Source organism: Molossus molossus, unplaced genomic scaffold, assembly GCF_014108415.1.
Source record: "Molossus molossus isolate mMolMol1 unplaced genomic scaffold, mMolMol1.p scaffold_m16_p_17, whole genome shotgun sequence".
NCBI lineage: Eukaryota > Metazoa > Chordata > Mammalia > Chiroptera > Molossidae > Molossus > Molossus molossus.
In genome coordinates, this window is record NW_023425352.1 from 2318409 (window position 1) to 2460165 (window position 141757).

A 141757-nucleotide genomic window follows, 5' to 3' on the forward strand; every position below is an offset into this window, starting at 1 on the left:
CAAGTATTTGCAGCTTTGGGGGAGGTTACGATGTCTTTGAACCCGGCCGGTGTGGCTCAGTGGATTGAGCATCATCCCGTGGACTGAGGTCCCGGTTCAATTTCCAGTGGGGCAGGAGGTGCAGGAGGCAGCTGATCGATATTTCTCTCTCACATTGATGTTTCTATCTCTCCCTTTGTCTCTTTCTAAAAGTCAATAAAACCATATATAAAAATGTCTTTGATAGGGTGCAAAAAGCATGACCATAATATAGAGAATGGAAGAATTGTATCTCATCACAATTCAAAACGTTTGTCTTGCAAAGACCATTAAGAACATGCGAAGACCAGCTACAGGATGGGAAAAATATCTGCAATTCGTGTGTCTGGCCACAGAATTGTACCCAGAATATGGAAGAAGACAAATAACTCAATAACAAGGGGCAAAAGATACGCAAATGGCCAACAAGCCCGGAAGGAAGTGCTCAGTGTCATTAGCCACCAGAAAAGTGCGCACTGAACCCAGCTGGTGCCACCGCACGGGGGGCTGGAACGGAAGCTGGGCAGTGCCACGTGTGGGCAGGAGTGTGGAACAACTGAGACTCCTGTGGGGTGCTGGTGGGATGCGGAATGACACTGCCCTCCCTTCAGCCCATCACACAGCTCCAGCGCCCCCAGGCGGTCTGGGTGGTCACAGCAGGTCAGGACCCACCCCCAGAGCCCTCCACACAGCTGTCCCTCCTGTCTCCCTGCCAGGAAGGCATACCTTCCCCCAAAACCCTTTGCTTTGCCTTCAGGGTGCTTTGCTCTCTGTCCTGCAAAAATCCCCAAGGAAGCCCTGGCTGGTTTGGCTGAGCGGTTAGAGCGTCGGCCGGCGGACCAAAGAGTCACGGGTTCGATTCCCGCCAAGGGCATGTACCTTGGTTGCAGTTCATCCCCGGCCCTGGTCCATGCAGGAGGCAGCCAATCAATGTGTCTCTCTCACGTCAATGTTTCTCTCTCTCTCTCTCCTCGTCCCACACTCTATCTGAAGACATTTGAAAAAATATCCTCAGGTGAGGATTAAACAACAAAAGAATCCCCAAGGAAAAGAAAAAAAGGGGTGGTTACCTGCTGAAAGTCCTCACAGATTTTCCCTGCACTGAGGCCCAGAGAGGGCAGGGGACCTGGCTTAGGTCACCCAGGAAGCAGTGGAGGGGCTGGGAACAGCACCGCGTTGGGCTCACCTGCTCACCTCTCCCCTCGGACAGCTCGCTGGGAGCCCTCCAAGAAGGAAGGACAACACGGGGGGTGGAGACAGGGGGCCCCAGGCATCATCCAGCATGCCTTCACCGACGGGGACAACGTTCCAGAGACGGAAGGGCTCTCGCCAACACCGCCAGCTACAGGGGGGTAAACCTTCCTTTGGCTCCGGGTTAGCAGCTCCCAAGCCTGAGCGAGCATCAGAATCACCAGGACCGATCAGTCAAATCCACCTCCTGGGACCGACCCCAGACCTGCAGGATCAGGACCTGGGCCGACAGCCCGGTACCTGCAGGGTCAGACTCATGGCCCAGGGAGCTCCCGTGTGAGGCCAGGAGGGGCCCAGGGCACGGAGTCTGCGAAGAGGTGGCCGGGACCCCTACCTGCCCTGGGCTCCTGCTGCCGGCAGAAGGGAGGGGACGAGGGCCAGGAGAGGGCTCAGCCCTTGGCGGGGAGGATGGACCCCAAGTGGGTGTTGGTTCAAGAGAAATCTTAAGCCCTGATCCCCTCTCTTCTTGTTGGCTGAATCTGAACCTAGGGAGGCGGAGTGGCTGGGGGAGACTTGTTACTTTCCTCAGTGTGGTTTGTTTTAAATTTTATGTTTCAATTACAATTTACATGCATTATTATTTTCTATTAGTTTCAGGTGTACAGCTTAGGGGTTAGATCAGATACTTTAATAAGTGATTCCCCTGGTATTTCCAGTTCCCACCTGGCACCATAGAGTCATTATAATATTGTTGACTGTGTTCCCTATGCTGTGCTTGACATCTCATGACTATTTTGTAACTGCCAATTAGTACTTCCTAATCCCTTCAGCATGTCCACCAGCCCCCACAACCCTGCTGTAACAATCAGTCTCTTCTCTGTGTCTATGAGTCTTTTTTCTATTTTGTTTATTTTGTTCTTTAGATTCACATATAAGTGAAGTTATATGCTATTTGTCTTTCTCTGTCTTATTTATTTCACTTAGCATAATACCCGTTAGGTCCATCCATGGTGGTACAAATGGTAAGATTTCATTCTTGTTCATGGCCAAGTAATATTCCATTGTATATGCATACCACAGCTTTTTTTATCCACTCATTTATTGATGGGTACTTCGGTTGTTTCCATAGCTTGGTTATTGTGAATAGCACTGCAATGAACATAGAGGGGCATATATTCTTATGAATTAGTGTTTTGGGTTTCTTTGAATAAATACCCAGAATTGGGGTGGCTGGGTCATAAGACAGTTCCATTTTTAAAATTTTGAAGAAACTCTAGTTTTCCACAGTGGTGGCACCAATCTGCATTCCCATCAACAGTGCATGAGAGTTTCCTTTTCTCCACATCCTCACAAACACTTGTTTATTGATTTATTGATGGCAGCCATTCTGCCAGGTGTGAAGTGATATCTCATTGTGGTTTTAATTTGCATCTCTCTGATGATTAGTGACATTGAACATCTTTTCATGTCTAATGGCCATCTGTATGTCCTCTTTGGAGAAGTGTCTATTCAGGTCCTCTGCCCATTTTTAATTGGATTGTTTGCTTTTTTGGTGCTGAGTTATGTAAGTTCTCTATAAGTTTTGGATATTACACCCTTATTGGATGTATTATTGGCCAACATATCCTCCCATTCAGGGGGTTGTCTTTTCATTATACTGGTGGTTTCCTTTGCTGTGCAAAACCTTTTAGTTTGACGTAGTCCCATTTATTTATTTTTTCTTTTGTTTCTCTTGCCCGAGGAGATGCATCAGAAAAAAAATATTGCTATGTGAAATGTCTGAGAGTTTATTGCCTATGTTTTCTTCTAGGATTTTCATGGTTACAAGTCTTACATTTAAGTCTTTAATCCTTTTTGAGTTGATCCTCGTGTGCGGTGTAAGACGGTGACCTGGTCTCACTGTTCTGCCTGTAACCGTCCAATTTTCCCAGCACCATCTAGTGGACAGGCTGTCTTCACCCCACTGCACGCCATTGTTTCCTCGGTCAGCCGGTAACTGACCGCAGAGGCGTGGGTCTTACTTCTGCGGTGTCCTCCACGAGGACCCGCAGGAGGACAGGGGCTCCGCCTTGCGCACATCTGCGCCCCAGTGCCCCGCACAGGGCCAGGCACGCAGCAGGCACTCAGTAAACGCCCCTGCCCTTGACCCTCCGCGGTCAGCCACGTGGGAGGGCGGCATTCCCCGACAGAGTTCTCTGCCGCCTCTAGAGTTTCTGCAGACGTCAGGAGTAGCCGAGGAGGCCGTATTCCGAGTGAAAACAGTCATTAAGCCGCAGGCTGCTTGCAGTTCCTGAGCCCCAGTCATTACCCAGTAATGAGCTCGGGAGCAAAACAAACCTCTCCTGGAAAGGCAGCCGGTGTCAAGGTCAGGGCTCCGCCTCCACGCAGGGCAGCCTTTCCAGGGCTTCTCTCTGAGACCAGGAGGACGCCAGGCCCGGGAGCCCTGGCCGGGGGCGGTCAGCTGTGCACGGCTCGGTGGCACGGCCAGGATGCCCCTGGGCCAGGATCACGCCCCTCAGACATGCGCCGACTGCTTCGTGTCTGTGTGCAGAGCTGGGTGCCCGTCAGCCATCAAAGCAGCCGAGGTCCTTCTCTTGGCCCTTTGCCCGTTTATCTCGTTAAAAGGACATGGTGAGCAGCACAGCCGTCGCTCCCGGGCTCATTAGGGGCCTCCTCGCGACTGCAGGTTTCAAACACGCTCAGGGCAGAGCCTCTGTGGAAATGGACCCCAGAGAGAACGAGAACAACAAGAGCCTGGGAGCCGGATAACCACGCCCCGTCTCCAGCTGGGACCCGCAGGAGCAGCAGATGGGGAAGAAAACAGGGAGTTCAGCTTGAGCCTGATCGAAGCCCGGAGCACGTTCCGGACGGCGGGCGCTCTCCTCTCTGCACGCTCGTTACCTCTTTGCTCGATCATCGATCATCGGCTCTGATGTTCCTCCCAGCGGTGCCAGCAGGCAGCTCGACCTCCTTCCTGGCCGTCAGGAGAGGGTGCTGGCTGCTCCCCGGGCCAACACGGAACACGGTGGGGGGGTCAGCCCGCACTTCCCCTCCCTGCCCGCGCTCCAACCCAACCAGCTGCCACCGTACCTGGGGGTCGAGAGCTCACGAGGGGTCCTTAGATGTTTTTTAACCCGGAATCTTCTCTGTCTTTCCCCCCCCGCTGCACGGTGCGCAGAGAAGTCCTGAGTTTGGGAATCCGAATGACCTGGGACAGAATGCATCCGTTGCACCTTTGTGACTTTCATCTGTCAGAGCCACCGTCAGGGGATGGTGACAAGGGTTCCTGAACTGTTGGAGGACGTCCTGAGCCGTTCCTCTGGGAAGCGCCGGCGCATGCGGGTGCTCCTCCGACACAAGCTCCCCGCTTCCCCCCCCCCCCCCCCCCCTGATCTCTGCGAAATCACCACCTTCCCGGGGCTGACGGGTGGCCTCAGTTTCCAGCTTCCAGGGCTGTGAGTCCTCTGTGACCTTGGTCACGGCCCCATTCCCTCAGGGCCTGTGCCGCCCAGGACGGCAGGGATCCGGGGACCTTGTCCCCGGCCTGCTTAGTGGTGAGGTTGCTGTGAGTTCTGGGGGTTAAAGCATGAGCACAAGCTTGTACACGGGGCAAGGGGACCCCTTAGTCTAACCCAGGGTGGTAGCTCATGGGAAGGGGCAGTGCATGGGTCCTCCCCCGAGAGGAGGGACGCGGCCCTGCTGACCCTGAGTGTGAGCCCGTGAGACTCCTCCTGGGCTGGGGAACAACGGGACCGTGAGGTGGTAACTGTGTCACTTTGAGGCACCACCGTGGAACTCGGTGCCGCTCGGAAGGAAAGTGCAGGCAAGTGGAGCCGCTGCGGTGTGTGTGCGACGTGGGGACGGACCCCTGGCAGCAGCCACCCTGCGGAACGGAGCTTCACGGCTCACGGGTCCTGAGGAGGCCGGGTCGCCAGGCAGATTCAGGGTGGATTTTTCACAAGAAGCATAGCGACGGGAATGAGCGGGGACGCGGCCCCATTCGCCGTGGCCACCAGGTCACACAGAAGCAGCAGGTTCGATTCAAAGCAAAACCATTTCAGGAAGATGTTCTGAATGGACCATCTCCCAAGCTCAGCGAGGGCGACACCCTGGTGATGGGAATTCCAGTTTCAAGCGCACGGACTTTTGACCTAGCGGTTGCCTCCCCCAAAGCGATCCCACAGACAACCCAGACGGAGAGGCCCCGCAAGGCGAGGACGTCGATGATTGCTTTGCTTCCAGCTGCCAAGGACTGAAGACAGCCTCCTGTCTCCCCAGGGACTGGCACCCGAGGGCACGGATTTGCAGGATGTATTTGTTAAACGCACGTGCAGCTTTAAAAAGAATCACACAGAGCTGTAGATATTCAGATGCAATCACCCCCCAGGTCTGTTACTCGGTTTTAAAAATCCGAGGTGCAGAACAGCATCTGTGGTGTTTTTGTCCAGCAAGTTGTGTGGACTTTGTAAAGGCACAGAATCCCTTGGAGACCACAGAAAGCGGTAACAGTGGGCTCCGGAGATGCGGGGCCCGGGCGTCCGGCATTTGAGGTTTGATCTGGTGGGAGGCCCTCCACCTTGCCTTGTACACCTTCTCGTCCCCTGTGCCTACGCGACACACTACTGAAGAGGAAGGTAAGGAGGGAGGACGCAGATCCTGGGACCCGCTCGGGCGTGGGGCTGTCGGGCACCTGGAAGGTGGACTCCGCGGGGGATGCTGCCGAGCCGGCGGAGAGGATTCGGACGAGGAGGAAGGAGAATTTCCCACCCATCAGGACACCGGTGAGGAGCCAGGCTGTCTCGTGGGGAGTGCGTGCCCCACGGCGGCCGAGCTGCCGAGGCAGAGGCTGCGTGAAAACTTTCCGTAGGGCCACACGGGGTCTGCAGGACTGGACGACTGAGCACCGTGCAGAAAGTCTCCCCTTGGCTCCAGAGTCGATTCGCACGGGGGACTTCAACATCCCACAGATGCCCGGACCCCACTGCATGGCGACGAAATCGGAGTTAGGACTCGAGGTGATTCCTGTCTAATCCTGCCCACGCAGCATCAGGAGGGTCGCAGAACACCGGTCTGATCACCTCACGACCCCTCCAGAACCTTCCGACGGTTTCCCATTGCACTTAGGGCAAGCGTGGCGTCCTCCCCAAGGCCTGAAGCCCCCGAGGTCTCCCCGACTCGCCTGGTCCTCTCACTCCTCCCAGGGGGCCTTCCTGCTGCCAACTCAGCAGAAGCACAGCTAACACGCTCCTGGGCTTCTCGGCCGACCCTGGTCATTATTTTTTACTTTCATTAAAAACACAGGTGCAGCCCTGGCCAGTTCGGCTCAGGGGTTAGAGCGTCAGCCCATGGATCAAAGAGTCGAGGGTTCGAGTCCGGTCAAGGGCACGTACCTCGGTTGCAATTCGGTTGGGATCATGCAGAAGGCACCCAGTGGATGTGTCTCTCTCATGTCGATGTTTCTTGCTCTGTTTCCCTTCCTCCCTCCCACTCTGAGAATCAGTGGAAAATATTCTGGGGTGAGGATTAAAAACAAACAACCCCACAGGTGCAGGTATGACTTCCGTCAGGTGACACGGGGCAGAGGCAGCCAGCCATCCGGTTCCACAAACCGTGTGCTTGACTAATGACTGTGCGTCAGTGTCCAGGCCGGCTCGTCTGGACACAGGAGCAGCATCTGCACTGCTCTGCAGGAGATCGGGCATGTTCCAAACGACTGACCTGTCACCAGGGGAGACGCTGGCTCGGGCGGCTAGCGGACGGACGTTCTGCCAGCCGCGATCAGGAACGCGGGTGGGAGTGATGGGTTCTGTTGGTGCCGGGCGGAGCCTGAGGTGCGGGGGAACTCCGGTGCGGGGCGGGGGCGGGGGTCTGGGGCACCGCTGGTTTGATGATTTTGAAGGAGGGAGAGTTCCAGCTGGGGAGAAAGGGCATGGGGATCACTGAGATTTAGGAAGTGGTTGAAACCAAATGAGTGAGGACATCACTCGGAGAATGTGCGTTTAGTGAGAGGGACCAGAGAACCCCGACACTGATGGAGCAGGTGGGGGGAAAGAAAGATGGAGACAGAGAAGATACAGAGAGGTACAGTGAAAATCAAGGAGGGAGGAAGTTTCGAGAAAGAGAGAAAATGTGCCAGAAAAGGCCAATAAGATGAGGCCATCAAATGACCTTGGCCAGAGAAGGGGTCGTCTGAGGGGACTGTCACACACCTGAGAGTACAGGATGGAGGTGGAAGCGGGGGCACAGAAGACTGAGCCGTGAATGAGAAATAGAGAAGGCCTCATGGATCCTGGGGGGTGTGTGTGTGCATACACGTGTGCATGTGTGTGTGGGTGCATGTGTGAGTGCGTGCAAGTGTGTGTGCATGTGCACGTGTGTGTGCGCATGCGTGCGTGTGTGCACGTGTGTGCACGTGTGTGTGTGCATGCGTGCATGTGTGTGTGTGCACATGTGTGTTATCTGAGTCCCTATGCTTTCAGACTCTGGCCTTAAAAGTATTTTTAAAAAATTGTAATGCATCCTGTATCAGTCAGAGTTCTCCAGGGAAATAGAACCAAATATGTTAAGAGGTTTATTTTAAGGAATGAGCTCACGTGACTGTGGGGCCAGCGAGGCTGAAATCCGCAGGGCCGGCAGGCTAGAAACCCAGGCCGTCGGGAGACAGAATTTCTTCTTCTCAGGAAGCCTCAACATTTGCTCGCAAGGCCTCTGACTGATTGGACGAGCTCCTCTCCCATCATGGAGAGCAACACCATCATGTCCTCTAATTAGTTAGTGGATTGCAGCCGTTAGCCACACCTACAGAATACTTCCCAGCTACCCTTCCGGGTGACTGAGCCACGGTCAGCTCCCACCCGGCCAAGCTGATGCATCGAACGAACGTCACGCCCTCAACCTCGCAAGCTGCGGGTGTGCTCCAGCGAGACCCCGCCGCGGTCTCAGTCCGTTTCATAAAATACTAGACAATGGAAGGAGCTGGAGGGTCTCCCCTGGCCCCCCACTAAGTCAGACGACACAGAAGAAGCTGCAGCTCCACTTTCTCAGGCGATTTTCAGCTCCTTGGGAATCGCCCCCCGCCCCACGCACGTCCTGGAAGATACAAGGAAACACAGTGTATCCATCCAACACTTGTGGTCTCAAAGTGACTCTCCCATGAGGTCGGGAGCTGATGAAATGCGCCCTCCCACACTCCCATCTCAGGATGTACTTACCAAGACTAAATTGGCCCAGAGCGCTGGCTTGTTGGGTTTTTTCCTCTCCTGTTTGAATGTCAACCAGATCGTTAGCAACTTGAGTGGATGTTCCCTTAGGCCACACATCTGTTGTCACAATGGAAGTGAGACGCCTGAGCCCCCCACTTCTCCGCCCCCGAAAGATGCTCCCCGTCCTCGCAGGATACAGCCCACCGGAAAGGAGTCAGACCACAGGACCCACGGGCGCCGGGCAGCCGCTGCTTTAGACCAGGAGGAGGGGCGCAGGGGACAGGGTGGGAGGGACTTCGGGCGTCCTGCCTGCCTTCCCTTTGCAGCGCACTGGCTGCCTTTGGCTGTCTGCAGCTCAACACCTTTTCCAAATTTAAATCAGCAGACCGGCCGTGACCAGCACCGTGCAAAACTGCCCGTGAGTCTACCTGGTATGTGAGTCCATTTCTCTGTCTGACCAGCAAGACTCAGTAGCCGGTGGGACAAATGCTCGACGGTGGGCAGCTGAGGGCCGCTCTGGCCGACTGCGACAGTCACCGAGCCAGTGTAATTGATCTAGTTCTTCCTCAGATGCACCAGACCAGAGATTCCAGTCTGGGTTCGGCAAACTTGAATGGGGAAATATGTGTTTCTTTGTTTCCACTCACGGTGACAATTATCATTCCTCCCATTGTGGATGTAGGTGCCATTCCAGAGTGACAGTCTCGGTACCGGTGGCTCTGCACCCACAGTGCTCACGGGCATGTCTACGTCGCTGTACAGCGGCTGCGGAATTAAAACCCCCTCCTGCTCATCGCTGCTTCAGAGTTACGGCCATGAGCCGGCCGCCCGTTCTTGCATTTCATGGGCTGATAATAAAACACGTCTATTACTGTATCACACATTTGTTTGAAAAACATTTACAGTGGCGTTCCTGAGCTGTGAGCTTCTGCGGTCACCCGGGGGCCCCTGTTCCGTGCATCAAAAACCAGGATTCAAAGGAGCGGGCAGCCAAGCGAGGATGTAGCAACTTGGCGCTGGGTCCGTGTTCTTCAAACCACAGGCAGGATCTGAGCCGTCGTGGGTCGTAAAACCAGTTTAGTGGGTTGCAACTGGCATTTAAAACTAAAATGCAGAATGTCAGAGTACGTCATGCGTATAAGTACATCAGACACTTATTGTCGTGTGGTGTGTGCGCTGGTCCATGAGGGCGAATGTAGTTCTCAGTGCGCCGCGAAATATTCGGAAGTCGTGGCCCTAGTCGCCGAGGCTTCTGAGGACAGGCTGTGCCTGTGTTTTGCTCACGCTGCTCTCTGTCCGGCACTTAGGACAGTGCTCGGGGTGAATAGATGCTCCTCGAACATCTGTGATGTGGAGAAAGGTCACATCCAAAGGACAAGGGCCGTGAAGCCACTCCGGAGTGCGTTCTCAGTCCTCCTGTGTGCTGGGCGCCGGGACCGCACGTGGGAAGTCACCACGGGGTGAGGACACGCTGAGTCATCGTGCCGTGAGCTCAGGCACAGTGAGAGAAGAGAAGGAGCCCGGCGTCCCTGCACACAGTAGCAAGGGTGTGTGACGCAATAATCCCCGGACGCTGGTGGCGTCTTTAATGCCAACATCCTCACGTCTGCTGCCTCGGCAGATCCCGCTGGGAATCCAGTCCCAACCACACCCCCAGCCCCAGGGCCACCCTCTCGCTCGGTCAGCTCCACTCGCTGCTCCCCTCCTTCTGCTCGCTTCTCCTCTCTGGGGAGCTCGTCCCCTTCCTCCAGCTCACAAGTGTCCTTCAGGAAGCAGTAACCGCCCACAGACCCGGCCCAGGGGAGGAGGAGGACTGTGTGTTTTGGGGGGCGAGGGGTGATACTGGCTTACGTCACAAACCAGAGGTGGGAGGGAGGTGCTAGGCCAGGACGGTGGGTCATGTGGCCAGCTACTCTGACGGGTGGGGTCGTGGGGAGACGCACCCCACTCCCTGTGTGTTCAGGTGTCTCTGAAGGGAGCGAGGCTCTCCAGACCCGTCCTCTGGTCTGGGCTGCGCACGCATACTCGGCTCCTGGCGTGCTGTGCCCCCCGGGTAGGCGGAGCGCTTCTCAAGGGAAGGCTGCGTCTCACTGCAGCATGTGGGACAGAGTCCGGCAGGTGCCAGGTGCTCAGTCCCCGTTCTGCAGTGAAGCAGCAGACACAGGTTTCCAGACGGAGCGTGCACGCGGGGGTGTGTGACAGAGACATGCAGATACCTCCTGTTCTCTCCTCTCTCCCAGGGCACGTACGTCTGGCCTCTGAGATACCACGGCCACCACTCCAACCGTCGCCTCTGTGGCAGACCGAGTGCTCGCACCCAAGCCATTCACGTTCCAATGACTGAAACCCTGATGCTGTCGAGTCTCTGGGCTCACAGGTGACCAGACACCAGCCGCCGAGCAGCCCCACTGGCCTTCAACCTCGAGGGCCCGTTCGCAGGAGGGTTTGCGGTCAACTGTCTGGAGATTTCTCCTACGCCATCCAGGCATGTGGGGTGGCCTTTGTCACCCACCGTACTCACAGTACATCCTGTGATGCCCAGGAGTGCATTGTCTGTCCTAGGAGACGACCACCTGTGCACAGGTAGGAGTACAGCACCAAGTCTCCGACACGCAAGCATGTGTACGCGTGCGCGCACACACACTCACACACATGTACACACTCTCACACACGCACTCACACACACACACTCGCGCTCACACACACGCACTCACACACGCACATACACACACTCACACACATGTACACACTCACACACATGCACTCACACACACACTCACACACACACACGCACACACTCACGCTCACAGAGCAGCCCCAGGACTGCTGGCTGCCTGAAAAGGTGTCAAAGCTTCCGAAGCTGCCAAGGCCTCCGTCCCAGTCTCCATGGAAACCCTGACACCAGGCAGGACCAGGCCAGGCTGAGTGTTCTGTCTAATTGAGGACGTCCCTCAGCCCCGTCCCTGCGGCTCAGAGTTAATAAGACAACGACTTGTCAAATAGACGAACACCACACTCCTTGACTCTAAATACTGGAGCCAAGTACACTGGAGACAGTCCTTTAAACAGAGAAGAAGGTCCTTCCATGTGAATCTAGACTGTGTGGGGACCAAGCCCGGGCTAACGTCTAGAGAGGACAGAACAGCTACTTTTAATATCATATAGCGACTGCTTGTAGTATATATTTAATATCATATAGCGACTGCTTGTAGTATATATTTAATATCATATAGCGACTGCTTGTAGTATATATTTAATATCATATAGCGACTGCTTGTAGTATATATTTAATATTATAAAGTAGCTGCTGCTTGTAATATATATTTACTATCATATAGCGACTGCTTGTAGTATATATTTACTATCATATAGCGACTGCTTGTAGTATATATTTACTATCATATAGCGACTGCTTGTAGTATATATTTACTATCATATAGCGACTGCTTGTAGTATATATTTACTATCATATAGCGACTGCTTGTAGTATATATTTACTATCATATAGCGACTGCTTGTAGTATATATTTACTATCATATAGCGACTGCTTGTAGTATATATTTACTATCATATAGCGACTGCTTGTAGTATATATTTAATATTACAAAGTAGCTGCTGCTTGTAATATATATTTAATATCATATAGCGACTGCTTGTAGTATATATTTAATATCATATAGCGACTGCTTGTAGTATATATTTAATATCATGTAGCGACTGCTTGTAGTATATATTTACTATCATATAGCGACTGCTTGTAGTATATATTTACTATCATATAGCGACTGCTTGTAGTATATATTTACTATCATATAGCGACTGCTTGTAGTATATATTTAATATTACAAAGTAGCTGCTGCTTGTAATATATATTTAATATCATATAGCGACTGCTTGTAGTATATATTTAATATCATATAGCGACTGCTTGTAGTATATATTTAATATTATAAAGTAGCTGCTGCTTGTAATATATATTTAATATCATATAGCGACTGCTTGTAGTATATATTTAATATCATATAGCGACTGCTTGTAGTATATATTTAATATCATATAGCGACTGCTTGTAGTATATATTTAATATCATATAGCGACTGCTTGTAGTATATATTTACTATCATATAGCTACTGCTTGTAGTATATATTTAATATTATAAAGTAGCTGCTGCTTGTAGTATATATTTACTATCATATAGCGACTGCTTATAGTATATATTTAATATTATGTAGCGACTGCTTGTAGTATATATTTAATATCATGTAGCGACTGCTTGTAGTATATATTTACTATCATATAGCGACTGCTTATAGTATATATTTAATATTATATAGCGACTGCTTGTAGTATATATTTAATATCATATAGCGACTGCTTGTAGTATATATTTACTATCATATAGCGACTGCTTGTAGTATATATTTACTATCATATAGCGACTGCTTGTAGTATATATTTACTATCATATAGCGACTGCTTGTAGTATATATTTACTATCATATAGCGACTGCTTGTAGTATATTTACTATCATATAGCGACTGCTTGTAGTATATATTTACTATCATATAGCGACTGCTTGTAGTATATATTTAATATTACAAAGTAGCTGCTGCTTGTAATATATATTTAATATCATATAGCGACTGCTTGTAGTATATATTTAATATCATATAGCGACTGCTTGTAGTATATATTTAATATTATAAAGTAGCTGCTGCTTGTAATATATATTTAATATCATATAGCGACTGCTTGTAGTATATATTTAATATCATATAGCGACTGCTTGTAGTATATATTTAATATCATATAGCGACTGCTTGTAGTATATATTTAATATCATATAGCTACTGCTTGTAGTATATATTTAATATTATAAAGTAGCTGCTGCTTGTAGTATATATTTACTATCATATAGCGACTGCTTATAGTATATATTTAATATTATGTAGCGACTGCTTGTAGTATATATTTAATATCATATAGCGACTGCTTGTAGTATATATTGACTATCATATAGCGACTGCTTGTAGTATATATGTAATATCATATAGCTACTCCTTGTAGTATATATGTAATATCATATAGCGACTGCTTGTAGTATATATGTAATATCATATAGCTACTGCTTATAATAATAATAAAAATGAAATGATAGCAGCTATTTTCTCTGCTTTCCTGACAACGTCTCCTGCAATCTGCACAGACAGAATCTGCTGCAGTTGCAGAAACACCCTCAGGTTCCCAAGTGCACACGTTCCGTCCTGTGTGGGACCCCTCGGTCCAGGGGGCTCTGCCCGCGCACAGGCCCCTCTTCTGGTCGCCCCACTTGGATCTTCCTTTGGGAAAGGGCCCCCCATTCTCTGTCCGGGTGGCTCTGTTTGAGAGCTGACTCCACCCCCGTGTCAGGGCCGACCCGGGCTGGCTGACCGGCACCTCCTTGGTCATGGCCGTACTAGCTCACGGCTGGACACCTGGCCCAAGTCAATCCTATGAGGGCACCGCCAGGGCATTTCCGGGGAATACCTGTGAACGGCCTTGGGTTCCCACCAGTCACTGAGCTAGTAGGATATGGGTTCAGAGCTGCTAGTGAGCAGATAACGTACTTGGGTGGTTTATTGCTGTAAAGGGAGTCACCCTACCACTCAGTGGTTAAGCAACAGATGTATTATCATCTCTCATGAGTTGTGGTTTGATTGGGATCCTCTGGAAGCTTCTCCTGCAGCCGCCCGGGGGCTCTGCTGGGCTGGACCCTTCAAGACCGGCTGCTGGCCGCTGACCAAGGTCTCTGTCCCCAGGCAGCATCTCCACTTGGTTCGGGCCCACAGAACAGTGACCCAGCTCCAAGAGCTGCAGCCCTGGCCGGTTTGGCTCAGCGGGTAGAGTGTTGGCCCGCGGACCAAGGAGTCTAGGGTTCAATTCCAGCCGAGGGCATGTACCTCGGTTACAGTTTGGTCCCCCTGCTCAGGGTCATGCAGGAGGCAACTGGTGAATGTGTCCCTCTCATGTCGACGTTTCTCTCTCTCTCTCCCCCTCCCACTCTGTCTGAAGATCAATGGAAAAATATCCTCGGGTGAGGATTAAAAAGAGAGAGAGAGCAAGAGCTTCAGAAGGACACCCCCACATGCACGCACTTACCAAGCTATCCTTTCACAACTGGGATTTAAAGGAAATCCTACAAGATGCAACTTTTTGCCCTGGAGGTAACAGGTGGGCGACAAGCCTCTGGGAGGGGCCTGCAGCGAGGCCCCCACCAGCCTCCTGCTGACAGTACCCGTGCTCCAGTGGCTCCGGCTTCCGGAGGGCAGCTCCGCAGTGTGGGGGCTGGGAATGGGCAAGGGGCCCGGTGCAGGACCGCTGTCGCCTACAGTTGTCCCCTGCTGCCCGATCAGTCTGAAATCCAGAACTCGTGTCCGCCACGAGGCCGTGGCTCAGCCCCGGCATCCACGGCGAGTGGGAAGACGATGGTCGGTGGGTTCCATGTGTTAGCTGATGCTGTCAATTTTTCAGGGGACGGATGCGTCCCCAGGAGAACACGCGGCTTCTTCGAGGGACACGGTTCAATCCTCACAGTCCCCGCCCCAGGAGGACGTGAGCGGTTCTGTGTGCGGAACGCTGCCGGGCGCGTGGAGGGCAGAGCTGCGGAGCGGAGGCCCCGTGGAGTCAGGAACGGCATCGGCCGGGTGCCCCCCACACGGCAAAACCGCTCTGCTTCTCACGACCCACCCCTGGGCCGTGTGCGGTCAGCAGAGTCCATGCCGAGCTCCGGAAACTAGAACCCGTGACCAGGTAGCGTGTGTCCCTCCGAGCAAATCATGCCGCAGCTCTGCCCTTAGTGCCGGCGAAGGGAGAGCGTTTTTTCCCACGAAACTTTTAAGAAGAGAAAGAGTCCTGCCGGAAGACAAGATTTTAAAATGTGCTGACAGTGCCCTACTTTGTTCCTGTTCTGGTGGGAGGCAGGGCGAAAGGGTGTCATCAGCTCCGCTCAGGGAAATAGGCCCAAAGGGGGGGTGGGCGGGGAAGACCCAGGCAGCCTGGGGGGCCCCAGGCCTTGGCTCCGGCCCCACCCGATGAGGGGAGGGAGGCTGGCTTCAGTGCCGACTGGACGATCAGGCTGTGGGACTGGAGACCAGACGTTTCCCCGGAGCCTGAAGCACAGAGTCCCTTCGAGCAGCCCTCGGGGGCTGGTGTGTGACGTCGCCTCCCCTGGGCCGTGCAGCAGCTTCAAGCGCCTCCTCCTGCCAGTCTCCCCCCTGCCAGCTGCACCCTTCTCGCTGCCGTGGAAACCTTTTCCTGAGTTCGAGGCCGTGACTTGGAGAGAGACGCTCGCCCAGGCTCCGCCGTCTCCGCCACTTTGGTGTGAGCCAGGGGCTCCCAGCCCTCGCCTCAGCCCACCTCATGGAGGCGGGTGCCTTCTCCCCCAGAACACCCCATTCCCCCGCAGGGCCCGCACCTCCTAATCCCACCCCCACCAGCAGGAAGGCTGGACCCCTACTCCCAGCCTCTGTCTCCCTCCGGAAATCCACTCTCTGGGACGGAGACGCTCACAGCCCGCAGGCCCGCCCCACGTGTCCGTCCGATGACTGACCTGCAGAGTAGCTGAGCACATCAGTACCAAGGACAAGGACTCCCTCACTGGCGTCTCCACCTGGAGCTCCTGGCTCCGCCTCCTTCAGGTCGCAGGTGGCAGCCAGCCCAGGGCCCCTGACACCAGGCGCCACTGGGAACCCCCTTTCCGGGGGGACAGAGACCTTGCCTTCCTCCTCCCAGCGGCGCCGGAGCCCCGGCCCCGTGCCCGGCGAGCACACTGGGCCACGTCTTTGGAAGTGGAGGACTTGATGGACAGAAGTCTGCCAACGCCCAGGGCCCTCGCTGCCTCCAGCTGCTGGCCCTGGGCACCGAGGTGGTGAACTCAGAGCCTCTCCCCTCAGCCGTCTAGAGCCCGAGTCGGTTTCCGGGACCCACCTCTCAACCGTGCCTTTCCTGGGGTCACAGATGCATTTGGGTGGCCCTGCCCCCAGGTCCCCGGTCACCTGGGCCGCACACTCCCTTCCCACCGGCAGGGTCCCCTCAAGGCTCTGTGCTGCTCCCCACGCTCAGGCCTGACACCCAGGAGCCCAGCGCCTCCCACCGCCTCCAGCCTCCGGTACCCCATGAGGACATAGCAGGAGGCACCCACATTTTTCTCAGAGACCCCGGCAGGAACCGCACTGCCCAGAGCAGCCCCCTTATCACGGCTTCTTCCATGCATCACTTCCCGGCTCCCTCCCTCCTGCCTCCTTGGATCACCCCCAAATAAGCTCCCTGCACCCAAGTGCTTGTCTGAGACTTTACTCTCAGGGGACACCAAACCACGGCATACAGTCAGACCAACTAGCCCACGGTGGGCATCTTTCTGCTCCAAATTCTCGTCTTGCAAAACTTTCCATGGTCTGTCCGTTCACGAAAGTCCATTCCCTCAGAATGTCTGCTTCTCCAAAAACTGAAAGAGCTTCGTGAGCAGCCCAGGCCTCCTGCCCCACCCGTTACACGGGGGTGGTGGCGCCTCCCTCCCCAGCGCCAATGCGGCCGGGCGGCAGCGCCAGGCCGGCTACCCGTGAACACTTCTTGCAAAGGTACCAGAGCTGCCGAATTTAGATTTGCAATGAAATCCTAGTCTGTCCTACGCTCCTTGATGCTTTTCACGGCCCATGTACCCTCCTTTTTATAGGACTGAACGCTTCTTCCACTCTGTTTATTAAAAGAAAGGGTTTTAGCACATGTATGTTTAGACTCAGCGAAATGGCCCCATCCCTTCCCGGAAGCTGTGGGCTCAGTCTCCTGACGTTCTCGCCAGGTCGCGTTGGTGCCGCTCAGAACCCAGCCCAGCGAGCCTGGGACGGTCTGCCCTGGTCTCCTGTGCCACCCCCTCTCCTCACTGACTGTTCCCTGTCTCACGGGGGGTCCTCTTACCGCCCCTCAAAGACAGTGCCCCGGTCTGTGTTCTCCCGGTCACCCCAGCCGCCTCGGTCACCCCCGCCGCCTCCACCACCCCCGCCGCCTCCGCCACCCCAGCCGCCTCCGCCACCCCAGCCGCCTCGGTCACCCCAGCCGCCTCCGCCACCCCAGCCGCCTCGGTCACCCCAGCCGCCTCCGCCACCCCAGCCGCCTCGGTCACCCCAGCCGCCTCGGTCACCCCAGCCGCCTCCGCCACCCCAGCCGCCTCGGTCACCCCAGCCGCCTCCGTCACCCCAGCCGCCTCCGCCACCCCAGCCGCCTCCGCCACCCCAGCCGCCTCGGTCACCCCAGCCGCCTCCGCCACCCCAGCCGCCTCCGCCACCCCAGCCGCCTCCATCACCCGGTCACACTGGCCTTTCTCTGGTTCTGCCTGTGCTCCAAGGGGAGCTGGGGTCCTCTCCCTCCCGAGCCCCAGTGCCATCTGGAGGGGACCGCGGCAGAGTCCACAACACCTCGCTCAGGGCAGGGCACAAGGGTCCTCGCGGAAGGAGGGAAGGACCATCCCACACGGCTGTGGGTGGTCGGGTTCCATTTCTGCGCAGACGCCTTTCCGTCTTCACTCTAAAGTGTCCCAGGACATACGCTGGGTACTTCGGTCTCCTCCGGCGCAAGGCCTGCCCCCCCATTTCCCCTTTCCCAGCCCCCCGTCCCTCCTGGGGGCTGAGCTGCCACTCAGTTGGCCAGAACCCACGACAACCATTGTCCGTGTTTTCCCAGCAGGTGAGCTTAGGCGTTCAGGTCAGAAACCCCCCCTCTCGAGGCCCTTCTCGGGCTTGGGCAGGCTCAGCCCGTAGACAGACCCTCAGCCGACTCCTCCTCCACTGCAGGGCAGGGGCCCCGTGAATGGCTGGGCCCAACGCAGCCACCGGGGTGGGAAAGGCCTGGTCTGTGCCCGGAGGAAACCTCGCCGGCTCCCAGTCCGCCATCCTCTCCCTCGGGTGGAGCCTCCTGCAGCCTCCAGGGAGGAGAGGTGATGGACAGGAAGGACCGGCCGTTCCTGCACCTCTGGCCCTACAACCCTCAAGAGCACCCCTGTGCCCGCTTGGTCCCGAATTGCCCTGTTGTGTGAACAATACAGCCAGCAGCACAGCCTCGGGGCACGAGCCAGACATGGCCCCAAGAACCCACCCAGGACAGCACGCGGAGGGAGCTCCGACCGGAATCGGGGTGCACAGGCCATCACCCATAGGCTGTGAACCCCAAACCCACGTCTGGTTTGCCCGTTCGTACTAGAAGGACTCAGGACGGGAAGAGCCCTTCCCAGCGGGATGGCCACCCAGGTCCCATCACCTGCTCCGGCCTCGCTCCCTCCTTTGCGTAGGGGGCTCAGCCTACACCAGGGGCTGCCCGGAGGGAAATAAATCCCGGCTGTGCGGTGGACGTCCCGGCGCCCCGCGCTCGCTCCCAGGGACAGACTCCCAGGGACGGACGCCCAGGGACGGAGGACATTTCCGCTGCTCCTCCCCGCTCAGCCTGCCCCACGGAGAGGCTGGGGGGAGGCGGCAGAGAACTCGAAATGGGCGAGGCGTGGACAGAACCCATTCACCAGGGCCACAGGGGCGTGAGGGGGGCACTGTCCCCTTCCTCTCGCCGTCGCCTAGACGACAAAACCGCGTCGTGGCGCTGACCAGCTGACGCTCCGAAGCTGCCCCTCTGAAGAGCGTGGCCAGCGGGAAATGGAGCCTCAGGGTCAGGACGGCATCCAGCCGTGAGGTGGGGCGGCCAGGGCGGGCAGGGCGGACGGGGCGGGCAGGGCGGAAAGGGCGGACAGGGCAGAGAGGGCGGCAGGGCGGCAGGGCGGACAGGCTGGACAGGGCGGCGGGATGGCAGGAAAGCGCCAGAACCAGGCTCCGTGGGGCCCCACACACCCTCCGGGCTCCTCACGAACATCTGCCTGGGGTGCTGCTCCAGGCCTTCCCGCCTTTTGCCCCGATTTCTGAAGCGTGCCGGCTCCTACGGCGTCTGTCACTGCCGGGCGTGACCTGCTCCAGGGGCACAGACCCAGGCTGCTCCAGGACCTGCTCACGGTTGGTTTTCAGGAAGGTATTTAAAGAACGTCACCCGGAGCGCCCTGCTCCTGCGACAGGACTCTGGACCCTCCGTGCCTCTCTGTGGGCCTCAGTCTCCCTTTCTCTAAGTCCAGGGGGGTCAAACTAGTTCAGGGATGGACAGGTGAGGCAACCCGCTGTCCCCTCTTCCTGTCCCCACAGCACACCCAGCCATACGCTGCAGCATCCTTTCCCACGGAGTCAGGACCCCGCCTCAGACTCCTTAACACAGAGCTCCAAGCCACCCCCCCCCAACAAATAAATCAGAGCTGGCCTGCACCAGGAACCTAGTTGCTGTCCTAGGACCCCTTGAGCTGAAGGCACCCCGGCGCCAAATTCCTGTCCTTCTCCTCTGCACACCCCACAAGGCACTGAAGGACCCTCCTCACCCCTGATTTGTTGTTTCTAATTTTCCCCGGACCCCTTGTGCCTTTGCCGTGAACTTGGGCTTTGCTTGCGGGGCAGGGGACGCACGGGCCCGTGGGTCAGCTGTGAGGGGCTTGTCCCCACCGTGTTCCGGACAGCGGGAGTGGCGGCGAGGTGCCCGGGGAAAACCACACTAGAGCATCTTTCCATTTGCTTTATTTTCTCATTCTTCCCGGGTCAGTGAGGCAGCAACAGGAACAGTGAGACATCGTCTTGCACGGTAATTTAGTAACCCCTCCTGAACGGACGCCCCACAGACAATTCTAGGAGCGTTCATCACCTTTGGAGCCGTCTGGGAGGCCTGGTATTGCACACATCAAAGTAACTGCCGTGCCGGGCGGTGCAGGCGTGCCCACCGCCAGGCAAGGACGGGTGTCTGGAGCAGAGGGAGGGTTGCAGGTCGGCCTGTTGTCTCTTTCCAAGTCCTAGCAGCTCCCAGAGGAGCTGGACTAAACGAGATGTGGTTCCCTAGGCAGCTGGCACCTTCGGATGTCACCACCCAGGGAGCCCCCATGGCTACGGGGCAGCAGGAAATTTGGGGGTTCTACATAAACTCAGTATGCATGCAACCAGCCCCCGGGCATGCCAGCTGCCCAACCGTCCCTCTGGAATTATTTCAGCCTTTCCCCGCTCTGATGAGCTCGTCCCTTTGTTAAAGGGAAACTGAACTGACTCACGAGGCTGCCTGATGCTCACTTGGTGATGTCTCTACTGTCAACTGTAGAACTGATCTGCAGCAGCTTGGAATGTCCTGGGGCCAGAGAGGGTGGGGGCTGACACTGGGGACAGCAGGGCACCAGGAATGCAGCGGCTCAGCTGTGCACATTGGAAATGCACAGGGACCTTGCTGGCACGCGAACAGGGGAGCCCCCCCTCCCCCCACGTAGCTCCGGGCAGGCTCCTCTCTGGGACTCAGCCCATCTGCAGAATGCACTCACACCCCCGGCCTTTCTCCGCTGCTCTGCCCACGGTCTCTGGACACTCGGGAACAAAAGAAAGAAGAGACCCTAAGCCTTCAGACCGCCCCCAGGCCCCCCTGAATCACAGAGCGGACGACGGGGCGCCGAGGGAGGTTTCATCCGCGGGGTCTGGGGCCGGGCTCAGGGGCCAGGAGGTCACCCGCGCTGCCGTCTCTTCCGCCCCCGCAGCCTTAGCGGCCGGGCCGGCAGGCTGACGGGCTGCTTCCCGAGCTTCTGCATGATCTCCCGGATCCGGGCCAGGTTGGTCTTGCTGAGGGTGAAGTCACACTTCGTGGCGCCCATGTCGTAGCCGACCATGCAGTTCTTGGTGGACGAGGTGAAGCCTTCTGCCCTGGCTGTGACCACATACTCTCCGGGGTTCAGGAGGCGCCAGTAATCTCCGTCGCTGGCTGGCAAGAGAAAGCAGAGGGGTTCGGAGCGGTTCTGTCTGGGGCGGACCCCCCAGCCCCGCGCTCCCAAGACCAGAGAGAGTCGGTGAGGCAGCGCGTGGAGCCCGACCCCGCGGATGCCGGTTCCCCACGCTTTTCCCGCGCCGAGGGGCTCCCCTCTCTGGAAGACCTTAACGCTCCTAACGGGGGGCTGTGGGGTGTGGACTCCCCACAGCGCTAACACACATGCACAGACAGAGAAATGACTATTAACGCTCCTTCCCCCGAGACAACGCGCACCATTTGGGGTGCGTGCGAGCTTCCAAGGGCACGCCCTCGGCCCCACCACAGACGCCGCCTGGAAAACCATCGGCGCTGGGCCTCTTGGCTTCCCGGAGCACGGCTATGAATACACAATGGTGATTTAGGGGTGGGGCTCCTCGCTTGTGAACAGAGAAGGAAGGACGACAGGGGACAAGGGCCAAGAGCTGGGAGGAGGCCCTGGTGTCCACAGCTCCTTCCGCGGCCCGTATTCCAGGTCCTGCTGCCAAGTGAAACCTGGAGCCACAGGAGCGTCACACACGGGTGCTGCAAGGCTGACCCTGCCTGCCCGGTGACACCCCAGCAGTCACCCGACAAGCACCTAATGGGATCTGTCTCCCCCTCGGCTCTGGGTCAGACCCTTTCTGCACAAAGTCAAGGCCGTGCGTCGCCAGGAGCCTGGCCTGCTGAGAACACAGACCCCGATTGTCAAGAGGCTGCGAGACGGAAGGGCAGACACAGCGACCCACTGAGGACCCCGCAGAAAGAAGGGGCCGCGCCGGCCCCTGGGCCTTCCGAGGGAAACTGCTGTGGCCCAGGGTGACTCCCCGTCTACATGAGCAGTTTTCCAGGGAGGTGTGACCTCCTGCACAAGGTCACACCTAGTCCGTGGGCCTGCCAGGGCCAGGTCTGGTGAGTCCTGCCCGGCTGAGGCTTCGTGCCAGGGAGGGACGAGGAAAGACTGTGCCTGGTGAAACGCTGAGTCGGCCTGGGTAGGGTCACGCGTGTAAACAAGTCCTGGAGTCTGCGAAGGGGTGGGTGAAACTCCGGGTGTGTGTGTGTGACCCCCCACAGACACCGTGTTTACATTCACATTACAATCTGATTCACCTGAGACCCCCCTGCCCCGTGATGTGGTGAACTCACGAGACTTCAGGGTGTTCTTTTTTATATTTTTCTTTATTGATTTAAAAGAGAGCTAGAAACATTGATGAGAGAGAACACTGATTGGCCACCTCCTGCACGTCCCCCACTGAGTATCGGGCCCACAACCTGGGCATGTGCCCTGACCGGGAATCGAACCAGCGACCTCTTGGTGCAGGGGTCGACGCTTAACCACTGAGCCACACCGGCTGGGCTCAAGATGTTTAATGAAATTTGCTCTGGCCGGGTAGCTCAGTAGGTTAGAGCATCATCCTGATCCATCAAGGTTGCAGGTTCGATCCCTAGTCAGGGCACATACAAGAATCAACCAATGAATGCACAAGTAAGTGGAACAACAGATCAGTGTTTCTCTCTGTGTGTCTCGTCCTTCCTCTCTCTAAATAAATAAATACATAAAACTTTTAAAAACACGGAACGCATCCAAGTTGTCACGCGTTCATGTCGGCTCCTGGAAGACCGGATTCAGTGTGAGAGCCCAGGGGCACCTTGTAGGTGGGGACTCCCTGGTATTCCTGTGCCCTGCGTCTCCTTTAGTGAAAACGCGAGGTTTTCACTGAACCCAGTACCACTTCGTGGCTTTTCAGGAGGCGAGAGGCCGTCAAGCAGCCTCAGGCTTGAGACCAGATGGCCTGTGCCTCACAATTCCCCCTGCAGACGTGTCTCTGGGCCCCTGAGCCCCCAGGCACACGGAGGAGCCAGCCCTTCACCCGCCCCGTGCCCTCCCACCGGGCGTGTCCTCTTCCTGTCCTGCTAGGGTGCGGGCGCCTCGCCCTTACTCTCCACACCAGCAACGTGTCCCTACGCACGTCCCCCCCCCCCCCCCCCCCAGCGCTGGCTCCACTGGGCGGATGAACACAGGGAAGGGGACAGGAATTGCAATGCTTATGAACACAAGGGATTCGATGTGTTAAGTCTCAACTACTGTTGGGTGACTGTCCCACTGAGTGGCCGGGTCTGGTCGGGCGGAGCATGCCATGGCCTGCAGGGGGAGGTGGACACACCGCTGGCGCCGTGAACCATTGGAGGACAGAAGGGCCAGCTGGGCCCCAGTGAACGTCCATCAGTCAGCAAGTCAGGTAAGTGTCCACGAAGCCACGAACAGCCACGTGACATTGAGCCTGGGACACAGCTAATGTGTTCACATGCATGCAGAACGCATCCTTACTGGCTCTGTCCCTGCGGAATTCCATCCAACACGGCTGTCTACTCTACAGAAAACCCTCCTGAGATACAATGTATCAGATCGCACAAGCCTCGGACAGAAATCAAGGTACGTTGGGAGCTAACGCCGAGCCCTGAACGTGCTGAAACCATCACGGGGGGCATTGCTGTGAAGCATGGGATCCGGGCGGGGGGTCGCGCGGGGAAATTACGGAGGGGGGACATGCAGGCACAGAGAGATGCGATTCCCCTGAGCTCATCCACACTGTCAGCTTGATGACAGGGGCCTGACATTCACGGCTCCTTAGGCAACCCCTCTCCGCAGGCTGGCGGGGCCCCGGGGCCCTCCACCTGCCCCTCCACAGGGGCCCTGTGCCCTCCACCTGCCCCTCCACAGGGGCCCTGTGCCCTCCACCTGCCCCTCCACAGGGGCCCTGTGCCCTCCACCTGCCCCTCCACAGGGGCCCTGTGCCCTCCACCTGCCCCTCCACAGGGGCCCAGGGCCCTCCACCTGCCCCTCCACAGGGGCCCCGGGCCCTCCACCTGCCCCTCCACAGGGGCCCCGGGCCCTCCACCTGCCCCTCCACAGGGGCCCCGGGCCCTCCACCTGCCCCTCCACAGGGGCCCCGGGCCCTCCACCTGCCCCTCCACAGGGGCCCCGTGCCCTCCACCTGCCCCTTCACAGGGGCCCCGGGGCCCTCCACCTGCCCCTCCACAGGGGCCCCGGGGCCCTCCACCTGCCCCTCCACAGGGGCCCCGTGCCCTCCACCTGCCCCTCCACAGGGGCCCCGTGCCCTCCACCTGCCCCTGCACAGGGGCCCTGAGGCCCTCCACCTGCCCCTCCACAGGGGCCCCGTGCCCTCCACCTGCCCCTCCACAGGGGCCCCGTGCCCTCCACCTGCCCCTCCATAGGGGCCCCGGGCCCTCCACCTGCCCCTCCACAGGGGCCCCGGTGCCCTCCACCTGCCCCTCCACAGGGGCCCCGTGCCCTCCACCTGCCCCTCCACAGGGGCCCCGTGCCCTCCACCTGCCCCTCCACAGGGGCCCCGTGCCCTCCACCTGCCCCTCCACAGGGGCCCCGGGGACCTTCACCTGCCCCTCCACAGGGGCCCCGTGCCCTCCACCTGCCCCTCCACAGGGGCCCCGAGGCCCTCCACCTGCCCCTCCACAGGGGCCCCCAGGCCCTCCACCTGCCCCTCCACAGGGGCCCCCAGGCCCTCCACCTGCCCCTCCACAGGGGCCCCGGGGCCCTCCACCTGCCCCTGCACCGAAACCCTCCTTTCCTCACAGTGCGTGCGAGGCACTGACAGTCCGAGGGTGTTCCAGGCTCGTGCATGAATCGCTCTTCCAAAGGGGTCACTGGCAACGTTTGAACACAATCCTATGCGAGTGGCGCAAACAGTCTCTTTCCTCGTACAGACGCTGTCACCTCGCAGGCACCTGTCCCTGGCAAGTCTGCACCTGCTGACTGGACGAGTGACGATGCCTAGGGGGCTACCGTGTCCCTGACGCGGTGCCACAGGCACGAAACATTCTCGCGTGGAGAACTGGCCACCACGGGAAGGAACGCGATTCGGGGCGTTGCACGGCAGTCCGCTGCTTAGCGGCCCTTTGGATACACTTCACCCAGTTTTGTAGTAACTGCCCTTCCATGCCCGGCGCTGAAGGGCACATGGCCAGGTCTGAATCCCCCCCCCCCCCCCCCCCCGCTGTCCCTGGTCTCATTCCCTGCAGGTCAAATAGGATGACTGCTGGGGGACAGGTCAGTCAATGCATGTGAATAGTGTGTGTGGGAAGGCCCCCTCCCCCCTTCAGAAGGACCAGCCGGGCCCATCACCGCCCTCTTGGAAACGCCAGGTCACGTCCATTCATCCATCAAACACTTCGAGGACGTGGACGTTTCCCACGGAGACGGTTCACACGTGTCCGCAGTTACCTGTTCGGAGGTCGTGGTCCACGCCTTCCACGGAGATGACGGCGTCCGGAATCCCTCTCCCGTGCACGTCGCTCACCACGCCTTTGATGCCACGATGCACCTGCTCACACACGAGGACACACGGGTGAGCTCACTGGCACCCCCCCCCCAACCGCACAGTGAAAACAGGGACCCTACGGCCACCCAGGGCCACCAGAACCCTGGCCACGGAGCCACGCCCAGCTCAGAAGCTCCCTGATTCTGGGAGGATCTGGTGGGTCAACAGCTGTCTTCCTGTTGGGTCTCAGCACCGGAAATCTTCCATTTTAGTGAAATGCTCAGAGGCTCAAAAAACAAGGGTCTGAGATGGTTCATTTAAAACATCCACTAGCCCGGCTGATGTGACTCAGGGGTTGAGCATCGACCCTGCACCAAGAGGCTGCTGGTTCAATTCCTCATCAGGGCCCAGGCCCAGGTAGTGGGCCCGATCCCCAGTGGGGGGCGTGCAGGGGGCGGCCAATCGATGTTCTCTCTCATTGATGTTTCTCTCTCGCCCTTCCTCTCTCTCTCAAAATAATAAAGGGAAAAAATTTTAAAAATAAAACATCCACTAAAAATGAAAATTTTATGCATGCGTTTATTTTCATTTCCTGAGCTGTGTAGACTCGCACAGAGGAAAGAAGAGACGGATGTCCCTTCCACTGATGAGCGGTGTCACACACCCTGTGCCTCGGTTTCCTCTCTGTGGTGAGAGGTGACAACTGAGGTGACAGGGCCTCATTTCCCAAGACATTCTTTGTACCCGTTTCTGTGTCTGGCTGTTTTACGCATAGGAGGTTCTTTGGCTACACTGGGATCATGACTGGAGAAGGATTAGGGATTCTCGCTCTCATTGGCTCACAGAACCCCAGGGTGGGGACAGGACGCGTGCTCATGGCCCCCACGGGGGAGAGCTCAGTGCACTGTGGACCCTCACGGGGCAGCCTGGGGCGCTGGAGCCCAGGCCGACCTCTGCCACGGCGCGGCCCTGTGCCCGGCCACCGGCTGGAAGCTGCTCCGACTCCTGCAGGCCACCCAGGAAGGAGCGGCCTCCCTGTGCAGCCTTGGGATCCGACTTCCGAACGGACGGGAATCACAGTCAGGGACCAGGTCAAACACCCGTTGTTGCTGTTCCTCTGGTTTCTAGTTCTTTCCCCCAGTGGGGCGTGGACGCTATTCGGGTCGCTGTAGCACCAAACGCCAACCAGCTGGCTCAGTGCTGCGAGGTGAGCCTGTCCTTGAGGGCAGGAGGAAGGGAGGGGGTGCAGGGCTCCTCGGGTGTGTGGCCGCTTCCCTCCACCCCAGCCCAGCCCACCGGGAGCACAACCTCGGCACCTCGGTGCTCCCGGACACCCCGCCCCTCGCTGGAGGGACTCTGCAGCCTGAGGGCTGTTAGGGCCGAATTTCATACGTTGAAGTCCTCACTCCCAGCACCTTAAGAGGTGACTATTTGGAGATAGCGTCTTTATTGTTCTTATCCTCACTCGAGGACATTTTTGTATCTATTTTCAGATAGCGTGGGAGGGAGAGAAGGGGGAAGAGGGAGAAACACCAATGTGAGACACATTGAGTGGCTGCCACCCACATGACCCCATCTGGGGCCGGGGACAAACTATAACCAAGGTACACGCCCTTAGTGGGAACTGAACCCGGGTCTCTCTGGTCCGTGGGCCGACACTCTAACCACTGAGCCGAACTGGCCAGGGCTGGAGATACCATCTTTGAAGAGGTGCTGACGTTAAAATGTGGTCACCGGGGTGGGCCCTAATCCATCTGACTGGTGTCCTGATGAGAGGAGGACATTTGGACACACAGACACCAGGACCGTATGCCCACGGGGAAGGCCACGTGAGTCCCAGGGAGAAGGCGGCCCGCCGCCCAGGAGAGAGGCCTCCAGGGAAACCGACCTGGGACACCGCAGTCTCAGGCTGCCGGCCTCCGGAGCTGTCATTTCCGGTGCTTAGGCCCCAGCCTGGGTCCTTGGTTACGCAGCCCCGGCAGACAAGGGGCCTGGGCACGTCACCTCCCTCCCCACAGAGCAGTGTCTGAACCCCCGACTAGTCTCCCCCATCCTGAGCCGGGGGAGCATCAGCATGAGCTCGGAGCTCACCTGCCGGGGCCCGAGCAGGAGCAAAGAGACAGGGTCCTTCCCCCCCGGAGCGGCGGCCCAGCACGCTGGCGCTCGGCCGCGGCCGCAGTGTGAATGAAGCACTGCGCGGGTCTGCCGCGTTCAGCCCGAGGAGCCGGTCCTCGGCTCGCCCTGGGCGCGGCCGCGCCGTACCTGCTCCATGAACACGATCAAGGACTCGCGGTTGTTCTCCCACTCCTCGGGCAGCTCGCTCTCGTGCGGGAACTTGTCGCAGCCCACGTAGATGGACAGCTCGAAGCAGTTGGTGTGAAGGTAGCTGAAGTCGTTGAGACCTGCAGGCCAAGGGGCAGCGTGTCACTGAGCAGTGGGGACGCAGCCGGACGGCGGGGCCTGGCCAAGGGGCAGCGTGTCACTGAGCAGTGGGGACGCAGCCGGACGGCGGGGCCTGGCCGAGGGGCAGCGTGTCACTGAGCAGTGGGGACGCAGCCGGACGGCGGGGCCTGGCCAAGGGGCAGCGTGTCACTGAGCAGTGGGGACGCAGCCGGACGGCGGGGCCTGGCCGAGGGGCAGCGTGCCACTGAGCAGTGGGGACGCAGCCGGACGGCGGGGCCTGGCCGAGGGGTCAGCGTGTCACTGAGCAGTGGGGACGCAGCCGGACGGCGGGGCCTGGCCGAGGGGACAGCGTGTCACTGAGCAGTGGGGACGCAGCCGGACGGCGGGGCCTGGCCGAGGGGCAGCGTGCCACTGAGCAGTGGGGACGCAGCCGGACGGCGGGGCCTGGCCGAGGGGTCAGCGTGCCACTGAGCAGTGGGGACGCAGCCGGACGGCGGGGCCTGGCCGAGGGGCAGCGTGCCACTGAGCAGTGGGGACGCAGCCGGACGGCGGGGCCTGGCCGAGGGACAGCGTGTCACTGAGCAGTGCCTCAGGGGCAGTGGGGACGCAGCCGGACGGCGGGGCCTGGCCGAGGGGCAGCGTGTCACTGAGCAGTGCTCCAGCGGCAGTGGGGACGCAGCCGGACGGCGGGGCCTGGCCGAGGGGCAGCGTGTCACTGAGCAGTGCCTCAGGGGCAGTGGGGACGCAGCCGGACGGCGGGGCCTGGCCGAGGGACAGCGTGTCACTGAGCAGTGCTCCAGCGGCAGTGGGGACGCAGCCGGACGGCGGGGCCTGGCCGAGGGGCAGCGTGTCACTGAGCAGTGCCTCAGGGGCAGTGGGGACGCAGCCGGACGGCGGGGCCTGGCCGAGGGGCAGCGTGTCACTGAGCAGTGCCTCAGGGGCAGTGGGGACGCAGCCGGACGGCGGGGCCTGGCCGAGGGACAGCGTGTCACTGAGCAGTGCCCCAGGGGCAGTGGGGACGCAGCCGGACGGCGGGGCCTGGCCGAGGGACAGCGTGTCACTGAGCAGTGCCCCAGGGGCAGTGGGGACGCAGCCGGACGGCGGGGCCTGGCCGAGGGGACAGCGTGTCACTGAGCAGTGCCCCAGGGGCAGTGGGGACGCAGCCGGACGGCGGGGCCTGGCCGAGGGACAGCGTGTCACTGAGCAGTGCCCCAGGGGCAGTGGGGACGCAGCCGGACGGCGGGGCCTGGCCGAGGGGACAGCGTGTCACTGAGCAGTGCCCCAGGGGCAGTGGGGACGCAGCCGGACGGCGGGGCCTGGCCGAGGGGACAGCGTGTCACTGAGCAGTGCCCCAGGGGCAGTGGGGACGCAGCCGGACGGCGGGGCCTGGCCGAGGGACAGCGTGTCACTGAGCAGTGCCCCAGCGGCAGTGGGGACGCAGCCGGACGGCGGGGCCTGGCCGAGGCGGCGCCATCACCACAGACAACATCTCCATTCGAGCGCGTGTTGGGGGGGGGGGGACAGGCTCCTCAGGACTGAAACGGCTGCTGTCCAGATAAAAGCCTCTCATTTTGTTAAACTCGGTCCAACACTACTCTCAGCATACGGGTGTCACTGATGAACAGGAAGGATTTCCAGGTTTAATCAAAGTGATCTCTGTCGTGATGCTGCTCCCAGCTACGGCTCTGTAACCGTTTTCCATCTCGATTCATAAACGCAGCCGACCACAGCCCGGCCCCCTGAGCCCCTGCCGCGCCGGGACGTGCGCTCTGCGTCCGCTGGGGCGCTGGCCGTCGCCAGCAGAGACAGGCAGCGTGGCGCAGCTGCACAGTGAAGACCAGCAGGGCAGACAAGGCTGAGAAATGTGTCCAGAGCCCTGTGGCTGGCAAGGGCAACAGTCGGGTTGCCCCCGGGCGTGTGAACACAGCCCTTGATTGCACCTCCACACGAGCGGCGCCTGGGGGCTGGGGCAGAGGCACCCCCGCCAAGCCCCAAAGCACACAGGCCTCGCCATCCTGACATGACCCCAACCGGATGCAAAGGGCCCAGCCGGACCTGGAACTGGTCCCTGGACTCATCTCCCGGGGCTGCTGGTACCAGTGACCACACACCAAGGGCTTCAGCCAATAGAAATGTACCCGCCCACAGTCCTGGAGCCGGAGGGTGAGACCACGGTGTGACCAGGGCTGGGGTCCTCCAAGGCTCTAGGGAAGCCCCTTCCTGCCGATTCCAGCTTCTGACGGCCCCTGGTGGCCCCTGGCTTGTGGCTGCCTGGCCCCAGTCTGTGCCTCTGTCTTCACATGGCCCTGTCCTCTGTGTCTGTGTTTCCTCCTCCTCCGTCTCTCGTAAGGACACTTGTCGGTGATTTTAGGGCCCATCCAGGCAGCCCAGAATGACCTCATCCTGACACCATTAACTTAATTACATCTGCAAAAGACCCGTTTTCCAAATGAGGTCACAGTCACAGGTTCTGGAGATCGAGAGGCAAACATAGATTTGGGGACGGGGGCCACCAGTCCACCCACGACAGTACCCAATATTTGGGAAATGAATAAATGAATGTTCGGTGGCATGGCGTCCCAGTGGCTCTCTTGTTTTTGGAGAAGAGGGTGAAGAGCAAGAACACAGAGCGGTGACGTTCTGCATGGTCGCCAGGAGGCTGACCCAGCGGGAGGTGCCTCTGGGGAGCCCTCCATGGCTCTGAGGGTCCCGGCAGAGGCCGGAGGGGTGGGCTGGGCTTCTCTGTGTTGCCCGAGATACGCAGCAGGTTCTCCTGCGCTTCGACCAGCCTCGGGCCTCACCGTCCTGCCTCCCCTCCCTCCTTACTTCGCTCACCGAGACGCTCAGTGATGCGTCGCTTCGTACTCGAGGCCAGAGCTCAAGGGCCACTCTGTAGCCACCTGCTGCCTGATCTCTAAAGTCACAGGCGAAATGGCACAAACGAGACGGTCACGCTACCAGGTTCCGGACTCAAACCGTCCACACGTCATCAGCTATGACATGTGTGTGACACACAAGGACACAAGAGCCACGGAATAGAGCGGGACAGCGCAGGGGTAACGGAGATCCTTCGCAGGGGCCTGGGCTGGTGGAAGAAGGTTCATCCAAAGGCCGGGTCCGCTCCCTCGGTCGAACCCAAGCCGCGGAATCACAGAGGGCACCTGACCTGGCCGCAGCAGGTGTAGGCAGGAGAGCTCCTCCCAGCACACCTGGCGGGTCGGTGACACCTCCCTGGCCTGGAGCCCTCTGGTCACCAGCTTCAACACAGGACAGAGCTCGGGGTGCCCGACTCTGTGGGGAGGACACAGGCCCAAGAGGGTCTAAGGTCACCTTGGGGTCAAACGTGCACACCACAGACCATGCCCTGTTGAGGCGCACGGACCCCGCTGTCCGTCACCCAGCGCCTGTGGGCGCCCAGCAGACACGAGAGCCGGCTCCGCAGAAAGTCAGCGGAGGGCGGGGAGGCAGGGAATGGAAACCACGCGTCCTTCACCCACAGAGCGATGAGCCACACGCTTCATGGAACCGCCAGGAGGAAGGACGAGCAGAGGCCACGGCGCCGGCGGCTCTGCCACAAACGTCCCGCAGTAACGGAAACAGAACTGACAGAAACGTCCGACGCACCGACGCATTGCGGGGCCAGCTGTTCAGACCGTCCTGCTGACCGGCGCGGGGGACCGTGGCTGTGTCCCCACCCGAATCAGGCCCGGCAGCCCGAAAACATACGCATTTCCCGTCAAGACCAGTAGGTTTGGGGCTAGAACAGAGAAGCAGGCATACTTTTCACTACCAGGAAGTCTCCTGGACGGACAGGAATTCGCACTTATTTTTTATTTTGTACAGAGAACTGACAGAGACCAAAAAGCTTCATCTGGACACATAACCACAGACAGGCAGACGCCCGGGTTCTCAAACGCCACAGAAACAAATGCAGTCGTCCCTCACCACTCTGCTCCGACCTTTGCGGCTTCACTCTGGCGGGTTTTTCAAATACAATACAGTATTTCAAATACAGCACAGTATTTCACATATAGAACAGTATTTCTCATATAACAGTATCTGAAAAAACCGCGATAGAGTGAAGGCACAAAAGTCGGAGCGCGAAGTGGCGGGGACGACTGTATCAGCAAAGGATGCTACTACGTGGAAATTCATTTATCGCGGTAGACTCTGAACTGATTCACCGCAATACACGGGGGCTGACTGTACTTCCGCTACCTTTTTATTTTTATTTCCCCAAGGATGGAAACATCGCTGAGAAGTGCATGAAGGCTGACTCTCCAGTGCAGTACGATACTATGAACGTTACGAGCAGGTGAAATGGGGCTACGGGTCTGCTCATGAAGGTTTTGTGGGTATCGTGGGGTGGGGACTTATCACCTCTGGGTGTTTTCAACAAGCCAGACAGGAAAACACACCTCTGTCACCTACGTGATCCCACAACAGTCCTAGAGGGACCATCATCACCAGTATCATCATGCCCATTTTACAAATGAAACATCTGGGGGTTCAGAGAGGTAAAGCAACTTGCCCCAGGTCACACAGCATCCAACTGATGAACCAGAATTTGAATCTAGGCCTATCTGACTTGGGATATTTTCCAAATTCATCAGTGGCTTGACCAGTCCTCAAAAGGTCAAGAAAAATGAACAATAAACAGTAGGCTCGGGGTCCTGTCACCCCAACACAGAGGGACCTCAGAGAGTGTGACATCCTTAACCCTCTCATTTGGGAGTCCTGGGCCAGGAGTCGCCCTAACCTAAGAAGCAAAGTGCTTTCCTGAAACTTGGACCACAGGGCTCTCTGGATCCCTGAAGACTCCGCAGGACATCTCCCCAGGAAGGCCTCGGTCCTGCGCGGGCCGGAGCAACCCCACGCGCTCCCTCGTCACTCCCACTGGGCTCCCACGGGTGCCATGGCGCAGCTGGGAGTCTTCACCACCTGTCGGGCCTCAGGACACACCTGCAGCTCGGAGTCACTTCCCACCTGAGCGTGGGGTCCAGGGCCCTCTGCCAGGTGCAGCACAGGCGTCGCCCACGGTGGGCACAGGACCAGCACACCCTCTGCCAGGTGCAGCACAGGTGTCGCCCACAGTGGGCACAGCACCAGCACGCCCTGTGCCACCTGCAGCACAGGCGTCACCCACAGTGGGCACAGCACCAGCACACCCTGTGCCACCTGCAGCACAGGCGTCGCCCACGGTGGGCACAGGACCAGCACACCCTCTGCCAGGTGCAGCACAGGCGTCGCCCACAGTGGGCACAGCACCAGCACGCCCTCCGCCACCTGCAGCACAGGTGTCGCCCACAGTGGGCACAGCACCAGCACGCCCTCCGCCACCTGCAGCACAGGCATCGCCCACGGTGGGCACAGCACCAGCATGCTCTCTGCCCCTTTGCTGAATTTGTTTTATGACCCAATACTTCCCCAAGTCCACACCTACCCATCTCTGACCCTATAAAAGCTGAAATGCTCAGTGGCTAAGAGCAGACCACGGAGTCTAACCGACCCCAACTCTGCCCCTTTCTTGGACACCCCTTGTAGTGCCCAAACTCTACCCATCTCATTTGTAAAACAGGAATAAGCCACGCCCCCTCCAAGACTGGCAAGGAGCAAAGGAGAATTTCTGCAGCACGAATGGTTCGCTACGGGGAGCTGTTAGTCTGATCGTGATGACAGGAGGGCTGGGAGGAGGTGGCCCACAGGGTCCCTCCCCGTCCCTGCAGCCCATTATCACTGGGCCCTGAGGTGCAGCCAGGGGGCCAGAGACTTACTTCCGGCCACAGTGTGCCAGGAAGCCCCGTTGACAGTCCCGTCCTCCTTCTGGAAGTCTTCCGTGTGGCACACCCTCCTCCTGGCGTCGGTCATGAGGCGGTGCGTGGAGGCGTAGGAGTAGGCCAGCCAGCGGAACACGTGGTCGTCCGGGGTGGGGGTGCGCTCCTGCGTCTTCCACAGGGTGCGCACCATGTCGTAGGGGTACGCCACCACCAGCTCGCCCCCCTGCAGGTTGCCGCCCAGCACGAAGGGGATCTTCTCCATCCAGGCTATGACGGCCCTGGTCTCCACCGCCACCTGTGAGCATTCCAAGGGGAACACGCTTGGATGAACAGGACAGGAGGAGCTGCCTTCTTCCCTAGCCACCCAAACAGGGACAAGGTTGAAAGGGCCATCACTTTATGGCAGAATCTCAGCAAAATGTGGCATCTTAAAATCTGTCCTGGTGAAACCAGACTCTGCAGAAATAACGGACCTTGAAAAGAGAAAGAGAAATTTCTTTCTGTAGGAATAGGCCAGCTGGTGACAGAGAGGAGGCTCGAATTAGAGTATCCGCATTTTGCAACTCTGCGTTCAGCGATGGCTACAAAGTGTCCAGACGGAGACACAGCCACGGCGTGTCCCCGATGGGAGAGCACAGGCCTGAAACGCAGCCGCCCGGAAGGAGACCAGCCTGGAGGCCGGACTCCCGGGGCGGGCCGGGCAGCGGCACACATTTCTGACTTTGCGGAGGGTCTCTGCCGTGGGGAGCTGCAGGGAGGCGCCGCAGACAACACGCAGGCGCATGAACGACGCGGCTGGGTTCCAACCACACGCCGTTGACAAAAGCAGCTCGGGGGGATGTGGCCCAGGAGGAGTCTGCCAAGCTCTGTTCTAATTAGCCTCGTCTGCCCTGACTTCACAGCCAGTTTACAAGAAACAGAGGACTGTGTTACAGGACACCGCGGAACACAGTTAGCTGGGCCCAGACGGTGGAAACGCTACCAGACTCGCTTTCATGGCCTCGTTACAACATCAGCCGCACTTAAACTGCAAGGGAAAAGGAAGCGACAGAGAAGACTGTCATTTAAGTGAGACTTGAAAGATCATAAACCAATCAAAGTGAACGCGCTGTACTCGGATCCTGCTGTAAACGGGCTGAGGGAAGAATGATAGCGAAATGTGAAGACTGGCTAGACACATTTAATATTAAGAAATACTTCCTTATTGTCCTGGCCGGTTTGGCTCAGCGGTTACAGCATCAACCCGCGGATGAGAGAGACCCGGGTTCGGTTCCCACTAAGGGCATGTACCTCGGTTGCAGTTTGTCCCCGGCCCAGGTTGGGGTCATGTAGGTGGCAGCCACTCAATGTGTCTCTCTCACATCGATGTTTCTCTCTCTCTCTCTTCCTCCCTTTCTTCCTCCCACTCTATCTGAGGATAAATGCAAAAATGTCCTCGGGTGAGGGTGAAGAAATAAAAAAATAATAATAATAATAGAACTAGAAATTATCATCTGAACATGAAGTATTTCTTTTTTGTTTTTTTATTATCCTCACCTGAGGACATCTTTGCATTTATCTTCAGATAAAGTGGGAAGGAGAGAGGGAGGAAGAGAGAGAGAGAGAAACATCAATGTGAGAGAGACACATCGAGTGGCTGCCACCCACACGACCCCAACCTGGGCCGGGGACAAGCTGCAACCGAGGTACATGCCCTTAGCGGGAACCAAACCCGGGACCCTCTGGTCTGCAGGCCGACGCTCTAACCGCTGAGCCAAACCGGCCAGGGCGTAATCTCCAGGGTTAAGAGTCCCCTCTCTGCGAGACACCGGAGAGTGACGGGTGCAGCGAGGTGGCGCCTGTGGCGGAGGAGGAAGGTGAGGACGGAGAAGCAGGTGCAGCGAGAGCCGTAGGTGTCGAGGTGGCGGAGGAGGAAGGTGAGGACGGAGAAGCAGGTGCAGCGTGAGCCGTAGGTGTCGAGGTGGCGGAGGAGGAAGGTGAGGACGGAGAAGCAGGTGCAGCGAGAGCCGTAGGTGTCGAGGCGGAGGAGGAGGAAGGTGAGGACGGAGAAGCAGGTGCAGCGAGAGCCGTAGGTGTCGAGGTGGCGGAGGAGGAAGGTGAGGACGGAGAAGCAGGTGCAGCGAGAGCCGTAGGTGTCGAGGTGGCGGAGGAGGAAGGTGAGGACGGAGAAGCAGGTGCAGCGTGAGCCGTAGGTGTCGAGGTGGAGGAGGAGGAAGGTGAGGACGGAGAAGCAGGTGCAGCGAGAGCCGTAGGTGTCGAGGTGGCGGAGGAGGAAGGTGAGGACGGAGAAGCAGGTGCAGCGAGAGCCGTAGGTGTCGAGGCGGAGGAGGAGGAAGGTGAGGACGGAGAAGCAGGTGCAGCGAGAGCCGTAGGTGTCGAGGTGGCGGAGGAGGAAGGTGAGGACGGAGAAGCAGGTGCAGCGAGAGCCGTAGGTGTCGAGGTGGCGGAGGAGGAAGGTGAGGACGGAGAAGCAGGTGCAGCGAGAGCCGTAGGTGTCGAGGCGGAGGAGGAGGAAGGTGAGGACGGAGAAGCAGGTGCAGCGAGAGCCGTAGGTGTCGAGGTGGCGGAGGAGGAAGGTGAGGACGGAGAAGCAGGTGCAGCGAGAGCCGTAGGTGTCGAGGTGGAGGAGGAGGAAGGTGAGGACGGAGAAGCAGGTGCAGCGAGAGCCGTAGGTGTCGAGGCGGAGGAGGAGGAAGGTGAGGACGGAGAAGCAGGTGCAGCGAGAGCCGTAGGTGTCGAGGTGGCGGAGGAGGAAGGTGAGGACGGAGAAGCAGGTGCAGCGAGAGCCGTAGGTGTCGAGGTGGCGGAGGAGGAAGGTGAGGACGGAGAAGCAGGTGCAGCGAGAGCCGTAGGTGTCGAGGTGGCGGAGGAGGAAGGTGAGGACGGAGAAGCAGGTGCAGCGAGAGCCGTAGGTGTCGAGGCGGAGGAGGAGGAAGGTGAGGACGGAGAAGCAGGTGCAGCGAGAGCCGTAGGTGTCGAGGTGGCGGAGGAGGAAGGTGAGGACGGAGAAGCAGGTGCAGCGAGAGCCGTAGGTGTCGAGGTGGCGGAGGAGGAAGGTGAGGACGGAGAAGCAGGTGCAGCGAGAGCCGTAGGTGTCGAGGCGGAGGAGGAGGAAGGTGAGGACGGAGAAGCAGGTGCAGCGAGAGCCGTAGGTGTCGAGGTGGCGGAGGAGGAAGGTGAGGACGGAGAAGCAGGTGCAGCGAGAGCCGTAGGTGTCGAGGTGGCGGAGGAGGAAGGTGAGGACGGAGAAGCAGGTGCAGCGAGAGCCGTAGGTGTCGAGGCGGAGGAGGAGGAAGGTGAGGACGGAGAAGCAGGTGCAGCGAGAGCCGTAGGTGTCGAGGTGGAGGAGGAGGAAGGTGAGGACGGAGAAGCAGGTGCAGCGAGAGCCGTAGGTGTCGAGGCGGAGACGGGCACACGGAGCCCTTCACGAGCTTTCTCTCTGATGCTGGACGCTGGGCAACAACGAACGTTCAGGAAGGAAGGAGACCGACGAGGTTCCCGATGACCCTCGGAACCAAGACACTAACACTGGGAAGCTGGATATCGTCAAATACTGACCAGAGCATCAGGTATTTGCCATAAGTTCCCGACCCCTCGGAACAGATGCCCGTAGAATACAATCGATAGTGGGAAACAAACGTCGGAATTGATCTCACCGAGCCTGCAATGTGTCTGCCTAACGCATGCCAAGTCCCGCCCTGCCCACCAGGGGTGGGCATCATCTCTGACTCCATCCTGGCCCCAGACAGAAGCATCAGGCAGGCGTTCTAGGAGCTCCTCTTCAAGGGAGCCGGCTTCTCCGAGGGGAGGGCCTCTTCCAACCCTTCCTCTCCTCTTCCTCCACGACCCCGCAGCCGCCGCACCTGGATTATGACCTTGAGGATGAAGGTCACATGCCAACCAGGCGGAGGCAGAAAGATGATGCCTCCTTAGTTCCTGAGGACCACGGGGCACCTATATGTACAGCCGCCTCCCGGGTCCTTCTATGTGAGAAAAGAAACAAACGTCTCCCTCGCTCAGCTGCTGGCACGTGTCTCTGCTGTTGTGGCCGCCGCCCTGAACACCCACTTGTCTAGACCTCGTGACGGACACACACATTCAAAGCCCAGGGTGACGACCAAGGGCAAAGAAGGCCACCAAAGGCCCCAGAAACTGGGAAAGTTATTTCCTCTGCAACGTACCCTCTGTGAAAGCAGACGGGAGAAATCTGGCGGAAGCACGTTCTACTCCATCGGATGATTCCTTCCGCAGGAGCTCCCCACGAAATAAACCCACGGGGCGTATCACGGTGCAAGTGAGGGCTCTCAGGCAGTCGGCGAGGGCCAGGGACAGTTTCACAGAAGTAGAACCACCAGGATGGGGTAAGGACGGTACTTACAGACGGGCCCACATCGGGGATTTTTTTTTTTTTTTTTAAGCACCATGTTCTTGTAAAGCAATATAATTAAATGATTTTTATAAAGAATCTCCTCAAATAAAAAAAAAAGGTGTTTTATTCTCTAGCACACTTCCCGGTGTTGGAGAACAGACAGCAGTTCTGTCTTGTCCTTCCTGTCATGTCCTCTGCGAACACCGGTGGGTGCTGACGGGCCCCCACGGCCCTGCAGGCCACGGCGCGCCACTCACCGTGGCATTCTCCGACAGGAACCACTCGGGGATGGCGATGTAGTGGTTGGGCACTTTCCTTGGGACGTTCTGTCGGTCCTCAGCCTCCCAGAGCAGCGTGTTCAAGTCGGGGAAGTTGTTGTTGAAGTCGATCCCGTCGTGGGTCCAACGTCCCAGGGACCAGCCTCCCAGCTCCGAGCCCTGGAACACAGTGCAGGGTGAGAGGAACCCCCAGACTTCCGGCAGCGCGGACCCAGCTCCCACAGGATGCCTCCTTCTCCCTCTGGGGCGTGTCTCTGAGCCTCTACACACCCTCTGACCCAAAGGTGGCATGCACAGGAGAGTATCGGAACCCCTCCAACAGTATTTGGTGGGGGTGGAGAATACAGCCAGATCACCCCAAAGAGCCTGACTCCCGCATGTGGCAGTGCTCAGAGAGCACCGGGTCCCCGCTTCCCTCATCTGCTCTGAGACCCACACGGGTCGGATGGGACTGCGTCCTGATGGATCTAAAAGTCCATTACTGCGCCATCTGCAGCCTCTTTGGCGGCCCCCGTCGGGCTGACACGTCCCTAGCGCAGGGCAGAGCAGGCGCCTGTCTGTGCCGGTCAGTGCAGCCCGCATCCGGCCGTGCCGCTGGTGTTTGGCAGGTACCGCTCCTTAAGTACAGTTTTCCATTTCGTCCCAGGCAATACTCACACCACTCCACACGTAACTCCACACACGCACATCCTGTACATAACTGTGCCCTACCAAACTCTGCCTCAGAACGCGAGATAGAAGCGACCCCTCAGAATAATGGAACGCCTCTCCTCAGAGGACCGGTCCAGGCCAGCGGTGCCCTGACGCACGCTCACACGAGGGGCCGTCACTCTTCCCTGTCACCATCGCTGCACACAGAGCAGCTTTATCCGCGGCCGCTTCCCCCAGCCTGGGGCAAGCGCCCCTCTCGGGGTCCCCGTGACGCCCAATCCCAGTTCTGTATTTTTCATAACCTTCGAGGTACCCTGCCTGGGCAGAGACTCAGCAGGAAGCTGTGCCTGTGGGTTTCCGTTTATTGATTTTGTGGGGTTGTTTTTTGAGGGAGGAGAGAGAAACACTGGTCTGTTGCTCCCGTCTTCCTGCGATCATCGGTTCATCCCTGCACGGGCCCTGGCCGGGAGGGAACCCGCAACCCTGGCGTATGGGGTCGACGCTCTAACCCACTGAGCGGCCGGCCAGGGCCCGGGTGTGGCTGTGAGCTGACCGGGGGGTGGGGCGTGGGGCCATTACCCCTTCGTAGGCCTTCTCGTAGCCGTCGGGGTTGAGGGAGGGGACGATGTGGATGCGGGTCTCCTCCACCAGGCGGACGATGCGCGCGTTGCCTGCCAGGTACTCCTGGCACAGGAACTGCGTGAGCAGCAGCAGCAGCTCGCGGCCCAGCACCTCGTTGCCGTGGGCGCCCGCGATGTAGTGGAACTCGGGCTCACCTTGACGCAGAGAGGGAGACGGTCAGAGCGGACGCTGCAGCCCGACGGCTCTGAGCCGCCGTGCTAGGAATCAGGTCTCTGAGGGATACATCTCAGCCCTCTCTGCTCTGTCAGCAACCTCCAACACGTCATCAGTCTAAACCTCCCTTTTTTTATCCTCACTTGAGCACATTTTTGCATTTATCTTCTGATAGGGCAGGAGGGAGGGAGGAAGAGAGAGAGAAACATCGATGTGAGAGAGACACATCGACTGGCTGCCACCCACACGACCCAACCGGGGCCGGGGACAAACCACAACCGAGGTACATGCCCTTAGCGGGAACCGAACCCGGGCCTCTCTGGTCCACGGGCCGACGCTCCAACCGCTGAGCCAAACCGGCCAGGGCACCAGCATAAACTTTTATTCCCAAATAAGTCGATATGACACATGTAGAAAAATCTGAGATGACATCATGGTTGTTCCCATTTAGCAAGGATGGATAAAAGAACACAGTGCCAAGGGTTCACATGGACAAATTAAACACGAGCCACAGCAATTGTGTTTCTCGTGTGGGAAGCAATTGTTCTTGGAAGACATTCCTTCTAAATTTCACGAGCAGGGACAGCGGGGCAGGGAAGCCGGCGAGGACAACAGTTGGGAAGGGGCTGTGTCTGAGCCGTCTCTCCGCAGGGCTCGGCTTTGCCGGCCGGATTCGTCAGCGCTGGGCACCCAGGGACCGCACTTCTTCCCACCCCTCACCAAGCCACCGCTTTGGAGGACATGCCGCCTCGCCACCAGACAAGCCCTGGGAGGAAGCCCTGCTGAGCTGATGGACGAGGTGCAGCTGGACGAGTCGGGCACATCTCGGAGTCTCAGGGGTTTCTAAGGGCTCACAGATTTACCAAGAAGCAACTCCCAGAAGCCTCCTGACCTGGAGGCGGACAGAGGCTGGGGAGTGACTCATGGGAATGGCTAAAAATAGGAAACACTTGCAAAATGGGATTGAAACTGTTTAAAATTAAGAACCTCCTTTAACTGGAGCCACTAATGACCAGAGAGTCGGGACGTTTCTTCCAGAAAAGGACCCTGTCCTCACCGCTCCCGGTCATTTTCTTCTCTGGTCAGTGCGCCTGGTCTCAGGGCCAGAGAGCAGGGTTGCAAATGGTCCACTGGCAGGAAAAGAAGGTGTTTCTAGTTTAAATGAGCCAACAGCCATATCCCGAGACGGGAGGGTCACAGAACCGCATTTTGCAGAATCTGTCTAAGAGAGAGTGGTGCGTGGACAGCCCCTGCCCTGCGTCATGGCTGGTCTCATGGGTAAACTGTCCCCTCTTTAGGAAGGGACCAACATGAAGGGCCACGGGCATCCCAGAGGGGCGACCTCACCGACTTCGTGCTCCCCGGGGTGGTCGGAGATCTCCACGGCGTACAGCTTCAGGCCCTGGTGGCTCTTGCCGATGTTGTAGATTCTGGTGATGTTGGGACACATTTCATGCACAACCTTCATCAGCTGGGAAACAAGAGGGGCTGGGGCTCTGAGCAACGGCTGGGCACTGAAGGGTGCGGGACTTCCCAGAGGACAGCCACCTGCTCCCCTCCCCCAGCCCCCTGGCACCCCCCCCTCACCACACACCAGCGCTGTCCTCTCTGCCTGCAGTGTTCTCCTTGGGGCCCTGCCTTGCCCCCCAGCACCCCCTGGCTGTGGCTATTGCTTCCCTGATAACCAAGGTATCACCTCCATTGGCCCGTGGCTGTCACCTCCCTTAGCCCATGGTCATCACCTCCCTGTGGCCACCACCTCCCTTTGGCCACCACCTCCCTTGGCCCGTGGTCATCACCTCCCTGTGGCTACCACCTCCCTTTGGCCATCACCTCCCTTTGACCTGTGGCCACCACCTCCCTTTGGCCATCACGTCCCTTTGACCCGTGGCCATCACCTCCCTTTGGCCATCACCTCCCTTGGCCCTGGCTACTACCTTTCATTGTGTTTTCCTGCTTTCTTTTGTCCCCTCACTAGACAGCAGACCCTTTTAGGGATGGACCGAGCCTTTGATCTGTATCCCTGCCTAAGCAAATACTTGTTACTGAATAGCAACTTTCCTTTATCATGTAATGAACATCTATGATGTCAGCCTGAGGAGAAAGACACTGCCCGGCCCCCGGAGGTCACAGTGCAGCCACAGTGCATGACCCACGTCACTGGTGCTGGAAGGGGGACCCGGAGGCCATGAGAACGGGAGTCGTGCGGTCAGCGTGGGGGAAGCAGGCTTCCGGGAGGAAGCGAGACAGATGCGCTGTTTTCCGAACCGTCAAGCAGGGCCCATCAGACCTACCGCGTCTGCAGGAGTGAGACTCCGCCCAGAGAGCAGGGCTCCACCTGTTACGGGCCACACACAGCCCTCTAGGGACGGGGCGGACAGGGACACCCTCTCCCGACGCTGCCTGCCTCCATTTCTGAATGAGGACCATGAGTGGCCTGTCGCACAGTCTGGGTTTCTGGAAATGCTCAGCAATCCCCGTGAGAGAGACTCGGATTCAAGGACGCCTCAGCCAGCACCAGGCCAGCCGTCGGTGCGGCAGGAGTGTCCCTGGCACAACTCCGGGACCTGTGTTAAAGGCCAGGCGGGATGCTTCGGTGCTGCAGAAGCAGTGAGGACCCCCTGCCGGGGAGGCGGGCAGGCGGGTGCCCAGAAGGGAGGGCTGCATCGTTTAGGGTGATGAGGAAGCGGGGCTGGGCCGGCTGGAGGGAGGCGTGGCCCCGAGGACCAGCCTGGACCTGGATGTGCTCCGACCATCTTTCCAAAACCCCTGTTCGGCCAAGGTGTCCGTAAAGTGTCTCTGTGAGTCACAAATAAACACATCTGTTGCAAATTTAACGGTGGGCTAACAGCCCCGAAGACTAGCAAACTGGCGTCATGTGCAATTCATGACAAGTGGGGTTCAAGTCCGCGCGTCTCGCTTGCCTTTCCCGACCGCGTTCTGCTTGAGAAGCCTCGGCGCGCGTTCTGAAGGGGCGGGGCGGGGGTCCAGCTGCCCGGAGTCGTTTCTAGGACCCGCCTGCGAGGCAGTCCGGGTGCGGCCCTGGCCAGGAGCTCAGGGTCTCGCCCCTCCCTGGGGGGAGAGTTTCTCTCGTGTGCCACAATGTCCAGGGAAGAGCACAGGGCAGCAGGCTCTATAGGACTCTTGTCCACAAGAGGACAAGAGCAGAACCCCCACACGTGGAGAAAGAGCAGGCAGGCCACGTGGCTTCTCCCCATCGCCACGAGGGAAGCGTGGTGCGGTGGAAAGGGGGTCACACAGGGCGCACCACGTTTCAGCAAGAGACACAGCAGTGACCGTGACCATGGTGACAGCCACAGCGAGACTGCCTTCCGCCCTCCTGCGGGAGCTCACCGTCCTGACCCGATGAAGCAGATGAACACAGGTGTTGTCCCCACTCTACAGAGGTGGCGACAGGCTGAGACACTGAGCGTTTGCCCAGGGTGCCCCGGCGGTACCAAGTGCTTCCATTTCTTCTGCCGCCACTCAGGAAGCTCGCTCACCCTCTGATCCGGGTCTGACTGCCCGTCCCTGCTGATTGACCGTCACTCCCAGCACCGACCTCAGCAAATCCTGACCAGCAAGTGACGCAGTGCCAGGCCTTCAGGCGCTCAGACACAGAGCGACACGGCGCAGAGCCTGGCCCTGCTCACTGCCCGCCCCGGCCCTCCAGCCAGCGGCCGGGAAAGGGGCCACTGTGCCAGAGGTCACGTGCGACGCCGGAAAGACACCGTCCTCCCTGGGACGCACGCTTCGCAGGGGGCAGTCTCTCGGCCAGAAGCTCTCAGCCAGGAGCCCCCGGGTCCTCTTCACACCCTGCCCGCGGCCGCATCCCTCTTGGGCGGTGGCCACAGGGTGTATGGTTGAGAGAGAGGGCTGGCCGCGGAGGGGTCCTCGGTGGGAAGGGTCTTCACAGTTCTCGGCACCGCGCCTCTGGGCCCTCCAGCAGCACCCGGAGACCCAGCGGGCGACCCGCCTCGCCTCGTCCCCAGAACAGTCAGAGACGCTCTGTGGGGCTCGGGCCTCAGTGGTACAGGTTTGGGCTTTGAAAGGAAGGACTAGCGTCTCTCCACGGCCCGAGGATTTTCAACACTTTGCATCTCCTGGCACATAGACTAACGAGTAAACTCTGCAGCACATGAAAAGAATATATTTTTTGCCAATGTGACCAAAAAAAGAGGTATAATTTTGGTGCACGCACACCAGATGGCCATTGCTGTGTTGGCTGTTGTCTTTTTTTTTTACAGTCTAAGGGGAGAGAGGTCGGGGCCCTGACTGAGCAGCCCAGGCTGCGTGTGCTGAGATTCCTGGGCTCACGGGGCGGCTGCCTGACGTTCTGACCTGGGGCCCAGCGTCGGGGCCAAAGTCTCAGCCCTCACAGCGCTTGGGGTCCTCGAAGCGCAACCACACGACACAATAGTGGGAGGGTAATGATCGGATGTGTACAAAGCCCGCTGAGGAGGGACGTGGACGCCAGACGGAGAATCACGGCCTCGCAGAGAACCCGGTGTGCAAGGCTCAGCCCCGGACGCCCCTCCCTCGCCTCCGGGACGGGAACACGCTTCCCTCCCCGCTGCTGGCAAGGGCCTCCCTGGTGACTCAGTTCCGGGCACCGTGTGGACGGGGACGGCTCTCGGCGCTGACAGGGTGACAGCTGCTGGGCGTGTGTCATGCTTTCTGGGTGTTCGCTCAAAGCTGGGTGACGCCCACGGCCCGGAGCAGGAGGAGAGCGGGGGGGGGGGGGGGGTTGTGAGACCTCCGCTCTCTGGAACATTCCGCAGAGTTACCAGGACAAGGAGGAGCCTGTGTGAGACATGGAGCGTGATCCCGGACGACTGAGGGGGGCGGGGCACGCGGTGACCTTCCTGAACAAAGTCGTCTGAAGTCCCAGAACACAGACATTCAGACACCCGGTGAAATCCACGGAACAAAAGCCACGGATTCCTGAAGTTTGTGGGTTTGTGATGATTCACGTTTAGACTTGGGGTTTGATGCTGATAGTATACTGTTTACGCCATGGGTTAAAAGGTTAGAAAGGAAGGGAGAAAAGTCCTCTCCCACCATCTGCTCATTTGTGGAGAAACAGACACGGCACCTGGGCAGGTGGAGACGGAATTCCGGGCGGGAGGGGGAGGGGCACAGTAAGCGGCACCCCCCAGGTGGTAGTGGGCCCGTCTGGGCCTGCAGGCCTGCTGCCCTGCCTGGCTTCCTGCACCGCCACCTGCCCCAGGGTCAGGCTGGGCTCAGAGCAGGGGGCAGGCTCAGCCGCTGCCCCACAGCTGGCCTGAGTCCCCGCCGTCCTCAGTGGGCCTGGGAATCACCACCACTGGTGGGCTCTTCCCACCGTGTTCCCACTCGACTTCTTCCTGGGCCCCGCAGCCTCCTACCAGCCACGACTCTGAGCATTCGGACCCGAAGCCCCGTGCCAGGCACCAGAGGCAAATCGCTACCTGTTCCCACAGAACCACCTCTGTTTCTCCCTTTGTGGACGGGCCCTCTGCCCTCGGAAGCCTGCCAGACCCTCTCCCTCCCCAACTCCCTCCAACAGCTGACCTAGGACAGCCGGTCCCCTTAGAAATGCCTCCCCGCCGGGGAGGGCCCCTCCTGGGGACTGGGCACACCAGTCTGCTCTCCATACGACTCTGACCGATGTCCAAACTCCACTCCCCTGAAAACCTCCTCTGATGGGCACCGGAGCCTCTCCCTGCACCCTGCCAGCATCCCTCCCAGCCGGTCCTGAAAATGCCGCCGGCACCGACCTCCACACCCTGCTCTGCTGCCTGGAGCTCCCTCGTCCGTCTGTCCGTCTCTGCCTGCCCAGGCCCGCCCGCCCGGAGGACGGCCGCCGTCTCAGCCAGAGCCCATCGCAACCACGGCCAACCAGGCCGGGCTCTTCTCCCTCTCCCTCCCCCTCCCCCGCAGCTCCCCTGGGATGCCCACAAATGCACGCGTTTATCTAGTACACGCTACGACTTTGTGACAACACGAGAGTCTCTGCCCTCACGGCCCAAATGCAGGACCGTGACATCCATGTCGACAAACACGGCCGAGCAGTCGAGAACATGCTGCACTGTGCAGGCCTGCGGCTCTCGGGAGTAATCCCCTCGCTCTGACGCCAGTGTTCGCAATGTCCCCCGCCCCCGCCCCTGCCCTTCTCCATCATCCCCAGGCTCCCCCTGGCGAGGACATCGCCTGACATGGGGGTCCCTGCCCTGGGAAACACCTCCCGCCCAGGGGCTCACACATACCCAGGGTTTCCCCTCCAAGCACTGAGTTTCTCTAGTTTTCTCCTCTCTGCTGCTGCTGCTTCTCATTTTTTGTTTGTTGTGAATGTCTCCTTCAGGACTAGGATAAACTAACATTGTTTCCCCTGGAGTAGAAAGATTGCTACAGTAACGTAGCAGACTCCATATGGGAAATCACTGGAAGGCTGGCTGCTCTCCCGTCCCCGGGAGCCAGGACCAAGCAGAAAATCACCCCCCACCCGGAGCGGCCTGCAGGCCTGACGGATGCTCCGCAGGTGAGGGAACCTCGGAGGGACCAACGCGGGCTGCGCTGACCATCGACCTGCCTGCAGTGGTCACCAGCTGCCCATCTCCTCTGGCATGAGAAGAGCCCAGGTCTGCATGTGGGACGGCTGTTTGAAGACACCAGCCACCGGGAATCTGGGCAGTTAGCTCCTTTTGCAATGCATTCAGATTTACTGCTTCTGACCTGAATTGCACCGGGTTGAGACTGCCCACTTCCTGGGCTCGGTAAGATGCCCCGAGATGCTCAGTGAGCAGAGCTGAGTTGTGCTAACACAAGTGCTCTGTAGATGGAGTGGGGAGCAGAACCCACTAACCAGCCCGAAGGCAGAGGAGCGGGTGACTCACGGCCTCAAGTCCAAACGCATTGCCGTGATTTCTGAAGAGTGAGGCAGCGGACAGTTCCTTCGGCACGTCCCACCCCCGAGCCTGCGGTGACAGGTGTCTGGAAGCTGCGTGAGCGTCCCCAGGGAGACGGCATGGAGACACACCGGGTTTGCGGATGCCCTCAGATGAGACACAGGGTCCTCTGGGCTCTGCCTCATTGCTCCAACCTCGGCGACATCCCTGACCTTGTGGTGGGCGGCTGGCTGCTTCTCCCAGTACCCCGGAGCCCTCACTTTGAGCCATGTTAGTTTGGCCTCGGTAGACTTGTCCTGCAAACGTCGCCGCGAAGGCATCTATCTGTCCTGTCTCTTCAAGCAGGCTCTCTGCCATCTGAGGATGTCTCGTTAGCCGCCACCTCCACGCACCTGCCAGCACCGTGCTGGGCACGGACCCTGAACAGAACAGGGACTCTCTTCTAGCCTGTCCCCCAAAAGCGTTCTGTCCCCTCTCCCTTTCGTACCCGGCATGCAAATGCCTTCCACAGCTCAGAATTTCTTGGCGTCTGGAATTAAGTTGGGGGAGGGGACTCATCCGGGATCACCTTTTCCTCCGACAGAACCAAAGTACCCAGGGCCCTATGGGTGTCGGCCAGGAGCTCTGGGGCCAGGCTGTCCAGAGGCTCATAAGGAGACACCAGGCCCTTCTGCTAAAGATTCTGCTTTCACTGGCCTGGGGTGGGTTCGAGGACAGGCAGTTGTCCAAGTCCCCCAGGTGGTTCTGATACCAGCCAAGATGGAGCAGCAGAGACTCTGAACAACAAAGTTATGAAGTCTCCGTGACTGTGACTCGGTTTCCCCATCAGTAAGATAAGGATAGCAAGTCCCCGCCCTCCGAGGATGGCTGGGAGGACTGACCCATTCACACAGGTCGAGTCGGTGAATTACTGTGGGTGCTGAGAGCTTCCTGCGGTTACTATGATCAGCGTCATTCTAGATCCTGTTTCTTCTCTGACTCGCCTATGACCAGCATCCTGACAGCAGTGAACCCCTCAAGCACACAGATTCTGAAGGACTAGAGGATTACAGCAGAAAAGTCCGGGTTCGAATGCGACTTCAGCCACCGCTGAGAGGGAGCCTCTCTCTGGTCACCGGGGCCCAGTGATGCCTTCTCACGCTCAGCCCGTAAACCACAAGCCCGTGTGTGGCCCCAGCAAACCCAAGGACACGCCCGGTCTCACCTGGCGCATTTCCTTATAGTTGTGGTGCTGGAAGTCCAGGTCGTCGGTGGTGGTCATCTCATTCCGCCGGTGGTAGTAGTTGTTTGGATCTGGGGAGGGAAACATGGTTTTGAATTCCCTGACATCGTTCTGTTACTTTTGGTGGCTCCGCTGGGTGCCCGATTCATGGTGGGGGACATAGCCCAATCCCCAGCTCCTGACGTTCCCACAGAGGTGAGGGAGACACTGTCTAGAAGCTTCTTATAGGTCAGAATTACCCGGTGATGGAGAGCGAGGGCCTGGAGCCAGGACTCCTGGGCTCAACTCTGCTTTTCCGGGTACGTGCCCGTGACCCTGGACACGTCACAGAAGGGCCTTCGCCCTGCATGGCAGCTCTGCCCTCGCCGGCCCCCCGCGCTCCCCAGCCCCGCCCTCCCCGGCCCCGTGCAGCTATTGGTTGGAACCATCTGTGTGTCTGGCACCCTGTCACACTGAATGAATGAATGAAGTCGAATGAAGGAGTGCAGCACACTGGAGATCCTGGGAAGCATGGTGGACACGGCTGGCTGGCTGCCAGCACTCAGTTCTCTGTCTCCCTTCCTGGCAGAAGCTCGTGTCCCTTGGGACCCCTCTGCTCCACGTCTCAGAAACAGACCTCACGTCCCCAGCTCCAGGGGTCCAACATGACCCGTCCACGCCGATCAGAGCAGAGCACGCCCTGGCCACCCTTGTGGGTCCAGATCGAAGGAAAGGACGTCAATGTCACAGAGGAGGAGGGAGTGAGAATCTCTCCCGGGAACAGCACAGAGAACCCCAATAACGTCCGGAGCCAATGAGTGAACCAGCCCTGGAGCTCACCTTCCTTGGGACCTCCAGTCACATGGAGGAAGAATTCCCTTACCCGTTCAGCCAGGGGGAGCAGGGGCTCTGTTGTCGGGCCTGAAGACCCCGACAGGCATAGTCAGGATGTATCAACAGTGGTCCCTCTGGGGACCACGATTCCGGGGTCTGTGGCAGACACGTCTGTTCTTGACTTGATTCCCCTCCATATAAATGTACTTTTTTTCTTGCACACTTGTAATTGTATGAGCATGTGTTGTTTATATCATTACACACGCACAACACTTAGAAGACAGGAGAGGAGGGGGAGGAGGAGGAGGAGAAAGAACCATTCAGCGGCCCTGAGGTCTTTCTCCCGACCTAACAGAAAGTAGTGAGGCTAACAGAGCCTTCGCCAGCCCGGCAACTTCTCCACGTGGAGGACACGGCCAGAGACCGCGGCCAGCTCGGGTGTCCCTCCGACTAGAGAGCACGGGGCTCCAGCCAGGCCCGTGTGCCCACCCAGGACCCACACAGCATGGCTGCAGCCACAGCAGGTCGGGGGTGGTCCAGGAGGTGCTCAGGGCATCTCTGGAGACAGGCAGTGCGGGGACGCTCCCTGATTCGTGCCACCAAACGTGGCCCACTGATCAGTGCCGTGGCTACTTGTTAGACCTCGGCCAGACCCACTGAACCAGAATCCACAGTTTCAAAAACCCCAGGTGACCCCGTGGGCGAGGACGTTTGAGAAGCTGCGTGACACCGCACTGAGCGCGGCCCGCGGGGCCCGGTACCCAGGGCGCAGTACACGCTGCGGCCCCCGAGCCGGCCGCGTCCTGTCCCCCAGCCGCAGCTCCTGACTGTCGGCCCAGGCTGGCCGGAGTTCTCCCACAGCCTGGCTTCTTCCTGGAAACTGGGGCCTCGGGCACTGAGCTGAAAACCACATACAGACCCAACAGTGAAAAGACAGCTTTTCACATTCACTGGAGGTTTGCCAGTAACACGATTAGAAACAAATGACTGTCATTAAAGGGAAATCACGTGGGAGGGCAGCTGGCATGCGGTCCCGAAAAGAAAGCCACAGCAATTCAGTGTTCGCCAAAAGCCGCCCCCCAGCCCTTTCCAAGGCTTTCCTTCTGGGGGTGCAGGCGGACCCCACCCTCGGGCCAGCCGCCTTCCTTTGATTTCCAAACCTCTGTTCAAAGCAAAGGTGCAGCACACACTTTTCACGTTAATTTACACTTGACTTATAGACCTGCTGTGTCCTGAGAGCTGTTCAGTCCTCCCGAGTCCCAGGGGCCTCTTTCTGAAACTCGTTAAAGCCCCTTTGTATCCACGCACACGTTCCGCCCCGTGGCTCTGAAGGGACTGAATGAAATCCCGGAACCGCATCCAGGGAGCTCCGAGCTCGGCCACAGGCGTCCAGCCTAGGACAACAGAGGTCCTGGGGACAGGACACGGGTTTCAGACTGTCTCAAAACCCCTGCCCACTTTTTAAACAAATCCTTCTTTACTGTCCATGGATTCTGATCGGATCAAGTTTGTCTGGGACCGGTTGGGAGTCTAACACTAAGTAGAGATGAGTGAGGACTGAGCCCGGCCCTCCTGGGCCCAGAATCCACACACCGGGCCAAGTACTCAGCCGATGTCCTGTCCCCGTCCCTCTGAGACAGAGGGTCCCTTTCTCCTGGGAGGAGTCCACTCCAGGTGCTCGGAGGGAGCCACCTGCCCGACCCTCACCGGAATGGTCCTGCAGCCCAGGTCCAGGCAACTAAGTCACTTTGTCCTGCAGCCAGTCACTGGGTCAGAGAGGACCCCAGGGAATCGCCTGTCCATCACCGAGGCTGGAATCTTGAAGTCCGCAGCTGTGTCCTCACCCAAACGCTTCTTTATTAAGATTTTATCTTAAGAAGCTCTGCCCCAGCATTGGATCAGTGTCGATCTTTAGCCCAAACCAGACAAGTCCATTTGGAGAATTTTTACTTTTAAAACATTAACAATAAAAAATTTTAATTAAAAAAACTGTTTAAGCACAGTGAGACACACAGCGTAAACTTTAGCACCTAACCACTCTCTAAGAGGACGGGGAGTCATGTTCAGTGTCCCCACACTGCCGCGAACAAGGACTCAGGTGCGTCTTTAACTTGCAGAACCGAGTCTCTGACCATTAAACTGTCCTCATGTCTTCGCTCTGAGCTTTAAAAACCCGTCACGGGCCCTGGCTGGTATGGTTCAGTGGTTAGAGCGTCGGCCTGCGGTCCGGAGAGACCCGGGTTCGTTTCCCGCTAAGGGCACGTACCTCGGTTGCAGTTTGTCCCCGGCCCTGGTCGGTCGTGTGGGTGGCAGCCACTCGATGTGTCCCTTTCACATTGATGTTTCTCTCTCTCTCTCTGTTCCTCTCTCTTCCTCTCACTCTACCTGAACAAAAAATGGAAAAATGTCCTCGGGTGAGGATAAAAACAAAACAAAACAAAAAAACCCGTCACGGGACCGTAGTGGAGGGTGATTCAGTTTCCAGTCCAAACCTTTCCGAAAAACCATTCACAACATCTTGGAAACAACTGCCACCTCCCTCCACCCCACCCGGGGTCCCAGGACATGGGTGGGGCTGGGAGGAGGGAGAAGGGAGCAGAGCAAAGGGGCGTGGATTTTCATGAACGTGAGGTCCGGGAAGGAGAGCGTCTGGGCAGCTGCACTCAGACCTCGAGGTCACTTGGTTCCAAGGCCCAGTAGGTTGCCCCGCCCCCTCCCGGGCCTCATTAACTTGCACAGGTGGGTGGTGCTGTCAACAGGGCAAGGAGCAGCGGGGCCGCGGACATGACCACCACCGGGCTGCGTGTGTCAAGGCCAGCTCCCCTCTCTAAGTAACTTCTGGAAGAAAAATGACCCTAAATATGTGGGGTTGGAAAATACAGCCATTGGAGGCACACACCTGAAACCCTCCCAGATCTGACTCTGTAACTCTGTCTTGGTGAGGCTAACACTGCCTCCAGGCCCTGACTGCGCACGCACACACACACACACGCGCACACACACACGCGCACACACACACACACACCAAGAGGAACCTCGCAGGCTGTCCTGTGCGCTCTCCCAGCAACAGGTGACCTCCTGTCCGCAACAGAAACCATGGCCTGCTCCTTGGAGTGAGCACACGGAGGCTGTGCTGAGCGACCCGGAGGGCAAGCCTCCAGCCTGGCAGAGTGGGCCTTGCAGACACCTGCCCACATTGTGCCCACGTGTGCTTGGAAAAGCCCAGCAGGCCCTGGACTGCAGCCGGCGGGACCTGGGGTTGCAATTCCAAGAGGAACCAGCCAATGAAGGAGGCCCAGCTCCAAGACCTGGCCGGCCTCCACCACGCCCAGGAATATTACTTTATTTCCTCTCTTTTTTTTAATCCTCACCTGAGGATATTTTCCCATTTATCTTCAGATAGAGTGGCAGGGAGAAAGAGAGAGAGAAACATTGATGTGAGAGAGACACGTCGACTGGTTGCCTCCCGCACGACCCCAACCAGGGCCAGGGACCGAACCTCAACCGAGGTAGGTGCCCTTGACTGGGAATCGAACCCATGACTCCGGTCTGTGGGCCGCCGCTCTAACTGCTGAGCCAAACCAGCCAAGGCAAAAAAATACTGCTGTTCATAATTGAGTTCAAGCGATGGTCCTAGAGTTGAATCGTCTCATAGTTTACACAATGATCCTGGACACGCACAATGATGCAGAAACAAAGGTCACTGTGGGTTCTTTCCAGAATCCAGACACTGAGAACGACAAAACTTCCAGATTAAAAGACAGATTAAAAACCTGAGCTTTTTAGCCCAGCAGGTGTGGCTCAGTGGTTGAGTGTCTACCCATGCACCAAGAGGTCGCCAGTTCAGTTCCCAGTCAGGGCACATGCCCGGGTTGTGGGCCCGATCCCCAGTGGGGGGCATGCAGGAGGCAGCCAATTGACGTTCTCTCTCATGGATGTTTCTATCTCTCTCTCCCTCTCTCTCTAATATCAATAAAGAAACAAAAAATTTTTTTAAAACAACGTGAGATTTTGCCCGTGAACCAGGTTAACGGCATCCACAAACCAGATGGTCTCTAATCGTTTTAATGACATGAAAAAAGTTCTGCCATTAGTAAGTACACGTTTATCACAAAGAACCCGTCTGATGTGCGGGTAAGTAGGTGGGTTGATAGATCCATCTTTCACACCAACACAGAGACTGTTCTAAAAATTCACAGTTGGCAAAGCGAGATCAGGGATATCATGGGAATGAGGGATGAGCAGCGAGTGTGCTTTGAAGATGCAGTGAGTCAGGTTCACGGTGGGGCTGGGAGGCTGTCGGACAGCCTGAAGCGGCGGTGCCCTTGCCAGGCAGCGCTGGGGGGCTGAGGGGCCAGCGGGAGCAGGGCCTGACCTCACACTGCACAAGACTGGGCCAGCCCACTGACAGAAAGCACAGGAGGGGAACCCACACCGTGCGACCTGCTCCCATGGGCTGACCGCAGGTGGATGGGAGGATGCAAATTCCTACAGGTTCCAGGGAAGGGACTTAGGGAGGTTCTGGGGGCCAGTGTCCTGGGGATGCCAGTTCAGGACGAACAGGCCGCCACCTACAGGCTGCACCTGGACACGAAGGCACAGGCTCTGAGCGGCCATCACATCAGCTGCCCACAGCGGAGGCCAGCACAGCGCAGGCGGCTCGTGTGAACCCCAGCCCCCTTCTTTCTGTCGCCCTGACGTCACAGCCAGACACCACCATGTGACAACAGGGCAAAGGGAACACAGGCTCACAGAATAAGCGTTTCCCCCAAAGACACAGGCATCTAACTGAAGCTACTTAAACAGAAGGACACCATGTACGTGGTCAGGTCTAAAATGAACCCCTCCCACCCCCTCGACGCAGTGGAGCAGGGACGCCCAAGGACGCCAAACGGTGTTACTGACTGTGGGCGGCACAGTGGCGCGAATTCTCACCCTTGAACTCTGCACCGCCCTGCAATCCCCGGAGGCAAACCACAGCTGGCACGTTACGTCGAGGCCCCGAACGGTCCTGGTGTTTCTGAGTGGGACTGCGGGAGATGTTTAGTTATTTTCGTTTTGCTATTTTCGTTTCTAGGTTCTCTGCAGGAGACATGAGAAGGCGCCCCTGGTTTCCTCTGGCCGGGCGGCTGCGGGTGCGGACACACTCACCTGGCAGCGGGCAGCCAAGGACCTCCATCCGCAGGCAGATGCTCCCGTTGCCGAACCAGGACTGCGGGTTTACGCGGAGGTAGCGGGCCACCATGGGCGCGGGCAGCTCGTTGAGCACGGGGATCTCCTTCTCACTGTTCCCTTCAAATATCTGCTGGCGCAAGGGGAGGGGGAGACGCTTTTAGAACTTTATCATCAGGGACAGTCAGTCATCCACGCCCTCCACGAGCCAGCCGCGGTGCAGAATACCCCACGAGTGCTGGGCAGCGAGGGGAGAGGGAACCGACTCGGGCCTGGACCCTGGCCACAGGAAGCCCCCATCCGGGGCTCGGGGGTGGGTAAGTCTTAGCTGTCAGAGCCGAAACTGATCAGTGCCATGGCCAAGGCGCAACCACAGAGCTCTGTTTCCAGAAGGGAAGGACCAGACGAAGCCTCGGGGAGGGGGTCCCTGTGACTGGCCCAGGAGGCAGACTAATCAGTGTGTAGGGATGGAGGGCGGCCACGCTGCAGGGACCCGAGACGGCTGCAGAGGCAGCAGCCCTGCTGGGTTTTTCTGGAACACGGAAGGGGGGGGGGGTAAGAACGGGAAAGAAGCTTCAGACGGAGGCTACGGTCAGACTGTGCGAGACACTTGTTCCGCATCAGGAACACGCACTCGGGAACCTGAGGAAGACAGTGACGCGATCAGAACCGGCCAACCGGAAACAAGTCCTGGGGCTGGAAGACGGGGTCGTCCCAGCGAGTCAGGGGAGGATCCTGACCCAGGAGCCGGGAGGGGAGCGAGTCAGGGGAGGATCCTGACCCAGGAGCCGGGAGGGGAGCGAGTCAGGGGAGGATCCTGACCCAGGAGCCAGGAGGGGAGGGAGTCAGGGGAGGATCCTGACCCAGGAGCCGGGAGGAGAGGGAGTCAGGGGAGGATCCTGACCCAGGAGCAGGGAGGGGAGAGTCAGGGGAGGATCCTGACCCAGGAGCAGGGAGGGGAGCGAGTCAGGGGAGGATCCTGACCCAGGAGCCGGGAGGGGAGCGAGTCAGGGGAGGATCCTGACCGAGGAGCCGGGAGGAGAGGGAGTCAGGGGAGGATCCTGACCCAGGAGCCAGGAGGGGAGAGTCAGGGGAGGATCCTGACCCAGGAGCCGGGAGGGGAGAGAGTCAGGGGAGGATCCTGACCCAGGAGCCGGGAGGGGAGCGAGTCAGGGGAGGATCCTGACTGAGGGGCCGGGAGGGGAGAGTCAGGGGAGGGTCCTGACCCAGGAGCCGGGAGGGGAGCGAGTCAGGGGAGGGTCCTGACCCAGGAGCCTGGAGGGGAGCAGTCAGGGGAGGATCCTGACCCAGGAGCCTGGAGGGGAGAGTCAGGGGAGGATCCTGACCCAGGAGCCAGGAGGGGAGAGTCAGGGGAGGGTCCTGACCCAGGAGCCTGGAGGGGAGGGAGTCAGGGGAGGATCCTGACCCAGGAGCCGGGAGGGGAGCGAGTCAGGGGAGGATCCTGACTGAGGGGCCGGGAGGGGAGAGTCAGGGGAGGGTCCTGACCCAGGAGCCGGGAGGGGAGTGAGTCAGGGGAGGATCCTGACCCAGGAGCCGGGAGGGGAGCGAGTCAGGGGAGGATCCTGACCGAGGGGCCGGGAGGGGCCCAGCTACCCAGCAGCCAGGTAACTTCAGGGCTGACTCGTGAGCTGGGGAAGAGACCAGTCAGCAGCTCTGAATTGCACGTGGGCCCTTGGTGCCCCGCTTCCAGGCACAGAAGGGGAGTCACTGTCCATTAGACTCTGCGGTTGGTTTGAGTTGACGTGAAGTAAGAAGCACCCAGGTGCAAACCCTGACCGGGTGCGCATGGCGGGTCTGCAGAGCCCCACACAGCCAGGCCCCGAGGTCAGCGGGAAGACAGACTCACCATGTCCCCAGATCCATTCCTCACAGTGACCCACGTATGGCTGTCATTGCTCACCATGACCTTGTAGGAGGTCACCCAGTCACTCCTAAGAGAAAATAAAATGTCATTGGCACCACACACTTTAAAATGTCCACCTCTTCCAAATGAGCAGGCTTGCTCTCCCTGTGACCTTGGCCCGGGGTCTGACCATCGACGCCACAGTCTACCCATATAACCTGGGGATTATGGAAGTATCGAGCTGTTGCCCTGGCTGGTTTGGCCCCCGGAGCAAAGAATTGCAGGTTTGATTCCGGTCAAGGGCACATACCTCGGATGCGGTTCGTTCCTGGCCCTGGTCCGGGTCGTGCAGGAGGCAACCAGTCGGTGCGTCCCCTCTCACATCGATGTCTCTCCCTTTCTCTCTCTCCCTCCCTCTCTATCTGAGGATACATGGGAATATATCCTCGGGTGAGGATTAAACACAAAAGTTCTGAGCTGTCTTAAATCAAACTAGAAAGCAGTTTTCCCACTGACTACAATAAAATAATAAAGCGTTGCACTCAGAGGATGGACGTGGGCGTGGCATGGTGTGTCCCCCGAAACACCGAGGACGCGGCCTGGCCCTGCTGAGCCGAGTGTCACTCACACGAGAAGACACGTGATGGGTAGACGCTTGTTTAGAGTGAGCGTATCACACACAGCAGCAGCCGACAGAGTCCCACGTGGAAAAGGAACCTCAGGAGAAGTAGCAAGTGGGGCTAGAAATCTCGTTTGGGAAACTGATTCGGGAAGCTAACAAACGAGAGCCCGCCGACCACAGGGTCGACAGCGCGAGTCTCTAGGAGACACCGGGCCCTGGCCGATTTGCTCAGTGGTTAGAGCGTCGGCCTGCGGTCCGGAGGAGACACCGGGTTTCTCCTTGGCCACCCCAGTCACGTCGTCGAGCGCCAGCACCCAGGAGCGACCCGGGGGGAGCTGGGCTGGAGCCCTGACATCACGTCCCGCCGCACAGAAATCTCGGGGTCGAGCCGCCACCCCTTGGCTCCTCCGAGCGGAGGTCGACTTAATGGGTTTGGCAAATAAACAGCCTCCATGTGAAAAACACTCTCTCTCTCTGCCTCCGTCTCTCGTAACATTCACCGTTAGGCTCAAACGTCTCGCCGAGCACCTTCCTTCTTCGTTTTAAAATGCTGGACCTAAGCACGATCGACTGATCTTGCAGAACATCCTGCCGGCTGAAGCCTCCGGGATCCTGTCCAGGCTGTGAGAGCTCGGACCCAGGCTCCAGCTGTGTCCCCAGGACGTTCCGAGCCCCTCGTCCGAGTCAACGCCGTGGGGTGGAGTTTGTTTAGAGAGCGCAGGTTCTGTTCATTCCGATCCACCTGACTGTCTTGTCACAAAAATGTGCTCTCCGCGGCTTTTACGCACATTTGGGTACAAGGCCTCACTCAGAACCTGTCCCCTCCTCCCGTCCAGCTGTGCCTAGGACCCACTGGAAGGGGGTCCGTCCCAGACACGCCCCTCGGGCCGGGCGGGTGCGCACACCTGCGGACTCCAGCGCAGTGCGTGTGCCTTTCGAGAGGCGCCTCCGGCCCTGGCCGGGCGGCTCACTAGGTCAGAGCGTGGTCCAGACGCCCCAAGGCTATTGGTTCAATCCCTGATCAGGGCACAGACAAGAATCAGCCAATGAAGGCAGAATAAGAGGAACAGCCCTGGCCGGTTTGGCTCAGAGGTTAGAGCGTCGGCCTGCGGTCCGGAAAGACCCGGGTTTGGTTCCCGCTAAGGGCACGTACCTCGGTTGCAGTTTGTCTCCGGTCCCAGGGTCGTGTGGGTGGCAGCCACTCGATGTGTCCCTTTCACGTCGATGTTTCTTTCTCTCTCTCCCCCTCCCACTCTATCTGAACAAAATATTGAAAAGTGTCCTCGGGTGAGGATAAATAAAGAAAGAACAACAAAAGTGATCTCTCTTTCTCTCTCTCTCTCAAATCAATTAAAAATTTAATAAAGAGCCCAGCTGGTGTGGCTCAGTGGTTGAGCATTGACCCTGCACCAAGAGGTCACCAGTGTGATTCCCGGTCAGGGCACATGCCCAGGTTGTGGGCCCGATCCCCAGTGGGGGGCATGCAGGAGGCGGCCGATCGATGTTCTCTCTCATGGATGTTTCTTTCTCTCCCTCTCCCTTCCTCTGTCTCTAAAAATGAAGAAAGAAAAAACGAAAATAAAAGTAGTAAAGAAAAGAAGACACCTGTGCAGTGGCTCATGCCCTTCGCCATGCACGACGGCCCTCACCCTGGGCGGCCACCGGTCCGCACGTGCCAGTGATTCCCAGGAGAGCTGCAGCGGCCGCTGCTCCCGCTGCCCCGGCCGGCGGGACACAGGCTGTGGTCAGAAGACGCCCCAGACGGGAGGGGCCGAGAGAGAAATGAACAAGTTCTCCGGAGAAAAGGGGGGAGACCAGGGACAAGGAAAGCCGGTCACGGCCACACAGACTTCCAAGAGACGTCTGGACAAACCCACTAGTCTGGGGGGTTCCCGGTGTGCGTGGCTCGGACCTCACTCGGGGCTGCAGGCCTGCGCCACACCCGCGGGCCACGCTGGCCTCCCCACTCAATGTCTCAGTGACTTCACAAATTTAACACGCCCCAAACCAACTGAATCATTTCAAACCAGCCAACCGGGCATCTCGCTGAGTCCCTGCCTCAGAAGAGAGACCGCCATCCACCCACGGGGCCAGAACCCCCGAGTCATCCTTGGCACCCCACTTTCCCTCCCCTGTATGAAACCCATCACCAAGTTGTGTGGGGGTGACCTTCCCCCTGGTTCTGAGAGTCCACCCACCTTCCCGTCCTCTCTGCCCCACCCAGCCCCTTCTCTCAGGTCAAGGCTCTGGCAGCTGCCGCTGATCGGTCCCCTGGCATTTAACCTCCCCCACCCCCTGCAGGCAGGGGCTTACTCTTCCAAGGACACGCTCTGGGACCCCTGCTAAGACATCACTCTCTTTTCAGTATTAAATCCTCACGTGTTCTACAGACCTCTGCTCACCTCTGGTGTTCTGAGCTCTTCCTTTCAACTCCTGATGCTGATTATACTCCCTCCTGCCTCAGGACCTTGGCACGTGCTGTTGTTCCGTTTGCCCATTTGGACTCCTCTTCCCCACCTGTCCTGTGTGCCTCGGCATTATTCAGACCTCAGACTACCAGGTGAGCCTGTCGGAACCCTCCAATCTGGCTTGTTTCTTTCTCCACATGTTCCCCTCGTACACAGCTCAGTGCCATTTGTAATCGTGTCCTCCTGTCTAAAGTCATCGGGTAATGCCTGCAACCCCCCTGGAGCAGAAGCATTTCACGGATGGAGGAAGGGAGACCACGGTACGTGGGGGCATGAAATGAGGCTGAAGCTCCCGGAGGCCACTGTGGGGGACCAGACGGCAGAACTCTTGGCCACCACATCCTTCCAAACATTTAAGAAATAGCACTTAAATTTTTTTTTCCCCAGAAAATTGGAAGCATTTCCCACTTATAAATTTAGCATCACCTTGATGTCAAAATCTGATGAGGACATTACAAAAAGCAGAATTATGGGAAAAGTTCTTTCATGAGCGTAGATACAAAAATTCCCAAGCAGTTCCTTGCCCACGATCCAGCCACCGATGGATGGGACAGGACATCACACCGAGTGGGATTTGTTCCAGGAATGCGCGGGCGGTGTAGCCACAACAGTCACCGTTCCATATACTTCACCATGGAAGGAGCCAAGGAGAACAGTCGCAGGACCCCTCGGACAGACGCGGAAAACGCACTGGAGAACGGCTGGAAGAAGTCTCCGGCATTTCTCCGCACCCGTCTGTCGGCGACACGTTCTTTCGGTTCCACCGTCCGACACGGCTCCAGCCCAGCTTCATTTCTGAGCGACGCTTTGCTGGGCGTCCTGGGTGGACACTCTTCTTCCAGTGGTTGCAAGTGCGGTCCGATTGGCTGCCAGGCACCGTTTCGCTCACACACACGCGTGGAAAGTCCGCGGTGCGTCTGCTTATTTACAAGGAGAACTGGAGCCGAGAAATGGGCGCCGACACGCCCGCTCACGCCCAGCGCTGGTGTCAGCTGCCGACGTAACCCTGGTCAGCTGCCCGCGCCCCTGAAATGATCAGGAGCCCACCGGGACCTCCTGGGTGTAGTACCAATGGAGGGTGTTGGGGTGACCTGGCCAGGACCTCAGACTTTGGGGTCAAGAAGCCCCCCGAAACCCTAGTTCTTCCATTTCCTCGCAGTGACCTTCGTGAGAGCCCTGGGACCTCTCAAGCCAGCGGAGAGGCCAGATGACAGCAGAGCAGAGACCGGGGTAAACGAGGAGCGTCTGTAGAACCCACGCACAGTGCCTGGAACACAGTCTCCGCTCCATCAACCCGAGCTCTGACTACGAACACCACCGCCCCTCAGACACCGGCCAGACGCTGCACCGACATGTCAGATCGCCCGCTGAACGGTAAACATCACCCACGGAGCAGCGATCTCCGCGCCGGCCGTCTGCGCCTTGGTCAGGGGCCGGGCTGACGCAGCCACAAAGCACTCAAGCGTGAGTGGATTAGATCGTGATTAAGACTAAGAAGGCGGGTAATCCAGGGTGATAGAAGACACAGCTGCCCGTCAGTTGTGCTGAGGGAGGACGGGGCGGTCCGAAAGGTCTCGCCACGTGACAACCTGAAGCGTGTGGACCGTGGGACGCGCCCCCCCCCCCCCCCGAGTTACTGCGGTGCAGCTTCGTGCCAGCCGCTGGGCTGCAGAGGCCAACGGTACACGAGGCCCCGCGCAAGGATTCTGCAGGTTAGCGAGGAAGACAGAAGCAGGCTGGAAACAGAGAATTCGATGGAGTGCTGTGTTGAGGCGAGCACAGGGGTCACCCGAGGACGGAGATGGGGGGCAGGGAGGAACGAAGGCCGCAGGGGCAGGTGGCGAATGCAGCTGCCCCGTCTGACCTAAGGCCGCATGTTGGGTTCCCGGGGACAGGCACACCGGTTGTGAGGGACCCGCTTCAAAGATCCGCTGCCGTGTTGGCACCTCCCGCTCTCCTATCGGGAAGGTCTGCAGTGTGCAGCCCGCTTGGTGTTTCCCACTTCCCTCCGAGAGTTTCCACATCACAAAGCCACCTTGACGTTTAATTCTCTGTGACGCGATTTCAGCTCAGAGCAACGCAGCCCGAGAAGTCTGCGTGTCGATGAGATTTCAGCTCAGAGCAACACAGCCCGAGGAGTCTGCGTGTCGATGAGATTTCAGCTCAGAGCAACGCAGCCCGAGAAGTCTGCGTGTCGATGAGATTTCAGCTCAGAGCAATGCGGCCCGAGAAGTCTGCGTGTCGATGAGATTTCAGCTCAGAGCAACAGCTCAGAGCAACGCAGCCCGAGAAGTCTGCGTGTCGATGAGATTTCAGCTCAGAGCAACGCAGCCCGAGGAGTCTGCGTGTCGATGAGATTTCAGCTCAGAGCAACGCAGCCCGAGAAGTCTGCGTGTCGATGAGATTTCAGCTCAGAGCAACGCAGCCCGAGGAGTCTGCGTGTCGATGAGATTTCAGCTCAGAGCAACGCAGCCCGAGAAGTCTGCGTGTCGATGAGATTTCAGCTCAGAGCAATGCGGCCCGAGAAGTCTGCGTGTCGATGAGATTTCAGCTCAGAGCAACAGCTCAGAGCAACGCAGCCCGAGAAGTCTGCGTGTCGATGAGATTTCAGCTCAGAGCAACGCAGCCCGAGAAGTCTGCGTGTCGATGAGATTTCAGCTCAGAGCAACGCAGCCCGAGAAGTCTGCGTGTCGATGAGATTTCAGCTCAGAGCAACGCAGCCCGAGGAGTCTGCGTGTCGATGAGATTTCAGCTCAGAGCAACGCAGCCCAGCCCGAGGAGTCTGCGTGTCGATGAGATTTCAGCTCAGAGCAATGCAGCCCGAGAAGTCTGCGTGTCGATGAGATTTCAGCTCAGAGCAACGCAGCCCGAGGAGTCTGCGTGTCGATGAGATTTCAGCTCAGAGCAACGCAGCCCGAGAAGTCTGCGTGTCGATGAGATTTCAGCTCAGAGCAACGCAGCCCGAGGAGTCTGTGTGTCAAGACTCTCTGACAGCAGGGAGGGGGAGGGGCTGGGCTGACTCCAGCCGGCCCCTCCCTCACCACGAAACAGGAAACGGACCCCAAACAGCCCTGCCCTGGCATGGGGTGCCACGCTTCCTGCACCCAGCCTGCAGACCAGGAGAAGCGAGGAGGCCACAAAGGACAACCCTGGGACACATTCCGGTGTTTGAGCGCCTGATGCAGATTTGGTTTAAGTAAACACCAAGAATGTCCACCGTCCACAAAACGGCAGACCAAATGCATACAGAGTTAAACGCTTACAGTATCACTGGGTCCCGGGTGCAGTAAAACAAACAAAGGTTCGAGACCATCGGTGGGCTTGCAAGCGAGTAAAGGAAATCTCCAAAGGAAGGGAAGAGAGCTCTGAGCTGGAAAAAAATATATAAATAAAAATAAAAATAAAAACTGTAGCACTGCCTTGGGGGGAAACGCATCCTTAGACTTGATAAAAGTGTTCAATGCAATGACGACATAGGCCTACGATACACAAATTGATCACAGTTCTATACACCAGCAGTCAAAAATAAGGTACTTGGAGTAAACTGAACACACTTTGTGCAAGGTGTTTATGGAGAAAACTTGACTGAGAGGCATGTTAGAAGATATAAGTAAGTGGGGATCTATACCATGTCCATGGATAGAAAAATATTACAACCATATCAATTCTCACACACAAAAACCCCAATAGCATGTTAAAGAAACTTGACAAACGTATCCTGAAATCTATATGGAAGAAAGTAATCACAATAGTTTACGAGAAGAAACACCTGGGGGGAAGCCGCCTTCTACGATATTAGAACTTATTTTGAAGCTTTAGTAACTAAGATACTGTGACAATAACGGACAAACAGACAAATTTACCAGGGAAACAACACTGAGAGCCTCAAACAGACCCATGCACATATCTGAGCTTGATAGAGATGTCTTGCATATCGATGGGAAATAAATGAACTATTAAATAAATGGATCCAATACAACAAGAAACGGAAATTGGACCCTATATTGGATAACGTCCACAAAAATCATGCCTGAACGGATTAACTACTTAAATATGAAAAGTAAAACTTAAAACTTAAAAAAAGAAACTGAAGAACATATGGGAGTATTACTTCGTAACCATGAGGGAAGGAAGGATGTTCTATATAAGACACAGTTAGTCTAACCATAGAAGATGAATAAATTTAACTTCATTAAAATAAAAAACTTTTGCTTTTGCCCTGGCCAGTTTGGCTCAGTGGTTACAGTGTCAGCCCGAGGACCAAAGGGTCTCAGGTTCGATTCTCGGTCAAGGGCACGTAGCTCGGTTGTAGGTTCAGTCCCTGGCCCTGGTGGGGGTTGTGAGGGGGGGGGCAACCAGTGTGTCTCTCTCACATCGATGTTTCTCTCTCCCTCCCTTCCTTCCACTCTAAAAATCAGTGGAAAAAATAACCTCTGGTGAGGATTAAAAAACAAAACACTTTTGCTTTTCAAAACATCATTAAAAAGCCAGTAAGAGAAACCTTAAGCTGGGAGAATACATTTTGAGCACATTTAGCTCACAAAAGGATTACTATTCAGGAAATATTTTCAGGGTTTCATAAATCAATGAGACAAAGGGGGAAAAAACAATATAAAAATGGAGAACCATGACAAGCAAAGGTAACGCAGGTAAACTGAGGAAGGAAGTGTGTTAGCCCTCCCGGGGGCTGGGCAAACTCGGAGTCAGGATTTCGGTGAATGGCTCCGCACCCTTCACGTTGAAATTAAGGAGAACGCAGCACCGGCCGTCGGTGAGGATGAGGAGCGGAGAAACCCCGAAACAATGCTGGAGCAAGAGGACGTTTGGACGGCCACTCTGGCCAACAGCTTGTCTTTATCCCATGAATCCCAGCATCTGCAACCTCCCGACCCAGCCCTCTACCCTCGGTGCAAATCAGGGACAGTCCCTGTCTGCTCCTGACACACAAGAACCTTAGCAGCGACATTACGCTTCAGAGCAAAACAGGATAATGAAGCAACAAGGTGCTGAAAAGGGAGCGATCCAGCCTCCATCGGGCAGGGCGAGCCATGACCCCTGGCGTGTTCACAAGGGTCACGGCAGCCCAGACGGCTCCATCGGGCAGGGCGAGCCATGACCCCTGGCGTGTTCACAAGGGTCACGGCAGCCCAGGCGGAGGAAGTGCGACCACAAAGACACCGCTTGGAGCTCACTGCCGAGTGGAAAAGACAAGTTTCAACAGTGAGTGCAAAACCATTTGTGTGAAGCCCAAAGCAAGAAAGATCATTTTTGTGCATGTGATAGATCCACGATAAGACTTTTTTTAAAGGCAAGGGAATAATAAACCCCTGCTAAGGACAATGGGACCAAAAGCAACTCTGAGGTATCACCTCACACCTGTCAGAATGGCCGCCATCCACAAATCCTCAAGCAACAAGTGCTGGCGAGGGTGTGGAGAAAAGGGGACTCTAGTACACTGCTGGTGGGAATGCAGACTGGTGCAGCCACGGTGGAAAATAACAGGGTGTTTCCTCAAAAAGTTAGAAATCGAACTGCCATTTGACCCAGTGATCCCACTTCTAGGAATACACCCTAAGAAGCCTGAACACCAATCAGAAAGAATATATGTACCCCCATGTTCATAGCAGCACTATTTACAAATAGCTAAGATCTGGAAACAGCCCAAGTGCCCATCAGTAGATGAATGGATAAAAAAGCTGTGGTACATGTAAACAATGGAGTACTATGCAGCTGTAAGAAAGAAAGATCTATCCTTTGAGATGACATAGAGGGACCTGGAGAGCATTACGCTAAGCAAAATAAGCCAATCAGAGAAAGACAAATACCACATGATCTCACTTATTTGTGGAATATGAATATGGTGAACAAAATAGACCCAGAGATATAGAAAGGAGTACGGTTCAGACTGACAGATCTCGGGGGGGGGGGGGGGGAATGACATAAACCAAAGAACTTATATGCACATATGCATAACCAATGGACATAGACAACAATGCTGGGGGGGGGGGGGAGGCAGGTGTTTAGGGCGGAAAACAGAGAAACATCTGTAAGAAAATAAATTAATAAAAATTTCAAAAAAAGAGAAAAGTAATGACATTAAAAAAAATAAAAAACAAAACCAGGATGATGGGACCAGGAAAGAGCACACAGACATGTGGCCTGAACTGGCCCCTCCTCCTTCCACGGCTGTGTGGTGTGCTCATCGGAGTTACTTTATTATGATACTTTGTACCTTACATATCTGTTACAGCCATTCTTTTTCTTATTGACTTGAGAGAGGGAGGGGGAGAGAGAGAGAGAGAGAGAAACATCGATGTGAGAGAGAAACATAGACCCGTGGCCTCCCACACGTGCCCCGCCCGGGAATCAAACCCGCGACCTTTTGGAGCACAGGACAACACTCCAACCACCTGAGCCACACCAGCCAGGGAGACGCCATCCATTCCTTCGATTGCATCGGACGTCACATGATGAGAAGGGGAAACTGTGTGTCGGAATGTTGTACCATGGGCTTCCATACACGAAGCCACCGTGGTTCCCGTGAAGGGCTGTGTGTGAAGTCAAAGTCACCACGTCCATCTCGAGACATTTTAAGAAAAGAACAAGATCCGGACCCTCTTGTTTCTCATACACACACAATTTTTCTTTCTTTGAAAGAAAGCCATACTAACGTTTCTAACAATAATGCGTACGGCACTTCCGTGTGCAAAATGCCCCCACCGTGCTCTTGCTTTGAGAACGAGCCCGGTTCATCCCCGAGGACGTGTCTGCCCCTGGGCCGGGCGGGGACATTGTTCTTCCCCGAGCTGGACGCGCCGGTCTCCCCCCTTCACGACGCTCCTCTTTCCCTAGCTCCAGGCACAGAGTCTGTCCCCCAGATCAGTCACCACCTTTGGGGTCCTTAAACGTCATCAGCCCCTGAAAATTCTGTCTCCCTTTCCTCACGGGCAAACTGCCGATGACTTGTGTCCCTTCCTCGAAACAGTTTTAAACGAAACAGATGGAGAATCACCATCCTGTTGTGAGTTGTTTAAAGTGGGGTTTCTCAACCTCAGTCCTGTTGGCTTTTGGGGTGAACAGCTCATCGCTGTGGGAGTCTGTCCTGGGCATTTTAGGATGTTTGGCAGCCCCCCTGGCCTCCACCCACTAGATGCCCCCTTCTATGGCACCCTACTCAGCACCCTAGCCCAGCCATAGCCATCAGAAATGTCTCTGGACACTGATAAATGTCCCCGGGGTGGGGGGAAAAATCTCCGCAGTTGAGAACCACTGCTGTACCCGGGGTCTCCTGACAGTCAGATCCAATCAGACACGCCGGGCCGCGGGCACCCCACAGTGCCCAGGAACACGCGTGTGGCTGGGAGGGGGCGCTCGGAGGAGCACACTAGCCTGGGCTGGAATCGGAAGGGTTCCAGATGTCTCCATGGGCAGCACGGTGACCTGCCCGTTCCGGCCAGTCGGGCTCACGGTGGGCCGAGAACAGAGCGCAGTCGCCCTGGAACGTGGCTTCTGACGGTGTCGAAGGAGCCGAACGTTCTGAGAAGCACGAGGAAGCCCACCGTGGAGTCTGACACGAACCTCCAGATGGGAGGGATCTCCTCGGGGTTTATGTGACTCTCATGCCCACTTTGGGAGAGAGGCCGGCGTGCTGGGGAGGGGGGGACTTAGATCTCTGTGGCTGTGGCTTTCCCACTACGCTCTAAGCTTCTCCCCACTCACTGAATGGGATTGGGGGGTACCCAGAAAACCAGGCAAACCATTCCAAAGAAGTGATTATTACCTCCAGTGAAAGCAAAAACTTGCACAGGAAGGAAATCAAGGATAATACACCATGAGACGTAGCATAAAAATGGTTCAGCCCTGGCCAGTTTGCTCAGTGGTTAGAGCACCAGCCCGTGGACCAGAGAGTCCAGGGTTTGGTTCCCGCTAAGGGCACGTACTCGGTTGCAGTTTGTCCCCGGCCCTGGGTTGGGGTTGTGTGGGTGGCAACTACTCGATGTGTCTTTCTCACATCGATGTTTCTCTCTCTCTCTCTCTCTTCCTCCCTCTCTCCCTCCGGCTCTATCTGAAGATAAATGCAAAGTGTCCTCAGGTGAGGATAAAAAAAAAAGGTTCAGCAATGACCGCAAAGCAAGAACTAAATATTGGTTCACCTAAAACTGATACTATAACTCCTTTCTGTGAATAGGAGGAAACAGAGACAGAGACAGAGAAGAGGGAGAGGGAGAGAGAAAGAGAGAGAGAGTTAGGTCAATAGGAGACAAATCCTCACCTTTCACAGTAGAAAGTCAACAGATAACGACTGATTTAAAAGAATCAAAAAACAGTACTAAAAGTATTTTGTTCGGAAATACAAGGATTAAGAAAAATAAAACAGAAGAAATACAGCTAAAGAATCGGAACAGGGGCGACTCTCTTTGATAAGTAGTGCTGTTTGACTTTTTAAGCTATACGCGTGGCTTATGAGTTAAAAAAAAAAAAAAAGCAAAGCCCATATTCTCTTTCTTATTTTTTTTTATCCTCACCCGAGGATATTTTTCCATTTTTGTACAGATAGAGTGGGAGGGAGAGAGAGGAAGGGAGAGAGAGAGAGAAACATCGACGTGAAGGGACACATCGAGTGGCTGCCACCCGCACGACCAACCAGGGCCGGGGACAAACTGCAACCGAGGTACATGCCCTTAGCGGGAACCGAACCCGGGTCTCTCCGGACCGCAGCCAACGCTCTAACCGCTGAGCCAAACTGGCCAGGGCCTCTTTCTTCTTCTTATTTTTTTTCTTTTTTTATCCTCACCCGAGGATATTTTTCCATTTTTTGTACAGATAGAGTGGGAGGGAGAGAGAGGAAGGGAGAGAGAGAGAGAAACATCGACGTGAAGGGACACATCGAGTGGCTGCCACCCGCACGACCAACCAGGGCCGGGGACAAACTGCAACCGAGGTACGTGCCCTTAGCGGGAACCGAACCTGGGTCTCTCCAGACCGCAGGCCGACGCTCTAACCGCTGAGCCAAACTGGCCAGGGCCTCTTTCTTATTTCTGCTTCACTGGTCTGGAACTTCCTTCATTTTTCAGCCCAATTCAGGGCCATTTTCTACTCACACACGAAGTTTGAGGCCAGCGTGTCTCCGCTGTGGATTCCGGGCAGGGTTAAACAGCGGCATTCCCCTTTTCCTTTCGGGGTTCACACTTCACAGCGCCGCTCCGAGCGAAGGCGGGGGTGCATCTGAGTGACCTGGAGGCTCCGCCTTCCCTCCCCCCGCCGCCCAGCGCCGGACCCGCACCGGCCACCCTGCTGGCCGCACTCTCGTCGCTTTTCAGAGAGACTTTAAGGAAAACGGGAGATCGGAGGTTGTTTTAAAAGAAGAAAAATAATGGATTCGATGGAACTTTGCAAAGGCTTTAACTTGTAAACATGGTTAGAAAAACCGCGGCTCAACTGCCCCGTTCATGTGGACTGAAGGTAGCCCAGCAGGACGGACAAGTGTCCCCCGAGCAGAAAACAGGAGGCTCCCGCCGGCCGTGGAAGGTGGGCTGAGTGAGCGCCGTCCGCACCACGGGCCTCGGGTGGCCTCCAGCCCGGCTGGCGCTCCGAGGGAGAGCGAACAGGGCAGCCGCGGACAATGCCCGGGGCAGGGGGCGGCCTGGGAGCTGAGGACTCGCGGTGCCACGTCCCCGCCACGTCCCCCTGGGACTGGCAGCTGAGAGTAAGTGGCTGAACTCTGACTTCCAGGGACGTGTAAGAACGAAGTCAACGCATACACTGCACGTACTGCTCACGTAGCTCGACACGCGTAGCTGTTTTCATCACGACTGTTCTGCCATGAAACCTGACATCTTCCGTCGCCGAAGGACACCAGGCATGGGGGCCGCGGGCACCCACAGGGACCAGGCCAGTGCACCCAGAGGAGTCCTGTCTGTTCCTAACGGAAAGTCTCCTTTTCTCCCAAATCAAAACTACCGAACATGACGTGGAGATTTCAGCCGAGAGGGCTGGACACTCACCCGGAATTCCAGGAAGACCAGACGCTCCTGGGAAGAAGATAACGCGGAGGAAACATGTATTTTCTGGACCCTCACGGTGCCTGGACTCTTCAGAAGGGACTTCGCAGTCTGGAGACCACCGGCTGGCCTTCGTGTGGCCCCGCCCACCCTGGCCCAGCATCTCCACTGCAGCTACGTGGATCTCCTCCGACGCTCACCCGAAACCCTCCCTGGAGACCATCTGGACTCCCTGCGAAGCTCACAGGAAACGAGAACACGGCAGGAATATCCAGGAGAGAGCAACAGGAGAAAGCACCGGATCTCTGAGACGGCACACGGTACGAGCTGTGGCACCAGCCGAGCCGGGCGCGGAGGACAGACAAGTGAGCAGACTCGAAGGCCCAGAGTAACCCCCACAGCAGACGGGAGTTCGGAACATCACGTGGAGGGCGCCTGAGCTCACGTGCAGCCACACAGGGTGCGGTGACAGGCCACGCACACCAGTCGCTGAGGAACAACAGAAATGTGTTCTCACAGTCCTGGGGGCTGGACGTCTGAGACCAAGGCTCAGCGTGGTGGGGTGTGGCCCTCCCCTGGGGTTGGCAGGGGCCAAGGAGCTCCATGGGGCCTCCTTTATAAGGGGGCCTCCTTTATAAGGGTGCTAACCCCTCCACTCTCATGATCTAATCACCCCCCGAAGTCCCCACCTCCAAACACCATCACACCGGGTGTTAAGATTTAACATCTACATTTGGGGGGGACAGAAACATTCATGCCATAGCAGTTGGGTGAAATATGGATCATATAATAAACAGTACTGAGACATCCTGGCGGCCATCGGAGGGTAGAAACAATGATCCGTTCCATACACCGGACACCAAAATTCATCCCCTATACTTGGAAGATTCCAATGTAAAAGCTGAAATCATAAAAGTGCCAGAAGAAAATATGAGAAAATCACTTCGCTCTTAAGAAGGAGCAAGGCCCTTCTGTATAAATAAACCTTAAAAGACTAATTGTTAACCATATGAAAACCCAAATCTTTGCACAGCAAAACGTACTCTAAGCAAAGTGACAAGAAAGGGAATCTTGGTGGGAGGGTGGACATGAGGAGCTCGAATCACAAAGAACTAATTCTGACGGACACAGGGTAAGACCTGAGGTGGCCTCGGGGCCACACTGGATTTCAGTCACTACTCTTGCCAGTCACATTCTGCCCTCCCTCCACCTCCCCAGAGAGAGACTCTCCCTGAATCGCCATAGACAGCAACCATCAATCAGCTTCAGAAGATGCCATGTGACATGGCCAAGGAGCGGTCCCAACCAGACGGACCATGAAATCCCCGCAGCCTCAGCGGTGAAGGGCGCGGGGTGTCCCCCTTTCTAATGCGGCAGGGAGATCCTTCGGACCCCCTTCTCACGCAGCAGGGAGAGCCATCGGACCCCCTTCTCATGCGGCAGGGAGAGCCGTCGGACCCCCTTCTCATACAGCAGGGAGAGCCGTTGGACCCCCTTCCCATACAGCAGGGAGAGCCGTCGGACCCCCTTCTCATGCAGCAGGGAGAGCCGTCGGACCCCCTTCTCATACAGCAGGGAGAGCCGTCGGACCCCCTTCTCATACAGCAGGGAGAGCCGTCGGACCCCCTTCCCATGCAGCAGGGAGAGCCCTTGGACCCCCTTCCCATGCAGCGGGGAGAGCCTCGGACCCCCTCCAGGCAGAGGAGAGTCGGGCTGTCCTAGCGTCCGGCCAAGTTTCTGCTGGAGCTGAGAGGAGCTGGCACTGCCCGGATAGAGTTTGGCAGCGCCGGCCCCAGAGCTGCAGTCTCGCCTTAGTCGCTTCTAGAAACGACAGGAAAACAAAGTTTCATGTTTCTCCTACGCGCCGGGTCGGGAGCGCATCCTGGTCTGGTTCCCTGCGGTGCCCGCCCCTCTGCAGACCACGCCGGGGAGTCACAGGCTCTGCAGCCCAGGGATTCGTGCATTTTCCCTCCGGACCGGTTACCATGGCGTTGAGGGAATGCACACCGCTGGACGGAATGCTGTAGACTTAGAAACATTATCTATTTTCCATCACCTCCGGTAAAATCGTCTACCAGGAAAGACGGGGGAAATGCCAGTTTGGGGGCCAAGTCCAATAAATGTGGGGGGTGAGGCGGCTCCCAGGCGAGAAGCGCCACCGCACAGAACGAAAAGGGAAGAGAAGCCACCGAAGTCCCCCGAATACGGAAGGCTGAGGAGAAAGGGACAGAAATGGCTCGAGGGGCCCGCGTCGGGCGACTCTGTTCGGTCGGAGAGCGTGCCGAGCGTGGAGGCCTCTGACCGGCCTCGAGGGCAGAGGCGTGGGCCCCGGGCAGCTCGCCATCCTGGGTACGAGCCTCCACGGCGGCTGTGAGCTCGCTGCCCACGCCGTGGCTTCGCCAGCACCCACCCACCGTCTTACAGGTCTGGGGCTCGGGAGCCTACGGTCAGGGTGTCCGCGGGGCTGTCTCCCCTCTGGGAGTCGAGAAGAATCGGTTTCCCGGCATTTCTCAGCTCCTCGCGGCACCCACAGTCCCCGCCGTGGCCCCCCCTGCACCCTCCAAGCCAGCAGTGGGCATGCGCCCAGTGCCCCCTCTCTGGGTCTCTCCCACCTCCCTCTTCCACCGTCAAGGACCCTGTGATGACCGTGAGCCCCCAGAGAGGCCAGGTCATCTCCTCATTTTAAGGTCAGCTGACCAGCACCCTTAATTGCATCTGAACCCTGGAAGGCTCTGCCACGTGACAGAACATCCACAGGTTCTGGGGACCAGGACGCTGGCACTTCTGGGCCACTGTTCTGCCAACCACACACGAGCTTTCTTCCACAAAAAGTGCTGAAAACCACATCTGGTGGACTGTGTGGGTACAGAGATGACGATATTGACACTGTACGTTAAATCGCTTTCTTCGGCCTTAGAAGTTCATTTATTTTCTCCAGATTGTAAAAGAAATTAAACACTTTCTTGGGCCCCGACAGGTCTCGAGGCCTCAGGCCCGGTGCCTGCTGCGTCTGATGGGCAGGTTGGCTGGAGACAGCCCTGCAGTGTCCCCGGACCCCGCCTCAGAAGGGCTCAGATCACGTGCACACGAGTCCGTTCTCGGGGCTCAGGGCCCCAGCACAGGGGGAAACCAGGAGGGACGGTCACGGCGAGGAAGGAGCAAAGGACGCTTATGTTCCCTGTGAGGCAGAGAGAGAAACCAAGTTCCCCAGACTCTCCCAACCTGTTTCCTTGTCCAGGCAATGGGGACAAGGAGGGACCTTCCTGGCAGACTCTGGGAGCATCACGGGGGCTGAGGCAAAGTGCCAGCACCCCAGGGCAGGGGACCACCGTGCTTCTAGGTCAGAAATGTCCTGCCAGCCAAACTGATCTCAACAGGGCGCAGACGCTCCGCAGGGGTATGTCAGCAGGACGTCTGGGTCGATTTGCCAGCTGCAATGTGACCGGCTCAGTCCTAAAGTCTCCCCAGGTGCTCTCCGGGGGCGCAGGAGGTCCGGGCAGCAGATGGCAGAGGCCTGGGGCTCGAGGAAGCAAGGGGTGTGACCAGGCCCCTTTGTGAACAGTAGCAGCCGCGGTTCACTGGGCATCTGCTGTGTCCAGCACATGCCCATGTCTTCCATGCGCCCTGATGTACCAGGAAAGAGAGGCTTGGGGGTGAGAAGACCACCTGGGCCCCCCACCCACTCAGGCCTCCCGGCTGAAAATGCCAAGACCACCCACAGGGAGCCAGGGCCCTCAGAGAGGAGAGAGTGGTCTGAGCTCGCCCAGAGCATTGGCCGGAGGGAGGAAAGGGGGGGGGCTGGCATGTGAGCAGGAGCCCCCCGAGGAAAGGAACCCTAAGAAGACAGTGCGGGGAAGACCTTTCAGGGCGCTCACCACACGCCGAGGACTCTCCGAACTGCCTGATTATTGATTCACTCAACCCCACAGCAATCCTAGGCGGCAGGACTATCATCGCCATTTCGCAGATGAAGAAACCGAGGCGCAGGAAAGCTCAGAAACACACCCAGGACCACGTGACCAGGGAGGACTGGGGTCCAGTCTCACTCGGATATCTGTGCTCCGCTCTCGCACCAGGTGGGCACCCGGGTATCTGGAAGGAAGGACGTCCGAGCAGCCGAGAGCTGACCCCACAGGGGGTGAGGCACATCTCCTCCGGGTGGTCCACGCACCGAGAACCCTCTGTGCCAGGCAGACCCTGGGCTGGTGGGGCTGTGGCCTGGCCCCTGAGAGGACGGAGTCAAGAGAGGTGCCCTAGAGAGCTTCCCTGAGTAGGGGACTCATTTAGCGCCGGGACCAGTGGCAAACAAGGACCGGGCCCTGCCTGCTCCCTGAGGGTGGCATCGGCACACACACAGACAAATAGGCCATTAAATAAAGCCCAGTGAGGAGGTGGAGTGACGGGGGGTGGGTTTCAGAAGAAAGCCTGTGAATGCTGGGAGGGTTAGTCCATGATGCAGAGAGAATGACAGGTGCAAAGGGCCTGGGGCAGGATCGTGCTGCTGTATCTGCATAATAAAGAGGAGGCTCCTGGGCTTAGGGAGGAAAAGGGAATAAGATCAGACAGGTGGACAGAGCCAGTCCACACAGGACCATGCGGGTCAAGGAGTGAGGGCCCCTCCACCAGGAAACACGAAATAAAGGCAGGAGTGTCCAGCAAGTTTCCGGAGGGGTCGGAACCAGGGGACAAGGACCTTGAATACAGCAGGAAGCTTGATCACCAGGAAGGAAGTCTGGGGTTGTTTTCCGTTCGGAGATGTCACCCTCCGAGAACCATTCCTCAGTCAGCGGCACCCGGAAAACCAAAGTGAGCCCCGCAGCTGTACGCGGGAGCTTGATTCGCTTTCAAGTAACTTTCTCTGCTCTGCTGAAGGCAACTAAAAATGAAGACACGATCGCACACTGGCCTTCTACTTGAACTTGGAGATGTTTTCATTGAAACATTGCTATTTCCATGCCAAACTCGCAGCCGGCAGTTTTCAGAAAGGTCGGAAAGGAGTTTGGGAACTTCTGTCTCTCCAGCCCCCACAGGTGCCAACATGTCACTTTGTCAGTAATGGAGGAGACGCCGCGTGACAGTCTGAACACACACACCCCCTCCTCGGAGCAGACGAGCAGATGACGGATGGAGCACAGCTGCCTCCCCTGGGCTCGGCTTCCAGGGGCTGCCTGGCGGCCTCCCGGGCTCCTGCTCCCGCCGGCGCCCCTCCCCCGCCCCTGCCCGGCCCTGCCACGTTGGGGCCCAGAGCCACCGGGGGGATGAGAAAGACCAGGGTCCGTCCTCTGGGAGCAAACACCAGACGAAGTTGAAGAGAAAGAGAGGAACCCGGTGAATATTTCTCACTGGGGACCCAGAAGTCCAGCCACCGGGCGGAAGTCCACTGGGGAGGGTCCATCTCCATCCCTGGTCTCTGCACCAACATCCCTCAGCTGCTTCTTTATTTAGCGCCTCCTCTTCTCTCCTTCACCCCCTTCTCGGTCAGACCCCACCCTCTCTCCAGCTGCCTCCTCTCCTCCTGAGCCAGGGCCCAGCGTGTCCTGGGGACTCTTCCAACAGGGACGGTGTGAATCACTAACCCGCAGCCTCAAGATTCCCAGACGTCTGCTCGCCTCTGACCCTGCTCACGGCCTCCTGACCCCAGGCATCCGCTCTGCTGCCCCTGGAGTCCTCGGATGGCCACTGCCCTCCCCACCAGCCCTCCATCACTTCTGAAGCCTCATCTCCCCGGGGGCCTCTGACCCTGGCCTCCGCCCCCAGGGAATCGTCCCCCAGGCTCCGGCTCCTTCCCAAGCAGCCCGGGAGGACACCACGACCCGTCCCTGGACCTCTTCCAGCTGCACAGCTGGACTTCCCGCCCCCTGGTGGACCAAGAGCCTCAGGGCCGAATGTCTCCGGCTCCAGCGGAGCGCTCCCTGCCCCTGGACGGGAGCCCCTGTCCTTCCTGTCCCCGCCCTGAACCCTGCCGTGCTCAGTTTGCAGAGGACCCATCTCCAACTTCCCCAGGGACATAAATCCCCCTGGTGTGAAGGCTGAGTCCCCCCAGAGTTAGTCCCCCACCTTTAGCATCTCTGGGGACCAGGACGCCCTCCTCCCTCCACAGCAGGCCCCTCACCCACGTCAGCCCCACATCCCACCGCCACCCACACCCTCCAGGACCTGCCCATGGGCACCGTCCCCTCCTGTGAACACAGCTGACCTCCAGGAGGAAACCGGAACAGGCCTTTCTTTGGCCTTGTCTTCCTCCGGGCTCACACCTCGGCCACTCCCTTCCTTCCCTGTCAGGGTTCTCGGAGGGAAGCTCAATTCGGAATCTCCGCTGAGATCTCCCCAAACGACAGCCCCTTCTTCAGGCTGGGGCTGCACCACCTGCCGGTCACCGGCTCAGGCAGACCCCCGGTCCCTCCGATTCTCCGCCCGCCAGCTAAACAGTCAGCCAGCTGGTCGACCTTCCCCAGCCCTCGCCCTACAAACTCACAGTCAGCTGCCCCTCCCTCGCAGGGCACATTTACAGACCCCCGAGAGATAATGACGATCATCTGTTCATTAAACAATGAAAACGGAAAATATTCGGTTATTTTAAATTGCCTGTATTTCGCCCAAGTCGTTAGAAGCATCTACTCACCTTGGGCGGAATAATCAGCTTCTCCATCATCGCCCTGATCATACCCGATCCACTCACACATCTAACACAGTTAAAAATCAGGGACCCCCCAAATGAAAGACTGGCTTTTGTTCGTGCACCAACGTTTCACCAAAGTGCAGTCCGTGGGGGAGGATAATTTGCATCAGTGAAAAATAGAAAGTCTTCGATGTCAGGAAAACAAGTGTATCTTGTTACGGTCAAACAGCACGAGTGACTTGAAAATACTAAAACTAGAGTCACAGGGTTTCCGTCCCACTAGGTTAGGAACTAGTTATGGAGACGGCTGAGCCTTGGGACCTGCCTTCCGCCCGGACGCAGGGTCTGGGGCAGCCGAGCCCCCGTCGGCATGGACCCTGCCGATTCCAGGGGACCCTCGTCATGTGGGGCTCCCCCAGCCAACAGCGCCCTGCAGGTGACACTCCTTGTCACCTTTGTGTCCTGGGTGCAGACACAGAGGGTCCCACAGCATATGACCGAATCCTCACATACATAAAGAGAACATGGTGAACAAATAAGATGGATGTTCACCTAAAAAGGAGAACTTCGAAAGTCCTCTAAGTGCGAAGTATGAGTGGCCCTCAAAGATATACTGACGGCTGGGCTCCAGCCCCCTGCGTAAGTAAGCCGGCATCTCAACTAAGCAAGTCCAAACCTTTCTGACGGTGGGGGGTCTTGCCTTCAATCCGTAAAAAAAGCAACATCAGGGGGCGCGATGAAGTGGGGTGCGTCTGTACCGTAAATGCAGGGCTCTGTGTCTCCCCAACCAGACAGAAGCCATTTGTAAACAGCAACACCCATCTGGCCAACCCCAAGGGGCCAGCGACCCCTTTCCCTTCCATTTCTGAGTCATCAGCCCTGGGAGACGGGGTGCGCTCTGCACATCTAAGCAGGAAAAGCAGCTCCTGCCCATCACCCCGGGGGCGGGCATGGGAAGTAGCATCAGCATTGGGAGTTGGCGGGGCTGTCACTGCAGAGACGCGCCCTCGAGGTGTGTCTATGCTTGTTACATAGTGACGCAAGGATGAATGTGTCCTCCAGGGATGCTGGGGGGTGGGGGGCGGCAACACACCCACCCCCAGATTCACACAGACCAGCCACACTTGTTTGTATTCTCCACGTCCACGGACGCGTTTGTCTAAGGGAAGACACAGCTTGAAAACTACTGGAGCAGAGGGAACAAATGACCCTTTATTGAGCACTTACTATGTGCTGGGTCATTTTAAAACGCCAGAAGAGCCCAGCCGGTGTGGCTCAGTGGTTGAGCGTCGACCCACTCACCTAGAGGTCGCTGGTTCGATTCCCGGTCAGGGCACATGCCCAGGTTGTGGGCCTGATCCCCAGTGGGGGGCGTGCAGGAGGCGGCCCATTGCTGTTCTCTCTCATCGATGTTTCCATCTCTCTCTCCCTTCCTCTCTCTCTAATATATCAATAAAGAAAAACATCTTTTAAATAAATAAATAAAACGCTAGAAGAGTGTCATTTAACCTCTACCACATCTTTATGAGATAGAGAACAGTTACTTAGAGAGGTTCGCAGAGGGAAGCTCTGACATCCAACAAGAGGAGCCATGAGGTGACCCCAAAACCACGTTCCCGTGTCATCCTCCTCCAGAGACCTTTGTCACTCCCCCCCCTGCACCTGAGTGTGCTCCCGGCTCTGTCATTCACAGAGTCATTAAATCACTACTGTTCGGTGCGAAAGAACCTGCGTCGATTTGTTCCTTCCTCACCCTGTGAACTCATCAAAGATTCATGGATCGAGCATCTCGCAGATGCCTGGGACTCGGCAAGGTTTCGGAGACACATGACCACGGCACGGCGTCCGTCCTCAAGGGCTCAGACGGGCGAGACACGGGGGCCAGTGAGGAGGGTACTAGAATCAGTGCCACGGATGCCTGTGCTGGGCACGGCGGGAGCACGGATGTCCCGGGGAGAGAGAACGAGGCGCCACTGTCCTCGTCACCACTAGGTTGCGATGGCCTCTCTGGCCGACATGCTTTCTGAGGTCACGCTGGGAGAGACCTCAGTGCCCCAGGTCTCTCATGCTTCTGGGAAAGGACTCAGACACCAGAATGCGTCCTCGCCCTGTCTTCTCTTCAGTCCTGCCTGCAGACAGAGCTATTTCAGGAGCCATCTGTCCTTGTCCTTGAAGAATGTCTGACTTGAAAGGCTCGGAGACGTTTAAAAAATAAACCGCCCCTTAAACGCAATTCGATCCGTTGCCTTGCCTCTGAGATGTTCCGCCCGCTGCTGAGTCAAAGAAAACATTGTTCCGCTCGGCCTCTGGCTCAGCCGAGCCCTCTGGAGTTCGGGGGGACAGGGAAAGTGACCGGCGCCCCTAAGCCGAGTCCTTTCTCACCCAGTCACCATGGTCGCTAGGAGCGGTGTCAGCCGGGCTGACGTCCCAGCAGCAAGGGCCGGCCCGGCTCTGTCCGGGATCACCTCGAACCAGCCTTTCTCTCCGCATTTCCAACCTCCTCGAGCAATTCAACTTCGTTTCGTTTGAAACGCTGGCCTCCCCGAATCTGAACAGTGAGAATACTGTCAGGGGAACGAGCCGCCGAGCAGAGACACAGCCCAGGAACACCCGCGGCGACCAACACGTGCCAGCCCAGCGGATCGAACGTGACGCACGAACACAGACGTGGGAGCGAGTGTGAAACGCCGGATCCCCGGCTCCGGAACCGTGTGCGGCGGAAATGACTCCAAGGGAGAGAAGCGTATGGAAAAAGCTTTCTTGCAAAATGCCCTGTGAGAGCAGCCAACGGAGGCCTGGCGGGTAAATGACGGCTATTAAACATGATCATTACGGAGCCTGAGTAACAGCGTGGAAATGTCACCGGGACGTGTCAACTTAAAAATAACATGATTGCACCTGTAATCTGACGGCAAATGTGGACTCCGTCTCCAGCCCTGGGCTGAGGTGAGGAGGTTATCTGGGGAGAGGGGACATATTTGCACTTATATTTTTTCATATATTATAGTAACATACTTAATAACTTATTAAAATATACGTAACATATCACTTACGATTTTAACCATTGTTAGCGTGCAATTCAGCGGTACTAAGTACATTCCCATCGTCGTACAACCATCCCCCATCCCTTACAGCTCCAGAACTTTCCACGGCCCCAAAGTGAACTCCATACATGCCCTCTGCACTCTGACTCCCTTTCCCGCCAGCCCGGCCTCCGCCATCTGCTTCGTGTCTGTGAATCTGCCTGTTGTGCCCTCGGATCACATCTGTCCTTTGGTGACTGGCTTGTAGCACTGCACACGATGTCCTCAAGGTTCGTCCGTGTCTAAGCAGGTGTCAGAATTCCCTCCTTCAGCTGGACCCTATGCCCTATGTATGGACCATGCCACGGATCACTGTCACGTCACCTGCCACGGCCCAGCCCTGCCGCAGCTGGACTCAGGAAGGGCTTCCGTCCCGCTCTCGGGCCTCACGCGGGCCCATCCCCCACTTCACAACTTCTCTGTAACCCCTCGATTGGGAACCCGCCTCGGCCCCCACCCCCAGAGTCTGGCACCTTCTCACCCAGGACAGGGGCCCCCAAGCCCCCAGAGTCTGGCACCTTCTCACCCAGGACAGGGGCCCCCACCCCCAGAGTCTGACACCTTCTCGCCCAGGACAGGGGCCCCCACCCCCAGAGTCTGGCACCTTCTCACCCAGGACAGGGGCCCCCACCCCCAGAGTCTGGCACCTTCTCACCCGGGACAGGGGCCTCCACCCCCAGAGTCTGGCACCTTCTCACCCAGGACAGGGGCCCCCACCCCCCGAGTCTGGAAGAGGCCCTGCTACTGGTGCTCACTGTCGTCCGGGGTTCCTGCCCCGGGCTGTCCTCGGGCCACCAGACAGGGCACCAACGACGGGCCACGGACCCAGGGTGGAGCCACCTGCCTGAACAGCATTGTTTTGACTCTACCTTTGTCCACTCAGCCTAACCCACTGATGGATCCTTTTCCCTGTCTCTGTAAGGTGGAGGGTGTCATTCTAAGAGATGCATCACCTTCCCCGGGAGACTTGAGTCAACAGTACACCCAGCCCCCTGCCCACATTCCAACATTCTTCCCTTTATCTCTGCCCATCACCCGACTCCCCTCTGCCCATCACCTGACTCCCCTCTGCCCATCACCCGACTCCCCTCTGCCCATCACCTGACTCCCCTCTGCCCATCACCTGACTCCCCTCTGCCCATCACTTGACACCTGTCTGCCCATCACCCGACACCTGTCTGCCCATCACCCGACACCTGTCTTGCCCATCACCTGACTCCTCTCTGCCCATCACCTGACAACTCCCTGCAACTGCCTCATCTCTGTCCAAACCCTAGAACACCAGGCCCAGGGCACAGAGCCCACAGAAGCACAAGTGCGGCCGGACTTACAGCCAGAGCGAGTTCCTCCCCTGGGTGATGACCCCCGTGAACCGGGTCAGACGTCTGGCGTCCACTTCGATCCACTGATGGAGGTCGTTTCTCCCCGCGCACCACGCCCCGTCGTAGAAGTCATTCTCGTTGACGCCTGCCTGCAAGGAAACAGGTGTTCTTCAGAAAGACCTGGAACCAACGGAAATCGAGATAAATCTTTTCTAAGGGGGCGGGGGGAGAGAATGAGAAAGGAGATTTTAAAAAGTACATTGTGCCCTGGGCCTGTCTGAATCAGCGGTTAGAGCGTCGGCCCACGGACCGATGAGTCACGAGTTCAAGTCCTGTCAAGGACATGTCCTCGGTTGCGGTTCGTCCCCAGCCCTGGTCAGGTCGTGCGGGAGGCAGCCAGTCGATGTGTCCCTCTCACATTAATGTTTCTCTCTCCCTCCCTCCCTCCCACTCTATCTGAAGATAAATAGGAAAGTATCCTCCAGTGAGAATTAAAAAAAAAGGCACACTGTGCCCTGAACTCCTCATTCTGAGTCAGTCAAGGGAGCTGCTGCCTGTTAAACCTTCTCTGCAGGACAGGTCCTCTCCTCACCCGCAGGGAAGATGGAGTTTAACGAGCTTCCCTATTACTCATCCACCCGACTGCCGCAGAACATCTCTGTGTACCAGCCCCACACGCCAGTGCCGAGGACACGAGGTGACCGTCCCCTCCGGAGGCTCCGCGTCCAGGCAGGAGGGAGCCTGGGGTCAGCACGCACGGGGCCTGTGCCCTCTCGGGGGCGGCGCCGACGCCAGGAGCATGCAGCCCACTCCCCGAACTTGGTCTGGGGGCGGGCAGAGAGCCTCGAGGCACAGGGGGCGTCCCCCAGTGATATTTATTCATTAGCACGAGTCCCTGAAGGGGCTGTGAGCTACGGTCGCTTCCACAGTCCTTTGATCTGAGTCTCCAAGGTCGGCGAGGTTTCTGGTTTGGAATTTCCTTCTGCGTTCACCATGTGGAGAGAGAACCCCCAACCTGAAAGGAAAGAGGGAGGGTTTCCGGAACGTGCTGGCTTCCTCAGACCCTGTCTGCACGAACCCCGTTTCCCACGGCTGGGTCGCGAGAACGTGACCAGGTGGGACAAGGCCTGGCTGATACGTGAGAGAGGAGAGGCCAGCCCGTCTTCCCCTCCTCCCAGCGCCGTTCAGCCCAAATCCTGCGAAGCCGTTCTCTTCCCGGTGAGGTGACAATCTGGCCACCGCAGAGGAGCAAGGTGACCAAGGGCTCCATTGGCCGAACTCTCCCTGTCACCGCACCTGTGACGTCCACCGGCATCAGGACCAAACCTCAGTGCGCCACCCCCTGTCCTCCTCGTGCCCATCTCAACAGAGCTTTGGGGCGCATGTCAGAATGCTGACGTGTCCCAGTCTTCGGAGAACATGACCGTCCACACCGAGGTCAATCAGGCAGCTCTTAGTCAGCATCCTCCGGACCCAATGGACCGGCACCTCGGGTTCCGATGGCACACGGGGTGTCTGTGATGAGGACCTCGAGGTGCTGCAGGCTCTGCCTTCTAGAACATCAGAGAAAGACTCATTCTTGCAAGCGTGTGTTGCCGGTTCTTGACGCTAGCGCGTTTTGTCAACGTGGTGGTGACGCCGCCAAGCAAGACCTCGCATTTCCCGACACTGCCCGTCCAGGGCTCACGGCCCAGCCTGCGGGAAGGCGGCAGTGGCTCGGTCGCTCCCTTTCTTCGTCGGGGGCTGTCTTCGTGCCAGCGGCGAGCCTGCACCACATTCGTGACCGGCAACACCCCGGCACCTTCCGCCAGGAGACCGGCTGCGGACTCGTTTCTGTGGCTGCTCCTCTCCTCACGACAGCGTGACACGGCGGCCCGAACAGCTCCAGGCGGTCACCGGGGTGACCAGGAGGTAAGGGCGAGCACGGCGGTCCTGCCTCCCTGCACTTAGACTGGCACAACTGACGCCTCCCCGGGCAGCGTGAGCCTGTCTTGGCACCACCGCCCAGTGTGCTGGTCACCATCGTGTGCGCTGCCGTCCCCTGCCGGGGGGGACGCCTGCCTTTGCACGGACACACTGTAAACTCAGACGATCGGCCCAAACGCTCGGTGCCTGGTGTCCCCAGCCGCTGAGGTGGGGACAATGATCACGTCGCCCTGAGGGGTTCACTGTGCTCACGACAGGGCCCAGCACACAGCAGGAGCTCATCATCAACAACAGAAAGTGCTCAGCAAAGGTCAGTGAACAGGAGACTCAACACCACGACCGGCAGACCGTGGAAATGTTGGCTCACGTCTGTGAGAGTCTCGGGGTCACGGTACCGTTCGGTTCATCGCTGCCGCACTTCTCCCACTTCGAATATCAGGACAGAGGCACGGACTCTGAAAAGAGAAGACCCGTAGCGAGAAGTTTTCACCGGGGGCCCTCGCTGCCCCCAGAGGGCATGTGTCGCCGTCCAAGCCGTTTGGGGCTGCCACAGGTGGGCGAGGTGTGTGCCCTGCAGCCAATGGATCAAGGCCAGGGATGCTGCTAACCTCTCCAGTGCGCGGGACGGCCCCGCCCAGGGACTGCTCACGCGAAATGCCCAGCGTGCCAAGGCTGAGGGCGCCTGGTCATGGGCCGGGCAGAGGAGAGCAGAATAGTTGTGTAGCCCCGGGGCTTGCCCCTCGAGACCTCAGGGCTTGGAGGGACGGCCCTCCTGGCATCCGGCCAGTCTACGGTGACCTGGAATCAAATGGAAGGTTCCTGGTTTGCCAACCTGGATATTTTGTTTCTGTTGCTCAATCTCAGCCTTGCTGAGCTCACTAGACAGTCAGGTAAATGTAGTCAGGTGTCAGGGACTGGAGAGTCCTTCCTGAACTAACACCAGTGCCGCGACGCCATGATGAATGGCACTTGTACGATGGCTCCAAGAAACCAACGGAGGGTGCATTCCTCCCTGTTCACCGATGCAGAGAAATCCTTCATACGTTCTGGAGAAATCTCAATCAGAAGTCGTTGCAATAAAAGGTTTAATTCCCTTAGGATAATAGTTTCCAGGTCCCTCCATGTCGTCTCAAAGGATAAGAGATCTTTCTTTCTCACAGCTGCATAGTACTCCATTGTGTACATGTACCAGGCTTTTTTATCCATTCGTCTACTGATGGACACTTGGGCTGTTTCCAGATCTTAGCTTGTAAATAGTGCTGCTACGAATATAGGGGTACATATATTCTTTCTGATTGGTGTTTCAGGCTTCTTAGGGTATATTCCTAGAGGTACAATCACTGGGTCAATGATCTCACTTATTTGTGGAATATAATGAACATAACAGTCTGAGGAACGGGGTAGTCCCAGAGATGTGGAAGTGGGGTACAGACTGACAATCCCCAGAAGTGGGGGTAGTGGGGGAGAGATAAACCACAGAACTTATATGCATGTGTGCATGAACAATGGACATGGACAACAAAGCTGGGGACAGGGCGGGGAGGGAGAGGGAGGGGGAATCAGTGGGGGAAAAAGAAGAAACATCTGTAACAAAAATAAATAAATTAATTTTTTAAAAAAAGGTTTAATTCCTTAAAGGACAAGCTAGTCTTGAAAACTCCACTACACAAAATGACTATTTGCACAATACCAAATAAATGAAGAATTGATGCAATTTTCTCAAGGAAATTAGGTTATAATGTACCATTACTGCACCTTAAAAAAAAAAAAAAAAAAAAACACCAGTGCCTCGAACTGACTAAATTTTGCTTCGGATAAATGTATTAAAGCCATAACAAAGAGAAACCCGATACTCTCCATTTAAGAGCAGACAGGACTTTTCCGTTTCAAGGTGATGGAGTAAATATGCTGGTTTTCCTGTGTTCTTCTCTCAAAAATATCCCCACACAAAGAAAACACGATAAACCTTGATCTCTGACGAGACTAGAAGACATTTATAACCCCAGCTGCAAACACCTGAGACAGAAGTCGATGGCGGAATCCTGAATGACTCAGCAAGAGGGGGAAATGCTACCTTACAAGAGGCAGAGCCTTAAAAAGCTCGAAAACTAGATTCTCAGGTCCCTTGGGAGGCGGCGATGAGGCTAACTACGGGGAACTTATTAAAAATGTATATTTAAAAAACAACAGATTCTCATGTCCCCACTCCCACTCCAGAGAAGATCTGATTTTTTTCTCTAAAATAGAAAAGCAAGCCACAGAATTCTCTGGGCTCAGACACAGAGCAGGGCAGGGCAAGGACACAGTAAGAACAGAGCACTCAGTGGGGGTCAGCACACTGGGCAATGCGATGCCCCAGCTCCCCTTCTCCATCCAACTCCAGACACAGTGGTGCCAGGCCTAGAACAAACAAAAAAGAAACTAAAAATATAATGGAGAACAGGTGAAAACCCTTAAAATAACTACATTGTTATCCCTGGAGAGAGAACATCTTGCTTGCATGAGACAAGAACAGTCTCAGAAAGAATAAGATACTGCACAAGAAAGAGCTCTTAGAATGTAAACATGCCAATGACAATAGACAGTAAGAGAAAAATGAGACGAGTAGGGGAAGAAGCTCAGAAGATTTTTTAGGGGAAGAAATTATTTGAAAAATGCTATAAGATAATGGACCAGATCTGTAGGTCCCAAGTCTCCAAAACACTAAGAATCTAGTACAATGAATAAAACAAGTCCCGCAGCAAGGCATATCATTGTAAAACTCTACCACATTGGAGATAAAGAGGAGGTTCTAAAAGCTTCTAAAGAGAAAAACTACTAATAACACAAATACAGAAAACAAAGCAAAGGAATAAAAATGGCGCCAGAATCCCCAAGGGCGACATCCAGAGCTAGAAGAACGGACGGATAAGGACTTAATTCTGAAGGGAAAGACGTTTCATCCTGGAATTTTATACCCAGCCGAACTATCACGCAATTGTGATAGTAAAATAAAAGCATGTTCGTATTCAAAGAGCCTCAAAATGTCTCTCTCGTGCACCATTTCCAGGAAGTTCCTCTAGGATGTGCTTCCCGCACAAAAAGAAGCAGAACACCAAAAAGAGGAAGCTGTCAGATCCAGAAATCAAGGGTTCCAGCGTTGGAGAGCATGCTCAGGACGATGGTGACGGAAGGCCCAGGACAGTCTCTGTGAAGAAGACCCAGCAAGCAACCCATTCAGGATACAGCCGGTCAAAGGGCTCCGGAGGGGTGTCAGCAGAAACATAAACAACCAAAGTGAGGCTAAAAAACTCAATGAACAGGTTCGACCTTATAGAGAATTATACTGAAGGGTATTTTACAGACGCAGGCCTATTTCGGGGTGTGGGGAGATGTTTTTAAAAATATAAGCAGAATGGCTCAGCAGTTAGAGTGCCGACCCGCAGACCAGAGAGTCCCGGGTTTGGTTCCCACTAAGGACACATACCTTGGTCTCAGTGTGTCCCCAGCCCCAGTTGGGGTCATGTGGGTGGCAATTACTCAATGTGTCTCTCTCACATTGATGTTTCTCTCTCTCTCTCTTCCTCCCTCTCTCCCTCCTGCTCTATCTGAAGATGAATACAAAAATGTCAAATGAGGAAGGAAGGAAGGAAGGAAGGAAGGAAGGAAGGAAGGAAGGAAGGAAGGAAGGAAGGAAGGAAGGAAGGAAAGGAAGAAGCAGCATGGATACCAGCTTCTGTGGGTGTGACTGCTACACCCCTCAGATTTCTCTGGGCCCTGCCACGAGCTGGGTCCCCAAGGTACCAGGGGCCCTCAGCCCAGAGGTCAGGGAGATGAGTCCCAAGACGAAGCACCAGGGGAGACCAAAAGCTGACAGACACCTGGACGTCGTCCTGGACACTGAGATTCAGGGGAAGGGGCGCGGGCTCCCCTGCACCAGGACCCGGGCTCTGAATCTCAGCTCTGCTCTGACTAGCTGTGGGGCAGGGCAGGTCATTCAGTCCCTGACTTCAGTTTCCTTATCTCTAAAACAGAATTTCTTTGTATACCGAAGATGAAATTAAATAACGCAATGAAATTTAATAAAATCGCCAAGGGAACGTCACACAGCCCAGTGGGCCGGAGCCCATTCCTGAGCCAGACTTTGAGTCCCCGTGGCCTGGCCTCGCTGCACGGCCCCCTCCCCTCTCATGCCCGGTCCCTCCGGCCCGTTCTGCTCAGAGCTCCTGTGTCTGCCACGCAAGCTGCTCGAGAGCAAGAACGGCACACAGCGTCGTTACGGTAACACTCGCTTTGAATTTTCCAAGAGAGCCGCGGTGTAAAGTATTTGGTCCTGTTATACCCATAACAATCCCAATGGCCCGCATTCCAGAACGCTGGCAGGCAAACGCTGTCTCGCAGACGGCTCCGCGCGGCCAGGTGCAGGACGGAATCTCTTTATCAGAACGAGCAGGACATTCCGTGGTTTGGAAACCAGACCCGCAGCGCCTCGCCCACAGACAGCCCCACCTGGGGCTCGCGGAGTCGCTGCAGGCTTTGTGCGGGCAGAGCATCGGGAGGCTGGCCACCCAGAGAACCGGGGTTCCAGGAACACACAGGCTATGGGGTCGGAAGACTCCGGGCACAAACGATGCCGGTGAGAGGCAGGAGGTGGGCATGGGCGATGCCTGAGGAAATGACGCTGCCCACGTCCTTCCTGCCAGGGCAGACGTGGTCTCCACACCGGGCGAGGCGGGGCAGCAGGTCAGCAGGATAAAACTCGGTTCAGCGTCCTAGAAGCGACGCCCCGTCTTCCTGCGGGGTACACCTGCAGCCACGGGCCTCGGCCATCTTCAAGGGTTTCCTCCTCGTTCCAGGTAAAAAGTCGATCAGCATATTGAAAGGGGGTCCTAAGACCAGCACCCAGGTGCTCTGCAGAATTCCCTCAAGGGAATGGCCCACGAGGGAGCCGGGGTGCCTTCCCGCGGTGCCGGGAGCGGGCTCCAAAGCGCTACTGTTGCACCCAGACGCTAGCTCAGGAACGAGGTGCCGGCGGTGATCGTCTCTAGGGGTCAAACACAGTCATTCTAACACATGCGAGACAGGGCACAGTGTCCAATGACCGAGACCAAGCCCCACAAAGGCATGGAGGTGTCCGTGCGGCGCCCGTGTGTTTTCTTATGACCTCAAAACGTTGGCTCATCCGAAACTCCGGCCTGAGCATCATCAGCTCGCGTGTATTCCTGTTCGTGCGGGAATCGCGGCGAAACGCTGAGTTCCAGCCACGTTCTCGGTATTTCATGTCTTCTGCTCACACCAGGCTCATCCTCACCACGACTGAGAGTCTTAAGAACGAAACTGAAGCCAGCCTGTGAAATGCGGGTCTGCTACGACCTGCTGAAGGCTTCCCAGCTGAGGTTACATCCCGCAGGAAGGGGCGTGGTCCTTGACCTCCCACCCCCCCTTGCTTAGTTGATGAGCCATGGACAACCTCTTGGGGTCCTCAGGGAATTCTACAAGGACAGGACAGGTGACAAGCTGCCAATAAATGACCCACCTGAACACAGAGTCACCTGCGAAGACCAACTACAGACACGTGATCCGAGCCTGATTTTAGAGGGTCATTACCAAAATGTTCTCTGAGAATCAGATCATTCATTCCTGATCCTCTGTGACTCCTGCCGGAGAAGAGGACAATGATTGCTTCTCCTCAATGAGACCACGGCCTCACGGTGAGTTAGTTAGTGGGTGAGGGTCCTGGGCACACGGCAAGAACACCCCAAGGTCAGGGGGCAGACCTCGGCGACCCTGCGAACGGGGGCTCCTCCCGGAATTCTTGGAAGATCTATCTGTTCTCATGTCCTGATGAAACCTAAACCGGGTTTCTGCTCTCAGCTTCTATTACACTGACAGCAGCAAAATCCCACTTGTGAAAACGAGAAGGTACAATTGAATGATGAGGCGCGTTTACTCTTTCAAAGTCCCACGCCTCCGATGGGGACGAGAGACTGCTGTAGACTGAGTATGTGTGCGCCCTGGAATTCCACACCTGGACACGGAATGCCCAGGGTGACGCTATTAGGAGGTGGGGCCGTTGGGAGGGGACTCGGTCATGAGGGTGGAGCCTGCTGAATGAGATCAGGGCCCTTGCAAAGGGCCCCCCCGAGAGCTCCCTCGCCCCGTCCGCCATCGGGAGAAGAGCAAGCATGCAGGAAGCTGACGCACCGCGCACCCGGTCTGCTGGTGCCGTGCTCTCGGACTCCTCAGCCTCAGAACCGCGAGAACTAAAGAGTGCTGTGCGCGGGGCGCTGGTCTGCAGTCTTCCGGGCAGCAGCCCAAGCGGACGAAGACAAGACAGGTGTCCCTGCTGTAACCCGGCAAACACAGTTCGGCCCGAGCTCAGCGTCCGCAGAAGCGTGTCTACAAACACCGAGCTCATGGAGAAGGTGGGCTGCACATCTGTGCTGCTCTGTAATCAGAACTCTCGAAAAATCCATCCTAAAACATACTGGCGCCGTTAAGGAGATGAGGGAAGTTGGTTTTTTAAAAATTTAACGTGGCGATCATGCTAGGATTTGACCTTAAAAAAGGCCCTGGTGAAGGCAGCTTGGTCACAGGGGTGTGAGGCAGAGTGGCAGCTGCCGAGTTGTGGGGCAAAATGGTTAAAATGGGCAAAAGCACTGACGACAAGCAGAGCCCGTGGCCGCTGGAGCCCGAGCAGCACAGAGGACGACGGGGGACGACGGGGGACCAGCGCCGTGGGTGGGACGGAATTGTCCGGACCTCAGCACTCAGCTGTCTGGGCGCAGCCTCGGGTCAGGTGCTGGTGCCTGGTCCCACAAAACAGGAATGTCCTGGCAAAAATGACACGTGAACCCACGCTACCTCCGGGTCGTGATGACATCGTTCCGTAGTCGCCAGTCACCGAGCAAACACCCCAGCAGCCGACACCCCCTCCGAGACGATGTCCTCCCAGCGGCCACGGCGGCCCGAGCTTTCAGCCACTGCCCAGGGACGTCCAGGACCCACAGACACGGGCAGGCCCTGCTCAGCATGGGGGACGCAGGGAAAGAGACACAGGAAAACGAGACGCACACTGTCGGCAAGAGCACCCCTGGGCGAAGGTGGCGGACGAGTAAGCCCAGGTGAGGTCACTGCCGGGGAAGAGGGACGTGCGGCCGGACGAGCATCCCAGACGCGCCCAGAGACTTCCCCGGCTGACTCAGGCAGGTTCACGGAGTCGGCCGAGTGAGGCCCATCCTGCCCCCCCAGGGAGTCTTAGCCAAGTTACTCTGCAACCCAGGTGTCTGTTTTCTGTAGCAGAGGCAATAAGAAGAACTGTACCTGTCCCCTGCGGGGGGTCCATGAAGAATCACCGAGAACAGTGCCAACAGCCATGGGGCAGAGCCCGCCCCCGCTACAGGAGTGGACGTCCGAGGAAGGGACGTGTCCGGGGCAGCCCTCTCCGCGCTGGGCCCGCACAGGCCCCGCAAGGACGGCCACTTCACAGGGGTAGGATGGCGCAGGGACTCGGACAGCATGCGCGCGGCATTTGAGAAGTGCCCAGGACAGGTCTCCCCCTACGCCTTCGACCCTCACGCTCTGCGGAGGCACCGGAGCGGGCCTGGGGCCTTGCCCTCCTGAGGAAGATGAGCCTCCGCGAAGGCAGGCGTCTTGCCCCAGGCCCCTCGGCCCCGTAGCAGACCCAGCACCATGGAGCCCGCGAGCCCGGGTTCTGGGTGCACCCCTTGCGTACACGCCTGTGGAGCCGGGCCAGCAAAGGGCACACTGACTGGCTCGCCCCTGCCCCGGGGCATGTAAACACGGCCTCTAATTCTGACACCTGGTGCTCCTGGCACACGGAATCCCGTTCACTGGAACAGGGTGTGGCGATTGTTAAACTGCGTTCAAAGTGGCGTGTGCGGGAAGCTGCCTTTGGGAGTGTCCTCGGTGGGGTCACCTTCGTGGGCGCTGGCTCCGGAGGGCCAGGAAAACAGCAGGGCCCACCCAGACACCCCTTCCCCGCGCAGCGGTGCTGAAGCCACTCACACAGGCCGCAGAGAACACTGCTCTCCGGGGTCCACACCCTGTCACTGGGGGCGGGAGCCAGGGACGGGGGCCGCTGGCCTGGACCCAGCCGGGAAGCTGCCACGTCACCCCTACGGGCAGGTTTGTCGCAGGGCATTAGGGCAGATGACATACCACTGAGGGCAAAAGGCGCCCTGTAAGGACCAGCGTGAGTGTTTCCCGTCACCCCCGTGTTCACCTCCGCGGAAGGCAGAGCGTGTGCCCGCGACGCTGTCAGCCCAGGGAGCGTGGTTTCTGCCTGGCGGGCGCCTCCCTCGGGTGAAGGGCAAGGGAGATGGCCAGGAACAAGGGACACCCCGCCGGTGTTCCTGCAGGACAACCGTCCAGCAGCCGGCCTCCCGCGCGGCCCAGCAAAGGTGGGGCATCGAGTAGCCTCCACCTGAGCTTTAACGGGGTCCTCACCGGACATCCTGGGGCCACTCCTGTGTGCTGGGTGCTCTTCGGGCCTGAGGCGGGGACAGGAGGAGACAATGCCCCTTCTCAAGGGGCCTCTGCTCAAGGAGGGGCCAGGAGCACCCCAGGGGGCAAGGCAACCACCACGGAGGAGCACGGAGCGGGCGGGAATGCACAGGGCTGCCGCCCTGGGGGCTGGGGTTTACCCGGGCACCTGGCAGCGACCAGAGGCTGTAAGCGAAGGCGCTGACCCAGTGAACGTTTTCACATCAGAAGTCACCTGACGTCACCATTCGACATCCTGGGAATGCTCGGGGGGGATTGTCCCAAAGGGCCTGAAATCTAGACGCTCAAGGCCGAGGTGTGAACTCGGCACGCCTGACTCACGTCCACCTGTGCTGCCGCCGTCCTCCCGTCCCTCCGCGGAGGGGTTCCCGCCCACGGCACACAGCCCTCCACCCACGCCACCCCAGCCTAGCACTAGCCAGGCCTCTGCCCGGAAGTGTGGTGAATGGGACACCTCCTCCTGGGTGAGGGGCAGCCTCCCCCACAGGGAAGGGGGTCAGGACATCAGACGGCAGCTCCTGGTGGGCGCCCGGCACGGCCCATGCCCCGCTGAACCCAGCCCTGCGTGGGTCCCACTTTATTTACTCGGAGGACGAGTCTGCTCAGCGCTGGAGGCACACAGATGCTCCCCGTCACGCCTGTTCAAGCTCAGAGAGAACCTTCCCTCGCAGAACAGAGGCCCCCTGCATCCGCCCATGTTTCTCAATAGCCATTGTCAAGGTAAGAGGAAAGAATATCTAAACCCGCTTTGGATTCCAGTCGTTAGTTCTGGAAACATTCTGCCTGAATTCGTCCGAGCCGAGCGGTGGGACGCTGGGTGTCTGGTAAGTCCCTCTGCTGCGGTCAAGTGTCCAGGGAGGAGGGAAGAGCAGGGTGCGGGCTCTGCTCAGACGCTCAGACGCTCAGATGCCCGAGCCCATGAGCCCCCGGGGAAGGGGCCTCGTCCACCTCGTCCCAGCACAGCAGCTGTGGGCTCGACTCTGCCACTGGCTCGGGAGCTGTGAGCCTTGGGGGCCCCCATCTCAATGGCCCTGACATCGCGGGGATACAAGGACCACCTGCCTCCCAGAAGGCTCGATGAGAGGGTGCGTTTGCACAGAGGGTTTGGAAACACAGCCACGTATAATCAGTCGGGGAAAGAAAAGTGAAATATTAGAGCAAGGCACAGGACAGCGCACGGTCAAACCCCAAGACGAGAGGGGCGGGTCGGCAGGTGCTGGAGCGCAGGGGACAGGCCCCGGAGCTGGGCGGGCAGGACAAGGCTCCTCCTGCACAAAGTGTCCACACGCTAACCCTGGGACACGTGAACGCGGAGGTTACATGCAGGGGGAGTGAAGGTCGCAGGTGCGATCCAGGTGGGAGGAGGTGAGGAGGTGATGCGGAACCTGATGGTCCCGACAGGATCACAGGGTCCCTGTGCGTGGGAGAGGGGTCCGCAGGGCTACGAGCAAGAACAGGCACCTCAGGAAGCTGGAGAAGGCAAAGCAATGCCCCCCCCCCGAGCCTGCAGAGGAGTCAGCCCCGTGAGACCCCTGCCCTCCAGAACGTAGGAGAATGAGCATGTGCTGCGTCAGCGGCTACGTTTATGATGAGTCAGAGCAGCGCAAAGTCACAAATACCAAAGGAGACCCAGGATTTTCTCTCCTGGGCCCGGTGGAGGGGAAGGGGTGCAGGCAGGGCCTGCCTGAGAAAGGCCCGGAGTCAGGACGTGCTTGGTGGAGCACGACCTTGACAGTAACAAGGGCCAAGGTTACGGTGGCCCCTGAGCCTGGGGTGGGGGGAGGCCAGACACGGTGTGCCTGGCCAGGGTGCGACCTGGGGGAGCCGGGGCAGCCTGGAGCGGAGCGTGTGCTGGAGCACGGGTGGGGAGGAGAGGGGACACACGCATGGCCTGCCCGGGCCCACGGGCTGGTCTGTCTCCTCCCGCCCTTCCCAGACAGGGCCATGGACGTGGGCCGCTGGCCTGGTGTGAGTGGCACCCTGGTCACTGAGCCCTCTTCGAAGGAGACACCCATCTGGGGTCTCGGGCCACCCCTGCTGTGACAATCAGCGCGGGTGCACCTTAGATGCCCTGCGGGGTGCCGGCCCCGCCCCCGAGCCGGCGCCTGTCCGTGGCCAGCGCGAGCAGCACGCGGTCGAACCCTCCGGGCGCTGGTACCTGGATGTTGAGCCGCCCTCGGTGCGCCCCCAGGCCGTAGCGCTTCACCGTGGACGCGTGCAGCTGGAAGTCCGTGATCTTCAAGGTCTCCAGACCCAGAGGCGGGCAGTCTGAAAAGGACAGCGCAAGTCACAAACCAGGGCACAGGTCGAGAGGAGCCGCGGGCTTCTCCACTTTCACCCCGAACTCCTACGCATCATCACAGCCCCACCGGCGCGCCCGGTGTTTCCGGACAAATGTCGTCGAGGCAACCGCCTCCGTTACGCTGTCCACTCTGGGTGTGTTCGCCCCGGTGTCCCTTCTCTCAACCGCTGTGGGTGCTACTGTCTGAGGCTCTTTCCAACGGCGGGTCCTCCGACGCGTGACAGCCTGGAGCGCCACGGGTTAAACCTCAGAGCAGCCTGGGTCGAGCCCAGTGAGGCTGCGGCAGCTCAGGCCTTGGCGTTGTGCAAAGTAACGTAAACAGAAAAAATACCGTCTGTTCTTGGCAACACTGGTCACTTTGAGAAGAGCCATTAAACACAGTTGGGTCCCGGCTCCCCTGGAACAAGACGCCGGCCCCGGGCCAGCGCGGTCCCTGCGGAGAAGAGATCTAACGGCAGCCCAGGGCCGGAGCCCAGGCCTCCTGACTCTAGGCAGCTGTTCTCGGCACCCACCCTGCCAGCCGCCTCGAAATCTCCAGATCTCTACTCTTTCCTTTTCCTGTGAGGCCCTGAGCCTCTCCGCCCACCCAGCACCCGGGTTCCGCTGGCTCCCACATCCTCCTGTAACCACGGGTGGTTTAGCTCATCTGCCTTCCTGCCGCCCCACCTGGGTCAGGGCGAGTCTCGATGCCGAACCCCCCGGGGCTTGGCCGAAACTGCACAATAGACCAGCCTCCGGGTGCCCGCCTTCCCCGAATCACATCTGCACCTTTCGCGATGAACAGACCGTTGAGAACAAAGTAGCTGAAGCACAAACTCTCTACCCCGCATCTCTGAGCAAAGATTCAGGAGGCAGGGTCCCAGCTCGGAATCACGCTCCTCCTGACCCGTTCCCGGGCCGTCTGAGTGATTTACACAGAAAGTTTGGCACGGGAATCCCCACAGTTAGAAAAATGAAGGATTTTCCACACTGGACAGCAGGGAACGAATGGACAGGACAATTATCTTTTGATTTAAAGACTCTAAGTTAATTCAAGACACAGAGTCCTGAGATGTTCTCCGTATTAAATACTTGACTCGGAGGCATTCCAGTGCATTTGAACCTGACTCACTTCCTCCTCCTCTTCCTCCCCCAGGAATTCTGTCGTCAAGGTCCTATCAACATCCGAAACAGCTGCTCCTCCCGGTCGGGCTCACCCAGAAGCGGGGCAACTGTGCACGGAAGGGACACAGAAGAAACACTGCAAAGCCACTGACCCAGTCCCCTGGGCCAACGCTCCGGGTGCCCCCTGGTCCTCGAGGTGGCCCCGGGACAAGTCCAGCCCCCCTGCTGCACCCTAGACTCTGGCCATCGTCAGAACTGCTGCTCCTTGCGACCTGAAGGCAGGAGCGGAAGCATGATCCCCAGGATGGGCCAGCCCACCTCCAGGGAACCTCTGCACCGTCCAAAGCAGGACTCCAGGAGGGCAGAGGACAGAAAGGAGACACGAGGCCCTCCCGGCTCCGCTCCCTGCTTGTCCATGACCCCAGCGGAGCCAGGGCACGCGGGGCCGAGGGAAAGAAACTGGAGTCTAGAGCCCCGTCAGCCCCAGTCAGGTGGTTCGGGGCCTCTTCAGAGGCACGAGGACTTGGAAAAGTGCCCCTCCCGCCAGAGCCACGGGCTCCGCGGAAAGAGCTGGATTAAGGTGCCAGAGACACACAGACAGACACGTGGCACAGCGACACCCCCCAGCCAGCCGACGCGACCGACCGGGGAACTCCAGGAGCAACGGAGGCCTCCTCGGGCTTGAAATCCGCAGACGCGCCCTGCCCGGCGAGGAGCTCACCGTCCAACACTAGGACCCCTTCCCTCCTGCAGAAACCTGACTGAGGGAGCCGGGGAGGGCCCGGGAGGACACGGGGGAGAAACAAGTGTTTCAAAGTGTAACATCAGTATCCGTGATCGGACAAAAACAAGGCTGGACCCCAGAGACATCTTTTTTTTTTAATCCTCACCCGAGGACATTTTTGCATTTATCTTCAGATAGAGCAGGAGGGAGAGAGGGGAGAAGAGAGAGAGAGGAACATCGATGTGAGAGAGACACTGGTTACCACCCGCACGACCCCAACCAGGGCCGGGGACAAACTGCCACCGAGGTACGTGCCCTTAGCAGGAACCGAACCCGGGACTCTCTGGTCCGCAGGCCGACGCTCTAACCGCTGAGCCACACCGGCCAGGGCCCCCAGAGCGGTCCTGTGGGGACAGTAACATGTCTGTACTGTAAGCAAGACAGTAACGCCCCTGAGGAGCCGACACTGGGTTGGCGGGTGTGGGAGTCACTGGGAAACTGGTCCCAGCTCTTGGTCCTCAGTCCCTGAGTCCCCAGCCCGGCTGCACTTAGGCCTCAAGGGCAGGATCTCAGCCAGAACTCAGCTCTGGGCCCCTGTTCCAACAGCAGCCCGGAGGCCCCTGCGGGCCGCTCCGGCCTCCGACAAAGACAACAAAACCCTGCATCGGCCATCAAGTCCGTGTCTCTACGAGGAAAACACTCGGATCCGGAGCGCGTGTGGGTGACGGGAGCATGAAGAGGTGTGAAGAGACCCTTCCGGAAGATACTAACTAGAGACTGGAGATGGGCCTGGCTCTTCAAGACCACGTCCCTGCCGGGCGGGCGCTGCCTCCCAGGCCTGGGCTCCGTTCCGAGGGGACGGCGAAGACAGGGAGCTCTGCTGTGTCCTGCACCCTTCACACACACACTCACACACACACTCACACTCACACACACACAGACACACACACACTCACACACACTCACACACACAGACTCACACACACAGACATACACTCACACAGACACACACTCACACTCACACACACTCACACTCTCACACACTCACACACACACTCACAGACACACTCACAGACATACAGACACACACACAGACACACATACTCACAGACACACACACTCACACACACACTCACACTCACAGACACACACACACACAGACACACACTCACACAGACACAGACCCATACTCACACACACTCACACACTCACAGACACACTCTCACACACACTCACAGACACTCACACACTCACACACTCACAGACACACACACACTCACACTCTCACACACTCACACACACACTCACACACACACTCACACACACAGACACACACACTCACACACACACACACACATACTCACACACACTCACACACTCACAGACACACTCTCACACACACTCACAGACACTCACACACTCACAGACATACAGACACACAGACACACATACTCACAGACACACACACTCACACACACACTCACACTCACAGACACACACACACACAGACACACACTCACACAGACACAGACCCATACTCACACACACTCACACACTCACAGACACACTCTCACACACACTCACAGACACTCACACACTCACAGACATACAGACACACACACACACATACTCACAGACACACACACTCACACTCACACTCACAGACACACACACACACAGACACACACTCACACAGACACAGACCCATACTCACACACACTCACACACTCACAGACACACTCTCACACACACTCACAGACACTCACACACTCACAGACATACAGACACACACACATACTCACAGACACACACACACACACACACAGACACACACACACACACACACACACACACACACACTCACACACATACTCACACTCACACACACACACACACAGACACACACTCACACACACAGACACACACTCACACAGACACACACACTCACACACTCACACAGACACACACTCACACAGACACAGACCCATACTCACACACACTCACACACTCACAGACACACTCTCACACACACTCACAGACACTCACACACTCACAGACATACAGACACACACACAGACACACATACTCACAGACACACACACTCACACACACTCACACACACACAGACACACTCACACTCTCACACACTCACACACACAGACACACACACTCACAGACATACAGACACACACACAGACACACACACTCACATACACACAGACACATGCACTCACAGACACACACACACAGTTAACCACGCTGCCCCTGCTAAGGTTCTCAGCACGGCAGAGCCCTTTACAAAACGGGTGTTGGGTCTGTGGCACGTCACTGGTCCTCCTGGCCACGCCACCGCCATGGACCACCCTGTGCACACCAGCTCTCCAGTACCCAGAGGGTCCATTGCCTCTGACATCACGGAGGGCTTCACAGCCCGGGGCAAAGTACGAACATCGTGGACAAACTGGGGTTCCACATCCAGAGCTTCAATCCCAACACCGTTCCCCAGCACACCAAGCCGGTCTGGGAGCTGCTACGGGAGCCCAGTCACGGAGAGGTCGTGAAAAGGGTGGCCGTGTGGGGAGCAGCGGGGCGCACGTGCAAGCAGCTGGCTGAGCTGACCCTGAAGACACTTCCTTCTCACAACCACCACGAGACCCTTCTACGCGCAAACGGAGGCTGGAGGCGGCGGGAACAGACTCCCATAGCCGGGCTGTCCGAGGGAGCGCGGGGATCGAGCGTGCCGTCAGCTCCCAGGGGCCATCCTCTGGCCTGGAAACCCAAGCCTGTGATCCAAACGCAAGATGCAGGGGTGCTAGGGGTCCCCCCAGCAAAAGGAAGTGAAGCTGGGCTGGGCATCAACACTTGGCAGAGGGCAGCCCAGCGCCGAGGCCTGCTGTGCCCTCTACTGGAGACGGAGCAGAGACCCCGCCAGACCTCGAGGGCCCCGCTGCGGACGGCCGTCCTCACCCCGAGGGCCCCGCTGCGGACAGCCGTCCTCACCCCGAAAACCCGCCGCGGACGGCCGTCCTCACCCCGAGGGCCCCGCTGCAGACAGCCGTCCTCACCCCAAAGGCCCCGCCGCGGACGGCCGTCCTCACCCCGAGGGCCCCACCACCACGGACAGCCGTCCTCACCCTGAGGGCCCCGCCACGGACACCCGTCCCCACCCCGAGGGCCCCACCTCCACAGACACCCGTCCTCACCCCGAGGGCCCCGCCGCGGACGGCCGTCCTCACCCCGAGGGCCCCCCCACAGATAGCCCAGCTCTCGCTGACGCTGACGGACCGAACAGCTCCGACTCACGACATTCCTCCCTTCCCCCTTCCGACCCTGACCCCCCTCGATGGATGAGAGTAGGGAGCCAGCTCCGTGGGGCGCCAGGAAATGTGTCCAGCGGCTCTGCCCGGCTCAGAAAGCACTGCTCCCCAGAGACGCGTGCCTCCCGGGGTCTTGGGAAAGGGCGCATCTCAGCTTATCTAGCGGCCCTGGGAGAGCAACCCCATCGGAGACGACCCTGCAGACGCCACCACTGGGCTCCAGGCAGCAGTTCTCACCCCTCCCAACATCAGAACCTCCTGGGGAGCTTAAAGAAAAGGCCCCCACACCCCTCCCCACAGGCTCTGGACAGGACTGCGGGGCCCAGGCTCCGGCCTAGAGCCCCCAGGTGAGTCTCTGAGACCCTTGGAAACTGGCCGGTGTCTGTCTCTTCCTGCTGACCAGAGCCCCCTCGCTGGAAAAGCTGCCCAAGACCTTCTCCCCCATACACATCCCTCCAGTCCTACCCACCCGAGCCTGAACCCGTACGACGACATGTCCGCGTCACAGGGCAGCAGCTCAGTCTCATCTCTGAACCCCCAAAGCCCAGTGACAGTCCCTGATAACCGTGTGGCTTCGTTACGGCCCAGCGGCCCTGACAAACCTACATCTGCTCATCTTGGAAAACCAACTGTTCCTACGCAGTGTTTATAAAGCCCCCTAAAAGGAACTATTGGTTCAAAATAGCATTTCTCGAACCTCAACCACGTGCTTATTGTTTTCATGAATTTGTCCTCGTCCGCGTAACCCTGCTCTGCTTATTTCTTAATCAAGAGGGTTCCGGTGACCCCGGAGGCCCTGGGTCTGGCTGGACGTAAATGCAGAGCTGAGGCAGGGCAGCTATGAGGCCCCAGGAGGAGGGACATGATGTTGTCGCCGGGGAGGCAGGGGCATGGCGGGGGAGGTGACCAGGAGTCCAGCCACACTCAGAGATGACGGGGACCTGGCTGTGAGTGACTGTGCACTCCGAAGACAGAGCGGCTACGAAGGTTTCACCCCAACATGGGTGGCTCAGAAAAGGCACCCCTGCCGGGCAGCCCCACGCCAGGCAGCCCACACCAACCAGCCCACGCCAAGCAGCCCCACGCCAAGCAGCCCACGCCAGGCAGCCCCACTCCGGGCAGCCCACGCCAGGCAGCCCCACGCCGGCCAGCCCACGCCAGGCAGCCCCACGCTGGCCAGCCCCACGCCAAGCAGCCCATGCCAGCAGCCCACACGCTACGTAGCCCACGCCAGGCAGCCCCACTCCGGCAGCCCACGCCAGGCAGCCCCCAGCCGGGCCAGGCCACGCCAAGCATCCACGCCAGCGCCCCAGGCAGCCCCACGCCGGGCAGCCCCACGCCAAGCAGCCCACGCCAGGCAGCCCCACTCCGGGCAGCCCACGCCAGGCAGCCCCACGCCGGGCAGCCCCCACACCAAGCAGCCCACACCGGGCAGCCCCACGCCAAGTAGCCCCACGCCAAGCAGCCCACGCCAGGCAGCCCCACTCCGGGCAGCCCCACGCCAAGCAGCCCATGCCAAGCAGCCCCACTCCGGGCAGGCCCACGCCAAGCAGCCCCACGCCAGGCATCCCCACGCCAAGCAGTCCACTCCAGGCAGCCCACGGCAAGCAGCCCACGCCAAGCAGCCCCACGCCAGGCATCCCCACGCCAAGCAGCCCACTCCGGGCAGCCCACGGCAAGCAGCCCATGCCAGGCAGCCCCCACGCCAAGCAGCCCACGCCAAGTAGCCCCACGCCAAACAGCCCACACTGGGCAGCCCCATGCCAAGCAGCCCACTCCAGGCAGCCCACGCCAAGTAGCCCCACGCCAAGCAGCTCACACCGGGCAGCCCCACGCCAAGTAGCCCGCGCTAGGCAGCCACGCAGGAATCTGCAGCTCATTGGACTGGTGATGGCACTGGGCTTGGGTGCGGCTCTGCACAGGCCTCACTCACCCTCGCTGACATCACCACGGGCCACGGGGACGCTGTGATCACCACTGGCAGGCTTCTCTGAGCTCTTGGTTCTCACGCCTTTTCTGTTGCTATTTTTACCTAAAAAGAGGGGAGAGCGATGCCTTGAGTGCCACGTGTCAGCGTGTCTCGAGAACTCAGCCATGTGTCTCCCCTGCCCCCACCAGGCCCGGGACCGAGGTGCTCCTGGCTCCCGGAGAGGAAGGAGGGGTGCACACCCAGGAATCACCCGCCGGAGGCAATGCGCACGTGCGGACACTGCTGTTCCGAAGCTGCGGAATGCGTATGGCATCCCTTTGACCCTCACTGGGACCCAGAGGATGACACCCCCTCTGACTGAGGGAGCTGGAAGGCGGGACGTCTGCCCCAGAGCCAGCATCTCCCACAGGCAGAGCCTCTCACACCCCCCCGAGGCCCTGGCTGGGCACCTGGGGGCCGGGCACGAGGCTCCTTGCAGGCACCCAGGAAGCCTGCTTTCTCCATCCCGGGGCCCGCCTGTTTCCTCTCACACGCCCCTCTCTCCACTCCTGACACACAGGCCTCCTCCAGCCTGTCTCCTCCCCCCAGCCTGGGCTGCCACTCCCCCTCGTCCCCCTCGTCCCCCTCGTCCCCCTCGTCCCCCTCGCCCCCCTCGTCCCCCTCGTCCCCCTCACCGAGCGCCCTTCCCTCCTCTCCACCTAATCAACTCCTCTGACTCTGCGATCGGCTTCAGGGGTCCCCACCCCAGAAGGCTTTCCTGCACCTGCTGGGACCAGTGCCCCCCTGGGGCTGACAGAGCCTGTCCTAGGTCAAGAGGCCTCTCAGCCGAGAGGGTGCAGGGCCGCAGGTGGTTCTGAGGGGAACGGGCTCTCAGGGTTCGCCCCGGTGAGGTCGGTGGGCAGAGGAAGGGGCTAGTGGGTCTGTATTCCCAGCTGCCCTGGCACACAGCCTGACCCACGGGGGTCTCCGGAGCAGGAACCACACAGTGTGCCCCGCCCCCTGGAGACGGGCTGCTTTCCTCCTGCCGCTTAGTCTCTGGCTGCAGACTGAGCAGCGGGGGTGGGGGAGCCGGAACCTTCCAGAACCTGCTACGGAGCAGGAAGCAGCCCTGAGGCATCGCAGAGGACCCCAGCCCTGGGGGCGGGTGTACCTGCCGGGGGAGGGCCTGGGGGGTGCCAGCAGCCTCACCCATACCATCACACCCGCGCCGTGCACACCCGCGCCGTGCACACCCACGCCGTGCTCCCCTGCGCCGTGCACACCCGTGCCGTGCACACCCACGCCGTACTCCCCTGCGCCATGCACACACACGCCGTGCTCCCCTGCGCCGTGCACACACACGCCGTGCTCCCCCACGCTGTGCACACGCGCGCCGTGCACACCCGCACTGTGCAGCATTGCCACACACGTGCAACACATGTCAGTCTGTTCGTGGGGGCAGAAACGAGGTCTGGTTTTGCTCACTGCTCGGTCTGCAGAATCTGGCAGATAAGCCCTGTGACGAATGTATGAATGAATGAATGAATGAATGAATGAATGAATGAATGAAGCGATGGATCACTTGATGACCCAACTGCACAAGCCAGGGGAGGGGCACATCTGCGGAGAAAGATGCTTAGTCTGGACTTTATCAAGCAAGTCGAAACACCAAAAACATCTTGTGGACTGTGCCAATGAATGAAATCATTCCAGATTGTTCTACAGTCAGCAGCAGAAAAAAAAAAAAAAAAAAGATGCTTATCAAGAAAAACCTAAATCATCACCAATTTCAAAGGGCACATCGCCGGGCTGGCCCCGCTGAGGGCCATCTCTCTGCGCCACGTTCTTGGAATGTCTTTGATCTTTCATATAAGCTCAGAAAATTACAAAATCAAGTGTCCCCTCGGATCAAGGAAGACAATCAACCAAATGTCCAGAAAGGCAAGAGGAGGAAGGTCGGTGACTTAGGGTGCCTGATGCCAGCCTCATGCCACCTGGGCATTTGTGCCATTTCTGTGGTAGGGGTGTCTGGCCAGTGGCCTCCAAAGGCGACCTCTTCTGAAAGAGCCTGACCGGGGGTCTGTCAAGACCTTGATTGTTGGGCAAAACCAGTGACAACTCTTGAGAACGTGGAGTCTGATTTGGCAGAAAAGTAAGACATCTGGGGGGGACGTTTTACAAGACATGTGAAGGAAAAGCCGAGGTCCTAGGGGCTGTCCCATCCCGGCCCTCCCCAGAAGCCGGCCGCTCACTGCGGGCCTTCTCTGCCGGACGACCTCTCTGCAGCCTCCGTGGACAACAGGGCGGAGAAAGTCCAAAGCAGGGCCTGCTGCACCTTCAGCCTCACCTCCCATACGTGGGATCCACACCCGGACCAGGACGTCCCCGCCCAGCCCTGAGGGGAAAGAAAGTCCAGATACGGGGCACGTGTGCTACCACCCCTGCGAGCTTGATCCCCCAGGGACCAGCATGTCCCAAAGGGGCAGAGACAACAGGCAGGGCCCAGCCACCTTCTGGAAGCTCCAAGTGCTGCCACTGCACTGACCAGGTGTGTCCTCCACCACCCACCTCACCTCTCCACGCTCTGCTCCCTCCCAGTACGAGGACACACAGTGCCTGCCTCGGTGGCAGTCACAGGGAGGAGACAAACAGCGTGCAGGACACATCCGCGGTGAGGGCAGTGCCTGGCCAGGGAACCGCTGGAGGAGACCGCTCCGGCCTCGTCGGCATTACGCTGGAGCCCGTACATCACAGCACCGTTCCAGCCGCCGGAGCCTCGACAGGCAGCGTGTGCAGCGTGACTCACCCCTGACAGGCATGTTCGCTTCGATTAGAACATCCCATCTTGGCAGGTACCCGCTGAGGGCGGGAAGCTTACCGTGAACATGGATTTTCAGGGGGGCCGCTGAGGCTCAGAGCGGGAAGGGACCCACGCCGAGCTCGGACGGAGCCAGGCAGAGCTGGACTGGGGTTCCGAGTCTGGCCCTTCCCAGCCCCCCTCTTCTCTCAGATCAAGAAAGACAACATATGGTGTGTCCAGATGAAAGACGAGAGTCGAGTGGAAATCGCGAACAGAGAAGGAGCCAGAATTAAATCAACATCTCCATCTGGGCTGCGCGACAAAGCTGAATTCCTTAAAAGTAGCAAAACAGAATTGCCAGTGGGGCCCCATGCTCTGTTCTGGTCTGTGGTGATGGACAGAACGCTTCTTGGTTTATAGGAAATGATTTCCCCTCTCTGTACAGAGAGCTCACAGTAGCGAGTCCCAGAAAATGAAACATTCTTTGCAGCACATTTGCATTTTCCCCAGGAAATTCCAGTCCAGCTGCTTCTGCCCTGCTCTTGTGCAGGGCTCAGCCCGGCCCTGAGCGCCTGGCCGGCCTCTTGCTAAGGAACCACCTAGTGGGGAGCCTCCCCCACGCACAGGGGTTCTCGGGACAGGCCCAGTGCAGCCGCGGGCACGGAGGCAGACAATGCTGACAGCTTTCTGAAGTACTGCCGAGAGCCCGTCTGCAGAGGACCCACGCGAGAGCCGGGGGTCCCTGACGGTGAAGGTGAAAATCCTAAATAACGTGGTGACAAACTCACGCTCCAGTGGGCGTTAGCAGAGGGGCCATGGCGTGGAGAGGGAAGAGCCTATGTCCTTATCTGGTCTGAGCCTGTCAAGCTCCCCTCAGAAACAGGTTCCCCAGGGAGCAGGTGAACTCTGAAGGAGGCTGAGTGGCTGAATGAGGCCCTTGCTTCTGCCACTCGGTGACCTGGGTCGTCTGGGGTGGAAATGGAGATACCAGTGCAATTTTCCAAATCTTTCACCAGAGCTAGACAAAATCAACTAACTAACCAACCAACCAATCAACTGACCAACCAACCAGCCAACCAATCAACCAACCAACCAACTAACCAACCAACTAACCAATCAACTGACCAACCAACCAGCCAACCAACCAACCAGCCAACCAGCCAACCAGCCAACTAACCACCAACCAACCAGCCAACCAGCCAACCAGCCAATCAACCAACCAACCAACCACCAACCAACCAACCAACCAACCAGCCAATCAACAAATCAGCCAACCAACCAATCAATTAAAAGCCCTCTTCACCTGTGTCTTCCCCATCAGCTTCTGCCCTCCTCTGGGCCAGCTTTTGTGCAAAAGGCTTGGTCTTCACCAGGGTCCCTGGGCATGCGGGACAGTCACTTCCTGCCTCTATGCAGCCATAGCACCTTCCTACTTGCAAGTAAAGAGCTCTTTACAGAAAGAGCCACCGCCGTGAGGGTAACAGGCGGGGGTGTGGCGGGGCCGTGCGGGGCAGCGCTGGTACTTGCTGTCTCGGCCTGGGTCTGGCCTGGAAACAGCCTGAGACAAGGCCTTGGAGCGGGAGTGTCTCTGGGAGGTGATTTCACAAAGCAGTGGAGGGACAGAGACATGGAGGAGGAAACATCAATTATCCAGGCTGTGTGTTGGACAGGACCCTCGGGGACTTCACCTGGCTGGGGACTCTGGGGACCTGGATAGAAAGTGCCTCTGGACAGTCCCTCTCAAGGCTGGGGGGCTGCGTGGTGACCCCTCTAACCTCACGCCACCTTGGACAGTCCCTCTGAAGGCTGGGGGGCTGCGTGGTGACCCCTCTAACCTCATGCCACCGTGAGAAGTGTGCTTATTGTTACTCCCATGTCACAGTGACTAGTCCGAGGTTTGGAGAAGTCACGTGGGCCTGTAGGTGGCAGAGCAAATTGTGATCCCTGCTCTCTCCAACTCCTGAACAAACTTTCCAAATACCTACACATGTCAGGCACGGATTTGCTAGTCCACAAACATCTGTGGCTTTGGGTTGTAAATTAGCATTTGCAGGTGTTTTGTAACATTGTAACCGTCCTATGGTGCTCAGAGGAGTAGCAGACTGGGTGCCAGCCAGTTGTGGATATCAGCCCTTCTGGAGCCACCCAAAGACACCCCAGTTTCATGGGTTTCATGATCCCAGAGGGGTCTGAGAAAGTCACAGAGGACACAGCCTTTGCTGGACTCTCCAAACCTCAGAGCAAGGCTCCGTAGCCCCTGGGCACATCCAGTGGAGACTTCACCTCCAAGTGCAGGCTCCAGGGCCAGGCTGCCCTGCGCGGGCACCGACGGCATCGCCCACCCTGAGGTCTGCCAGTGTGGATGCCCAAGGCACAGGAAACACTGTGGCTGTTTTAGGAACCACAGCCTCCAATGCAGCCCCCCCAAACACAGTGTCTCCCCTTCATTATCCACGCACCAACCCTGGCTTCCGGAGCCATGGCCACAAGCATGGGGATCTGCCAGCATGAATAGTTGACTTTGGAGAACATTCTGGAAAGCGGTGTTGTCTCGACAGCTGTCTGCTGATGTGGACGAAACATCCTTTTCTGTAAAACACCCTTCCCCTCAGGATTTTGTAGGCAGTTATCTGGATGACACACTTTGGATTTAATTCTTCGAGTGAGCGTGTAACAGCACGACGTGAAGATTTCCTGTGGCTGCTGGTAAAACACGCACTGAAGTGTGTACAAACGCATTCTCCTCGCCTCGCCCTCCAGCCTTGCCCGCGAGGAGACGTTCCCACGCGAAGGCCCAACCAAGCAGGACGTCCTAGAGCCGGGCAAGGCCTGGGAGCGACGCTGCTCCCGGCAACGGGCACGGCACACAGAGGGGCTTTGTGTACGGCCCGGCGTGCTCAAGTAACGACGCCGCGGTTCGTGCCAGGGGCTGGGGCACAGCAGCACAGAATGCAGACGCACAGACTCTGGGCACACGCACAAACGTGGCTTGAGGCCCACTCTGCAAACCCCGGGACTGAGGCTGGGGTGCAGGGTGCGCACCGTCAACAGCGGCGGCTCATCCCTGTCCTGGGAGAACGCGGTAACAGGCGGAGACCCAGGTGAAGCCTACCCGACTCCTCCGTCTACACCTAAGCCCAGGCACGCGGGGGAGGGAGGAAAATGAACTTCCAATCACCTGTTCAGGGTCTCGTTTATTAGCTGTTTGCTCCTCATTGCCACTTGGGAAAGAAAAGTCTAAGTGAGTTAGGTGACTATGTTTCCCTCTCTATTTTATTTTATATAAAAATAGTATGGCCACAAACCAAGGTCACCAACTTGCAGTAAGTACACCCCAAACCCAGAGTCGTACCCCAAATGTGAACCCTGGCCTACTCTTCACCCTGGGCTGGTGAGAACCAGGACCTGAGCATCGCTCTCTTGATTCCAAAGTATTCCAGCCCAGGCATCGAGCGGCTGCTGGGTCCTGCTGGGAACCGCTGTCTGCACTGGGAAGAGGCAAGTCGGGTTCCGTGAAGGCAACATTGTAGCCATCGGTGTGCCTCGGAGGGACACAGCCCATCAGGAGAGTGTGGGCAGGACCCGGGTCCGCCTGCTGGCGTCTTGCAGAGAACGAGATTCGCTGCACCCGCAATGACCTCTTGGTTTCCTCCAAGTCCTCCAAGTCTGGGACGAGCTGACGGTCGCAAAGAGGACGTCAGAGGTTGCACGACACCGAGTCCCACTCGGCCTCAGAAAAGGACTGCACAGCTCTGAATCCCGGGAGTGGTGGTTCCACACATCTGCACGCGTCATAAAGCCTCAGAGAAACACACACGCACACGCACACACACACGCGGCCGGAAATGCGACGCTGCCCAGGGTGAGAAGTCCCTCGACACGGTGCTCAGCGACGCCATCAGTGGGGGAAGCTGGGTGACGGGTACACAGGACCCCACTGCACTGTTTTTGCAGTTTCCTGTGAATCTATAATTATTTCAATATAAAAACATAAAAAGTTTTTAAAGATTCAAGTCTGCTCAGTGTGTCAGAGCCCTCCTTCCCTGGTAGTCGCCCCTCGAGGGACAACCAGGCTCCCGGTGAACCCGTGGATGCCGCTGCCCACACCAACCCCAGGACGGCAGCCTGTGGCCTCCAAGGCACAGGCCCGTGGCCGCGTGACAGGGCAGCCAAGGGGCAAAGCCAACACTGCCACAGTCCAATCCCGATGGCCGGGTCCCCAAGGCACCCCTGCCTGTCGGAGCACCTGCCTCTGTCTGCCCCTGAGCCCAACCAATGTGCAGGCAAGGGCCACCTGGGAAACACCGTCTGCAGAGAGAACGCAGACTAAGTTAGTGCTGTACGCTCCCACATCCCCCCTCATTTCCGCAGCTAACCTCCCCGGCCCCTCCGTGCCTAGACGGAGCTGGGTGTGGAGTGTGCACCACCCACCCCGCGCAGCCCCGCCTGAAGCTCACATCAATCGCCCCGACCGGGCCCAGTGTGGCTTCTCCTCCGCAATCCGCCCCTTCCTGAGACGTTACGGGCCTGCCCGGGAAACGCTGATGCAGAGCCAGGCTTCTGCCCCATCACCAGCAGGGCGCACATCAAGCCACCGCGCGAAGTGGGGAAACAGATTTTCTGAGCATAGTTTAATGGCACAACACTGTCACTGACTCCCCGAGTCAAGGTCACCTTAACCCAGTCTCCCCACTTCGGGTCCAGGGTGAGGAACTGCACTGGTAGGAGCTGAAAGTCTGTGATCCGCGGCACCCTCTGCTTTCATGGTTGGGGTGCTCTACAATGCCGTCTGGAGGCAGCAGCCCTCCCCCCAGAGGCCTCCAGCTGAGCGTCTGAGCAGAGTCTGAGGTTTGCAAGGACCTGTTTCCAGTTTGGGGATCAGCCCTCCAGCCTTTACTGTCTCAGAGGTCCTCAGCTTCGCCCCGGAGGGCGGGGAGGGGCTGCCTTGCTCTCCTGCCCCAGGACCTCACCCAGCACCCGTGCTGAGCAGGGCTGGCGAAGACTGTGGAACAGATGGATGGTTCCCAGAAGGACCAGACAACCAGGCACCGACACACGGGGGAGGCTGTTGAAAAGCTTCTAGAACAATCAACGAAGTGAAGTGAGGTAGCAGGGCCACACTTCCCACCGGCAGACGAGGAGGCCGAGGGGCCCAGGCGCTGGGGCCAGGCCCGGACATGGTGCAGGTGCCACCCTCAGCTCAGCCTGGGGTTCCTTCCACAGGCCCCCTACGCCACACCCCGCCCCAGTAAATACCAGCACCTAACATACGTGTCTTCCACGAAAATAAAATGAACGTATGCAAATTTGATTCCGACTACCCAACCAAAAGGGGAAGGACTTCCAAATCCCCAAGCCGGCGGGTGGCACTGGGCAGGGCCTCGGGTCCCTCGTCTGTAAATAACAAGCCGATCCCTGGGAGCCCCTGGAAGGCTCGCCGTGGGTGTTCTGCACACGTGAGTGTCTCTTCCCACTCCTGTCCCGCTGTGGCTCTTCCGAACCTTAATTCTCAGAGTGCTGCAGAAAATGCTGGAAATGCCGGCCGGTTCTGCTCGGGTCGCACAACTCACGGGACTGCCCGCCGACTCCCAGAGGGGCCTGCAGCCGAAATACGCAGGAGGCCCCGCCCTGAGCACATCGAAGGGGCTGCTGACAGGGTCCGAAATCAGGAGTGTCTCCATCCCCACCCCCTCCCTGGCCTGGGCACCGGCTTCCAGGGGCAATTTAACCAACCGATGGCGATTCCTTCCACGCAGGGGCCGAGCCGGGCGCCGCGCACGCATCGCCTTTCAGACAAGGCCACGGCCAGGCCAGAGAACTTGGCCACGTGCCGGCTCCCCCCTCCATCCTGAAATGCGAGGACGAAGCCCTTTGCAATTTGAGGAAAGAACACTTGAAACGATTAAGCGAGAGCCCCCTTCACAAAGAGTGTAAGAAACAGAATGGAAGTCACTTCTCCAAGACAGGGCTGGCAGAAACCGGGCGTGGATTTCAGAAGGGCGGGGAGACAGATGGAAGACAGGGCACCCGGGCTGCGGGACCACTGGCCTTCCTGGGGTGCTCAGCTTGCCCTCTCCACGGGGTCACCAGGTCCGGCTGCGCCCCGCAGAGGCTCCGCCATCCAGCCCCCCCGGGGCTCCGCCATCCGGCCCCCCAGGGGCTCCGCCATCCGGCCCCCCAGAGGCTCTGCCATCCGGTCCCCCAGGGGCTCCGCCATCCGGCCCCCCCAGAGGCTCCGCCATCCAGCCCCCCAGAGGCTCCGCCATCCAGCCCCCCAGAGGCTCCGCCATCTGGGCAGAGGGTTCAAGGGAGACAGGCAGGAGAGGGGGAGGCAGCTGAGAGAGGGCACTGGCTGGGTTAAGGTCCACTGCTGAGCTGTCCCCAGAAGGCCACTGTGCCAAAATACACCAGCCATTCACATCCCGAACCAGAAACTTGCTCTCAAGAAAACTCCCTGTGGGAAGATCGAAAACCAGGCAGAGAAGGAAGTGTCCCACAGAAGGATCCTTTGCTCAGAAAACTTCAAACTTGGCACAAGAGGTCCCCAGCTCCCCAGGCAGCTCCCCAGGCACAGGTCTGCCTCTACCTGAGGGGTGCCGGCCGGGTTTAAGTTCTGGGGAGCTGCGAGGGCCGGTGGGTGCGCAGCGCAGTCTCTAGAAACCGGGAGGGGCAGGGGCGGGGGAGGGGGCAGCGATGAGGAGGCTCACAGGGCTCTCCCCCCACACACAAGGACAGGGAAGCCACTCCCGGTCGAACTCAGAGGGCCACCGCGGGGAGAGGCTGGGGACCGCCCAGCGCAGAAAGTTACTTACCTGGAGGAGGTGCCTCTGAAGCCAGCTTCTCCCTCTTGGGCGCTTTCCTGGGCTTGGTCGCCTTCTTGGGCGGCCTGGGCTCTGGCGTGCGCGGTCCCCGCACCTCCTCCCCCGCTCCCGCGGGCAGCGGCGGCGAGAAGGGCTGGGGCTCGGGCTCCGGGCGCGCGTAGTAGGGCTCCTGGCTCCAGATCTCCTGCACGTAGTAGTCGGGGTCCTGGAGGTCTGCGCCCTGGGCCCCAACCCCAGCTAGTGCCACCTCCAGGAGCGCGACGGCGAGCGCCACCGCGGCGGCCCCCGGGCGAGCCATGCCCACTCCGCCCCGCGCCCTGGGCAGGGTCACGGTGGCCGGCGGGCGGGCGCGGACGGCAGCGCGGGCAGGGGCACAGGAGGCTGCCGGCCGGCGGCGCGTGTGACCGGCCCGCCGGGCTGGGCTGGGCTGGGCTGGGCTGGGCTGGGCAGGGCCAGGGGCGGGCAGGGGCCGGCAGGCGCGGGGCGGGCGCAGGGGGACCGGCCCCGCCCTTCCTTCTTCCCTTCCTTTCCTGCCAACCCGAGGCTGCGGGCCCTGGGAGGCAGGTGTGGAGACCTCTCCATCCGAGTAACTGCCTCCGGACCTCCCCTTCCCTGCCAGGGAGCTGCCCTGCTGGGCGCTGCCTCCCCAGAGATTCACAGCAGTTCCCACCTGGAAGGAGGCTGGAGGCCGCTGGTCCGTCCTCCACTCCGTGTCACGGGCTGGAGACACGGACCCTCCAGGAGTCATGCGCGACCTGCTGGGCACACACACCTCTGCCCAACTTGACCCTGGTCCTATTCCAGGAACTGTGAATAGAATTCCTGAGCCCGAGGGGCCAGGGTTCAGAGGAGCAAAGCATCCACGGTGCCAGGGCCTAGACTCTGGGGGATCCCTGCTCCCACCGGGGACCCAGACTTTGCGTGCAAAGGGAGGAAGCAGCCTTGTCCTGGGCCTGGGCGGTCACGGGTGACTCAGGTTCATCCTCAGAGCAGCTCCTGCCAGCCACCCCACCCCCACCCTGTGGTGGGCAGGGCGGGCCCTGAGCCTTCGGAGAAGGCCCTCTGCCCTTGGACGACTGTGTGCTGGCCCCTCAGGCTGGGGGTTGGGGATCCTGGCCTACACTGTGTTTCTTTTCTAATTGCTTTTCCTCATTGGTTTTCTGTTGCCGCTGTAACCAATGACCACAGCGTCATGGTGACCACAACAGGTGCTTAGTGTTACCTAAGGGCAGATGGCTGAGCAGGTGTCATCAGCCCAAATCAGGCCTCAGCCAGCTGTGCTGAGTGGAGCCCCTGGGGAAGAGCCTCCCGGCTCCCGCTGGGTGCTGGCTGAGCCCATCCCCCGGGTCGCACTGAGGGCCGCTGGGTGCTGGCTGAGCTCATCCCCCCGGGTCGCACTGAGGGCCGCTGGGTGCTGGCTGAGCTCATCCCCCGGGGTCGCACTGAGGGCTGATGGGTGCTGGCTGAGCCCATCCCCCTGGTCGCACTGAGGGCCGATGGGTGCTGGCTGAGCTCATCCCCCCGGGTCGCACTGAGGGCCGCTGGGTGCTGGCTGAGCTCATCCCCCGGGGCCGCACTGAGGGCCGATGGGTGCTGGCTGAGCCCATCCCCCGGGTCGCACTGAGGGCCGATGGGTGCTGGCTGAGCTCATCCCCCCGGGGTCGCACTGAGGGCCGATGGGTGCTGGCTGAGCCCATCCCCCCCGGGGTCGCACTGAGGGCCGATGGGTGCTGGCTGAGCTCATCCCCCCGGGTCGCACTGAGGGCCGATGGGTGCTGGCTGAGCTCATCCCCCCGGGTTGCACTGAGGGCCGATGGGTGCTGGCTGAGCTCATCCCCCCGGGGTCGAACTGAGGGCTGATGGGTGCTGGCTGAGCTCATCCCCCCGGGGTCGAACTGAGGGTGGATGGGTGCTGGCTGAGCTCATCCCCCCGGGGTCGCACTGAGGGCCGATGGGTGCTGGCTGAGCTCATCCCCCTGGTCGCACTGAGGGCCGATGGGTGCTGGCTGAGCTCATCCCGCCGGGGTCGCACTGAGGGTGGATGGGTGCTGGCTGAGCTCATCCCCCCGGGTTGCACTGAGGGCCGATGGGTGCTGGCTGAGCTCATCCCCCCGGGGTTGCACTGAGGGCTGATGGGTGCTGGCTGAGCTCATCCCCCGGGGTCGCACTGAGGGCCGATGGGTGCTGGCTGAGCTCATCCCCCGGGGTTGCACTGAGGGCTGATGGGTGCTGGCTGAGCCCATCCCCCGGGGTCGCACTGAGGGCCGATGGGTGCTGGCTGAGCTCATCCCCCGGGGTTGCACTGAGGGCTGATGGGTGCTGGCTGAGCTCATCCCCCCGGGTCGCACTGAGGGCCGATGGGTGCTGGCTGAGCTCATCCCCCCGGGGTCGCACTGAGGGCCGCTGGGTGCTGGCTGAGCCCATCCCCCCGGGGTCGCACTGAGGGCCGCTGGGTGCTGGCTGAGCTCATCCCCCGGGGTCGCACTGAGGGCCGCTGGGTGCTGGCTGAGCTCATCCCCCCGGGGTCGCACTGAGGGCCGCTGGGTGCTGGCTGAGCCCATCCCCCCGGGGTCGCACTGAGGGCCGCTGGGTGCTGGCTGAGCTCATCCCCCGGGGTCGCACTGAGGGCCGTGCTCTGGCTGTCGGCCCGGCCGGGGTTTGTCTTCTGGTTCCTTCTAGCGCTTTCCTTGCCGAGATCCTGGTGGCCTCTCTCTGGCCTGTGGGTTCGCATCTCCGGCCAGCACGGTCCCCTGGGTCCCCCTACGGCTTCCCCTTCTGCCACATCTTCCCTCCTTCCAGCTGGAGCAAGTGCCCCCCAGACAAGCCAATGACCCCTCTCCTAAGTGACAACCTCAGCCACATCTACAAAGTCCCTTTCGCCACAAAACCAACATGCTCGTGGGTCCCCAGGACCCAGGTAGGGATGCCTTTGGAGGGCCATTCTGCCTCCCACAGGGACAGACTGGCCCTCGTCTCTAAATGGTCGTCACCCTCCCAGGCCCAATGGACCCTGCTGTGCCAGGATGCCAGTGACCTGAATCTGGACCCCTGGGCCAGGCCTCCCCGCTTTCTTGCTGTCACACCTCTGAGCCCACCCTGTGGGCAGGGGGTGGGCCAGGACAGCTGCCGACCTCTGCCTCCCGCCTCCCCCATTTGCCAGCCCGTTTGTCTCATTGCCCCTCCCCCCAAAAGGCCACCTAACCAGGCCCTCCTTCAGGGCAGTTCTGCTGGTGTCCCAGGCCGAGGCCAAAGCAAAATGGCCTTGGGGAGAGGGGGCTGCAGGCTCAGGCAGGCCCAGCTTGTCTCCCCACCAGGAGGCCTGGGACCTGGCCGCTGAACCCCAGGACCTTCCAGAACCCGGAGCCAACAGGGGTCTCCAGAGTGAGAGAGGAGGTGGGCCCTCCTGCCCCAGCCCCGTCCTAGCAGGAGGCCCTCCTGCCCCAGCCCCGTCCTAGCAGGAGGGCCCTCCTGCCCCAGCCCCATCCTAGCAGGAGGGCCCTTCTGCCCCTCCTGCCCCAGCCCCGTCCAGCAGGAGGGCCCTCCTGCCCCAGCCCCGTCCTAGCAGGAGGCCCTCCTGCCCCAGCCCCGTCCTAGCAGGAGGGCCCTCCTGCCCCAGCCCCGTCCTAGCAGGAGGGCCCTCCTGCCCCTCCTGCCCCAGCCCCGTCCTAGCAGGAGGGCCCTCCTGCCCCAGCCCCGTCCTAGCAGGAGGCCCTCCTGCCCCAGCCCCGTCCTAGCAGGAGGGCCCTCCTGCCCCAGCCCCGTCCTAGCAGGAGGGCCCTCCTGCCCCTCCTGCCCCAGCCCCGTCCTAGCAGGAGGGCCCTCCTGCCCCTCCTGCCCCGGCCCCGTCCAGCAGGAGGCCCTTCTGCCCCGGCCCCGTCCAGCAGGAGGCCCTTCTGCCCCGGCCCCGTCCTAGCAGGAGGGCCCTCCTGCCCCTCCTGCCCCAGCCCCGTCCTAGCAGGAGGGCCCTCCTGCCCCTCCTGCCCCGGCCCCGTCCAGCAGGAGGCCCTTCTGCCCCGGCCCCGTCCAGCAGGAGGCCCTTCTGCCCCGGCCCCGTCCTAGCAGGAGGCCCTTCTGCCCCGGCCCCGTCCTAGCAGGAGGCCCTTCTGCCCCGGCCCCGTCCTAGCAGGAGGCCCTTCTGCCCCGGCCCCGTCCTAGCAGGAGGCCCTTCTGCCCTGGCCCCGGCCAGCAGGAGGCCCTTCTGCCCCGGCCCCGTCCTAGCAGGCCTGGGCGGGCTGGTCCGTGGCCTCCTCTGGGCGCCTGCCCTCTCTACCCCATGGTATATCCCCAGGGATGACTCCCACGGGTGCTTTTCTCTGAAGCTAGGCACTCCAGCCAATGCAACAGGTCAGCTCGGGGGCCTAGGGGCACCCGGAAAGTGGCTCCTGCGCCCACCCACTGAGAAGTCCCAGCCAGCTGCGTGAGCGGGGGGTGGGGGGGCGCCTGGCATCCCGACATCCCGGGAGGGGCCTCAGAGACCATCCAGGCCAGAGTCACACCCTGCGCCAGCTCCATCAGAGACCCCAGAGCTCCCCAAACATGGAGACGCCAGACCCCACCCCAGACCTGCAGACCCTCCGAGAGGTGGCCCGGGCACGGGCAGGTCTCTGAAGCTCCTCAGTAACTGACACAGTGAAAGCGTGAGAGCAGCCCCCCTCCCAGTTTGCAGAGGAGACAGGCCCAGGACACACAGCAAACGGGTGACACTCAGGACCACACCCTCCTCTTCTGCCCTCATCCGGTGTCTCCCGTCAGGCAGCCGGAATCCGCGCGGCCCCAGCCCGAAGGTTCTGAGCACGTGGGGCGTTCCTGGCACCTCCCAGTAAATAGATGGAGACACGCGTGCTCTGCGGTGGTGGTGAGCGTGCGAGACCGCCCCTGCAATCAGGAAGTGGGTCCCACGGATCACCGTCCCCTCCATCGCTGCTTGCTTGTTTCCCACGGAGGGACGTGTGGTTAAAGCAAGCGGGACAGACAGAAGGAGAACGATGGCACGGACGCGGACTCCGCACGCGCAGCAGCCACGGCCGCCCAGGAGCCGCCTGTCTGCCCCGGGGTCCCTCCCTGGGGCTGCCCGCCTGCAGTCTGCGGGGCACAGCTGGCGTCAGGGGCGTGGCCAGGCAGGACGGCACAACTGGCCTTGTCTTCTTGGTCTGCCAGCCTCACCGGCTTCCCAGCACCGCCTGTCCACTCCGCCCTGCCCCCTCTTCAGCTTCCCCAGGCAGACAGACCCCTCTCTCCCGAACCGTCTGTTAAACACGGGGGTGGGCAAAGGAGGTTCACAGTTGTGCGTATGGAAATAATTTAATTAACAGACAAGAGTACAAGAATAAGCCTCTTTGTGCTCTCCCAGCCGCAAACCTGCTTTTGCCCGCCCCGGAGGGTATCTGACACAGCGAGTCCTACTGCTTCTCGTGACCTGCGTCCTTAATTCACCTCTTCCTCCGTCCCCACGCGTGTCCTGTCTATGGTCCAGAGCCTTGTGCCAGAGGATGGGCACACGCTCAGCAGGTCTCTCTCCGGGATTTACTGTCCGCGCTGCAGGGGAACCACCAGCATCCTCACCGAGACACCCCAGATAGAATTGTGCTCCTGCTGAAGAACCCCGGAAATCCAGCCCCTGTAGGACTCAGCTCACCTCCTCACCCCAACTTTGTTCTCCCGGCTTACCGATGGGCAACGAGGGCGAAGCATACTCTCCACTGCCCGTGCCCAGCACCTACGAGCTCTTCATAAACGAGGGATTATTATAATCCGCTCATGTTCAATGCCCCATGGGCTCCACAGAGTACGAGAAAGAAATTTCTCAATAAATCCTCTTGTGTGATCCACCCTGGCTAGGTCATCCGTGGGCTAGCCAAGAGGGCTCTTCCTTCTGAGACCTCTTTTGTTCTCAACCTAATAATGTGTTTAACTTAAGTCTGGGACCCCGTGATGGACTCTTCGTCTCTCCTGGTCTGTAGGTGGAGCTGGGTAAGGTGCTGACTTTTCTTGGACGTGAGCCAGGCTATAAAACCAAACCGTCCAGCACTGAAGCCAGTTAGGAAGTCGGAGCCGCGGCTCGGGGTCCCTCCTGTCTTCTGGTGCTCCTCCCCGTCACGCCACGCGGTGCTCCGTGGGGAGTCCGTGCGGCTCTGTCGGCAAGGTAAGCCCATTCGTTCGTTCATCCATTCATTCATTTCTGACACTCAGGATTCTGATAAGCTCATTTCTGTTACGCAGCCGAAACCCGCGCTTGTCCAGTGGTCCTCAGACAGCTCACAGAGCTGGTAACTTTTCAGATATGTGTGAGCCGGACACAGGAGATCGGTGTGAAGTTGCTTGACAAGGAACAACAGTGTTACAGGCCCAGAGAACATTCTGCGGAAACAATGTCCTCAGGGCATCAGCATTTCACACCTGCTCATTTCTGAGACATTTACACTCAGAGAGAAGGGAAATGGAGTTGTTTTGTTTGCTAAGGTCAGTAATTTGAAAAATATGTGTGTGTGTGCATATAAATATGTAAGTGTGTGTGTATATATATATATATATATGCTTTGACACCGTCATTGCTAAAAATACAGTCTCAAGATAGATACTCATGGGAAGAGACACGAAGTTGTTATGGCAACTAAGACCATGAGTACGAAGTTTGGGGAAAACAGGAAAACGGGAGGGTTTTCCCGGCCATTACCCTGTTGAGTTGGGGTGGTAACAATGTCAATGTCTTTTGTGATGTCCTCAGTCTCATTACTACATAAGCACCCATGTCACACTTAATTTTCAACATGTTTGTTCTTACTCCTAGGCTCTGCAGATCTGGTATCTTTTTGAGAAGCCTCGTCCTGGGTTCCCCCACCCCTTGCCACTCAACTGCGGGCCTCCCTGTCGCCTCGATGCTGCGGCTTTATTTTCAGGGTGCCCTGGAGAAACTGGCTCTGGCTGGAGGTGTTCCGCTTGTAAATAAGAAGGTGCTGTTGTGGAAACGGCTCAGCAACCGCATCGACAGATGTGAGGAGACAGCGGACCCAGGAGCAGCGGCTGCTCAGCACCCCTGGAGAGCCGACCACGTGCAGAATCTCCAGACGGGTGGCAGCTAACGTTTGTGCCGTGGTTGAGGGTGGGAACGACCCGCAGTACCGAGTGAGCGAGAAGTGGAGTCAGCCAGTCTTCAGAAAGAAGTTCCAGATGGTTTTACAGGTGAATTTACTGAACTTATAAAAGCACCAAAATTCCCATCTATAACAGCTTTACTCCAGGACACAGAAGAACAGTAAAAGCATCTTAGGTCATGTCATGCGGCTAATGTCATCTTGATCCTAAAACCAGGGAACAACAATATTTTAAAAAGGACCTAGTGGGCTCATTTCCTCCCCTCTGTGAGCCCTGGTGTCCCAACAGCCCGACTTCCCTTCCCTCATTCTGGGGCCTCCCTGCCCCCCCATCCTCACCAGGAGGACAACATCCAACCTGGGGTCTGCAAGGGCTCCCCAGCCTCACCTCCCGACACTGTCCTTTCCTCCTCAGTCCACCAGCGGTGTCCAGGTATGGGAACGAGGCCACGCCATCCATGTGGCCCCTCACACTCTCGATCACCCACACCCCACTGGCGGGAATAACCTCACCAACTCCAGGAAGCCCCCCAACTACCTCTGTCGCTTCAACTCTGATTCCCACGTCTCCGAATTTCATACCAGAAACACGAAAGAAAGGGGCACGTGGGCAGAACACATGCTGACCTCATCAGGGAGCCCCATTGAGCCTCAGTTTCCCCATCCGTGAAATGGAACAGTGATGAAGAGATGGTTCGCGAGCTAGAACGCCAGGCCCACGCTCAGCCAGGCCAGCTGACCCTCCTCCTGCCCACCGAGGCCTCCGCCCCAGGAGGGGAGACGGCCACCTTGCACGACGGCAGCTCCGGGCTCTCCAGGGGTCTGCCAGGCGGCCGCTCCCCACACAGCCCTGCTGTAAATCATGTCAGCCCCCTCCTTCGGCCGCCTCCGAGCCTCGGGCATGTGTGCCTGGTATCGGAATAAAGTTTAAATTAAACCCAGAAGCTGCGAGGCTTCGTGAAAATTGTGCCGCAGCCCGCCCGCCGCGGCAAGCCAAACCGAACCCTCGTAATGTGCATCCTACGGTGTGCCCCATGGGCCCTGAATGCTCCCCGGCGCGGCTCCCCACGGCCTGGGGACCTTCCAAGAACAAGGAATCTGGGCAGGAAATCTAAACAGGAAACCGCTCGTGTTTCTTCAGGACCGAAGCCATTCCTGTGCGTTTTCTAGGAGAGGGGTTCTCAGGCCCCCAGAGGCCAGGGTGTGGGAGAGCAGCCCCCTTGTGGAGCCGGGGGCACCGGGAGTCACTGGGAAGACCCGCACTGCTCTCCTGGTGGCCCTGCCCCTGTGGTGCCTGATGGCGGGCTGCTGCCCGGCAGGAGGTCACTAAAGGGTTCATGAGTTTCTGCCCCTCCGAGGTGGGCGCCGTGGATGGCAAAGCACCGTGAGAGCGCAGGACGGGGCGTGCGTGTGTGTGTGTGTGTGTGTGTGTGTGCGTGTGTGTGTGCGTGTGTGTGCGTGTGCGCGCGCGTGTGTGTGTGCATGTGTGTGTGCACGCACGCGCGCGTGTGTGTGCATGTGTGTGTGTGTGCATGTGTGTGTGTGCGTGTGTGTGTGTGTTTTCCAAATACCTGTATTGCCAGGAGGGATCCCATCAGTAAACAGGGGGGGCTCCGAGAGAGGCTGTGCCCAGTGGTGGAAATACCTGTCCCCCTGCCAAAATGACTTGCTAACGTAGCTGACATTCGGGCTGCCACCGAGGAAGTCGGTTCAATCCCAGGGACTGTTTTTAGAGGCCTCCTAATGGAAACTCTTCTCTCAAACCACACAGCTTTCTGTAATTAGAGGAGAGACTATTATTCAAGTCAGATCTTTTTTTTTTTTTCTTCTCAAATGTCTGTGCTTTATGCGACATCATCATGGACGTGCATTTGCTCAGACAGATAATGCTCGGAGCATGTCACCAGGGTGGGTGTGAGCAGGGCCCCGTGGCATCATCACCCACCACTGCAGACCCCCACCCCGACCCCGCTGAGGGTCACGGGGTGACACAGAGCCGTCCCTGTGCACTTTTCTGTTGGAAAATGATTTTTCAAGTGTTTGCTCCGCTGTTCCCACACAGACTCACGCATGCCGCCCTCCACAGGGTCATCCGCGGACTGAGAAACAGTTCATGAGCGTCTGCTTGGTGCCCAGAGGGGACGGGCCTGAGAGGCACGCCAGGGTGCCCACGGAGAGCGAGCTTATGCTCTTGGGGGGCGGTCATTAAACAAACCAGAATGTCCACAAAGCAGACCCACTTCAGAAGGAAAACAGGAGGGACAGGGGACATGAGAGGAGAAGGTGGGGAGGGATGGGGCTGGAGGAAGAACAGGAGGGAGGGGTTAGCTTTGGGGTGATGTGGCGGGGAGGCCCTCCCCATGACGCCTCGGCTGAAACCCAAGGATCCAACAAAGCCGACCACAAGCTCAACCGAGAAAGCATTCCAGAGACCACGCAGGGGCCACAGCGAGGGACACCGTTACCTTTGGCCACCCATTCATCTGCTTCCCAATGCCTCTGTCCGGCCGCAGTGCCCGAGGAGGCCGGACGCCTCTGTCCGGCCGCCCGCGCCCGAGGATGCCGGACGCCTCTGTGCGACCGCCCGTGCCCGAGGAGGCCGGACGCCTCTGTCCGGCCGCCGTGCCCGAGGAGGCCGGACGCCTCTGTCCGGCCGCCGTGCCCGAGGAGGCCGGACGCCTCTGTCCGGCCGCCCGTACCCGAGGAGGCCGGACGCCTCTGTGCGACCGCCCGTGCCCGAGGATGCCGGACGCCTCTGTCCGGCCGCCCGCACCCGAGGATGCTTAATTGCGGGCTATGCGAAGCTTCCGGAAGTTCTTTCCGCCGCACGTGCTGTCTCTGTAGACATGTCCCGAACGTGGAGGGTGACAGCCAGTTTTCAATGTCTGAAGTCTGTCTCCACGGAAAACCAGTCGAGCTCCCCACAGAGCAGCTTTCGACACGTCATCCCGATTTCATTTAACATGAGCAGAAGGAGGGGAAGTGAAGCCGCCACCTCACTTCTCTCCCTGTCATGTTCTTTGACAACGGGGGAGCATCGGGTGCCTCCCCGATGTCCAGGAGCAGTACCTCCTGACAGGGCCACGGAGAGGCGCACCCGCCACACCCTCACACCAGGACGCAGTCCCTCCGTGGCGATAACCCTGAGCTCTTCACGTGGAAATAAAGGTGCCTCCCGGAGAGGGCTCCCCTCCTTCCCTGTGCCAGGCCTGCCTGGGTCACAGCACCTGCCTGTTCTGGGGGCTCCCGGGCGGTCTCTGCAGCCTCCTCTCTGGCTTCCCCGCCTCTAACGAATGGCCAGTCCGCAGGGAAAATGGACTCGCGTGGAACAGACTCCCCGGAGTTCAGCAGCGGTGCGGACGGCCAGGGAGGTCAAGCGCCCAGGGCAGAGGCCAGCAAGCTGTCCCTGGAACAGCCAGAGAGTAGACGGCTCGTGGTCCCTGCTGAGACTCCAGCCTCTCCTCGTGGTGGGACGTCTGTCAGCCAGTGTGTACACACCCCCGTGTGGCTGCATTCTCGTGGGACGTCCCTGTGGACACGACAGTGTGATCCCGCGTCCTGGTCGCGTGCTGGGCTCCGAGGCCTGGCTCTGCTCGGCCCTAGAAAGGTCCGGACCGGCCTCGGCGGAGCTCAGCTGCCCTAGTGAGGCCCGGGCTCGGTCTGGCCGCCAGGCTCCAAGCAGCCTCAGCCTTGAACGATGTCGCGCTGCACACTGACCAGTCACACGCGTTGCTCCCGTGTTGGCGGCGGCAGCGTGCACTGCGTCGACAGGGGCCGAGCACCAGGCTGGCCTGCAGGGAGCAGACACTACTCCACCCCAGCCCCTTCCTCCTGAATTCCCTCCTGCGCCTGGACAGCCCGGCTGGCTGCAGCCCCCTGCCTCGATGTGATGGATGAGCGTGGGTTCGGCAGACGGTCTCGGGAGAACCTGGACTGATGGGGGTGCACAGGAATGAAAGACGCCTGTGGGGCTTTTAGCCATGCGTGACGGACAGCTGCTGGCGCGATGGGAGCAGTCGGACCCTGGCCGCTGTGTCACACGCAGTCGTGCCAGAGGGGCCTGCCCAAATGTGGGGTCTCAGAAAGACAACCTGGACCCCAAGCAGCGCAGCCCCCCGCCCCCCAGAGCTGCGTGGACAGCACAGGGTGGGAAGAACGGGGTCACCCCCGGGAAGGTCCTCCTGTGCGCAGGGGGCACCTGCCTGTCTAAGTGACACAGGCCTGTGCTCACCTTGTCTCCACAGTGAGAATTAAACCGAGCGACGGAGCCTCGTGCTGCAGGCTAAGGCCAAACACACGCGGAAATCAGGGCAAGCGATGCGCAGACCAGGAGTAAAATAGCAGCAGGGAAGCAGGGGGGAGAGCGAGTGGGTGTGAGGACCCGAGAGAGAGAGAAGAGGGAGGAGGAGAAACAGAGACAGAAAGTGGAGAACAAAGCTTCTGTTTCCATGGCGACCAGCAGCTTCAGCCCCAGAGAAACAAAGCTCCAGCCGATGCTGTAAACTGGCCAGTTAACAGGGGCACCCCCCCCAGCCTGCAGGGAGCGCCCCCCGGGCTCTAGGACCTGGGAGCTGCCTCAGCATGGGCACTGCCTGCACACATCCAGCCCAGGCCGCCCCCAGCCCCGGGTGACCACCTCAGGCCTCCCCCGGGGCGTGGAGTTCAGCTGAGGGACAGGAGTGTGTGGGCGGCTGGCCCCCCAACGGCCTGTGCAAGCTGGGAGGGGCCCTGCATGCTCTGTGGACTGAGAATCAGGGACTGGGTCTGGTCAGACGGAAGGTCGAAGCAGCTCTTGCCAAGGTCGCCGTGGACCCCAGGGGACCACGCCAGCCTACCTTCCTAGTCATTCTCTCGGGGACCCCGGACACGGTGCCGGGGGCTTGCTTCCCAAGCACTGTGCCGTCTTAGATTCCCAACGCCACCCTTCCCGGCGTTTCTCCACACCCGGCCCAGGTCTCCTGCCCTTTCCCGAGCCGGGCCCTGGGCGGCCACGCCCCGTATCCTTGCGTTGGCCCTTGCTCTTCCGGCTCTCACCGCCTCTCCCGAGGGGATGCTTCCTTCCCTGGGGTTTAAGTGCCACGCGTGCAGATGGCCCGGGTGGGTGCCAGGCCCGGGCAGCTCCGGGAGCTGCAAGTCTGTGTGCCCACAGACCCCGGGGCATCTCCACTAGGCTGAGCACCCACATCCCAAACTTCGAGGCAAAGGGAATCCTTGCTCAGCTCCTCCAAACTGGCTCCGGTTGCCTTCTGCCTGCTCCTTGCTGGGCGGAGCGGGCAGAGGGGGCGGACGGGGGCGAGGAGAAGGGCAGAGGGGGGTAGAGGCAGGAGGGAGGCAGGGACAGGGCCCAGGTGAGCTTGGCTTTCTGGAAACTGAGTGTTGGGCTCGGCAGAGGCACAAACATTCAGAGGGAGAGACGGGGACATGAAGTCGCTGGTACAATCACCAGATTCTAAAATACTCCGAGTGGCTGCGAGTCTCCCTGGACCGCGCTCCCAGAGAAGTCCACGGAACGGGCCTTCCTGCCATTTCTATGAAGGGTCCTCTTGGACGTGCTGAGCCAGGAAGAGAGTCACAGCAACTCACATTCTTAATGTCATTAAAATAATTAAACCAGTCCTTTCTTACACTCAGCCTGGACTTTTCCCCAACTTTCCTTCCGAATGAAACACGGCAAAGACACCCGGAGCTGGAGAGAGCCCCAGGCAGACCCTCCTTCTGCACCACCCCGCAGAGGTGGCGACTTCATGGCCCACCTCCGGTGTCCTGCTGTGGTGTGCGCGTCAGGACAGACGTAACGCCACAGGTTTTAAGGCCCCTTCCTACCCGACAGCCCGGCGCGCTCTGGCCCACTCTCTCCTCCGCACACTGAAGAGGGACAAGCACCCACGTCCGCGTCCCCACGCGCGGTGTGATGGCCGCACGGTCAGTGCTGAGCGGTCCCTCAGTGCCCCCTCCCCCGGGCACTGGCGGCCCATCCCTTACACCCCGACTGTCTTTTGAGGTCTGAGCCAGGGTTTAAACCCGAGCATTCTGACCAAGAACAAACATGTTTAAACAAATATGTTTATTCACAGACATTTGCTGAGCATCTACCACGTGCCAGGCACCATGCCAAGTGCTGGGGACACAGCCGCGAAGGAGGAGGGCAGACCCTGGGGCTGGAAGGGATGACATTGTAACAGGAACGTGTGCCAAGCAGCTGAAGAGCATGACAGCTTCATGTACAAATGTGAGCCAGAGAAATTCAAACAGGGTGACCAGAGCAGGCGTGGACGGCAGGTAGTGGAGGAGGGAGGGGCCTCCCCAAGGAGGCGACATTTAAACGTCAAGTTGAATGACAAGTAGGACTCACGTACAGGAAAATATGGGGCAAAGCATTCCAGACGGAGGGAAACACATGGGTCTGAAAAGGTTCACCCTGCCCGGCTGGTGTGGCTCAGTGGTTGAACATCGACCCGTGCACAAAAGGTCGCTGGTTCGATTCCTGGTGAGGACACATGCCCAGGTTGTGAGCCGGATCCCTAGTGGGGGGCGTGCAGGAGGCAGCCGATCAATGTTCTCTCTCATGGATGTTTCTGTCTCTCTCTCCCTCTCTCTAGAATCAATAAAGAAAAGAAATTTTAAAAATAAATAAATAAATAATAAAAATGTTCACATTATTTCGCTCTGTAATTCCCCTCCTGAAAATCCGTATGAAGAGAATAACGCTTCATATACAACAAGCTACCCACTGCAGCTTATTTATAATGATGCAAACGAATAGAAATCACCTACGTCAGAGAAAAATGACATCTATGCTTGGTGGACTATTATGCGGTCATGAAAAATAATTTTACAGGCTTTGATTCTGCCCAAAAGATACATCCGACCCTGTCCTCCCAGCTGGTTATGACTAAAAATGCAGGGAGAAGGTGTGAGCTAACACTCGGAGGACTCTGGACAGGAAGTGCAGACGAGCAGAGCAGAGAGAGAAATCAGACTCGAAGGGTGCAGCTAGGGCAGTGAGGGTGCTCGGGTCCCCCCGTATTCTCTGGCTTAGCCATCAGGGCAGCCCAACCCTGGACCTGTGCAGCCGCTGAGGACCGATAAAATGGCAAGAGAAACCCCTTTTCTTTTTCATGTGACAGGGGTGCAGTCTCGCCAGATAGGACGCGGTTCCCCATGGTGACGGAGCGCTGTTCCTCTTGGGAACCTGTGTCTTGGGTGCTGATTCCTTCCTTCCTTCATTGGCACGGTGCCCGGCGCGTGCGGGGTTTCCTGCGCTCCTCCCTGGGCAGTGACCAGCCCGATCGGCCTGTGTCTGTATCGACTCCCTGGTTTGCAGAAACAGTGCATCAACTGTACTTTTCCTCATCCAGTCTCACAGCGTTTCCGAGGGCTGAGATTCATCTGCCCGAAGAGAAGGGAGCCCGGAGAGGAGAGGGCAGTTCCCCGAGGCGGTGGGCATTGGGGTGCGACGCTCTCCTGTGTGGAGCAGGCTTGAGGGGGGCTCCATTGTGCATCTGAGAGCAGTGATGGGCTCAGGCTAGAGCCATGGGGTGGAAAGCGGTTGGGGAGCACGGTGTTCACACAGTGCCAACCTCTCCCCCCGCAGACGCAAAGCCCCCAACTGCGTCCAGAAAGCAGCATTTGCCAGAGAAACATAAAGAAGTCGCCAGACCTGACTCCTCATTCAGAGGAAATACAGGGGCTAGAAGAACACGCGAACCCCACAAGAACCCCGAATGGGGACAGTCCACAAGACCGTGACCTGCAGGCTTCGAAAAGTCCACGTCCTAGAGAAGGGAAAGAGAAAGCAGACAGGCTGTTCTAGACTGAAAAAAATTAGAAACCTAACAACCACATGTAGTGTGTGTGCCTGACTGGGACCCTGGTTTGTTTGTTTTTTTTAAAGTAGCTGTCAAGCACATTGTTAGGACAGTTGAGGGAATATGAACAATGACTGGCAATTGTATAGTTAAAATAATTGGCATTTGAAAAAAAGGAATAGAAATGTTGTCTTGCTACAAGAAACGTCCTATCAGCTGGGACTTATTTTCAAGTGATATATATGCGTGTACACAGGACATAGCTATGTACAGATACAGTCATACAGAGAAAGAATTTAAAGATGGCAAAATCTTGCATTGAATCTTGGTGAAGGGAACAAGTTTTCAACTTTTCTGTAAGTCTGACAAATTTTATTAAAGGTCCGTGGCTGCAGGTCCCATAGTAGGGCACCAGTGTTTGCTACATACGGCTGAGCTCTGTACTTGAGCTGGTCCCGCAGGCCCGGGGGGGGGGGGACGCCCCTGACTTTTAGAAGCTGACCGCCCACAGAGGGGTGCGAGGACCCCTTGCCCTGGGGCCAGTTTAATCCTCAAAGGTGCTGTTTTCCTCTGCTTCCCACATTCAGTTTCAGCAAGGGGAGACTTGGGGTTCTCTCCACCGGCTTTTTCTCAATTCAGCGCCAAAACGGCATCACTTAAAAAAAAAAACTGAGACGTCAAGGCTCGAATGCTTGCCTGGTTCTCCGGCGAGTTTCCAAACTCGTTAAGCGGTGGAGATGATTAGAGAGACTCTCACACGCTCGTTCGTTTTGCTTTCCAGTGAACCAAAGCCCGTCCTTGCCAGACTCGGCTGCATCTGCAGAACACATCAGCGTCCGATCAGTGATGATATGCAGAGAGAGGGGGCTTCGGCAGCAACCCCACGTCACAGGGTACACGTCATCGAAATGCACCCATTTCAAAAGCTCTCTAATTTGCAAACATCCTCTCGGAAATCTCACGCCTGTGCCAAAACCGTTGTAAGTTGTCCGCGCCCAATGAAACGTGTCTGCCAAATTCCCGAGAGCGTTTTGAGGTAGAACTTGGAGCTCCCCACCCACCCACTAGCCACCCTGCTTTCCCGTCGGGGTCCCCGTCTGCTCCTCCTCCAGACTGTAAGCGTCTCCCTGCATTCACTCATCAAACACAGGGCTCGGCGAAGGTAGGTTTACAGAGTTGTGAGGACGCGGAACACGGAGCTTATTCTCGTGTTATTCTTTATCGATTGATTATTGTGCTATTTACTTGTACTGCATTATGTATAGATACGAACAACGGTAAACATACTTTTGCCCACCCCTGCATGTACTGACAACCTGCAAACGTCAAGACTCCGACCTAGAACTGGAGACACGGTGGCGCTCCGACAGCTGCAGTGAGGACACGGTCAGCGTTAGGTCCGATCTTGAGCAGAAACGCTCTGTTTCCGTTGACTCCCAGCGAAACCGCAGCGCGGATGTGTGCCTGTGATGCTCTAACAGTACCGCAGGGTTTCAGGCTAGAAGGGCCTAGAGAGCGTGCATCCCAGGCCCACCCCCTTTTCAGGGAGCTCCCCAAGCCACGTCCTTCTCTGGTCGATCACAGGGGGGCCGGAGGGCAAGGCCACAGCACCTGTGTCATGTGCCTGAAGTTCCATTGGCCAGAGCAAGTCACCAGCCGTCGCCAGACCAAGGGGCAGTGAGGAGCTGGGCACACAAACTGGGTCTCCTGTTGACCAGTCTTGCCATGGGGGTACCGTTCCCTCTGCCTTCTACTCTTCCCCTCTGCTCGCTCCTCCTGCCCCCGAGATTTAGCCTGGACACGGCCCTTGCTAGGACCCCCACGGTCAGGTGTCCCAACTGCCCCCTTCGCCTCAGTCCTTGGTCCATCTCTGCTGAGGCACCGACCAGGGACATTGGACTCCTCCGTCCACATGTTCATCACTGCCTGTGCCCCGGCCCACTGGCCTCTCAGACCCCCGACTGTGGCCGCCCCGAAGCCAGCCCAGCCTGCATTCGAGCCGGCACCTGTCCTGCCCTGCCTGCCCCGCCCACCACCTGTGGCAGACCCCTTCCTCGGGCTCCTGACCTCAGAATGTCTCTGGCTTCTCGAGGATTCTCTGGCCCGGCCTCCTGTCCAGCAGAGGGACCGGCTGCGGGCTCCCTGCCCCACTCAGGACTGTGGGCAGCTTCCCAGGCACCGCTGGGCAACCCCACATCCCAGTCACTGCTCCTGTGTAATGTACAACCACCCCAGCTTGGTGGCATAAAACCACTTTCTTGTGCCCACAAATTCCGTGGGCCAGGAATCTAAGAAGTCCGTGGGGACGGCGCCTCCTCCTTTCTGGGGTCTGGGAAGACGCACAGGCTGTTACCGTGGGCAGGGCGCTCCGGCTCTCTGTGCCTCCGTTTCCTCACCTGTAAAGTGAGGAGCACAGTCATGCTCCCAGGGCGGGGAGACTCGACGAACCGACGGTCTGTAAGGCTCGGAAGTGGGCCTGGCAGGCAGCAAGCGCTGTGTCAATGCTGCGCCTCGAGTGGGCTGTCAGATCAGCCAGGTCCGCCCTCACAACACTGAGGCACCACCACCCTGTCGGTCTGCGGACAAGGCCACTGAGGCCCAGGGCGCCTTGCTGGCCGGTGTCACTGGAGGGCGGGGAGAGGAGGCACCAGAGAAGGTGCCTCCAGGAGGTGAGGAAGGAAGAGACAGTTCCTCCTACGAAGGGAGTAACCTCCGACCTGGAGGTGAGCCAGAGCGTGGGGGGCAGAAGGAACTTCCCGTGGGTGTGGCCGGAGCCTAGAAATCAGAAGGGGCCCTGGCAAGGATGGCGGGAGGGTGGGCAGCGCGTGGTGGGGTCCACGTGCCCGTCCCCAGATGAGCATGTACCGGGTTCCCAGCATGTCCTGGGTCATGAGCTCTAAGAATGTAAGAATGAGTGATTCTCTTCCTTCCCCGAGAGGATCTATCATTTTAGACGCACTTGGCTGGACTCGGGAAACCTGAACAGCGATGAATTAAGGAAGGAAAGGGGTTTTCCTCACAGAACAGCACATCGGGAGCCACAGAGTATGGGGCGGAGACAGCAGCTTGGAAGTCACCGGGGGCTCCAGCCTCTTCTTGTCTTTCTGCGAGGCCTCATGGTTGCATGGTGGCTGCTGCACCTCCAGACATCACATTCATGGCCCAGGCTTCCTGGGCAGCCCCATTGGTGGCTTTAGGGGATAGCGTCCTCTGAGTTCCTGACAAAAGGGAAATTGCAGAACAGCAACTGCATCTGAGCAGAGACGAGGTAAACTGAGGACCTAGCAGACACGGGTCTAAGAGGAAGAAAGCGGGGACCTGGAGAAGGCTGCGCTGCCCTGGACCAGCGCTGCCCTTTCCCGTGGCCCTGAGTGGCAGTGGGGGCTCTGCTAGTCCTGGTCATCGCCCCGCTCTGCACTACCTGTCTGCCTGCTCAGAGGTGTCCTCTGCCTCCCGCAAGCCCGGTCCCGAAAGGCTGCCTCCAGGTCCCCTGCGGCCCAAGAACTCCTGCTTTGACCATAGCCAGAGAACGAGCCGCCCTTCCTGGTCAGGTGTGTAACACACACCCACACGTGCACACACAGCCTGCCCACCAGTTCTCACCCACGTACACAGTCCCGTCTGTAATCGCCAGGACGGGTAAATCATCAGGGACGCGTTCCTGGCCCCCGCTCCTGCTCCCTGTGCCAGAGCTTCCTTGGTTTGCCTGGAGCCCCCGCCAAAGCCGACTGGACAAACACCCGCCTTGCACCCAGCATGCCCATGCCCTGCCCGTGGCTCTGTCCTGGGGAGCCCAGCTCCTTGGAGGGGCAGCCTCTCTCCCCAGCTGTACCCCGCCCTTCTCACTGAGATGGATAAAACACACCTCGCTGGCTTACGGACTTCCCTGGAGAAATGGGTGCCCAAGTGCGCACAGGGCACCCGAAGGGCACCTCAGACCTCCCCCCAGCCTGCGCTGCCCCCCCAGCCTGCTCTGCCCCCCCAGCCTGCTCGGCCCCCCCGCCTGCGCTGTCCTCCCAGCCTGCGCTGCCCCCCCAGCCTGCTCTGCCCCCCTGCCTGTGCTGTCCCCCCGCCTGCGCTGTCCCCCCAGCCTGCTCTGCCCCCCCAGCCTGCTCTGCCCCCCCAGCCTGCGCTGCCCCCCCAGCCTGTCTGCCCCCCCCAGCCTGCGCTGGCCCCCCAGCCCCCCCAGCCTGCACTGCCCCCCCAGCCTGCGCTGCCCCCCCAGCCTGCGCTGCCCCCCCAGCCTGCACTGCCCCCCCAGCCTGCACTGCCCCCCCAGCCTGTGCTGTCCCCCCCTGTCTGCGCTGCCCCCCCCGCCTGCGCTGCCCCACAGCCTGTGCTGTCCCCCCCTGTCTGCGCTGCCCCCCCGCCTGCGCTGCCCCCCAGCCTGTGCTGTCCCCCCCTGTCTGCGCTGCCCCCCCAGCCTGCGCTGCCCCCACCCCCCCCCGTCTGCACTGGCCCCGGGCAGCCCGCTCTCCAGTCGGAGGGCCGTCAGCGGAACGAAAGCAAACTGGGCGCCTGCTTCCAGCAGTCCCGTGGCTCCGGCTCAGTTTATCTTGGGCCTGAAACATCACAAAGGAACGCAGTCCCTGTGCCAGGACCAGCCTGCAGGAGCGCCGCCCGATGCCCTGCCCGCGGGCCGGCGCAAGGTCCTGGAGCCCCCCGGGCGCAGACGCTCCTCCCGAGCAGGCTGCCCTTCCACGGCCCTCGGCCCTCAGTGTGCTCACCGGCCGAGGACAACGAGCCCGCAAACGGGTTGGGGAGCCACTCTGACCTCTGGCTGGAAGCGGGGATCTGAGAAGGCAAAACAGGCCTCATGTGCTTTTAATTTCCCTGCTACGGGGAAGCGGGGCGGAGACAGCCAAAGCGGGGACGCAGCCAGCACCCAAAGCCTGCTCCCCAACGGTCCGCGGGCGTCTTCCCGGCTTTCGCTTTGATGGGGCAGTGTAATGTCCGGTCACCCCAACCTTTCCCGGTTAGAGAAAATGAGCAGCCCCAGAAGCCCCGGGACTGGGGGGTGAGCTCCTAACCCTCACCCACAGGGGTCGTCTGAGTGCGGGTGGGGCAGGCACACTGGGCCTGCCAGAATGTTCCCTCGTATGGCCCAGACCCTGAGTGCCCAGTCATATCCAGGGGGACAACTTGACCGCAGGTAACCCCTCGGATGTGATCTTGAAACCAACCACGAGACCCCTCTGTGGCCTGGGCAGGGGGTGACCAGCGAGGACATCATGAGGATGGACAGGCAGGACCGTCTCGCAGAGCGAAGCCACGTGACAGCCAGAGGCGCCGGCGGCCCCACGTCCAGGTCTCTGTGTCCAGCACTGGCCCAGGACCGGTTGCCTTGGATTAAGTCCGTCCCAGGTGTTCGGGCCCTGCGAGGAGAGGGGTTGTCTCACGATAGATGAGCTATTACAGGGATCAAGAAGAAATCCAAAAATGATGTCACCCTATTTGTACTTCAGAAATCAAAGAAGGAAGCACACCGCACCCTGGGCCACGGCTGTTCGGGTGTACGGCCGCGAGTTGGCTCTTACTCGGGGTCGGGGCTGCTCCCGGCGCCTTCCTCGGCCCCGGGCCGGGCGTCAGCGCAGATGCCCCGGGTCCCCAGCAGGAGCCTGGACCGCCTTCAATAACGAAGACCGGTCGCCCCCCACCGTCCCCCAGGCTGGCCGCGTGATGCCCTTGAACCTGCACAAAACAATGTGCACGGGAAGAAGGGGGCTGCCTTTTCCTCCAGGGGCTCCGTTTTGAAAGAGAAAACCTTTCTTACCAGGGAGACCCCCAGCCCCCTCATTTCTTGTTGGCCAGATGGCGTCTTGCCTGCTCCAAACCCGTTGCTGGCGGAGCAGAGGTCGGCACGCCTCGCCTGACCAGTGGCGAGTCAGGCTGTTCCCAGGGTCAGGGCACGTCCCTTGCTCCTTAGCCACGTGGGGCAGGGGGTGGGTAACACGCGAGCAGGTGTCAGATCTGTTAGGAAAGAAGCCGGCAGGGGACAACCCGCCCACCACACCTGGTAAGACATGAGAGAGGGGCCCGGCGCCAGCTCCGAGGACGCTGCCACCAGGGACCAGACACGCCGGTGTCTTAGGACAGAGGTGAATTCTCTCGTGGTCCTGGAGGCCAGAAGTCCACCCTGGGCGTCAGCAGGGCCACCCACCCTCTGGAGGCTGTGGGGAGCCGGTCCTGCGTCTTCTAGCTCCCGGGCGGTGTTCCTTGGCTTGTGGCCGCAGCACTGCCGTCTCCGCTCCGTCCCCACCCGGCCTCCTGCCCTGCGTGTCTGTGTCCCTCTGGCCAAAGGTCCTCCTCTTATAAGGACACCGGTCACTCTAGAGTTAGAGCCCACCCTAACCCAGTAGCACGTCATCTGGACTTGATTACACCTACAAAGACCCTATTTCCAAGTAAGGTTGGCGCACAGGTCCAGGTGGACACGGATTAGCGGAGGGCTCACTGTTCAGTCCACGACAAACCCGAGTGCAAGGACAGAACTTGTGGACCACGTGCCACCAGAGGCCTGAGCTCGAGTGGGACCGTCCTCCGGAAACTGAGAAGTGGGCATCGCCCTACTGTGCTGTAGGGGGCCCCGCCCAGGAACACGCCAGGGCGCCTGCTCCACGCCCGCCCCACCGAGTCGGGGAGAGGGTTGCGGGGTCCTTTGTCTTCTCCCCATTTACGGGTGTGCCATGCATGGCCCGTGCTTAAACCTGACTGCGCACGGCAGCCACCGGCCGTCCGTGTCAGAGGGACTTGGTCTCACGTCCTCTCGGGGCCAAAGTGTGCAGCAGGCCCCATCCGGCGGGACGTCCTCAGCTGCACGCGTTCCCCGCCGGACCCCGCTCCACATGTACTAGCAAGCTGCTGAGCTCCGCGTCTCCAGCGCCTCCTCTGTAACGGGGGAGGGTGTGCGCAGCAGGAGACGACAGGGCGGAATGTCCTGCCCGGAGCCGGGAGCATGAAACACGCTCACTCCTGTGAACTGGGAGCCATGACCCTCTCTGGACCTCAGCCTCCCGAACAAAATAAGAGGGAGCCCAGGAGACCCAACTTCCTCTCGGGTAACTCAGGCGTGGGGGGAGGTGCCGAGGCGGCTCTGACCCTACCGCTTGCCAGCGGGGCATCTCAGGAAAGCCAGGGCGCCCGCCCGCAGAGCCCCAGAGCTCCCTCCAGCACCGCTGCGGGGCAGCAGGCTCGGCCTGGGTGCCCTCCTGCTCTGGCACGGAGAGGCCCTTCTGGTGCTCTGCACTGCGAGTGTCCCGCCCAGGTCTGCGACGTGCCTCTCCACCCGGAGGAGGAAACAGCAGACGTTCAGCTCCTGGCGTTGCGGAGAGAAGGGGCACGGGAGCCTGAGCCCCGGTGTCTGTGCCTCTGGAGCCGCACACCCTTCCCTCGGGTGCGCACAGCCCGACAGCTCCCGGGAGCCGCGGTCCACCGTGCTGTCCCCTCCACAGCCTGACAGCTGTCAGGGGGGAGCCAAGCTTCCTGAAAGAAAAGGCCTCGGGCGACGGCTTCCGTTTCTCAGGGCTCTGTTGGGAACATGCAGGTTTTAATCTTTCTAAGCGTGAAGCCAGACTTCGGAGAAGATGAAGGAATTTCTAACCCTCGGAGCGAGGAGCCGGGTGCAGGCACCCCTGCATCCCACAGCGACCAGCTTGGACCCCACGGAACCGCTCCCTCCACTGTCTGTCTGCGGCTGGACGGGGGCGGGGGCCTTGGCCTTCCTCTTCCATGGAGCTAAGATGTCACCATCCCCAGCTCAAAGAGGCATAAACATCCAAGCACCACCCGGACGAAGAATGTGCAGAAGCACCTCCGGTTCTCGGGGGGCTCGCCTCTCTCCATGCACACTGCTGCTCACACTTGCCATGGCTCACGTGCAGATTGTCCTTCAAGATGGACGCTGACCCAGGACGGCCTGGGGTCTGCATTTCTAGCCAGTTCCCAGGTGGTGCTGAGCTGCCGGTCCGGGCTCCCTGGGCTGGGCCGAGGAAGGCGTTTCTCTCATCCCGCCGCCAGCAGGTGGGCTGCAGGGGGGCAGACCCGGCTGGCTGGCAGCCCGACCACGTCAGCCGCTTTCCTGGTCTCAGCAGAAGCACAAAGCAGCGGGAGTCCAGGTGACCCCCACACCCCTCTCCTCGTAGCTCAGGATGCGGGGAGGTGCTAACGAGGGGAAGAAGCTGCAGCGAGGAGGAAGCATGGCTGCGGAGAGCGTGTCCTCACCTGGGGGCCGGGAGGCAGCAGGGGCCTCTTTCTGTGTCTGTCCCCTTCCCCAGCACTCTGGTCAGCACTCTGCCTTGTGGCCGCCTGGCTGCAAGGGAGCCTGGGAAGTGGGCATGTGGTACAGGGACTGGGTCACCCTGGCAGACACTTGAGCGAACAAGGAAGGAGAGAGGTGAGTCCCCCAAGAACCGGAGGTGCTTCTGCACATTCATCGCCCGGGTGGTGCTTGGATGTTTATGCCTCTTTGAGCCGGGGATGGTGACATCTCGATTCTATGTAAGAGGAAGGCCAAGCCGTCTTCCAATGCTTGGGCCACCCCTAGTCTCTGCCTACTGGGGCTGTGGGAAGACACAGGGTCGTGCCAGCTTCTCAACCTGGGACAGGTGCTGGCAGGGGGAGGCAACCCTCCTCTGGGGCACGGGGAGGGCTACGGCCCAGGTGACCCTCACCTGGGGACCCAGGTGGGTCACAGCCCAGGTGCCCCACAGCCCAGCCAGAGCACCAGCCTCTCACCGGACAACCTAGAGCCCACGCCTGCGACACACCAGGACTCCCCTTGTCCCCCTTCCACAGGAGCAGACACACCCTGCTCCCTGGGGTCCTGGAGACCACACCAGACACAAAGCCCAGCAGTGTGCCCGAGTGACCGTCCCGCTGCCCCACTGCCCCACAGAGCACCGCGCGCTGGGAGCCGAGGTATCGCTTTTCCAGAGCAACGCTGGCCCTGGAAACAAGGGTTCCCATGGTGACGGGTGCCACCCGGGCCTGCCCTGGGTGAGGCTGGAAACCGAACACAGGTGTTTCAGCCAAACCCGGGAAGCAGGGCCCCGGGAGTAGGGGGGGGGCAGAAAGTCTGCTCTTGGTGTCACGGTGGGTTTGGACCTTCGGGGTCACCTGGAGGCTCGGTGAGGAGAGGGGGAGGGTCCCCGCGCTGCATCCAGACCGGACGCCCAGGAAGTCAGCCCGGCAGCGGGTTTCCGAGCTCACGGCCCCTCTGCAGCCAGTTCGCTCACCTCGGGTCCAAGCGGCGGGGCGGGTTCTGACAGCGCCCAAGGAACAGGTGTGCTCCCACGTCTCCGGGTTCCGGGAAACCAACATCCACCTAAGACGCATTTGGGAATCAGTACCGTTCTCTCTCAACTTCCAGCATTTGGTGTCAACAATGGCCCCGCCGGTGTGGCTCAGTGGTTGAGTGTCATCCCAGGGACTGGGAGGTCCTGGTTCGATTCCCGGTCAGGGCACATGTCCGGCTGGTGGGCTCCATCCCCAGTGAGGGGCGTGCAGGAGGCAGCCGATCGATGTTTCTTTCTCATATTGATGTCTCGATCTCTCTCTCCCTTCCTCTCTCTCCCTTCCCCTCTCTCTAAAAAAAAATTAATAAACCAACAGTGGTTCTCAGCGGGGAGGGTGGGAAGCAGAGGCACAGCCTCTCCAGGGTCAGGGGTTGGTCTGGGGGGTGGGGTCCTCAAAGCCCCGGGACGGCATCCGCTGTCTCCGTGTGAGTGTCTTGGTTTCCGAGGGCCAGACAAAGTACACAAGCTGGGTGGCTCGAAACAACCGCAACGTGTCCTTCCTCAGCTCTGGAGGGTGGAGGCCCAGAACGGAGGTGTCAGCAGGTGGCCCTCTCCCTGCAGGGAAGACCCCTCCCCCCTCCTTCGTGGCTGCCACGGTCCTTGGCGCCCTCAGCTGCCCCAGTAGCACTCAGACCGGCATCCACCATCCCGTGGCCTCCTTCCCCAGTGTCTGTGTTTCTGTCTCTTCCTCTCTCCTTAAAAGGACACCAGTCCTGTTGGATTAAGGGCCCACCCTACTCAAGTAATGTACCTCATGGAAATGTACATCCAAAACAGCCTTATTTCAAATCGTGCCACATTCTAAGGTCCTGGGGGTTAGAACCTCAACATATCTCCCCAGAGGACACAATTCAACCCGTAACAGTCATTTCAAAGCAGCATTTTTGTCTTGAACCCAACAGGGATAAATGGGGGGGGGGGTGTAGACCTCACATCAGCAAAAACGGAGACCCTCCCCTTCGGGGGGCTCGGGGAGAGCTCGGAGCCAGAGTCTGCAGCCAGAGACCTCACTCTGTCCCTTCCTGCACAGCCCAGGGGCCCTCTCTGGGCCTCGTCTGTGACGAGGGTAAAAGCAGCCCGAAGACGGGACCTGGAATCAGGGGCACGGGGGTCCCACGCTTACGGGCACTAAGACTCGGGGTGAGGGGGGCAGGCAAGGTCACTGGGCGCCCGCTTTCCCGGGCCTGCCGCTCCCCCATCTGTGAGACGTTGGACAATCCAAGTTGCAGGAAGGGTGCAGACCAGCGGTGCACACGAGGCTTGTCCGCAGACGTGCGGAGGCAGGTGTCTGGCGCACTGTCCCTGACGCGGCCCTGGGGCTGCTGACCGGAGCCGTCCCCGCTTCTCAGTTCGTTCCAGCCTCCCGACCGCCCTGCGCAGCTGTGCTCTGCGTTTGCCTTGGGCGGGGTGAGTATACCCTTGGTGTCCTCGTCGAATAATGAGCTACATGCACCTGGCATATCTCTGTTTCGTATTTTCTGAGAGTCGCGATTTTAGCCTTTGCAACATTATCTTTTCAACAGGGGCAAAGGGAGAAAACCTGTGAAGGGACCAGTTCCTGGGAAGTTGAGAAATGTATGGTCTGGTCACAAGAGACAGCAGTGAGGAGGAGGAGGAGGGGGGGAGGGGGAGAGGCACCGCCAGGGAGCTCGGTCACCAAATACAGTCTCACCAGGGACCTGCCAGCCCTTCAGGACGTGATCCAGTTCTCGGGGCAGGGTGGCGGGGAGGTTCGGGCTGCAGGAAGGCCAGACACAGCTCAGCTCCACGCAGTACAGAGGGGTGAGGTTAGGTCTGAGAAATAACAAACAGGATCATAAAAGCGTCACCACTGGCTGCGTGGTCGGGCCACGTGCGTGCCGCTGGGCTGCAGCCAGGTCGCTGAGATGTTGCTGACAGCCCCCGGGCGGAGTCCAGGGCTGGGGCTGGGCTGGGGCTGGCCAGTGCCACGGATCCACCTCCACCGACAACAAAGTCTGCCTCGGACCTGGAGCGAGTCCACCCTCCGGATTCTCTTCCCAGACGGAGGGGGCAGCGAGTCTGCCTGTCGGGCGGCTGGAGAAGGCGTCTGGGTCCTCAGAGCCATGGCTGGCTGGTCCTTGGTGGACACCTAATTCAGCAAGCCCTCTGCCTCAGTCCCCTGCTGCCGCCACGTGGGGCCAGCCCGCAGCTTCAGACAGGACGCGCCGGCCCGGCGGGGATAATGTCAGGGCCTCCTCAGCCGCGAGGTTGTGCGGAAGACCCAGGCCAGGCTGTGGGACTGACCTGGGGTTGAATCCCAGCTCTCCTCCCTGCCTGCTGTGCGACCTCAGGCCCTCAGTTCAGTCCCTCGGGCCATGGACAAGAGTAACTTCGGCTGCACCTGGCGGGCTGTGGGCTGCCCGAGGACGTAGGAAGCGCTGAAGACAGGGCACTGAGGACAGGGCACTGAAGACAGGGCCGGCTACGCAGCAGACGCTGCCTGAACAGGGCTCCCCGCCTGCTCCTCCCCGTGAAGGCACACGTTTTCGGGAAGATGTCCCCCTTGGCATCTGCTCCAAGGACGCAAGGAGGGTTCAGCTCCTCTTCTGGGGCCCGTGCAAGCGAGGGGTCAACAGCACGCTCCCATGTGCGATGCGAAAGCGCAGGGGGAGCCCTTCAGTGCCCCCCCCCCCAATGAAGAGCTGCTTCCCGTGCATTCAGATGGTTTCATTCACTGTACCCCTGTGTCCCCCTGCTCTGGGAGCTGGATAAGGTCAGCACTGACCTTTTCCCGGGGTCTGCACAAGCCCATGGCTATGGGAGAGCAGGGCAGTCACCTCTGACCCTCAGTGTAGGGTTTGCGCCCCTTACCACCTCCTCCCACACACACCCTCTGCTGCTCACGGAGCCAACTCAGGGCAGGACTCTGCTGTTTCTACACTCACACGCACACACACATATGCATACACATATGCATGCACATGCACATACACAGGCATACACACATATACACACATGCATACACACATATGCACACACACGGGCACATATATACACACACATGTACACACACACACACATGCAACACACATACCACCCATAGGTGACATTTATGTATTTATAGACTTCTACAGGGTACCTGGAGATGGGGGGGGGGATGGGAATGCCTGGGCAGAGATTGCTACCTGTTCACCACATAGGTTCCCTTCCCCTGGGCACACAGATTAATAGACTACATTTCCCAGCTTCCCTTGCAATTGGGTTTGGCCATGTGACAAGTTCTATCCAATAAAAGGGGAGCAGAAGTAAACTGCTAGTCTGTGTCTATAACAGAATGTTCTTCGGCAATAAAAAGAGCAAACCACTGACCCGTGCTGCACTGCACGGGCCCCAGTGAAAGAAGCCGGACAGGAGACCACGCGTCACCTCACTGATAGGAAACGTCCAGAACAGGCAGATCTGTAGAGACGGAGTGCAGATTAGTGATTACCTCCTGGGTGAGAACAGAGATGAGCAGTACATGGACACAAGGAATCTATTTTTTTTTTTAATCCTCACCTGAGGATATTTTTCCATTGATTTTCAGACAGAGCAGGAAGGAGAGAGAAACGTCGATGTGAGAGAGACACACCGATGGGTGGCCTCCCGCACGACCTCGACCGGGGCCGGGGACCAAACCGCAACCGGGTACGTGCCCTTGACCAGAATCAAACCCGAGACTCTGGTCCACGGCTGACGCTCTAACCGCGGTGTGTCCCTTTGTCAGACTTGTGTTTTCGCTTTTTTGCTGCATCACGCATGGTTTCTGCCTCTGTCACTGTTTATTTTTCTCTCCCGCTTGTCCTAAACTCCACGGACTTGCCTTTCCCCTGCCTGTGGTCACAGAAGCTCCCCTGGAAGGTGACCCAGGTCTCAGCTGAGCTTCTCAGTCCTTTGTGTCTGGTTTCTCCGCATCGCGGGGACTCACTTGATCCTGTCCTTCCGTCCTCTTTGGGAGCACGGTCCCGACTCTTAGATCCCCGTCCTCCTGCGCGCTTCCTGGCCGTCTCCGGCCGACGCTCTGCGCTGGGCCCCTCTGCTGACCACCCCGCTTGAACGGGCTCAGCTACCTGTGGAGAAAATAGGGCGGCGGAGCAAAGGCCCGGAATCACCTAATCAAGTCTGGCTCTTTCTCGGGTCCGTGCTCCCCCCCAGGCCCCGTGCCCAAGAAGGGGGTGGCGGTCCACCCCACCTCACTGCAGCAGATGGAAGATAGTCACTGATACAAAAGGCCACCTGAGTAATGCCACCTCCTCCAGCTGCAGCTCCTGGCCCCTGACTGTCCCTCTCTCAGGCAGGTCCCCGGGGCACGTGCCGGGGTGGAGGGACTCACAAATGGGGCAGAGAGGACGCAGGGCTGTGTTGGCCACCGACGTGACGTGCTTACTCTTCTCTCACGGAAGGTCTTCCGGGAACGCCTGGATTTAAGAATTCCTCCTTTGACCATCTGCTTCTCTCTGTTTTCTGTACTTTTCTCTTCCTGGCTTTTTTCTGCAGGTATTAGGATTTCTCATTCGATCTCATTTTCTTATCTTTTTCTCTCTAATTTTCCCTTTTTCTTTTTTTTTTTTTTGTTCCCTTCATTTCTTCTGACTCTTCTGTGGAGTTTGGAAACTCGTGCTATCACATTTTTAATCTCCGAGAGTCCCCTTGGAGCCCTGCCCTGAACGGTGGTGTGGCCACAGCCAGCCCCCAGCACCCCGTCTTTTTCTCCCTCCCTCCGCTGGCTTTCAGTGGGCCACCTCTCATGTGCACATATGTCCACACACACCCCTAAGCTCCTTACCTCCTCGGCTCTCCCTCCCCCACCCTGCAAATAGCCCCCTGGCCATGCAATGGGCTCAGAGCTGCTCCTCCAACTGCGCCCCCCCCCCCCAGGAAGATGGACCCACAAAGGAGCCCAGCACAGCCCAGGACGTGTCTTGGGGCCATTTGGACAGGGAAGTCCAAGGTTCCAGAAACCGGAGTCTTGTCCAGAAGGAATGGGCATGGGCTCCAGAGGGGCATGTCAACTGGGCGTTTGGACTCTTCGGCCCTCTGGGAACAGGCAGGGCCCATGGAAGGCCAGGGAGAGGTGCCCGAGGCCTCAGAGTGGGCCGGCGCAAGGCAGCTCAGGGGACTTTCAGGTCCCACTGGACACGAGAGAGGGTTGGTGGTCCTGGAACCAAGGTTTGCAGCAGAATCATCGAATGTGAGAGTCCGGAGAACTCGCTGAGGTCCGGACCCACGGATCTCCAAGGCCACGGGGCTGCAGGGGCCTTGCTTCGCGTGGAAACTCACACCAGACACCGAAGCAAAGATACCCCGGGGCGCCTCCTGTGAACAGAGGGTGGGAGCCCACCACCCGCACCCCCGCACCCCTGCTCGGTGCCCTCGGAAGCCTCAGGCTCCTCTGACGTCACCCCACCCCCACCCCACCCGACTCACCCAGACCACTGCCCGGGAGACACTTTGCAGTGACTTTATTAATCACAGTAGATACGAAAGTGCAGCCCCAGGAAGGAGCTCGGCTGGGGACAGGGCTCGGCTGGAACTCCTCACCCTCCGTTCCCCAGAGGCAGAGACACCCACACCCTCTGGCAGCGACCTGGCAGCGACCTGTCACCTCCCAGGCTCTTGCTTTCTAAATCTTGGACAATCCCATGTGTTCCAAAGCCAGTCTCAGGGACACCGCCTCCTGAAACCCCCACACGCACTAGGACACGGCTCTTTGGGGTCAGCCGGCGGCCCACTGTCGGGGACTCGCCGGAAGCACAGCGCAGGGGTGTGGTTTCCTGTCTGGGCCGGGTCCTCCCCTCGGGGCATCTCCAACATCCCGCTGGCCTCCTTTGGAAGGGCCGTGGGTGTTTACAAGCTTCTGCTCACACCTGGGGCCCAAGTCCGCACATGCTCACTACCCGGCATCAGTGTGGCGGGGGTCCCTCCCCTCTACTCCTCAGGAGGGGCCTGGCTCCTCCTTCCCCGAACCCAGAACTGTCCACCCCAGAACCTTGGACTCGGCTCCCTGGCCAGCCCCGCAGAGCTCTGGGATGAAGCATGGCCTGACCCAGTGTTCAGGAGGAAGGGGGTGGCCTGCCCATCGTCCCGTCCTTCATCATGCTGCCCACGGCCACAGAACCGGCCAGCGCGGAGGGGCCCGGGCTGTTAGGGTTCCTCCTGGCTTCCAGCGACAAGAGCAGGCTCCCATGGAAACATGCGTCCCAAGTGAAACGCTTCTCAGCCCCTCTGAGCCACCTGCCTGGGCCCCTCCCCATCTCGCCGGGGACCTGCTGGGCCGGGCTGGGTGAGGCGGGGCTCGCTGTGCACCTGCTTCGTGCTCACGGACACGCCGAGGCAGAGTGCGCTCGCGAGGAGCTTATTTGCCCGGAAAGCAGGCAGCACCGGGATCAAAGGCAGCTGGACGAACACCCGTGACCCGAGGGGCAGCTTCTCGAGGGGAAGACAGAGGCCAAGCCAGGAAACGCTGTGCCGGGCTGGCGGTCGGCGAGGCTGCTGTTCGCCGTCCTCGGCTGTTCAGACGCTTCGTTCTCTGACTCAGGCGCGTCGACCCTGGCGTAGGCTTCGGGTCACTGCGCAGCGACGGGCCCGGGCGCCCGGGCTGACCCTCCTTGTGTAATGGGCTTCAGTGACCTGACCCTTGCACTCCCCAGGCTACCAGCCAATGGGGCGGCCCTGGAGCAGACACTGTGATCAAATAGACCGGTCGACGCCCCTCGGCACGCCCCCGCTAACCAAGGCGCAGAGATTTCACTGCGTCATCAGAGGCCCCGTGGAACAAGTTTTACTGTCACCCTTCAGTGCAGTGGGAGAAACTGAGGTTCCGTCCGCCCAGGGCCCCTCAGCGCACCCACGAATGCAGCCCCAACGCTCCGGGTGGGCCTGTGGCTCCCTTCCCCGTCCGAAGGCAGCCCCTGAGATGGCGTCACCGACGTCACCAGCACCCCAGCCGGGTCACGGGCCCTGTGAGAAAGGGAGAAATCAGTGCCCGTCCCCTGGCCCCACACCCAGGTCAAACAGGCTTCTCACCGCCCGGCTTTCTTCCCAAGAGGCTCCGGGCTCCTGCCAGGGCCTCCCCACCACCCACATGCGCTCTGAGTCCGGGGGCCACCCGCTCTGGGAAGTCGCCCCAGAAACGCAGGCCACGCCAGCAGGAAGCAAGCCCTGTGGGCCCAGGAGGGGGCTCGGGAGGCCCAGTTCGAGCCCCAGCTCTGCCAGGGGCCGGAGACCGAGGGCAGGTCACCCCGCGCCAGGGCTGTTTGCTTCCTGAATGAAGGAGCCGGCGGAACCGTCTCCAGCGCTCGGAGCCTCACCATCTCCTTGTGATTAATATTTAGCTGATGACGTGAATCAGAGGAAACCAAACAGGATGCAGACGACGAATACGGCAAGGTCGGAACTGGGGTTCGCACAGCGCACACACCCAGGATCATTCCGCAGTGAGACGTCTGTCCCGAGCAGTCAGGCACAGCAGAGGCCTCCGTGCGGGAAGCACAGCAAGAGCAGCTCCCAGAGGCCTTTGCAGGAAACAGTGGCCCCCTCAGGGTGGGGAGAGGTGGGTGGGGCCCGAGGGAACTTGAGCAAACACTGGCCTGGGGGGTTAACCTAGATCAAGGGCCCTGCGCAAGGTTCTGGTTCCTGTGCTGTGGCCCAAACAGGACACGTGCCTGCACCCGGGGCCTCGCCCTAGGTCCCACCACGCCTGGCAGTCTCCACGGGCAAGCGAGCCCTGGCTCAGTGGCCACTGCCGGCGCCGGGCTGCTCGGGGGGGACGGAGCGGAGGCTTCACAGCGCCTGGGAGCTCTCGGCAGCCTTGCCTGTCTCTGGGGGCTTCTAGAATGATCCAGGCGCATATATAATTTCAGGGTGTGCTTACTTTTCCAGGCTGGGACTGAAACTCAACCCCTAAGCATTTAAAATAAACAAGAGGAAAACTCAACCCCTTCTCCTTCCTCAGCACACTGAGACAAGAGCTTTGCAGCTTAAAACCTCCTGCAGAGTAAACGCAACCCGATGTGCCGACGGAGACGCCTGGGAGCCAGGAGGCTGAGGTGCCCACTCTGCCTGCGGGCACACGAGGCGCAGCCCAGCAAGGAGCCTGGCGAGCGGGTCGGCCGGGCTCTGGCTGTGGCCAACCCCCCTCAGCACACTGAGCTCACTGAGCCTTTCAATGGAAAACAGAGTGTTCCGGGGCTTAGTAACATTGGCTGCATCTATGTATCTATTATCTACAGATGTATC

At 58.8% G+C, this 141757-nt stretch overlaps 1 protein-coding gene across 1 annotated transcript; it reads right to left on the minus strand.

The window, feature by feature from the left end:
* Window positions 1–20046: 20046 nt before the first annotated feature.
* CPXM2 (carboxypeptidase X, M14 family member 2) lies at window positions 20047–109625 on the minus strand. The gene is made up of 14 exons (XM_036265158.1): window positions 109319–109625; window positions 99731–99829; window positions 92509–92618; window positions 79929–80068; window positions 55808–55892; window positions 53920–54070; window positions 47938–48026; window positions 41194–41317; window positions 39631–39827; window positions 38380–38559; window positions 33751–34048; window positions 27836–27975; window positions 25537–25636; window positions 20047–21254 (listed from the first exon to the last, which is right to left on the minus strand). The coding sequence occupies exons 1-14, from the start codon at window positions 109623–109625 to the stop codon at window positions 21001–21003; spliced, it is 2274 nt and encodes a 757-aa protein (XP_036121051.1). The 3' UTR covers window positions 20047–21000.
* Window positions 109626–141757: the final 32132 nt, after the last annotated feature.

Coding starts and splice junctions, on each gene's coding strand:
- CPXM2 (XM_036265158.1), bottom strand. CDS start 109,625: ATGGCTCGCCCGGGGGCCGCCGCGGTGGCGCTCGCCGTCGCGCTCCTG. Junction 80,069..92,508: donor GAGGGCGGCTCAACATCCAG/GTACCAGCGCCC, acceptor GTTTCCTTGCAG/GCAGGCGTCAACGAGAATGA. Junction 27,976..33,750: donor CTGGCACACTGTGGCCGGAA/GTAAGTCTCTGG, acceptor CTTGGCCTGCAG/GTCTCAACGACTTCAGCTAC.